This window comes from Haliotis rufescens, unplaced genomic scaffold (assembly GCF_023055435.1).
Source record: "Haliotis rufescens isolate VD_foot unplaced genomic scaffold, xgHalRufe1.0.p SCAF_46, whole genome shotgun sequence".
Lineage (NCBI taxonomy): Eukaryota > Metazoa > Mollusca > Gastropoda > Lepetellida > Haliotidae > Haliotis > Haliotis rufescens.
The window spans coordinates 253,793-395,637 of record NW_025964179.1 but is presented as its reverse complement, the minus strand read 5'-3'; the positions used below and the strand labels follow the sequence as shown (position 1 = coordinate 395,637).

Here is a 141,845-nt window from a genome sequence, read left to right as displayed (position 1 = left end):
CAGCCCTTGGGCATCAAACATTGTTCTGGTTAAGCGCAAGGATGGTCGTTTACGACTTTGTGTTGATTACCGCCAGTTAAATCAGAGGACAATAAAGGACAGTTATGCATTACCCCGTATAGAAGAGCTTCTTGACAGCCTTGGTGGGATGAAATTTTACTCAGTGCTGGACATGAAAAGTGGATACTACCAGGTGGAGCTTGAGGAAGAACACAAACAGCGCACAGCATTTACTGTAGGCCCACTTGGGTTCTACGAGTATAACCGAATGCCTTTCGGTCTGTCCAATGCTCCCGCCACCTATCAGCGCCTCATGGAGAAGTGTTTGGAAGGTCTGCATCTCCGTATTTGTCTCATCTACCTGGATGACTTAATTATATTCTCCAAGACCTATGAGGAGCATGTAGAACGCCTCAGACTAGTCTTCCAGCGTCTCCAGGAGTGTGGCCTCAAACTTGCTACTAAGAAATGCAAGTTTTTCAAACGGAAGGTCAGGTATGTGGGATATATAGTGTCAGCTGAGGGAATTGAAGCAGACCCAGACAAGATCGACAAGATCAAGAACTGGCCTATTCCCAAGAACCCTGAGGATGTTCGTCGTTTCCTGGGTTTCGCAGGGTATTACAGGAAATTTGTACAGAACTTTTCCAGGATTGCACGTCCTTTGTCGGCCTTGATGCCCTCCACACCACAGAGGAAGAGCAAGTCACGGAAGCATGTATCTCCAATTGACTGGCAGTGGGAAGAAGCACAGCAGGATTCTTTTGACAAGTTGAAGTCCTGTCTGTCAAGTCCTCCAGTTCTAGGATATCCAGACTTTTCTAAGCCCTTCGAGCTCCACACAGATGCCAGTGCTCAGGGATTAGGAGCTGTTATATACCAGGAGCAAGATGGGGTATCTAGAGTTATAGCCTACGCCAGTAGAGGACTCACACGCTCGGAACGGAACTATTCAGCTCACAAATTGGAATTTTTGTGCCTCAAGTGGAGTGTTACCGAAAAGTTCCATGACTACTTATATGGAAACGAGTTTTTAGTCTTTACAGACAACAACCCACTTACGTATGTGTTAACTACTGCAAAGTTAGATGCCACAGGACACAGGTGGTTGGCTGCTTTATCCATGTACAACTTCACCATCAAGTACAGACCTGGAAAGTCTAATGCGGATGCAGATTCCTTGTCAAGATTGCCAGTTTGTGAAGAAGTCAGCAGTGAAGTTGTTCACGCCATCTGTGGGAAAGTGCAGGTGTCCAGCTTGGTCGAGACCATCTGTTTGTCTGTTAATAGCATGTCCCAGGATGATGTTTCTGTTGTTGAGGAACAATGTCGAACCAATGCCAAGGAGTGGAGTAAGACTCAGCATAGAGACCCAGACTTGTTAGACATTATTGATTCTCTTGAATCAGGACAGAGATTGGACCGCAAGATGTACAGAGATAATCCTGTTATGACTGGTCTGCTCAAGAACTACAATCATTACAAGCTTATTGAGGGTGTTCTCCTCAAAGTTACTGTGACAGCAGATGGTACTCAGGAACAGCTAGTTTTGCCTTCAAGATGTAGACTTGCTGCACTCCGTAGTTTGCATGATGACTCGGGACATCCTGGCAGAGACCGCACTTTATCTCTTTTAAGAGAGAGATTCTATTGGCCAGGCATGGCACAGGATGTTCAGAAACACCTAGAGTCTTGTGACAGATGCTTAAAGAGGAAGGCGACCACTGACAAAGCACCACTAGTTAACATCGTGACCACACAGCCCCTAGAGCTGATATGCATGGACTTTTTGACTATCGAGGCATCCAAAGGAGGTCACCAGTATGTGTTAGTGGTCACCGACCACTTTACCAGGTATGCACAGGCCTATTCATGTCGGAATACCTCAGCAAGAACAACAGCTGAACTATTCTTCAACCATTTTGTTGTACATTATGGTCTTCCACAGAGAATACATTCCGACAAGGGTGCCAACTTTGTAGGAAACCTCATGACTGAGTTGTGCCACCTTTTGCACATTGAGAAATCTTCCACTACCCCATACCACCCTATGGGTAATGGGATGTGCGAACGATTTAATAGGACTTTGTGTAACATGCTCGGTACTTTAGATCCTGAAGCAAAGAAAGACTGGAAGACACATGTTGGGCCATTAGTGCACGCCTACAACAGCACAAGGCATGAGTCTACTGGGTACTCGCCTTTTTATCTTATGTTTGGCCGACACCCAAGGCTTCCAGTCGATGTTGCTTTTGGTCTTGACATACAGCCAAGCAAGCCAAGAACAACCTTACAGTATACCAAATCCTTGAAGGAAAGGTTGGACCAGGCCTACAAGTTAGCATCCCAAAAGGCAGATCAATCTCGTAGTCAACAGAAGGATTTATACGACAAACGTGTGAGAGCTGCAGTTCTGGATGTTGGCGATAGGGTGTTAGTACGAGTTGTGGCTTTTGAAGGACGTCATAAGATTCAGGACAAATGGGAAGGTGACATTTATGTTGTGATCCATCAGCCTAACCCTGATATACCTGTCTACACTGTCAGGAAGGAAAATGGACAAGGACGCACCAGGACCCTGCATAGAAATTTGTTACTTCCTGTGAGTTCTCTTCCACGTCAAGACGTCACACCACCTAAGCCTGCTCCCAGAACTAGTGTTCCTAGACCAACAGTAGTTCCTAGAAGATCAAGGAGAATCCAAGGACAAGACCCAGATTATGATGAAGATGAGGATGATGACTTCATAGTTGTTTCCACTCCATCACAGCCGTCAGTGTCAACTTCTAGAGAAGATGATAGGCCAACTGAGGTTAGAGTAGATGAAGATAGAGCTTCTACTTCAAGTGATCAGGATGTGGAAGAGCCTGCAGATTCTGTTCAGGAACAGGATCAAGAGTCCGATGTGGATCAGGCTGAGGATCAGTCATCAGAATCTGCAACCTCAGACACAGCTTCTGTACCAGAGGATGTCACTCCTGCAGTTCAAGACCAGGATCTAGAACCGATTAGAGGATGTGACAACTCAGTTCCCCAGGTAGCTCCTAGACCAGTACCAGCTCCTAGACGCTCTACCCGAGAACGGAGAAAGCCTCAGTGGATGCAATCTGGAGATTACGTAATGTCTGCTATCACTGATGTTCCAGAGGACTGGAGAAGTCGAGCTGATTATCTACTTTCACTGATAGGTACAGGAGTTGTAAATGACGTCACAGCCAAGAGTATGCTTTTGTCCCTTATTTCCGGTCATGACAAATGATGAGGACATCATTTTGCCGAGGGGAGGAAGTATGTAGTAGGTGTTAATTCTGCAGCTTGTAAATATGTTAGTATTTTTAGTGTAGATAAAGTAACTTGTCTTTTCTATTTCAGCTTGTTGATTCAACAGAGGATTGTGTCATTTCCTGGTTTCTATCTATCATTAGTTGTGTCCTTATCAGTATTTGCTACTGATAACTTTCTACTGGGTCAAAGGTCAATGGTCCAGTCTATTTTACTTCCAAGGGTGTTTTGTTCTATTGTTTGCTCGTCATTAGGGTTACCTGTTGTGAGCCAATTAGTATACCTTTCAATTCAAATCCCTTTCTCACCTGCCATTGCTAATCTTATGCTGCACACACCCACCTGCACTGCACAGCAATGGATTGAGGATCAAGTTATCAAGGTTAGTAATCATAATTAATCTGTATCAATCTAAACATTATAATTTCAATCATTAGTATAAATCAAGTAATAAATGATAAAATGTGTTTTAAATAACTTGTAAACATAAACAAACGATAGGTTGAGTGAATGAGGTGAGTGTGATGAGATTAGGGTCTGATTCATGAGTATTGCTTATCTATACATATATTTTATATTTCAATGTATTGGTTATTTGGTATTTTGCGTATTTTGGTATTTGATGCATATTTGCTATTATTTAGTAAATCTGGTGTATTTCTAGACTTTGTACATATCTCTCTAGATGTATGCATGTATTTATTGATAGTTGTATAAATGAATGACTGAAGTTGTATTTCAGTGATGCATGTATATGCCGTGATTATATATGTTATTTACAATATTATAATTAATATTGTATCTGTATTTAGTTTCATGTGACTGTCGAATGAGACGACTGGCAGAAGGCATGTTACACTCTCGTGTCACACACAGGGTATGTTTTGTATATAGTTTATCTATATAATATGTTCATGTTGTGCATTCATTATGCATAATATGATTATGTGATGATTTAATGCTTTCCTCAGTTATGCGTTTAATAATGTGTAATTATATTGTCTTTGTATATGAAGGTACATCTGCACTGATTAGATATCGAGGCAGAAATATATTTGCGTATCTGCTGTAATGATGTAATCAGTTATTAAGAAGCAGATCGATACTTTACATTTAATGTGTTATTGTACATTTATTCTGAAACATGTGATATATTGTGATTTTAAATTGTTTCAGGAGTGTCTTCTATATGCCTTGCTGAATAAACTGAATTTTCTCACAACCCCGTGGACTGTAATCTCTTGCGACTAAGGATTACACATAAGGTCTACAACATTCATGACTACTTTTCTGGTGTCCCCCGCCGTGATATTGCTGGAATATTGTTAAAAGCGGCGTAAAACCATACTCACTCACTCATGACTACTACGCCCATTCCTTCTGACTTTTATATGTTTGAATAAAAATAAAACTTCAGTCAACTTCAGTGTATACACCAGATCGTTTCATACTTGTATCTAAACACATTTTACCATAGCTACGGTCGAACGTTTTCCAATCGGACAGTTTGTACCTACCTCTTGAGACCTACAGCGGGTACCCGGGTAGGGTCGGGTAATAGAGGGGTGGGTACCCGGGTAGTAAATTTGGACTCGTCCCAGCCCTATTGTAGACTTCTGGGGCTTGCAACCTTTTCCACAAATTAAAACGGTTGGATGTGGCCGAAATATATGTTCGAATTGTTACCTCGTTTTTTCGCTGTGTGTACATCTGACTGCACTTCGTAACGTTATGACAGGACAGACCGACTGTCAACGTCTGACTGTGGCGGTGACGTTTTATGGTCAAGGGTTTGAGTAGCTTCCCTTTGATAAAAGGTCAGTTACTCTATCGGACAGACCGATGGATTGCCGCGAAAGGCAAGTAAAAACTATCTGTGTAGGCAATTGTTGTTTTGCATATATGTAGTTACGCCACTGTATAAGAAACAGGTTTCAGTTGGAACTATGTTGGATACAGTCACTGTCCGACTGACACATCACTTACCCTCTGACGTATATATTAGGGAGATATATATGAAATATCTATAAAATTACTATTTATTTCCTCCTTACTAAAATAAATATTAACAATTTAGTATACCTGTAGTCCAATTTCTTGACATCTACAGATAGTCCAGTTCTACATTGAAAACATAGGGGTTATCTTTACACGAAAAGTGTATGAACGTCAAATTGTATTGTATTGACTTTGACTGACCTTGATCACGTGGGTGGTAGGACAACCCGATAATTACAGGAAATTCACAACTGTCAGGATGAATATATAATGTTGGACGTTACTACAGTAAACTACGGTTATAACGAACTCAATGGGACTACTAATTTTAGTTCGTTATAACCGTAGTTCGTTATAAGTACATATACAGCATGACTACAGCAAGTAGTCGGGACCAAACAGTTAGTTCGCTATATCCGTCAGTTCGTTATAAGCGTGTTCGTTATAACCGTAGTTTACTGTATATTCAAATAAATTGGTTCGGGACAAAATGAAAAGAGGAAATAAACACAGTCTTTCCTTTCTGTCGACTTCAATTTTGCATGTTCACCACAAACAAATTGTCCATGCACTGTGTTTAATGTCCTTTCAGAAGAACAAAAACCTGAAATGTCGTTTGATTTTTAAAGTTATTTACTACCTACCGATAAATACATCCGTTAAACAAAAGTGATATAATGATTCGCCTTTAAAAAGAAAGGAAAAAAACACATACGGGCGGCTTTTTAGGCCTAGCGGTCAATATGTTTGTTTGCTGGTACCAGCTAGCAACTATATGTGAATGCAGCTAGAATATTGATTAATGCGCCGTAAGGACATACCAGTTCATTATTAAATCCCATTTACGGTGTGATATACTTGGATAATGGTAGTTGGGTGGACAGTATCTGAAATACTGGTATCATGTCTTTTATTTTCTGCGAAAATACAATGAATAGCCGTATATATTATTCGTAACTGAATAAAAAAATAGGCACATTCTGCTCGTTCATGGAGAATTGCTTAAATGCTATCTTCATTTGGTTTCGAAATTGCAGTGATTTCTAAGTGCTATTTTGTTTGTTATATTAAAGTATTAATAAATCAAATTTTGTAAACACTTAATTCATTATCGAGTGTATGATTGATTCTGATTCGAAACATATTTGATCATGGAATTGGAAATACTAAAATCTGAAAATAGGATTCGCTAATGATGATCCAGTAGGCGGTCTTTATTGTCAAGTAAATACTGTAACTAGTCATGGGGAAGCGCGTACCTGGTTGACCCGGAAGTTGAAACTGTAGGTGCCCCAAACACTGCGAGCGTGCTAGGAGCGAAACATTCAGGATGTCCGATCAAGATCAGGGTGTATGGAGTTTTGCATAGTTACAAATTGTTGCTCGGAGATTTCTTTAGTAATGAAAAGTCTAACTTTTCCCCGATTGTTCACTGTCTTGTTGTGTTTTGTCAGGACCATAGTCAAGAGACATCGGGACCTGGAGATGGTGGCACCGCCAGTGCCAGCGACTCGTCAAGTGAATACATCAAACTAAAAGTTGTAGGCCAGGTGAGGACACACATGCTCACTGTCACAAGTTCTTACTAAAACAGCAGTAGAGCCATGGTTTTGTTAGTTTATTTGCACAATAATGTGATGATTAGTGACCATAACTTTCGATTTGTCAGAATTATTAAATAGTGTTCGTTTGTTAATGACCCCATGAGATTCGATCCAGGATAAAGAGATTCAGCAAATATTGTCCCCTTTCTCCAGTTCACAAATTTGAAGACAAAAGCTGTATTCGAATAATTTCACATTCATCAATATGCAAAAATGTCAATATATTTACATTTCTTTTTCCAAAAATATTTGAAAAAATGTTATGACAAGTGCATGTGCTGCTTGATCTATGGTTTCAAATTTCGTTAGTTTTCTTGGACAATGATTGATTGTCATCCAATCTGTTCTGAACATGTTTTCAGAATATATCATTTCATGAATTTTCCAAAAGCATTTGTTTCTCGTAACATTACTCTGGTTTTGGTATATTTGTCTTCACTTTACAGAGCTACAGATAAGCGTAAAATACCCCCCTCTGGAGCTCTGCTTTAACCAGGTGAATTCTGACAAATGTGTTGATCCATTCTCCTGATGAAACTAATAGTAATTTGTTGATTTGTCATGATCACCTATTTCAAAATCAATGAGTACCAATTTGCTAGTGTAAATTTTGAAAAGGCAGTCTTCTTTTTTATCTGTACAGACTGAACGAATGTAAAATGCTGGAAGATATCACATGTAATATTGTTTAAAAAAAAATTAAATGTAAGAAATGGTGATTTGCAGTTTTCGAGAAAGATTTCTGTGGGACTTGTGATTTTTCTCTAGCACTGGCCCTTCTGAATACCTGAGAAGAAATAAAATAAAATATTCATGGATGTGCTAGTGCCTTAAAAAAGTGACACTGCAGTTTGCTTTCATTTTCGGATGCTGCCGTGCATTGATCACCTGTCAAACGATGTTATGATCCTGTTGTTCTATAAGGCTTGTTAGTTCAGGAATAAATCTTGCAATTTTAATGAAGAAATATTGCGTTTTTTTGGCACAATTGTTTCATCAGGACTGGTTCTGCAAATCAAGTACAAACCCATCAAATCACAAATGTACCCCTATCCACACAGGACTACAGGTTTTTTAAGCAGATCATTTGAAATCATCTTGTGGCATCTGCATACTTGTCAATCATGTGTACCAATTGCCACAGATCAGTTGATTGACAGTATGGGGTGGACTCACCGGATAAAACACCATTACACATCTTCATAGGACGGTATTTCCATGACAACATACTGATGCCCATTATAAACATCTCTATGAGTGCCCGCAATATTCCAGCAATATGATGGCGGTCTGTAAATAATCGAATCTGGACCAGGCAGTCCAGTGATTGACATGAGCATCGATCCAAGCAATTGGGTTACGATGACATGCATCAACCAAGTCAGTGAGCCTGACCACCCAAACCCGTTAGTCACCTCTTACGACAAGAATAGTCGCCTTTTACGGCAAGCATGGGTTACTGAAGACCTATTCTACTCTGTTGTTGAATAGAAAAAAATACATGGCTATCCCTGATACCTATTTTGAACCTGTGTTACCATGGTTCTCTGTTAATAAGTTTGACTTAATAAGTTTTACGATGCTTATTATACCTCTCACCTGATAGGGCGAGGGTATACAGTTTTACCAAGGAATTTTGTCTGTCCTTCTGAGGATATATTTTTTGTGTGACCAATAACCACTGATAACTCGAAAACTACAACATAGATTCTTTTCAAACTTGAACACTTTTTATACCTATAGGAGAGGTGCAGTGCAAAGTTTGATTTCTATATTTGGATTTTGTTTAAAAAATAGAGCTTTTATTCATTTTTTGTTTCGTATATTTTTACTTTAACATTTATGTGACCTAAAACTTGAAAACAACTGCATGGATTCTTCTCAATTTTAGTGAACAGCATCCATACTATATTAAATAGAAGAGGTGCCGTTCAAAGTTTGATTTTGATTTGTGTATTTTCTGAACATATTATGTTTTTCATGTTGTGAACTTTGAATATGTTTTTTACTTAAACATTAGTGCGACCTATAACTAGGAAACTATTTTATGGATTATTTTCCAACTGGGGTACAGTTTCTGTACCAATAGGAGAAGTGCAGTGCAAAGTTTGATTTTGAAAAGTCGATTTTGCTTTTTTCATGTTTTGAACTTAAACAAATGTTGGAGTTGAAGTTGGGGGTATGAGTGAACCCTGCTCCATTTTTGTCTTGTTACCATGGTTACCTCTGTGTTACTCTTCTCTGGGAATCCGGGTCGGACAGGTCTCGGGCAACCTATGCTGGTCTGACCAAACAGATCGGGCTATAAGGCCTGGTGACTTGGTTAGTGACGTGTCATGATACCTGGATGACGTGGATGATTGTTAAAAATATCAATCACAGGATTATCTGGTTCAGACTTGATTATTTACAGGGAGCCATCATGTAGCTGGAATATTGCTGAGTGTGGCTTTAAACAACCAACAAAGAACCAAACAAACCTTTGCGTTACTGTCATTGACAATAGTGTTTGAACAGAGTAACTTCATTCCACAGTGTTTGGTTGGTTTGTTGTTTAAATAATCGAGTCTGGACCAGACAATCCAGTGATATCATGATATCATGAGCATCAATCCACGCATTTGGGATTGATGACATGCATCAACCAAGTCAGCGAGCCTGACCACCCGACCCCGTTAGTCGCCTTTTACGACAAGCATAGTCACCTTTTACGGCAAGCATGGGTTGCTGAAGACCTATTTTACCCGGAATATTCACGAACAGTGGGGGCGGTCAGGTAGCCTAGTGGTTAAAGCGTTCACTCGTCATCCCGAAGACCCGGGTACGATTCCTGACATGGGTACTATGTGTGAAACCCATTTCTGGTGTCCCCCGCAGTGATATTGCTGGAATATTGTTAAAAGCGGCGTAAAACAATACTCCATCACTCATTAAACAGTGGCCCTATGTTGAAGTCTTCTGTATGTTTGCAGGACAGCACAGAAATACATTTCCGAGTGAAGATGAGTACACCAATGTTGAAATTGAAGAAGTCTTACAGTGAAAGAATGGTGAGTAGTAACAATGGCAGAACACAACTGTTTTGCAGCATTGAAACTTTCAGTCATGGAGGCAAGGATTGATGCGCCAGTAATTAGTGGTATTTAGTTTATGTTTGACACAGGAGTTACCTCCCTTGGACACTGAGACTGTGTGTTGTATTTTGGTCATCCATTAAAGCCTTGTCTCAAAAGAAAACGTTGTGATCAGTCCGGGGACCCTCATTCTTGGAGCAGCCCTTCCTACCTAAAATGGCAATGCCCTTATCGGTAGTCCTTTTGCACTTTGTACTTGTACTTGTATTTGGGTGTTGGGTTAGCCTTGCAGTTCAAGTGTCTGCACAGTTTCCTTCCCTATAAAGTGTAAAGTGTCAAGCTCATTCTTGAGGTCCTGCTGCAGTGATATGGCAGGAATATTGCTAAAGCAGTGTCCCCTACTCTCTCACACACAAAGGGTACCACCTCCCTTGTCTAGTGGAGTGAGTGAGTGAGTGAGTGAGTTGGGTTTAACGCCGCTTTTAACACTATTCCAGTTATATCACGGCGTGTCAGCTTAATGTGGGAGGAAAGCCCGAAGTGACGCAGGTCTAAGACGTTTACCACTTCGGTGAAACCCACGAGCACGGGTATGGTGCTGACAAACCTAGAAACATAATCGGGGCGAACCGGGATTCGAACCCACAATCATAGGTTTCTGGCGTGCCCAAGGGACGCAACCCTGCACAGCGAATTGCGTCGCCTTAGACGGCTGGGCCACCCGTGCCCCCCTTGTCTAGTGGACAGAACGTCTGCCCAGATAGCCGAAGATCGGTGGTTTGATCCCCGGCTGCATCATACCAAAAGATGTTTAAAGGTGGTACTTGTTACCCTGTCTGACTCCCAACATTAAGGGTATAAAACAAGGACTGGTCGGCTTGGAGTATACTGTGTCTGAGTAGGGTTTCCACATTAAAACTTGCGTCCCCTGGGCACGCCAGAAACCTATGATTGTGGGTTCGAATCCCGGTTCGCCTCGATTTTGTTTCCAGGTTTGTCAGCACCATACCCGTGCTCATGGGTTTCACCGAAGTGGTACACGTCTGAGACCTACATCACTTCGGGCTTTCCTCCCACATTAAGCTGACACGCCGTGATATGACTGGAATACTGTTAAAATCGGCGTTAACTTCCTCACTGACCATATTAAAGCTATGGCATTTTATTTCGGTGAGCTTGCACTGTAAAATCAACGTTTACACGTACCTACATGGATGCGGATATTAGTAGCAGTTTGGCATTGTATTTCGGTGAGCTTGCACTGTAAAACCGACGTTTACACGCACATACATGGATGCACATTGCTATAAAAGTGCAATAATATTGAACGCAACATCAATCCCATCCCCTCTCCTCCCCCCTCCTGTATAGTCATGAAGTCATTACCCTGCATATACAAACTTCACAAGAGTTGAGCGGGGTCGGTATCAGAAACCTTTATACCATGATATAATGTGAAATCATCATTGTGTATTGTGGGATATTTCTATCTTTGCCAGTGCTGTGTGTATTTCTCTGTTTCAAGGAAAGTAGTATGTATGCCGGTCGTTATTGTGACTTATGTACGTTCTGTTCCAGGGTTTACAGTTGACATCATTGAGGTTTTTGTTTGACGGCCGGAGAATCAATGATAGTGAAACACCGAAACAGGTAATATACTCATTACTGTACACTCATATATTTGTGAGAGGAGAGTTTTTTGGTTTTTTTAAATTTCAAAAAAATTTCATAAAAAAAATATATCCAAAAACTTGCAAAGTCGCAACAACAGGGGTAGACACCATTTATCATATCCAACTAGTCCACAGACCAGTGAAGATCGTTTGAACAGGATTTCAGCAACTCATGCTTGCCGTAAAAGGTGACTGCTTAGTAAGAGGCGACTATAGGATCGGGTGGTCAGACTCGCTGAGTTGGTTGATGCATGTCATCGTATTCCAAATTGCCATAATCGATGCTCGTGATGTCAATCACTGGATTTTCTGGTCCAGACTCGATTTATTAACAGACCTCTGTCATATAGCTGGAATATTGCTGAGTGCAGCATTAAACAACAAACAAACAAACAAACACTTCAGATTGACAACCATGTTAGTCCAAGACTAGTTACTACCCATATGACTAGATAAGCTGGGACCCGTGAAGATCCGGGGACGAATAGGTCATCAGCAACCCATGCTTGCCGTAAAAGGCGACTATGCTTGTCGTAAGAGGCGACTAACAGGATCGGGTGGTCAGGCTCACTGACTTGGTTGATGCATGTCATCGATCCCAATTGCGTGGATCGATGGTTATGATATCAATCACTGGATTGTTCTGGTCCAGACTCGATTATTTACACACCGCCGTCATATAGCTGGCAATTGCTGAGTGCGGCGTAAAACAACAAAGAAAAAACTAACAAAAAAAAGATAGCTGGATTTTGAGTAACAGAGAAAAGATTTGCATCAGGAAGGAAAATAGTTCTCAGTGGCATGTTGGCCATCTTGTTTCCATTGTGAGAGCCCGTCTGACATGGGGTTGCTGTTTCAGCTGGAGATGGAGAATGACGATTCTATCGAGGTGTACCAGGAACAGACTGGAGGCCACTGATCTCACGTCCGACACCTCCCAGGGACACCAGGTGGCCACTCATCGAGACATGGAGTCTCCAATTTGGACATTTTCAAAGCTCAACTGGTTTATGAAGCTAGAGCGGAACCAAGCCTTCAAGTCCAGAGCAGATTTGTTAATTTAATCTTCATAGTTTGCCAATGTCAGAATCATCTGATCAGTTTGTGTCCAATTTAGGCCATTTTAGTTCGCCTATGTTTCTGTTTTCATGTGGTTCATTTCATTGAATCCTGGGTTTTAGAGGCAAGTAAGGCCATCTCTGTTGCCATGGTTACAGTGCACGAAACTGAACCAGCCAATCAGCTTGTCAGCTTGATGACCTCTTAAATATGACTTTTATTCCATTATTTGTTTTATACTACTCAAGACAAGTTAAGAACACCCACAAGTGGAAGGCTGTGTTGGAATACCCACCAGCCATGACACACTAACTGTAGTCATATGAAAAAGAATTGGGTGTTCTTTGCCTTTTTTTAGTTGTATATATAGTTTGTCTGTAGAGGCTTGGTGTACTGACAACTTTCAAACACTACAACGGGCAAATGGAAACTGATCATGCCCTGCATATAGCAGTTACAAATGTTTTTGGTTGACTTTGTAAGATGTCAAGGTGAGGGTTACACTAGTTTTCAGCATTTTATCTTTGGCTCCAAACAAAGGCAAACTGATGAAACATTATTTTGTTCAATTTTACAATATTTCTTCAGAATCTTATTTTCCTAATTTCAGAATTATGTTGACATGGTTAACATTGCAATCATTGAATCCTCTTCCTTTTCATTGGCCCTGATGTCTGAAATACAAGCCATCTCCTTAGTTCTAACTGTAACAGCAGGATGTGGGAAATTTGTAATTTCAATTTGAGAAGTTTTACTGACATTTACTGCTGACTTGAAGCCGTATTTTGTCCTATGAGCAGGTCTATATACATCGCTGGAGATATATGATTAATACTGGACTGGAAGGCTAGGGTGGTCCAGTGGTCCAAGTGCTCATTTCACTGGTTTGAATCCCAGATTCAACCTTATATTGATCCTTGGTCTGACTGCACCATGCATGTGGTCAACAGTTTCACCAATTTGATAAATGTCTGCTACTTGCATCACTTTGGTGTTCCTCGCTAACACTAGGTGGCGTACCAGCAATTGAAATGTTCCACAGAGCATCAAGCTATTCACTAAAACTTAAAGAAGAATTGGCAAAATTTGAAAAAACATAATTTTAGTGACAGGACTATCCCCTGCAGTAAATGGAGGGTTATCAATGCTTGTGATATGACACATATCGGGGGCGGTCGGGTAGCCTGGTGGTTAAAGCATTCGCTCGTCACGCCGAAGACCCAGGTTTGATTCCCGACATGGGTACAATGTGTGAAGCCCATTTCTGGTGTCCCCTGCCGTGATATTGTTGGAATATTGCTAAAAGCGGCATAAAATCAAACTCATTCACTCACTCACTGTCACATATTGGGGCGAAACAAGTGGTGTAACAATTCAGGAAATAGTCAGTGCAACATGTTACTCTGTGCCGCCACAAGTCATGTATCGATAACCCTGTGAAGATCTGAGTTATAATAGGTCTTCAGCAACCCATGCTTGCCGTATGAGGTGACTATGCTTGTCGTTAGAGGCGACTAACGGGATCGGGTAGTCAGGCGCGCTGTCTTGGTTGATGCATGTGATAGTACCCCAATTGCGTGGATCTGTGCTCATGACATCAATCACTAGATTGTCTGGTCCAGACTCGATTATTTACAGACCGGTGTCATACAGGGGAAATATTGCTGAGTCAGCATTTAACAACAAACAATCCAAACTTAACAAGTTTCCTTCAGGTGGCCCAGTGGTCTAAGGTGCGGAGGGGCGGTCGGGTAGCCTAGTGGTTAAAGCATTCGCTCGTCACGCCGAAGACCCGGGTTCGATTCCCGACATGGGTACAATGTGTGAAGCCCATTTCTGGTGTCCCCCGCCGTGATATTGCTGGAATATTGCTAAAAGCGGCGTAAAATCAAACTCACTCACTCACTCACTCTAAGGTGCGGCACTTCACTATACAGAGTTGATGCACACCGGCTGTTCTGTGGATGTTGCAGCACTATGTAGCGCCACCGAAGATACACCCTCAGAGCCAGATGGTTTGGGTCTTGAAATATTGTGTCTTAACTTTAGTCCATTGAAGTTCAGTACATGCAATTTGAACATATTTTCTTGTTTTGCCAGATTTCACACAACATGAATAAGTATGTACAGTGTATGTGTGGTTGACCTATTTGATGCTTTAGAATGAGTTCGCAAATTTAAGATTTTCTTTTGAAATATTTTGATGTTTTGGATTGTGTTGAGTTTTAGTTTTAGTTTTCTTGTGAAACATGTACGTTGTAAATGGCTTGGTTACCTCGTCCATCACTTTGTTCATCTCACTGACATAAGGGCCCATTTGTACAAAGCGATCTTAGCCTATGTTAAGAGTATGGGAGTTACGATCATCTTAGTGCTAAGATTGCTTTGTGCAAGTGGGCCCAGATCTTAGTGCTCATTACAACTACTCAAAGATCTTGGGACATTCCATTACAGGTCATGTCAGATTGACCTTTGGCGAACTTTGACTGACCAATGAAACGACTAACAGGAAGTTGACATTAGCCAATCAGAAAGCTGCTTTTTTTCAGCTCCACACACAAGTTTCAAAATGCTGACTTCCATTCCAGACTACGCTTTAAAACATATCATGACACAGTTTAAAAACTGAACAAATCAAATTTCTAATAGAAGGCCTCGATTGCATGGCAGAACTTCATGTACCTCCCCAGGGTATTGAGAGTCTCTTCCGTTTCAGAAGTTTATCGTACAGCCCGTAACTGTCGTTCAGAATGGCCGTGCTAACATTTTCGAGGTTGCATGATTAGAGACCAAATTCTGACTTTTACTTTCATAACCTGTAAGTGATGCTCTGATAGTTAGATGCAAGGTCATCCTGACGTGACCTGTAATATGTCTTCCCATCTTTGTGTAGCGGTTGCGAGCACTAAGATCAGATTTTAGTGACATTGATTGTCATTCTATCATATGTTACCATGGTTACAGTCAATTCATATTTTATTGTATAAATGGTTATATCCAGTGTTTTAGAGTGAGCGAGGTGAAGTAGCAGTTAGTTACCTGTATCTGTAGTTGTGGGGCTCGATTTAGCTGTAAGAAACATGACCCAGTGCAACCTAGTATTGAAAAATGCAAGCTAATATTTATGTCTACATGCACCAAGTGCATGTCAAAAATTATTTTTGTCTGCCTTACACTTGCTTGTCCACACAACATTGATCTTTGAACACACTCAAACCTCTAAAGTTTACTTACCATACTACATCACTCAATCTCTGTGTTATGTGTAATTTGTCATGCTTTTTTAGGGGCAGTTGGGTAGCCTAGTGGTTTAAACGTTCGCTCTTCACGCCGAAGACCCAGGTTCGATTCCAGACATGGGTTCAATGTGTGAAGCCCATTTCTGGTGTCCCCCGCCGTGATATTACTGCAATATTACCTAAAAGCGGCGTAAAACCATACTCACTCACTCACTCATGCTTTCTTAGGCTTGACGTCCAAACTGTGGGTGCTTCAAGATTTGGATTATGTTTTACAGCAGTACATCATTAATTTTTGTGACACTGGCAGCAGGACGTCCTATGCTGCACCTTTGGTAATTTTATGGGAACAGGATGCTTTCTGGTTTTGTCTGGTTTTGTTTTGCGCAACATTTGCAAGTTAAACCAATTTCCTTAAATCGAACCCTGACAGTTTGCATGTTAGACTTTCTGTATGTTCATATGGCTGGAATGCAGCGTTATAACAAAAAACAAAACAAAACTTTTTTATGTTCTTATCTCCCATGCATTCAAATCTTGGGATACTTTCTGTCTGTCTGTCTGTTTGTCTGTGGGGCGGTCAGGTATCCTGGAAGTTAAAGCGTTCACTCGTCACGCCAGAGACCGGGGTTCGATTCCCGACATTGGTACAATGTGTGAAGCCCATTTCTGGTGTCCCCCACTGTGATATTGCTGGAATATTGCTAAAAGCGGCGTAAAACCATATTCACTCACTCACTCATCAGAGACAAAAACTTCAAAGACCTTCATTGCTTGATGCTTCCTCCCCATCAAGCTGACAGACAGGGACCGCCATGGGTCTAGTGGTAGAGCATCCGCCCAGAGAGAGGTCTGGTATTTGTGTAAACTGAGGCATGGTGTCTCAGTGGGATAGCACTATGAAATCTGCATTAGCCGGACTAATACAAGCAGCCACACACACACGTGCATGCATGTCGCTATATAAGTGCAGTAATCTTGGACTCCACATTAAGCCCTATTTAACCCCTGACAGGCAGTAGATAGCAGTAACAATGTTCAAGGCAACGTTCAACTCAACTCTCTCACTCTAAAATAAATGTCCCGGTGGAATACTATGTGAGTATTATTAAGTATAGGAAATGTACATATAAAGTAGAGGGAACAGGTGGCCCAGTCATCTGAGGTTCTGCAGTTAGCTTTGCTGTGTTATGTCCCTTGGGCACACCAGGATCCTGGTTCGCCATGATTATGTTTTTAGGTTTGTAGCACCATGCTTGTGCTTGTGGGAAACGTCTGAGACCTGCATCACTTTGAGCTCAACATTAAGCTGACACGCCGTGATACAACTGGAATACTGTCCAAAGCGGCGTTAAACCCAACACCTAGCTCACTAGAAATTAAATGAACATTTATATCCTTTGACCATGTTGACCTGGTGAGCCAAGCGAGATGTTTGTTTGGCAGACATGGACATTTACTGCACGTGAGTAAGAAAAACTGCAACTTTATGGATAACAACTTCAGGTTCATTGCATATAGCAACGTTTCGATGTAGATTCTTACACCGTTATCAAGCTGGAGTGATAATGGAGTAAGAATCTACATGAAAACATCACTTTGTGTGGTAAACCAGAAGTTTTTTATCCATAAAGTTGTACGTTTTTTCTTACTTCCTTGCCACCTCCTAGAATGCCAATCAAACAGTTTTTTGCACGTGGTTGCTTCCCTTAGATGCTTGTATTTTTTGGTTTCTAGGTTTGTCTGCACCATCATGGGCAGATCCAGCATTTTCAAAAGGGAGGGGTCCAAAATATCCAAACCCTCTCAGATAATGTTACTGCCTACACCATACTATATTTGGTTTTCAAAAGTGGGTGGCCGGACCCCCAGGACCATCTCTCTGGATCCGCCTAGGACCATATCTGTATGTTTCACCAAAGTGGTAAACATGAAGACTTGCATCACATGGTTATACAACATATCCCTCCCACATTGTGCTGACAATAACACGGAAATACTGTTCAAATCAGCGTTATGCCACTCACTCACTCACTCATTGATGTAATATGTGTTATGAACGAGGGCTGGGACGAGTCCAAATTTACTACCCGGGTACCCAACCCCCTATTACCCAGCCCTACCCGGGTACCCACTGTAGGTCTCAGGAGATGTCTCAAAATGTCCGATTGGGAACATTTTTAGCATAGCCCTGTCAAAACGTATTTAGATACATGTATTTAACACTCTGGTCATTCATACACTGAAGTTGACTTAAGTTGTATCTATATTCAACCATATGAAAAAAACAGAAAAAATGGGTGCACAGTCAGAAAGAAATGCGAACATTAGTGACTTGTAGTGTAACCATAGAGTTCCAGATAATTTTTGTCATTAAACAATATATCACGTGACTAACCACGGGTCCGGGTATTTCCGTGGGTACCCGGGTCCTACTCAGTACCCACCCGACCCGGGTCCCCGAGTTACCCGTCCCAGCCCTATTATGAACATTAGAAAACTTGTTCACATGCTGAGAGAACTTGTACAAGAGGTGAGTTCTACTGCTTGTTGTGACAGCTCCAGACTCCTTGTTCTGTCATGTTGTTAGATGTTGTTCCTTAAAATATTCTTTGTTAGTTCATGCGTTTGGTGATTGTTATGTTATTTGAAGTTTAAGATAGGCTTTTACATAGGTTACGTGTAGAGAGCTTGTTTACTAGATTACGTGCTAGATTGTTTACTGTGTATACACACAGTATCTGTGCTTTCTTATAAGATTAACAATGGCTACTCTAGAAGCTTATTTTTTATATGCAAAGTAGTTTTAGTGTTAATTTTACAAGTTTTATTCTGGGGGTGTCACGATATGCCTACTTCATGATACTATACGTGTTCTGACACGAGTCATGAAAATATATGTGTTGCGACACTTGGGTCAAGATGCCATATGTGTATTGAGACATTTGAGTCGTGATGCTATACGTGTTGCAACCCTCGTGACATGACACTGTAAGTGTGTACGTGTCGTGACATTTGAGTCATGATACTGTACGTGTGGCAACCCTCGTGACATGACACTATACGTGTGGCAACCCTCGTGACATGACACTATACGTGTGGCAACCCTCGTGACATGACACTATACGCATGTACGTGTTGTGAAATTTGAGTCATGGTACTGTACGTGTTGTGTCACTTGAGTCACGATACTACATATGATACTTCATTAGTTCTGGTCAAAGCGCAAAGAGGAAGTTGTTGGAACTGGTTTGTTTTTCTTATTAATTGAGGCTTTTTCTAATTCTGCTATGCGTAACATCATCCGAGTTTGCATCATGTCCCTTGACAGACAGTATTGAAGGTAAGGTGTTGCAGTATAAGACCAGTTTATTGGAAAATAACAATTAATATTATTTTCTGAAAATTGATACATAATTCAAATATAAAGCAATATGTAGTTCAGTATTGTGTATCATTGGGTATCATCACGGATACATCGGTGAATCGGGACACCCCTGTGTTGTATGTCAGCTCAGCTTTTAATGGGGATGTGGGGTAGCTCAGTGGGTACTGGGTGGGCTTGTCAGGCAGCAGTCTGTGGTTTAATTCCCAGTGTGCCCCCACAATGTTGAGGTGGCAATATTGCTGAAGGTGCCATAACTCCATTTATATACCCTCACTCAGCTTTTACCATTATATGTATAAATTTGTTTAAATTATATCAATGAATAACTGGTGGGTCATTTTCAGTCCCATCTTTCCTATTTAATAATTTCAAGTTTGATTGGTCACATAAATAAACTGAACTTTCTCTTTCTTGTTATCAACATACAGTGACAACTTTGCTGCACCACTGTCAGATCAGAGTTATCTCCCTTTGTCAGTTGAACTTGGGATGACCTGGAACCTCACAATGAGCTCAGCATTTCATTAAGTATATGGTCTGTGAGAGAAAATAGAGGCTTTGCATGATAATTTGAATTTAATAGCTTATCAGGACCATATGTCTTTGGAATTGTTCCCCCAGCAACCTATGCTGGTCGTAGGTGGCAACTTACTGCATTGGGTGGAGGGGCTTAGTGACTTGGCTGGTTGTGTGTCATTGTAACCTGTTGACATGGATCGATGCTCACAATATCAATCTCTGGTTTGCCTGGGCAAGATTTGATTATTTTAAAGCTGTTAGCATGTCTGGAATATTGATGAGCGAGGTGTTTAAACAACAAACAACAATCCATACTTCTTCTTCTGCATTGGAGAAGTCCGGCAAGACTTTTTTAGTTGGTTTACAGAATTTTCCACACTAAAATAATAAAAGTTTGAAAAAGAAATCTGAAGATCTCTGAAAAAAATTATATAAATTTATACCAATGTTAACCTTTAGCTGTGACTTGGCTGGCTTGCTTACCAGAAGCAACCTGCATGTGTTGTAAGCATGCTGTTTCATACTCAGAAATAGTTTTTGTCCGTCACTTTGTGATTTGTCACCTAAACATTTCAACATAGAATGTGCTTAGTGGTTAAAGCGTCTGCTCGTCACGCCGAAGACCGGGGTTCCATTCTCGACATTAGTTCAATGTGTGAAGCCCATTTCTGGTGTTGACGGAATATTACTTAAAGCGGCATAAAATCAAACTCACTCACTCACACACACTAACTCAACATAGAATGTTAAGGAAAGACTATGGTAGCTCAGTGCTTAATGTGATTGCTTGTTACTTGAAGGTCCAGGTTCAGTTCCTAACAAAGGTGAAGTCTGAGATTTAGTGACTTGTCTTAGGCCCCATTCTGAAACAGATGTTCTCTTGTCATAGAGCACCAAGATTGCTGTATGAGCAGTTGTCTTGACACTCTTGCGAACAGAGATCATGAAACTGCCACTTTTGGGAATGGCAGTTAGGATAGCTACTGGGCTAAATATCTTTTAAAAGGAAATAAAAAGTGATCTTTTTATGAAAAAGAATGATTTTCTTCCAACATTGAAGTAGTACGATTTCTTTTTTCCATTAGAAAAATCTATTAATACATCATTTGATTAGAATCCACATTTTTTAAATTTTGTGTTGGTGATCTGTAAATTAATAATGCCCAAGATGGCAAAGACGATACTTACGATAAGACGAACATAGTCTCATTATAGTCGTAACGAGTCTTATGATAGTTGTAACACAAGAATGATGTTAACTCCCATGCATTGACATAGACTCAAGATAGTTGGCTATGTGGGACAGGCCCAGGTGTATTGGTTGTCACCAGGATGGTTACCATGGTTACAGCTGGTGGCGAAGTTGTCACTGTATATCACCTAAATGTATGTATATCATTGTTATCTTACCCTGAGTGTACAGAGTGTTTCATCGTGTATCATCAAAGTTGAGATGTATCAATAAACAGTGAACATTTTTATCTGGTTGTTGTGTTATGTTTTCCAGCACTCCAATACCATATTTGGTCATATGAGTACGTTTCCAGAAGAAGCCTGGTCTCTCATTTAACATTACTCGTAAAACATCTAGCTATCTGATTGGTTCGTCGCCCTCTGGTAAAAGATTCTTTGATTGTGGGTTCGAATTCCGGTTCGCCCAGTTTTTTCAAGGTTTGTCAGCACCATACCCGTGCTCGTGGGTTTCACCGAAGTGGTAAATGTCTGAGACCTGCATCACTTTGGGCTTTCCTCCCACATTGAGCTGACACGCTGTGATATATTTGTAATAATGTTAAAAGCGGCGTTAAACCCAAATCACTCACTCACTCGAATCCCGGTTCGCCCCGATTATGTTTCAAGGTTTGTCAGCCCCATACCGTGCTCATGGGTTTCACCAAGTGGTAGTCTGACACCTGCAAACCTTCGGACTTTCCTCCCACATCAAGCCGACAGACTGTGATATTAATGGAATACCTTCAAAGTGGTGTTAAAAACATCTCACTCACTGTACACAAATCATGACAATGCTTGATGTTATGTCGCTTGTCACATCACAACCGACCCCGTTTGCACTTTCAGTTACCACACAGAAAGTCACCAACGATAAACAGATAGTATTTTCCCCCTGAAAAATAACCGCAAACATGGGCTTGTACTCCATTTGGACAAGAAAATTCTGTAATACGAACAATGCAGTTGCAAAGATTATTTTTGTCTTTAAAGTGATATCTTATGTTTATTTTCTTCCCCTCTCGTGTTCAGTTGGGATAAAATTCAATAAGACAGTACAATTTGTTTGTTCTGTTGAATTGGGTAATAAACTAATGCTGGTTGGGTCACTGAGAATTGTGGAATATTCATTCAAATATATTCATCTATATTCACTCAATCACTTTGATGCCAGTGATATGTTAACAAATTACACAATTACAGTATCAATACTTATTTGCAAAAGTGTATTATCCATTTTATTTTAAATCTATTTTTTTAAAAACAGCTGCCATGGACAGATCAGTGAGTGTGAGTGATTGTGAAAGTCAGCAAAATTCCAGCTGCATCAACGCTGCTTTTAAACAATTGAATCTGAACCAGACACCAGACACTTGATTCAGACAAGGAGTAAAGCTGGTTATGCATTCCAACCTCCAAACAATGTAATTAATGAATTGTGAATAATTCCAGCACATCGTTGCTTTTAAAGCCGTCTGCAATAATATGTTGTGGCTTTGTGATTGTTTGAAGCAGCATTAAAATCCTCAATTTTGAAAGGGAGATAACTCGTAATGCCTTTTTAATTCACAAACCGGAACTGCACTCGACGCGCACTTGTCAACTCATTTCAAACTTTGACGTCTGCTCACAGCTGATGTGGTAAGCTATCAAGTTGACACAGTATTTATTTCAAAGATCCAGAATTTGACTAACATGAATGAATGTTTCTTCTAACGAGCGTCCTCGTGGATTTTTAATTGACAGATGTCAGTTTTAAGAGCTACATAACACAGGCTAATTATTTTGTAAATCCCACTCAGGTTGTCAACTTGTCTGTCAAAATATTTTTCTGGTCTCAGCTCATGACAGCAAATGTAGTTTAAGAGTTGAATAGAAATACCGACAGACTGAGGTGAGGATCGGACGGGGGATCAGCTAATGTGCGCCCTATCCTGATTCAATGAGAAATACCACGTACTCGTAGATTGCTTCTCATGCTATCAATCACTTGTTTGTATGGTCGAGATTCGTGATTTTCTGTAACATTCACTCAAAATGATTCTGTTGTCATAGACCAGATTATCTTTGATATTTGTGAGATGACAGACTTGGATCACAGACCCAATGAGGATATAAGTGGGTGCCATTGTCCGTCTCAAGTCATCAGGCATATCATAGATCTGGCTTCAGTATTAAAAGAAGGCTTGAGTCATATCAGTGTACACAGCTGATACAAGTACATGTACATAAGAATGGGATTTCAGATCGAATGCATGACCATACATTTTCATAAACTTAGGGCTAAATATTTTAATTATTTTCACTCATTGTAAGAAAAGAGGGGTTGCCACCCTCATAAATGGCCAGTATCTATGTTTTAGTTTCCCATGACTTGTTTCAAAACTGACTGTAGAGAGTATTTTCCACTTTTATCAACTTGTGTTGATATATTTGATATCAAAAGACACTCTGGTGAGATCTCTATATCCATTTATTTTCATAGTATGTTACAAATGTATAAAAGTAAACATGATTCTAGGTGTTCTATTGTAGTTTACCATACTTTTGGCTATACCCCTGTACCTCGAAGAATAAAGAAACCGACCAAAGCTATTGGGAGATTTCTTGGATTCCAAACTAGATTTCTAATTAACCTTGGCAGACAAATTGTGACAAAAAGGGATTATTTTGAAAATACTTATTTGTTTTGCTTAAATTCAGAGGTATTTTTATATTGTATTTGAGCATTGCTTTCAATGCAATGATGTAGAATTAAGCATGAAAGCCTCTTCTTTTATCGGTCTTGTTATTAGTGAAGTCCAGATCACCTCTACAAAGCCATGACATTACAGGGTATATCAACCATGTTAACATCAATTTGGAGATTAATAATTCCAATTTGTGTGTATTTACTGACATTTGTTGTATATTTGATTGGCATTAGAAATATCAAAGGCTGTAGACTTGTACACTCAGCAAGGAAGGCAACCTGACCGGCACCTCATTATGTAGCTGTTTGATTGGCATTCTGGAAGTTGGGGAGGAAGTAAGACAGCCAACAACACTACCTACAAGTATGATAACGGTGTAAGAATCTACAATAAAACGTCGCTATAGGCAATAAACCAGAAGTTGTTGTCCACAAAGTTCTACGTTTTCTTATTTGTTGTAGAGTTGGGGCTGAATGTCAGCCACTGAGCACTGTCTAGATAAACCCCTTGTTTGTATTAAGACTTTCTGTTGTGTACAAATATGTTTTCAGGGACGTATCTTGACCTGCTCAGAGGCCGATATTCGACCCAAAGTCTGCAGCAAATGTCAATAAAAGTTCCCAATTTGGACCTTAACATTTCCCAAACATGTTACAATGTATACATAACTGATAACCAATTAATGTGGTAAAGAAGTAGCCTGTATTCACTTATAACAAGACCAACAAATGGGAACAGGTCTTAATGGTTCATTTTTATCCCCCCGGCATATATAATTCGGGGGGATATAGCGATCAGCCAGTCTGTCTGTCCGTCTGTCCGTCCGTAATCATTTCCTTTTCCGGGGCAGAATTCCAAAACCATTCAGTGTATTTGATCAAAACTTGGCAAATCTATCAGGCACATACTGAAGTGGTGCCTTTTGATATTTTGGGATTTTTCTAATTTTAATTTTTTAAAATTTTTATGGAATGAAGTTGGACATAGACTCAATTGGGGATGGGGTTCGTTTCCGGGGCAGAATTCAAAAACCATTCAGTGTATTTGATCGAAACTTGGCAAATCTATCAGTCTCATACTGAAGTTGTGCCTTTTGCTATTTAGGAATTTTATAAATTTTTATTTTTTACCTTTCCATGGCAACAAGTTGGACTTAGGTTCTATAGGGTAGAGTTCGTTTCCGGAGCATAACTCAAAACCTATTCAAAACTTTCTAACAGAACTTTGCATGTCTATCAGACTCTTGCTGAACTGGTGCCTTTTGCTATTTAGGAATTTTATCAGTTTTAATTTTTTACGTTCCCATGGCAACAAGATGGATTTAAGTTTTAATATAGGGTGGGTTCACTTATGGAGTAAAACAAATAAACTGTTAAATATTTCCTTGCCAAACATTGCATGTCTATATATATATATATATATATATATATATATATATATATATATATATATATATATATTAATTAATATATATATATATATATATATATATATATATATATAAAGCACATACTGAACTGGTGCCATTTGATATTAAGGAAGATAATAAGTTTTAGAAATGTATATTTTAGAATTTCCATTGCAGCTATTTTGAAATGGGCTAAAAGAAATGTTGGGTCACTTACCTGGTTTGGGACCATAACGTGTTAAAATGGGCGGGGGATATAGATGACTTTGTGACTGTACGCTTATTTAGTCATTGTTTCTTGTAATTTGTCATTTGTTTGCATAAAAAAACACAGAATACAGAATAGCACAATTACTTGTGTTTACTTTACAGACAGCTGCTGGGGGGATATGTCATCTTTCTGATGACTCTTGTATATATTCTCAAAATACCTCTGAATTTAAGAACACATCAACTTTTCTTCCAATTTTCCTGCAGGGGGCACTTAGTTAAGGGGGACATAGGTGGCCCAGTCGTCTGAGGCGCTGCAATTTGCTGTGCAGAGTTGCGTCCCTTGTGCATGCCAGAAACCTATGATTGTGGGTTCCAATCCCGGTTTTCCCTGATTATGTTACTAGGTTTGTCAGCACTATACCCGTGTGGTAAACGTCTAAGAAAGACCTGCATCACTTGGGGCTTTCCTCCCACATTAAGCTGAAACGCCGTGATATAACTGGAGTACTGATAAAAGCGGCGTTAAACCCAACTCACTCACTCACTTGGTTAAGAATCAATGATAAGTCGCTGATTTTTGTCTGTTTGTTGTGTTACGCTACACTCGGCAATATGCCCGCTATATGATGTAAATACATGTAATTGAGTCTGCACCAGACAATCCAGTGATTGATATCATGAGCATCAATCTATGCAATTGGGATACAATGACATGCATCAACCAAGTTAGTGCGTCTTACCACTGGATCACATTAGTCACCCCTTGAGAACATTATGCACAACACAGAAATATACAGGACACAGGTATATCACACACAACACATATATCATACACAACAGGTATATCATACACAACACAGGTATATCACACACAACATGTATATCATACACAACAGGTATATCACCCACAACACAGGTATATCATACACAACACCGGTATATCATACACAACATGTATATCATACACAACACAGGTATATCACACACAACACAGGTATATCATACACAACATGTATATCATACACAACACAGGTATATCACACACAACACAGGTATATCACACACAACATGTATATCACACACAACATGTATATCATACACAACACAGGTATATCACACACAACACAGGTATATCACACACAACATGTATATCACACACAACATGTATATCATACACAACAGGTATATCACACACAACACTGGTATATCATACACAACACCGGTATATCATACACAACATGTATATCATACACAACACAGGTATATCACACACAACACAGGTATATCATACACAACATGTATATCACACACAACATGTATATCACACACAACATGTATATCACACACAACATGTATATCACACACAACATGTATATCATACACAACAGGTATATCACACACAACACTGGTATATCATACACAACACCGGTATATCATACACAACATGTATATCATACACAACATGTATATCATACACAACATGTATATCATACACAACATGTATATCATACACAACACAGGTATATCACACACAACACAGGTATATCATACACAACATGTATATCACACACAACATGTATATCACACAAAGCACTGGTATATCATACACACCATGTATATCATACACAACACAGGTATATCACACACAACATGTATGTCATACACAACACAGGTATGTCATACACAACACAGGTATATCATACACAACACAGGTATATCACACACAACACAGGTATATCACACACCACAGGTATATCACACACAACATATATGTCATACACAATACAGGTATGTCATACACAACACAGGTATATCATACACAACACAGATATATAGCATGGACAACACAGATATATGGCATGGACAACACATATATATGGCATAGACAACACAGATATATAGCATGGACAACACAGATATATAGCATGGACAACACAGATATAGCGTGGACAACACAGATATATAGCATGGACAACACAGATATAGCATGCACAACACAGATATATAGCATGGACAACACAGATATATAGCATGCACAACACAGATATATAGCATGGACAACACAGATATATAGCATGCACAACACAGATATATAGCATGCACAACACAGATATATAGCATGGACAACACAGATATATAGCATGGACAACACAGATATATAGCATGGACAACACATATATATAGCATGCACAACACATATATATAGCATGGACAACACAGATATATAGCATGGACAACACAGATATATAGCATGGACAACACAGATATATAGCATGCACAACACATATATATAGCATGCACAACACAGATATATAGCATGGACAACACACATATATAGCATGGACAACACAGATATATAGCATGCACAACACAGATATATAGCATGCACAACACAGATATATAGCATGGACAACACAGATATATAGCATGGACAACACAGATATATAGCATGGACAACACATATATATAGCATGCACAACACATATATATAGCATGGACAACACAGATATATAGCATGGACAACACAGATATATAGCATGGACAACACAGATATATAGCATGCACAACACATATATATAGCATGCACAACACAGATATATAGCATGGACAACACACATATATAGCATGGACAACACAGATATATAGCATGGACAACACAGATATATAGCATGCACAACACAGATATATAGCATGCACAACACACATATATAGCATGGACAACACAGATATATAGCATGGACAACACATATATATAGCATGCACAACACAGATATATAGCATGGACAACACAGATATATAGCATGGACAACACAGATATATAGCATGGACAACACAGATATAGCATGGACAACACAGATATATAGCATGGACAACACAGATATATAGCATGGACAACACAGATATATAGCATGGACAACACAGATATATAGCATGGACAACACAGATATATAGCATGGACAACACACATATATAGCATGGACAACACAGATATATAGCATGGACAACACAGATATATAGCATGGACAACACACATATATAGCATGGACAACACAGATATAGCATGGACAACACAGATATATAGCATGGACAACACAGATATATAGCATGGACAACACATATATAGCATGGACAACACAGATATAGCATGGACAACACATATATATAGCATGGACAACACAGATATATAGCATGGACAACACAGATATATAGCATGGACAACACACATATATAGCATGGACAACACAGATATAGCATGGACAACACAGATATATAGCATGGACAACACAGATATATGGCATGGACAACACATATATATGGCATGGACAACACAGATATATAGCATGGACAACACAGATATATAGCATGGACAACACAGATATAGCGTGGACAACACAGATATATAGCATGGACAACACAGATATATAGCATGGACAACACATATATATGGCATGGACAACACAGATATATAGCATGGACAACACAGATATATAGCATGGACAACACAGATATAGCATGGACAACACAGATATATAGCATGGACAACACAGATATATAGCATGGACAACACAGATAAAGCATGGACAACACAGATATATAGCATGGACAACACATATATATAGCATGGACAACACAGATATATAGCATGGACAACACAGATATATAGCATGGACAACACAGATATATAGCATGGACAACACATATATATATAGCATGGACAACACAGATATATAGCATGGACAACACAGATATATAGCATGGACAACACAGATATATAGCATGGACAACACAGATATATAGCATGGACAACACAGATATATAGCATGGACAACACAGATATATAGCATGGACAACACAGATATATGCATGTGAAAGAACTCAAAAGAAAAATTAGTGCACCAAAGGCCAACACTCACAATGATGAATGCCAGATGTTGCTGCAATTTGTTCCTATTATATTTGCCTATTAGTAACCTTTATTTTAATTTGATATATTTTTTTATCTTTATGGTTGCCCATACTCCTGTCATCCCTCAAACAGCCCATCTGAATAATATGACAGATTCTCATTAAAGCAACACCTTGCATACATGGCTGGTGGCATGTTGGACAGATGACATTTTCACTGCATACTTTGATGTATCTTTCACCTCAGTGTATGTTCTGGTAAGCAGCAACACCTTGGTGTTATTTTTTCGTTTAATAATTGAAATTATTGATAGAATAGTTAAAAGTTCTTGTTATAAGAAGGAGATTGGCTTATTGATAAGTATACAGTGTTCCCTCGCTATTGCACGCTTCAATATAGCGCTAACTTGGTTATAGCTCGCAGTAGAGCATGGCTCCCCAAATTTTACTTATATTATGAATAAACTGAAGTTTTCCAATGACGCAATGTTTTACCCACCTGAAAAAACATTATCAGCTGATCATCATGATCACGTACCACAAGAAATACCAGTCAACAAATCCAAACTGAAGTATGCAATTTAATGCTCATTATTATACTATCTGGTCATAAAAAGGTGTTCATTGTTTATCTGGACTTATGTTTGTAATATATTTTATTAATTTTATTCAAAATTTCATTCAATAATGTTTAGATTAATTTCGGCGAAATCGTGTGCGAAGTGATCGGAATATCACACAATTCAGCCCATGCTTGCCGTAAAAGGCAACAAAGCTTGTCGTAAGCGGCGACTAACGGGATCGGGTGGTCAGGCTCACTGACTTGGTTGATGAAAGTCATCGATCCCAATTGCGTGGATTGATGCTCATGATATAAATCACTGGATTGTCTGGTCCAGACTTTGTCTATGTGTAATTCACATCATCATTAACTGCAAGTTTGATTTACATCCTAGACTTTGAGTTAGCAGTCCAAGAGTGGAAGTGGAAGTGGCGTTTGAGGACTTGAATCAGACATGCTGGGACCCCCCATTGTCCCACATTAGCTACCACAATCTGAATGGTTTTCCTGTATGTCTCGTTACAAGGACCAGTGACTACTATCGAATGAGACTGATATCATGGATATTGTAGTGTTAGACTTGAATGAAAACAGAGCTGCCGTAGGAAATGCACTCAATCCCCAAGAAGCAAATATTTACTGGTAAGGGCTTGCCTCCCGATTTACCAATTGGGAGCCGCTTTGCAGGCTGATAATGAAAGCTAAACAAACATCGATCCTTGCTTCCATGTTAGATTAAAATGTTTGACTTGTAGGTGTCCTGCCTTAAGTATTCCCCCTGGGCCACACAGGGCTAAGTTGACAATTTACAGACAACTAACCTTGTCAGATTCACACAAAGGGCTTGTTGAATTATTTCCTGCTTTTCAGATCTGATTTAGTTATTTTTCTAAAATTGGGCATTACTTTTGTTTTATGTTACTTGCTTTGCTAAATAAATTCACAAAGATGGTATAAAATTAGAATTTTTGAAACAGTCCATTTTCGTTCTGCTGAATCTGTTGACAAAGGAGGAGGTAGAACAGAACCCTGATGGTCAAATGGAAAAAATGTCAAATTTTAAAGTTATGGAAAACCTTTTAAAAAAACTCAAAACAATGATTAATTTAATTTTATATAAAACCTACTGACCATATTTTCAAAGAAAGACATACTATATTTGCAATTCTGTTTTAATTCAACCACCAAACCATTTTTTGTTGAAATTTGAAGACAAGTGTTTGTCAGTACATTAATAAATCTATATGATATAGGATTCCAAACTAACTGAGCATGGCAAAACAATATTTTTGTAAAAAGTTGAGATTTAAAAAATAGTAAAATTGAAGAGATAATTTAGCATTACATTCAATAAAATATTGCAAATGTAAGCATTAAAACCTCTCCTGTTTATTCTGTTTATTGGTCCTGTCACCTCTACAAGGCCAGAACAATTTGTTATAATTGCATTAACATGAATATTTAGAAATTTGTGCTTCCATCTGGGGATTTTATTCTAACATTTGCAGCAGTAGAAACTAACAGTTTCAGTCCACTAGTCCTTATAATAACATATAACAAAACCCTGAAAAGGGCAAATTGCTACTAGTCCTTATGATACCTTAACTGTTGGGCAGTTTGGCAAGGACTACGGGACTAGTGCCAATTTCTAACTCTGATTTGCTGCTGACAGATCTAAATAAGTATCTGCACTAGTAACAGTTGAATATACAGGACAAATTATATATGACACTTTGCCGGTAAAATTAGGCTTGGACCGGTAATTCATGTGACTGCCAGTCCCTGTGGACAGGCAAATAAAGTACCTTATAAATCTTTGTTGTTGAACAAAACATTGGTGATATTCCTTTAAGTACATTTTTCAAACAAAGTCAGCTTGTCTGTTACCATCAGGGTTTCCCCTTGTGTATGTCTTGGTTAAATATCCATTCGGAGTGACTTTGTCTCGAAATATTTTTTAAAAAAAGAAGAGAAAATTGTGACTGAAGTTTGTGTGAATGACACATAGATCTAACGAAGTTACTTCAGAGATGACATCTTAGCACTGAACATGATGTTGAAAGAATTAAAACCAAATAATTTACACATGTTTTTTTATTTGTTGAAAGTTGGGACTGGCAAGTACTGACAGTTTCAAAAGCCAGCTGGAACACTGAAATAGAATTTTTAAAAACCACACCAGTGAGGCTCAATATGCAGTTACGATATGGATGTAGTGTGAAATGGTATGGAATCACTACTTTAACAAACACTGAATATTGTTGAAAAGTACAAAGCCATAATTCAATGGAATCTTAAAAACACTGTAACATGACATTTTTTATCTCCATCACTCTCTTTATCACAATATTAGCAATGTGTCTTGACACTGCTTACAAATATATCCTTTGAACTTGGTAATCGGGAGATATTTTTCTTGTAACTGGTCCCAAAGATTAGAGACAGTTTTCTAAACATTCTGCCATGATATGGTATGTTTTATAGCAGGCGTGGTCTCCTTGGTCTTAGCCTTGGCATACAGTGATGCAACCGAAACGAGCTGATTGTAATCAGTTGTAAAGAAATCCACAGCTGGCACTATCCCTTCTTGTGAAGGGATGAAACGAAGGTTCTGGGGACTCAAGGAGGCCATGTTTGATTTGTGTAGTTTACAGATCTGCTGACCCAAAAGTTCGAGAATGTCTTGCCTGAAGTCATCCAAAGCAATTAAGATAACTAAACAATTCTGCAATTCTGAATCAAATCGGCTTTGTGAAAAGGACATCTTTTTTTAATATAATTACAATTTTCTGCACCAGCAAAATGTGAAATTCTGAATGTGAATAAAAACTGAAACACTGACTTTTTTCTAGTCTTATTCTTGAGGTATTTGACTTTTACTGGAGAATACAAGGTATCTGAATTTAGTTTTGGTTAGGCCTATTCAGAATTGATTTTAAAATTATATTCTAAAAAAACAAATCCCCCAAATATTCATGATCCCTAACTTTTTTTGTTCAGTATATATGTGTCAGGTTATGCTGAGACCAGTTTTAGTGTTGATATTCCCATCCTAAAACATTTGTAAACTACAAATATAAATGTTTGTGAAAGATTTTGTTATTTTTAAGTTTGTAAATTTTCCAGATTGCGGTGTTTGTTGCAGTAAATCTATGACCGTGTGGCTCAGCATGTATTCAAACCCTGAAGATGAATTATGTATTTCAATCTGTTATTTAATACACACTACTTCAGTGCCGTATTTACTGTCTCTGTTGCATGTATACATCTAATCGGATGCCTATAGAATATACTCCAAGACTTGAAAAGACCATCCGTACCCTTGGCGCCACTACAAATGACTCCTGGGACTGATATCCTCTGATCATGGCTATCTAGTCAGATTCAATCAATATATTACCCCCATTTTGGCATCTTGGGACGGAGTGGTCTTATCATTTCCATTGTTTATTGCAACCAAGTGGGAAGATATTTCAGACAATTTGGACTGGGCCCATTGCCATAAGAATACCAACCAATGAATTCGGCCAAAGGTTTGGAAATGAACTCTCAGCCTGAAATTAGATATATTTCGGGTTTTATATTTAAACTTCAAAGCGTGTTTAGTCATGTGCATCAAACAAATTTAATGTAATTATTTTGGTACACAAATACTGTTGGAGGATTAGAGTGGAATTTGGTGTTTTGGAAGAAGCTTTTAAATCTCCCAATGCTGCTGGTTAACCCATACAACAAAGTGTGTCACCAGCCCTGCATTTGCAGGCAAATAGCCTTATTTACAGGACAGCTCCCAAATAAACATTGCAAAAACTATTTACTAAGTAGGTATTTTGTTTAAATTATGTAGCATATGCATACATGCTCAGCTTTCTAAATATCAAAAGCTTTCGGTAGTTTATGTACTTGTAAACGAAAAGAAGCTTTCACTACTTTTTGGATGATGGGTACTGTGATGACTTTGGTAAATGACAGTTATTGTTATGCTGTTGTTGATAGTGTTGATATGATGATGGTGCTGGTGATGATGTGATGATGTGGTGATGGGGGATGATTATGTTGGATGATGATGGTGATGGTGATAATGATGATAATGACAAAGATGGTGATGATGATGATGATGGTGACGATGATGATGATGGTGACAATGATGACGATGGTGATGATGATGATAATGGTGATGATGATGATGGTGACAATGATGATGATGGTGACAATGATGACGATGGTGATGATGATGATAATGGTGATGATGATGATGGTGACGATGATGATGATGATGATGATGGTGATGATGATGACGATGGTGATGATGATGATAATGGTGATGATGATGATGGTGACAATGATGATGATGATGATGGTGATGATGATGATGATGGTGATGATGATGATGGTGATGATGGTGACAATGATGACGATGGTGATGATGATGAAAATGGTGATGATGGTGACAATGATGATGATGATAATGATGACTATGGTGATGATGATGATGATGATGATGATGATGATGATGATAATGGTGATGATGATGATGGTGACAATGATGATGATGATGATGATGATGATGATGATGATGGTGATGATGATGATGGTGATGATGGTGAAAATGGTGATGATGGTGACAATGATGATGAAAATGGTGATGATGGTGACAATGATGATGATGATAATGATGATGACGATGGTGATGATGATGATGATGATGATGATGACGATGGTGAGGATGATGATGGTGAAAATGGTGATGATGGTGACAATGATGATGATGATGATGGTGGTGATGATGATGATGGTGATGGTGATGATTTTGGTGGATGATTTTGTTGGTAATGATGATACAACACAGATTTACTATTAATATGAAAGAATAGAGTGTTCTTTAACTTATTTGAGTGGTATATATGAAGTCACTGAGATAAATGTTCTTTTGCACAAGTAACTGGACGAACACATGGTAAATTAACATAGTCATGAATATATCCAATGGATTGTATGTTGATGCACAAAATAATCCAGGGATTCAGAAACTTGAAAACGGCATTATCACAGGAATAGGAAGGGAAGGGGTCGTTCTTTTTGTTATCTCGCTCTGACATGGTGAAATTAGATTCATTGAGATCAAGATGGATCAAAAGTATTCTCCTTTTGGCACACTTCCCTAGGCACACGTGAACCTCTTGTGGCCTGTGGCACAATTAAAAAGAAGAAAAAACACTTGAAAAACCCAAAATTTCTTTCCTGATATTTATTTGAAAATTTCTGCAATGGAGATTCCAAATTAGTCCGAGTACCACCAGAAATCAATATATAGACGTGGGTTGGATGGATGATCTCTGGGGAACCCCGTGCCATGCCCCACAAAGACAGACCTACAAGATAAACTGGCCATTGCGGAAACCGGATCACATACTTGCTTAACTCAATTTACAGATGTGAAGCTCGTAATGTGATTACAAGATTATGTGTATGGTAGTCAAGAGGTATAATGTGATTATATAATTATTGTACTTTCTGAGAGAGAAACAGATTGGACTTGTAGCTGAGTTGCCTATTGACTAATTGAGAAGAGTTAACCTGATCATGATGGCTTCATGGTTAAAGTGTTCGCCCATCTTGAAGAAGGCCTGGGTTCAGTCCTCATCAGAGGTACAATTTGTGAAGCCCCCCTTGTGTCCCCGACCGTGATAATGGAGGAATATTACTGAAAGCAGCATAAGGCCCCCCCTTTCACTATCATCATTATCAGGCATGTAAAATATCCCCAGTAATTGACCCTAACTAATATCAAATATGTTGAACCGTATTTTACGTTTTAAGAAAGCCTCACCTGATTGTAGACTGGAGCCTTCAGCCTTTGTCAGACTCATAATGCTGCCTCATATTACAATATTTTTTTGTTTTGTTTTTGGGTTGTTGGTTGTTTTTTTGGGGGTGGGGGGGGATGATGTATCCTGTGAAGATCCAGGGTAGAATAGGTCTTCAGCATCCCATCTTTGCCGTGAAAGGTGACTATGCTTGTCGTAAGAGGCGACTAATGGGATCGGGTGGTCAGGCTCGCTTACTTGGTTGATGCATGTCATCAATCTCAATTGCGTGGAATCGATGCTCATGATGTCAATCACTGGATTGTCTGGTCCAGACTCAATTATTTACAGACCGCCGTCATATAGCTGGAATATTGCTAATTGTGGCGTTAAAAACCAAACAACATTTTTTTATGTAAATGTCTTTTCAAGCTGACCATGACTGTTTTCACTGGCAGTTCACTTTTTTTTGAAGATATTTAAGGCAGGGGTGTTAAGTTAGTACACCCAACTTGCTCGACCCATAAAATTACAGTGCTGGTAATTTGGAACATTGGGCAAGCATGAAAAATGGTGGTATTAACTTTAAAACTTAGAAGTACCTGACTAGTCATTTTTTCTATTAGGCACATCTCCCATTTGCTGCTGCTTATGTTAATAAAGTTTTGTTGTTAAAACTAAAGTTTTCTTCTTTTCTCTGATTTAGCTGGGCAAGTTGAAAATTAGGCTGGGCAAGTAGAATTTGTAAGTTTCCTTGCTGTTGGGCAAGTTAGACATTTTGGTATTTGCACCCCCTTGTTTAAGGTTAATAGCTACATGGATATGCCTGCTCTAATTTGATAAAAAGTGAGCAAGAAACATACACCTTCTTTTGTCATTTTTAGTTTCCCCTAAGGGGGTTCTGAGATAGAATATGTCCCCAGCAACCTATGCTGGTCACGAAAGGCGATTTAATGGATAGCGTGATTGCCAGGGACCTTGACGATGATCTTAGCCTATATTTAAGTATGGGACTTACGATCACCTTAGCGCTAAGATCGCTTTGAGGAACGGGGCCCTGGACCGTTGCTCACAATATCAATCACTGGATTGTCTGGTCCAGACCCAATTATTTCCAGGCGATTCCTCTGGCCCATGTGGGAAGAAATGAACTATTTTATTCAACCCCTTAGTGAACATTGTAAATGTTGGACGAAAAAAAGATTGTCCATGTTAAAAAGAATACTGTTTAAAAAACTAAAAAAACTGTTTTGTCCTGTTTATCTTGTTGATGATCAGTGTTTATGAGTATGAAATTTCTTTTAGCAAAAGTTCACTCAAAAAAATGTCAGATCTAATTAAGTCCACAGAAACTCTTTTTTAGCATTTCCTTGTATTGAGAAACATTTAGAATGAACTTTTCAATGCTTTTATCATTTTGATCAATCACACAAACATACTGGTGGCTCTGAGCATACATGCAATACAAATGAATGCAAGGATTTGTTAGCTTGTGGTGTTTGTTCCTATTGTTGACAATGAAAGGATAATCTTTCTGTGAATATTAACATACAGATTCAAGCATCAGAAGGAGTTCATTCTTGGATGAGGTCGCTTAAGCGGCATGTAAACTTACTTTTTGTTGTGTTATGCCCCAGTTGGCAATATTCCAGCTATATCTTGTGGCCGTGGAGATTAACCAGTGGTTGATACCATGACCAAAGTCAGCGTACAATGACACACAATCAACCATGGTGCACAACCGGACTGATGCCTGGATGGCACTATAGAGGAAATTAGCTGCCTGTGTAGTCTGTCATGCAGACCCTGAAACAAATATATCCAATACAGCCTGTGCAAGTCTATAATGTTTGGCAAGCCTAGATTACTGCAGTCTGAAAATGATGAGAGTCTCTGGGCTTCTCTTTATTATTTTTTTATTAAGATAATATAAAAACTGTATTTTTCTGTAAGATTATATTCGAGAGACTAGATGTTGTCTCCTGGCTGTGTTATGGGACTCAAGGTTTTGTTACAATTTGACCACCATCACCTGTGATTTCTGTACCCTGATTGACTGAATCAATCTATTGGTTTCTTCACGTAAGATGTAAAGTCACCAGATTTGAAGATTATTTCTGGGTTTTTTTTAGGATTGCTGGCATGTGGAAGTTGTTAGTTGATTGGAAGCTCTTCCTGGTGTTACCATATTCAGGGCTTGGAGGAAATGGTGATGAAGGGTCAGTTTCTGTTTTTTTTAAGTACTTGCAAAACACCTAATATGTCTCTCTTTTGGACATTTTGATTAACTCTTTTAGACACCTCTGAAGATCTGGCTTAGAACTGGTCTTCCGCAATCCAAGCTTGTCAAGAGGCGACCAACATGATTCGGTTAGGCTCACTGACTTGGTTGTTGCATGTCATTACTCTAAGGCAGTGTTTGAAATATTTTTAAAACCCAACAAGACACTCAATCAGGCAGGTGACCCCAGGTGAGCCCAGGTGCCTGCCCATCTTCAAAATTACCTGCCCTCATTCAGACATAATAAATATTGAAAAATCACAAAAAATATCACGTCTTGATTCAGGTGAAATAATGCAAACAATCACTTGAGAACCTACAAGAAGTTATAATAAAGCTGAATATGTAAGTAGTCTTAAAATTATCTGCCAGACAGTCAGGAAGGTCGGGGAACATTTCATGCAGTCCGACAGAAAAGCTACCAGCCACGGGCAGGTAGTTATTTCGGACACTGCTCCAAGGGCATGGATTGTTGTTCACAATATCAATCACTGGATTGATGGGTCAAGACTGGACTATTTAATTTTAGAGACGATTATTTTCAGTCATATAGCTGGAATATTCTTGAGTGAGGCATTAAACAACGAACAAAACGGAAAATGTTTGGATTCTGAAGTTCAATATCCTAGAAAAGTGGAAAACTCTAAGTACGGATCAATGACCAACCTTAAATACTGTAACTCTGTGACAAGTCAATGTAAAGTAACACCCCATTCACTCATAATCTCTCAATGCAGGATATCATCATGGTTATATATATATTTTATGTCTGTTGATATAAGGTTGAGCTCCAGAGCTAACTATGCTTTCATGTTGTAAGCCAGAAGTAGCGGAAATTACAATCTGAACTGCCATCGATTTTCGTCCCACAAGAGAGGCCTTGAAGCACACAGGCAGAAACATCAATCAGGCAGTTTCATTTCAATACAAAAACATTCCGTTCACGTAACATAAGAACATATCCATCCTGAGTGTTTCTTACTTCCACTTTCAGCCATGTTGAGAAAAGAATGGAAATCATTAGTTGTTGAGAGTGGGCACACAGTTGGCTGGCAGATGTGTGTTTGTCTTGTACACACGCCCTGTCTGTGTGTCATTTCACATGTTGATGCAAGCGCCCCCTGGTGTCATCCCACTTTAGATTCACCCATACTTGCCATCCTTCTGTTGGCCGTTACAATGTTGATTTTTAAAGAATGACCGTTGATTGGAGGATAGGTGGTAGTCGGTTGTTAAGGAGGCAGCTTCTCAAACAGACTTGGTATTTGAGAAGGGATGGAATAGGGAGTTTCTTATGTCATCATTATACCCAACTGTTATCACTGCTCATGCTGTCAGCCACCAGTTGTTTGAGGATCACTGTTCATGCTGTCAGTCACCAGTTGTTTGAGGATCACTGTTCATGCTGTCAGCCACCAGTTGTTTGAGGATCTTTGTTCATGCTGTCAGCCACCAGTTGTTTGGGGATCACTGTTCTTGCTGTGAGCCACCAATTGTTTGAGGATCACTGTTCATGCTGTGAGCCACCAGTTGTTTGAGGATCACTGTTCATGCTGTCAGCCACCAGTTGTTTGAGGATCACTGTTCATGCTGTCAGCCACCAGTTGTTTGAGGATCACTGTTCATGCTATCAGCCTCCAGTTGTTTGGGGATCATTGCTCATGCTGTCAGCCACCAGTTGTTTGAGGATCACTGTTCATGCTGTCAGCCACCAGTTGTTTTAGGATCATTGTTCATGCTGTCAGCCACCAGTTGTTTGAGGATCATTGTTCATGCTGTCAGCCACTAGTTGTTTGAGGATCACTGTTCATGCTGTCAGTCACCAGTTGTTTGAGGATCACTGTTCATGCTGTCAGCCACCAGTTGTTTGAGGATCACTGTTCATGCTGTCAGCCACCAGTTGTTAGCAGATCATTGCTCATGCTGTCAGCCACCAGTTGTTTGAGGATCACTGTTCATGCTGTCAGCCACCAGTTGTTTGAGGATCATTGTTCATGCTGTTAGCCACCAGTTGTTTGAGGATCTTTGTTCATGCTGTCAGCCGATAGTTGTTTGAGGATCACTGTTCATGCTGTCAGCCACCAGTTGTTTGAGGATCACTGCTCATGCTGTCAGTCACCAGTTGTTAGCAGGTCATTGCTCATGATGTAAGCCTCCAGTTGTTAGCAGGTCATTGTTCATGCTGTCAGCCTCTTGTTGTTTGGGGATCACTGTTCATGATGTCAGTCACCAGTTGTTAGCAGGTCATTGCTCATAATGTTAGCAACTTTATTGTCTCTCTTATCAGTTATAGTGACTCATATCAAAACTTTTGCGAGAATGTGTAGGAAATTTTTGCATGAAATACACGGGAATTGTGCTTCATGTAAAAGTACTAAAACCCTGATTAATTCAGTCTTTTATAAGCATTTGACAAAATAATGAATGCTCCCTGCAAATGGTTGCTTTTGACGTTATGCTTTACAGCAATTGCTTTTGGTTTTTTTTCATTTTCCTGTTTCAAGGGGAGGTAATTGGTAGTGGTCCCATCAGGAGACCACCACTTCCAGAGAAAAGGTGTGAAGCACGTTCACCATTTTGTCATATTTTCAGTTAGTTCACCTCCCGCCCTTCCACGCTTCCTCTCGTCATCATGTGACATTTCAACAATTGACCTTTGACCCCTCCTCATCTCCCAGACTGCCGTTAACATTTGCAATAGAACCGACAGATCACTGGAGAGAAAAAACATAACAGAAACATGTGTTGGTGGGCCATTGAAGCCACATGTTGGCTTATAGGAGAAATTGCATGTGTGAATTAAAATACAATCATATAGAAACACTACTGTTTGCTCCACAAGTTTATGAACCCCTTTGGGACGGTAGTCCATAAAATAGATGGTCTCTGTTAGGACTGAAATGTGAGGTTATGACTGCAGTGATACAGCTTTAATTATGGTGACGTCCAAATTAGCCATCTTCCCGAGGCAAGAGAGTTAACTGACTTGAAAAAGTCCAGTTTCCATCCTTGCCGAACTAAGCTGGAATTACTGGGCTCGATCGTAGCGCCACCAGTGGCTATTAACAGTTATGTCCCTTCTAAGCCTCTCCTATGGACCAATCAGATTCCACCTCTCGTATCACTTGCGTTTGCTTAACACAAAATGGTGGCGCCCGGTTAGGACGATCTGATCGATAATCAAGATCTATATTGTGATAAAACGGGTCTTACAACGCGAAAAGCATCAAATCCCGTGAGTACCTTGATTAAAAACATGAAAAGATTTGTAAAATATCTGCTGACAACGAGTTTGCGGTGCAAATGCTTTGCAAATCCTGCAATCGACCGAAATCTGCACGACAGTTTACGAACCAGATTTCGATTTCGGTGTGCGATTTTGATTGGACTATGCATGGACTTGTTAGTCCAGCCAAAATGTAACTCCATAATACCAGCCTATTTCGGCAAGGGTGGAAACTGGACTTTTGTAGTCAGTTAACTCTCTTGCCTCGGGAAGATGAAATTAGCATGGTTAAAGGAGGACAAGACCATGGCAAATTGGCAGTCCCATCCATTTTGATTCATGTTATTGAAACACAAGTTTACTTTCTGCATTATCAAATTTGATGATGCATATTTTCCTCACAACTTTTGTAAAACGAATGGGAGTGTGTGCTGCAATCTGGTTGGTTGAAAATGATAAATGGGATTGGAATTCCGGAAATGTCTCCTTCATTGCCTTGTCACATTTGTGAATGACCTCAGATAACCCAGGTGTCTAAGGTGGTACAGTTTACTGCTGTAGAGTTGCATCCCTTAGGCGTGGGTTTGAATCACAGATTTAAATCTGCTTGTTTCTTGGTTTGTCTGTTCAATGCCTGTCATAGTGGGTGTCACCAACTGGTAGTCCTGCATCACTTCAAACTGACACGCCGTCATATAACTGAAATTCTTTTCAAGGCATAGTTAAAACCACACACACTCACTCACACAAACCTGAAACTCTGGTTTGATTAAAATTGACGTAAAACAGAACTCACTCTCTTTTGGGTAAAATGGTATTCGGAGATGTTATATTTCGTAATAAATATGTTCTCGATGTCTGAGACACAGCAACATATAAAGGGTTAAGCTGTTAGCTGCAAACATTTGTCCACCATGTGCCACTTGTGCAATACCCCCACCATGGCTATCATTACAAAACAGGTGCCCTTTTCTGATCTGTTGACATACACACAACAACCTGATTCTTAGATTAGGTCAGGAGCCTGCTGCTTTTATTTGTTTGGGTAACTTGATTTCTACGTTTCCTGTCATTCAAATTGATAGGCTGCATCTATAGAGCAAGGTTGAGTTGCGTGCATATATTTTTATCAAACATCTACTGTGTATTTTAATGTTTCAATGTTTGTGTACACTGTTTTTTTCATTTTCCTCAAGTTTTCAGTGTTCATTCAAGTTGCAGGAACAAACAGTCTGTCCTGACAAGGCTGTCATCCGCTCACTCTTCGATTTACTATTCAGCTCACTTATCTTCAGAATCATGAATGGAAGTCTGTGATTTGGCCTACCTTTAGATTTCAGTACCATGACGTCCACAATCAGGTCACAATATCCAATTGTGGCAGTGCCTGCGACTTAAGCCACTGCAGTCCAAAGCCGAGACTAGTAAAATTGTATTCAGTCTAGTAGGCTCAGCTAATAGAAGTCCATATAAACACTAAAATCAACTGAAAATGATGGTGAGAGCTGTTTGGACTAGCAGCCTCCAAAGTGTTTTGCACAACCAGGTAACTGAGCAAGGTAATTCTTAAATCGTCACAAGTGTCGCCTTTTTCCGTTGTTTGTTTATGTTATGCCAAAATACTGCCAAAAGTAAAAATGTCTTAAAAAATGATTAGGACCCTTGTTATTTTTTAGGTCATCCTGAACATGCAGAGACTGACCTTTAACCACAGCAGTGTAAATCAATCATGACAACTCCAATTGCACAAATTTCTTATCAATCACTTATTTGAGTTGAATGTTTATCTTGACAAGACATATTAATGTGACTGGTTCAACATAAACATTGAAAGTGATATACACTGAATACTAATAGCTAGTAGCAGCTCTGTGATTGTTCCCTGGCATGGCTTGCTCTTTTTTCCAAATTAATCTGTTAGTTTGATTCTTGTAGGTATGTAAAATTGGTGTATTAACCCTTGTATCCAAACTGTGTAGATATTGTTGTGTAAATTGCAAGTCTAAGCCAGGGATTTAGAATTTCATTACTGACCTGTACCATGCCATCTTCTTGAGGAGACAGTATCTCGATTCATCAGTGAAAAGTTCTGGAGCATAATCTTCAGCCCAATCCAAACCATCTTCCTGATGCAAGGGCGTTAACTGACTGTATAAGTCCAGTTTCCACCCTTGCTGGAAATCAAGACTCAATCGTAGCGCCACCAGTGGCGATTAAAAGTCATGTACCAATCAGATTCCATCACCTACAGTGGGAGTTGTTCAACCTTTTTCCCCTAGTACTGAGAGTTTTTGTACAAAATGTCCGACATTCACTTTTTCATGAGGAAAATTAATCTAGCTTCCAACTGCATCAGCAATTGGTCAAAGAACGCTTAACTAAGTACCCGCTATACATATTATCATCTGGACAGTCTTGGTACCAAAATGTTGACGAAAAAGAATTTTACTATTTAAGAAATTATTATGAAAACAACAGAATGTGACTAGCAAACTGTATTTCGGACAATATTCCCTTAAAATATGTACTGGGGTAATCACACTTTCAGTTTTCAGTTTCATCTTGGCCTGATTCATTTCTATGTGTTGGATAGGATTCTATTTCTGTTTCCATGGTTACCAGTAAACCCACAATTTATAATATGATGTAAGGAGTGAAGGAATTGTATGTTATCTATTGTACCATATAGACTATGCATGTTCTCCTTGAGCACAGAATCCTACATCTGGTATCCTTAGGGAGAAGTTCAAAAGTTTAATGTCGGGTAAAATTCATAATCATAATCATGTTTGGGGTGGGGTTAACAGGTCTGTGTTAATGTTTCAAAATCAATTCAAGTCTGACAATTAACAAAATCTCCATCTGTATTAGATTGAGTGAAGAAAATTGACACACTCTGGTTCAAAATTAAGTTTTTTATCTTACATTAAACTTTTGAACTGCTCCCTCAGGTTATAGTTATGTATGTTGCAGTAAAACTGTAATTACTGCTTTGTTATTTAAACTCTTTTGCCAACAAAAGGAAGCATGGTTATTTTTGTATGAGAATATCCAATCAGGATAAGGACTCATCTATTTTTCTTTCCTGCTCCTCAGTTGTGTCAGCTTTGTTGTCAATATGATAGGTTTTCCAGCACATGACAAAATTGTTTTAAGTTTTTGAAACTGAAACATCAGTTATCCTGGGGAAAGTTATTTCAAGAACTTCCATGATAAAAACAAACTATATACAATATTAACTATCTGACAACATCTGTCATTTGTGATTGAAGGCTGTGAAGTAAATGGTGAGGTGAAATTGGGTTTAAAGTTACGTCCAAGATTATTGCACTCATATAGCGACATGTGTGTGTGTGTGTGTGTGTGTGTGTGTGTGTGTGTGTGTGTGTGTGTGTGTGTGTGTGTGTGTGTGTGTGTGTGTGTGTGTGTGTTTGTGTGTGTGTGTGTGTGTGTGTGAGTTTGTGTGTTGCTGCTTGTACTACTCCGGACTGATTCCGATTTATAGTGCAAGTACACTTAGATACCATGCCGCAGTTTAACATGAATACCCCACTCGGATACAGGATACTGACTCTGAGCCAACCAGTCCTTGTTTTAGCAACAAGTACCATCTTTTAAAGTCTTTTGGTATGACGCGGCCGGAGATCGACCCCTGACCTTCTGTTCTCCGGGCAGACGCTCTACCACTGGACCACTGAGGCGGTCCTGAAGTAAATGTCCCATGGCTGGCAAATATAACACATTCAGTCTCAGGACTGATAATGCAGGGATTGATTTAAGGAACTTGATTTAACTTGCACCAGCTGCATGTTGACATGAAAACCTGGTTGCACCAGACAAAACCAGGTTGCACCCTGTTCCCATAAATGTATCCATGTTGAAACATGCACATAATCTTGGAGTACCTACATTTTGATGGACCTGTGAAGATCTGGGGTAGAATAGGTCCTCAGCAACCCATGCTTACCGTTAAAGGTGACTAAGCTTGTCATAAGAGCCGACACACGGGATCGGGTGGTCAGGCTCGCTGACTTGGTTGATACATATCATCGTATCCCAATTGTGTGGATCAATGATCATGATGTAAATCACTGAATTGATGGTCCAGATTTGATTTATTACAGACCGCTGTCATATACCTGGAATATTGCTGAGTGCGATGTTAATTAACAAACCAACAAAATTATAACAAAATTGAAGCATTTTTGAGAACTAGTTCAGAATTTCAGCCCTCGAACTACTTGCCAGTGAGGACCACCATCATTGGAGGTTTACCTGTCTTCAGTACTGTGTATGTTATAATACAAATCAGGTTTACAGATTCCAGCACTGTACTCATACACAGTTTCAAGTGTTGTATCAGTGAGTGAAAATACGCCACGATTATTTTAGGAATGAAATTATATGATGAAGAGATGAATATCCCTGTTTGTTTCTGTAAGTATTCAATATCAGGAAATTGTATGAGTAGCTTACATGATACAATTTTATTACTAATATACAATATTTATTACACAAAAACACGCACAGCTAATAATGTCTATTTGTGTGGTTAATGATCATATTCATCTTTGCATCTCCATTGAGCCTCCTCTGAAGAACTTTTATCCATCTTATTGGCTCGTAGAAAATGAATCTTTGGAAGATGTAAGCTAACATTATCAGGGTATACAGCATTTACCGCTGTCTTGTTGCCATGGCGTCCAAGACATTAGAATCTCACATTCTGGGATATAATGTAGACATGGATAATCTGATAACCTGGCTATTTGTGGAAAATAATATTGTACTTCTATTAGTGAGTCTGATGACTGCGTGACTGGAGGCTACAGTAGGTGGAACCAGACTGGATATGTGCCTCATGTGGCTGAAAATCAATATGTATCAATACACTTTGTCTCAGGGTTTTGTATTGATTAACAAGATTGGAATAACAATACAAACAAAATGTAAAAATGAACATTTACACTAAATGTCACACATGGTCATATGGATTGGTTGTGACTGCCCCGCCCACATTTTAATCACCACATGTGCGGTATGTACAGTATACTATGGTTAAAATGAACACTAATGGACCACTAATTTTAGTTTGTAATAACCATAGTTCATTATAAGCATGTATACAGCATATATACTGCAAATGTCCGGGACTAAAAATAAGTTTGTTATATCGGTCAGTTGTAATAAGAGTGTTCGTTATAAACATAGTTTTCTGTATGTAATTTGTTGGTTAACGACTGAGTTTTTTCCTTGAAACCATTTACCATATTCACCAAAATAAATGCCCAAATCCAATGTTTCTACCAGCAACCAAATATATATTAATTATGATAATAATTTCAGTTTGCTTTCATCTTATGCACAGATGTTTTGTAGATAATAAAAAACCATCAATAAATGTACCCAGCACTGCAACCAACGTTTTAATAATCGGAGAACACTGCTGTGAACAATACTTCAGGTGTATCGCAATGTGTAGGCTTGTTGTTAGGAGAAATCCTGAAGAGATGCAGGTCTTCGACGTTTGTTTGTGAAACCCATGGTCACAGATTTCTGGCACGCCAAGGGATGAACTCACCAAAATGCAGCGTCGTAGACGACTGGGCTACCCATGTCCTCATAAAAAAGGATAATCTTTAGAAAACATAAGCTGTCCATTGTTAGTTTCAAGTCTTGGACTGGCATGAAGTAAGGCTCCCTTTCTAACATTGCAACAAGCCATAAAAAGTAATAAACATTTTAATGTGATGTTGAGTGAGTGAGTGAGTATGGTTTTACTCCGCTTTTAGCAATATTCCAGCAATATCAAGGCAGGGGACACCAGAAATCGGCTTCACACATTGTACCCATGTACCCATGTCTTCGGCGTGACGAGTGAACGCTTTAACCACTAGGCTACCCAACCGCCCCAATATGATATTGAAAAGTAAATGATTTTTATGAATATATTTGTGCATTTAAAAACATCCCCCAACACAAGCTTTGTTTACATGATTTCTCAAGCACTGGGAAGAATGTCTGGGCCAAGGATAACAATATCGTGTTTATCTATATTAAACATGATTTATTTCACGGCCAAGTTAGGTCTGTAACGTGTTAAAAGTCAGAACACCTACAACCCGAATTCTGGAAAAGGCATGTTTGGTCCACGAAGCACATGTGTCGGTGGTAGAAAGATGGCCACTAAGTATACGACAAACTTGATGCCTTCTGTGAACGGCCGTGGTTGATCACACACAGGATAGTAACCTGTATGTGGTTAGGGGGAAAAGAAATGCACAGGTAAATATTTTAACACCACTATGTTTAAGAAGGTTTACCTGTTGTCGTGTCGTGTATGGACAATGGACAGAAGAAAAGTTCCTTGACTGTTTGACAGGAAAAAAACTGTTTGAGACGTTATTTTGGTCAAGAAAATATATCTTTGTCCATATTCGTTTGGATAAAGTGGAAGTTGTTTTGGTCGTGTGAGTTTGTCTGGAAGAAGATGGTTTGTATTAGGTTACAAGGCGTTTACCATTCTCAGAAGAATCAGTGATGTTCTGTTTCAGTGGTATATTTTTTAGGAACATAGCAACATGTTCGCTACCAAGAACAGCCATGTGCTTTGTGTTTCATCTCCAGTGGGCAGGTGAAAGAAATACAAAATTAAGAAATTAAACAGGTTACATTACCCAAAGCTCCTGTGGGGATTCTGGGTTAGAATAGGTCCCCAGCAACCTATGTTGGTTGTGAGGGGCGACCAAATGGATCAGGTGGTCAGGCTCGGTGACTTGGTTCAATAGCATGTCATCGTTCTCCTAATGAGAGGACTGTTGCTCATAATATCAATCACTCGATTGTCTGGTCCAGACTTGATTAAATACAGGATGCTGAGTGCGGCGTTAAACAACAAAGAACAAAGTTGATAGGTCATCTTGTAAGCCGACCCAGAAACTGTGCAAATTAAGTATCGCAATAATATTGATAGAATTGAGCTAGACATATATGTTTAACAACACACACATGGCACACTCCTCTTTTCACCCTTCACCCTCCACACCTTTCGCTCTATCCTACCCGACCCGTGAAGATCCGGGGTAGAATAGGTCTTCAGCAACCCATGCTTGCTGTAAAAGGCAACTATGCTTGTCGTAAAAGGCGACTAACAGGATCGGGTGGTCAGGCTTGCTGACTTGGTTGATGCACGGTCATCGATCCCAATTGTGTCGATCGATGCTCATGATATCAATCACTCGATTGTCTGGTCCAGACTCGATTATTTACAGCTGGAATATTGCTGAGTGCAGCGTTAAACAACAAACAACCAGCCAACCAACTCTTTCCTACCCAGAAATTAGATATTCTGAACAATCCCTGAGAAAAACTGGTTAGGCTAACAGGCAGTGCTTTTTTCCTATCCATGTAATTTGCTTTGAATTACTTGAGACTGATGTCCCAGCAGGTGGTTCGTGGCTGGAAGAAATGGTAATTGAAAATAATGACACAATTTGAAACTACAGCCATATGGAAAACAGACAACTCTTCAGTTCTTCATATTTCCAGCAGCCTCAAATCACTGATCCCCGGACAAAAATATATGAGTCTCAATTTCTGAATAATATAGGGGTCCCTCTGACATCAGTTCTACAGATCATTGATTCCCAGAACAAAATTCATGACCCCCGATTTCTGAATGACATGGGTCGCTCTGACTCAGGAATCTATGATCATATTTGTTACTTTAGTTTAGCAGCCCCTTGGGGAGTCCAGAGTAGAATAGGTCCCCAGCAATCTGTGCTGGTTGTAAGAGGCGACAAAATGGAGTGGATTTTCCAGCTTGGTTGATGGTGTGTCGTCAACCCAACGACGTGGAACGTTGCTCACAATATCAATCACTGGATTGTCTGGTGCAGACTTGATTATTACCAGGCTGCCGTCATATAGCTGGAATATTGCTGAGTGCAGTATTAAACGAACAAACAGTTGACAGCAGACAATTTGTGTTAATTATACCTGTTTTAACTGAAAAATCAAAAGTTTAATTCAATATTTTTGAAACTTTCCATGACAGTTTGTGTGATTTTTTTTTCTTTTCAATTCAATTAACTGATAATCTAATTAAAGAATGTTTTAACTTCAAGCTAAGAGCATATGCTGATATATACCAGTATATAGTGTCAGCTTCAAGGAATAGAAATAAACTCGTTCATTTTCATCCTTAAAATGTGGTTATGCAATGGAACAAGAGGGTTCGAAATACAAATTTCCAATATGCACTATATATAACTAAATGACTGTACTTATACAAGTATGGTTAACAAGTTAACAAGTTACCTGACTGCCATTCTAAACTTGGGCTTTAATAAATAGGTCAGCTGGGAAAGCAAACATATGCCGAACTAATCAGGCTCCTTGTTTCCGGAGTCTTGGTGGGATGATTAGTGCATGTCAGAAATAGGTTACAGGGACAAGGTATGGATGCTGACTCCCATGGTGTGTATACTGGGTCTCATCTCTTGTTCATTGTTCTCCTCCCGAGATGGGCGGCAACAGTCATCATCCTTGGTATGGATGGGAGGAAGTAGTGCCAGGGATAGCCCATGGATCTGTTTTGGCCATTGGCCATCATGCATCTTGCTCCGGTTGGGAGAAAGAATTGCCATTGACCAGTTTCGGAGTGCTTTTTGGTGTTAGTTTCGTTAACAAGCTAACATAATTGCGCTGATGGTTTCTGCATTCAGTGGTGAAAGTGTTTTGGAAATAGGTCAGTTATAAACAAGCTGATGTAGTTGCATGGTTAATTTGAGATATTTGTAATTGAGGAGACACGTACTTTTCTAGTTTGTCAGTTTATAAATTTTAAAGAACCGGAACCAAAATCCACAATCAGAAAATGATATAAAAATGTTTTTAATTTTTATTATTTTTTGTCTCTACATGTTTGATGGAGTAGAAAGATAAAAATGCTTTTTAGCAAAACTTTTTTAAAATGCTGTAACCATGGTAACCATTAACTTTTTAGATAACATTTGGTCAAATGGTTTGTATGTAGTCTCTGGCTACTGCTGCAGTCCTGTTATAAAGACAACAAAGCCTTCCGAGAAATATATATACATGTTGTTATAATTATTTTTTATTGTATTTGTATTTTTTTTATTTCAACCAGCCCAAGCTAATTGGATAACAAAAAATGAAAGTTTAAAAAAAAGTCATGTTGCCTTACTTCAGCTTTGAATTGTGGTCTAAGACAATGCAGCAGGAGCCCTTGGTCAGTGTTTCAAGTCCTACGTTTACCTCAGTATTATCATGATATAACATTTATACTAAGATTACATATAATAATCAGATTCACAGCAAGGGCTTTTATAAGTTATCATTGTATAAATATTACACAATGATAACTTATAAAAGCCCTTGCTGTGAATCTAATTATTATATGAAAACTTAGTATAAATGTTATATCATGATAGTATCATGCTTGTGGGTTTCAGCAAAGTGGTAAACATCTCGGACCTGCATAAATGTGGACTATTTACCCACATTATGATGAAACACTGATATAATCAAAATACTGTTCAAAGCTCTGAAAACCCCTTCTCACTATTTTCTTTATATTTCAGCTGCTTATCTAAATATTTTTCAGTATCTGATTACAAGGATTAATTGAAATATGATGACCTCATTTTTCAACCTGTGACATTTCTTTCAGTCAAGGCATGATTTTAAGAAACCAAAAAACAATTGTGATAAACCATAAATGCGAGTTAAGATACTGAACCAAGATGTTTTGGAATATATATACTTCAATCCTCTATCTGTAATCAATTGTTAAATACAATTGTAATCTTAAAACAATTGTGCTAACAAAAAGAGAGAGCTTAGTCATTTGAGTCAATGGTTTCTGGCCAGAAGGAAAAGAGCCAAGAGTTATCTGGGTCAATGAAGTGATTCGACACTCAATAAGCTAATAATATGACTAGCTATTTCGGACTCGAGTTGATTGATGTATGATTGTCCTTCATAATCACCTGTTATTACAAGCCCCCAGCTTATCTTACAAAATATTGACTTAGCTCTCTGAATTAACCCTTGTCATTCTCACCTTGGATCACCTGAATCAGATTGAGCCCACTGAGTGAGGCAAGCCTGGTGTGTCTTGCCCTTACACAGACCATTGTCATCAATATGTCAATATTGATACGAGAGATTATATGTTAGTTATGGGATAATAGCTTGTCAGGAAGAGTGATGGACTGGATAACGATGATGATGAATACGTCTTGATATTGATATTGATGGTTCTTGAATGTGTGATTGGTCAGAAATGGTTTATATTCCCTACCAATAGGGATTATTGATCTGAAAAATGTTTAGTCTCTTCTTCTAATGTTATTTGGTTCAGGGATTCTGTTTTATAAGACATGTGAAAATCAGGGGTAGAATAGGTCTTCAGTAACCCATGCTTGTCGTAAGATGTGACTTACGGGATCGGGTGGTCAGGTTCGCTGACTGGGTTGTTGCACGTCATCGTATCCAAATTGCATGGATCGAAGCTCATGATGTCAATCACTGGATTTTCTGGTTTACAGACCGCTGTCATATAGCTGGAATATTTCTGAGTGCGGCGTTAAACAACAAACATACAAACTGTTTCATAAACCATGGTTGGTTGGTGTGAAATGTTTTTGTTTAATGTGAACTTATATTTAGAGTAATACCAATTTTTATTTAATTAGTAACAAACCTATCAGGAAATCATTTGGCATTTGACATGTCTGTTAGATGCATATTACTATGAGACACATAGCATGAGAACTGCACCAGATGCACTGTATTCGTAACGGAAGAATCATCAATGGCTCCATGAGTCTGTCATGCTGTCATAGCTTTTAACGATTTTGTTGGGAGGAATTGTGTTAATATGTTTACCAAGTTCTGTTTTATAGATCTGACTTCAGAGAAGAGTTTTAGAACAATGGGTAGGATTTGGTCACTGTGTGGTATATTATTTGATTATTACAAATTGAGTCTGTATTGTTATCTTAAAATTTTCATTGTTTCTTATTTCTTTTTGTTCAGTGATGATTTTTGGGAAACATTTGTCAATTGATTATTAACCATTGAAGATCAGATGGTTGTTTGTCTGTAAAATTTCAATATCTCACCTAAAAAGTCAATGAAAAGTGCATCTCGCCATTCCTGCCTCCCTCCCAATCCTTTCTCTCACTCCTTCCTCCCTGACCCCCCACACTCACTCACAAATCCTCACTCATTCCTGCCTTCCTCACTCACAATCTCCCCCTCCTCCCTCCCCCACTCCCCACCTCTCACACACTCTGCCCTCACTTACTCAATCCTTCTCTCACTCACCCCGGGTAGAATAGGTCTTCAGCAACCCATGCTTGCCGTAAATGGTGACTATGCTTGTCGTAAGAGGCGACTAACAGGATCGGTTGGTCAGGCTCGATGACTTGGTTGATGCATGTCATCGTATCCCAATTGCGTGGATCCATGCTCATGATATCAATTACTGGATTGTCTGGTCCAGAATCCATTGTTTACAGACTGCCGTCATATAGCTGGAATATTGCTGAGTGCGGTGTTAAACAACAATCAATCAACAACAACACACATCCCTCCCTCACACACAATCTCGCACACACCCCTCCCTCACATACAATCTCGCACACATCCCTTCCTCACACACAATCTCGCACACACCCCTCCCTCACACACAATCTCGCACACAACCCTCCCTCACACACAATTTCGCACACACCCCTCCCTCACACACAATCTCGCACACACCCCTCCCTTACCCCTCCCTCACACACAATCTCACACACAACCCTCCCTCACACATAATCTCGCACACAACCCTCCCTCACCCCCCCCTCACATACAATCTCGCCCACATCCCTTCCTCACACACAATCTCGCACACACCCCTCCCTCACACATAATCTCGCACACAACCCTCCCTCACACACAATCTTGCACACACCCCTCCCTCACCCCTCCCTCACATACAATCTCGCACACATCCCTTCCTCACACACAATCTCGCACACACCCCTCCCTCACACACAATCTCACACACAACCCTCCCTCACACACAATCTCACACACAACCCTCCCTCCTTCCTTCCCCTGGCACTCACATTCCTTCCTTCCTAACATTCACAATCCCTCGACCTTAACTCACACACAATAACTCAACCCTCACTCACACTCATTCCCTCAACATTCACTCACTCACACTCAATCCCTCAAAACTCACTCACTCATTCACTCACTTTCCATCCCTCAACCATCATTCACTCTCTAATAATCCTTCTCTCTCACTCATCCAAATACTCACCCACCCACTCACTCATCTACTCACCCATCTACTCACCCACCCACTCACCCATCTACTCACACATCTACTCACTCACCCATCTACTCACCCACCCACTCACCCATCTACTCACCCACCCACTCACCCATCCACACACCCATCTACTGACCGATCCACTCACCCACCCACTCACCCATCTACTCACCCATCCACACACCCATCTACTCACTCACCAATCTACTCACTCACCCATCTACTCACTCACCCATCTACTCACCCATCCACACACGCATCTACTCACTCACCCATCTACTCACCCACCCACTCACCCATCTACTCACCCACCCACTCACCCATCCACACACCCATCTACTGACTGATCCACTCACCCACCCACTCACCCATCTACTCACCCATCCACACACCCATCTACTCACTCACCAATCTACTCACTCACCCATCTACTCACTCACCCATCTACTCACCCACCCACTCACCCATCTACTCACCCATCCACACACTCATCTACTCACTCACCTGTCTGTAAACAGAGGTAAAGTATCATTAAAAAAGAAAGAAATATATATTTTTATAATTTCAACCTTAACTCCTTTGAGATGAACTAGGGAAGCCCTCAGTGAATAGATCTGCTACCAAAATGATCAACACAGGATCATGCACTATTAGTTACCATGCCCTAATGCATTTCGATTAATTAACCCAGTTAATAGAAACATTTCTAAACCGCTCACAATCTTTTCATCTTTAAATAAGGATACACTGTTATAACATCTGACTGTTTTCGGTCTCAGGACCCCAGAACCAATCGGGTGAAATGGTGACTTGTATGTAAACATACAGATGTAAACAAACCGTGTACAAAACAATGGTGAGAGCGTTGACCTGGATGGGTGTTTAACATGGCGCCTGGCAGGACATGAATGGCGTTATTTGATAGCGCTGATACACACTGATTGATTACACACAAGTGGGGGTGAGGTACATGCCCCATACATACCTCTCATGCTGAATCAATTACTTACATGGTTCTGATCTTATCAACAGACCAGGCTGTCAGTGTCGGCAGGTCTCAGTGTGTGCTGGGGGCAGCTATTGGGACTGACCGCTGGAGATGGGGGCAGCTATTGGGACTGACCGCTGGAGATGGGAGATGGGGGCAGTTATTGGAACTGACCGCTGGAGAGTGGAGATTGGGGCAGTTATTGGGACTGACCGCTGGAGATGGGGGCAGTTATTGGGACTGACCGCTGGAGATGGGAGATGGGGGCAGTTATTGGGACTGACCGCTGGAGATGGGGGCAGTTATTGGGACTGACCGCTGGAGATGGGAGATGGGGTTAGTTATTGGGACTGACCGCTGGAGATGGGGGGAGTTATTGGGACTGACCGCTGGAGATGGGGGCAGTTATTGGGACTGACCGCTGGAGATGGGGGCAGTTATTGGGACTGACCGCTGGAGATGGGGGCAGTTATTGGGACTGACTGCTGGAGATGGGGGCAGTTATTGGGACTGACCGCTGGAGATGGGGGATGGGGGTAGTTATTGGGACTGACCGCTGGAGATGGGGGCAGTTATTGGAACTGACCGCTGGAGATGGGGGCAGTTATTGGGACTGACCGCTGGAGATGGGGGCAGTTATTGGGACTGACCGCTGGAGATGGGGGCAGTTATTGGGACTGACCGCTGGAGATGGGGGCAGTTATTGGGACTGACCGCTGGAGATGGGAGATGGGGTTATTTATTGGGACTGACCGCTGGAGATGGGGGCAGTTATTGGGACTGACCGCTGGAGATGGGGGCAGTTATTGGGACTGACCGCTGGAGATGGGGGCAGTTATTGGGACTGACCGCTGGAGATGGGAGATGGGGTTAGTTATTGGGACTGACTGCTGAAGATGGGAGATGGGGGCAGTTATTGGGACTGACCACTGGAGATGGAGGCAGTTATTGGGACTGACCGCTGGAGATGGGGGCAGTTATTGGGACTGACCGCTGGAGATGGGGGCAGTTATTGGGACTGACCGCTGGAGATGGGGGATGGGGGCAGTTATTGGGACTGACCGCTGGAGATGGGGGATGGGGGCAGTTATTGGGACTGACCGCTGGAGATGGGGGCAGTTATTGGGACTGACCGCTGGAGATGGGGTCAGTTATTGGGACTGACCGCTGGAGATGGGGGCAGTTATTGGGACTGACCGCTGGAGATGGGGTCAGTTATTGGGACTGACCGCTGGAGATGGGGGCAGTTATTGGGACTGACCGCTGGAGATGGGGGATGGGGGCAGTTATTGGGACTGACCGCTGGAGATGGGGGCAGTTATTGGGACTGACCGCTGGAGATGGGGGCAGTTATTGGGACTGACCGCTGGAGATGGGGGCAGTTATTGGGACTGACCGCTGGAGATGGGGGCAGTTATTGGGACTGACCGCTGGAGATGGGGGATGGGGGCAGTTATTGGGACTGACCGCTGGAGATGGGGGCAGTTATTGGGACTGACCGCTGGAGATGGGGGCAGTTATTGGGACTGACCGCTGGAGATGGGGGATGGGGGCAGTTATTGGGACTGACCGCTGGAGATGGAGGCAGTTATTGGGACTGACCGCTGGAGATGGAGGATGGGGGCAGTTATTGGGACTGACCATTGGAGATGGAGGCAGTTATTGGGACTGACCGCTGGAGATTGGAGATGGGGGCAGTTATTGGGACTGACTGCTGGAGATGGGAGATGGGGGCAGTTATTGGGACTGACCACTGGAGATGGAGGCAGTTATTGGGACTGACCGCTGGAGATGGGAGATGGGGGCAGTTATGGGGACTGACCACTGGAGATGGGAGATGGGGGCAGTTATTGGGACTGACTGCTGGAGATGGGAGATGGGGGCAGTTATGGGGACTGACCACTGGAGATGGGAGATGGGGGCAGTTATTGGGACTGACTGCTGGAGATGGGGGCAGTTATTGGGACTGACCGCTGGAGATGGGGGCAGTTATTGGGACTGACCGCTGGAGATGGGGGATGGGGGCAGTTATTGGGACTGACCGCTGGAGATGGGGGATGGGGGCAGTTATTGGGACTGACCGCTGGAGATGGGGGCAGTTATTGGGACTGACCGCTGGAGATGGGGTCAGTTATTGGGACTGACCGCTGGAGATGGGGGCAGTTATTGGGACTGACCGCTGGAGATGGGGTCAGTTATTGGGACTGACCGCTGGAGATGGGGGCAGTTATTGGGACTGACCGCTGGAGATGGGGGATGGGGGCAGTTATTGGGACTGACCGCTGGAGATGGGGGCAGTTATTGGGACTGACCGCTGGAGATGGGGTCAGTTATTGGGACTGACCGCTGGAGATGGGGGCAGTTATTGGGACTGACCGCTGGAGATGGGGGCAGTTATTGGGACTGACCGCTGGAGATGGGGGATGGGGGCAGTTATTGGGACTGACCGCTGGAGATGGGGGCAGTTATTGGGACTGACCGCTGGAGATGGGGGCAGTTATTGGGACTGACCGCTGGAGATGGGGGATGGGGGCAGTTATTGGGACTGACCGCTGGAGATGGAGGCAGTTATTGGGACTGACCGCTGGAGATAGAGGATGGGGGCAGTTATTGGGACTGACCATTGGAGATGGAGGCAGTTATTGGGACTGACCGCTGGAGATTGGAGATGGGGGCAGTTATTGGGACTGACTGCTGGAGATGGGAGATGGGGGCAGTTATTGGGACTGACCACTGGAGATGGAGGCAGTTATTGGGACTGACCGCTGGAGATGGGAGATGGGGGCAGTTATGGGGACTGACCACTGGAGATGGGAGATGGGGGCAGTTATTGGGACTGACTGCTGGAGATGGGAGATGGGGGCAGTTATTGGGACTGACCGCTGGAGATGGGGGCAGTTATTGGGACTGACTGCTGGAGATGGGAGATGGGGGCAGTTATGGGGACTGACCACTGGAGATGGGAGATGGGGGCAGTTATTGGGACTGACTGCTGGAGATGGGAGATGGGGGCAGTTATTGGGACTGACCGCTGGAGATGGGGGCAGTTATTGGGACTGACTGCTGGAGATGGGAGATGGGGGCAGTTATTGGGACTGACTGCTGGAGATGGGAGATGGGGGCAGTTATTGGGACTGACCGCTGGAGATGGGGGCAGTTATTGGGACTGACTGCTGGAGATGGGAGATGGGGGCAGTTATTGGGACTGACTGCTGGAGATGGGAGATGGGGGCAGTTATTGGGACAGACTACTGAAGATGGGAGATGGGGGCAGTTTTAGGGACTGACTGCTGAAGATGGGGGCAGTTATAGGGACTGACCACTGAAGATGGGGGCAGTTATTGGGACTGACCGCTGGAGATGGGGGCAGTTATGGGGACTGACCACTGAAGATGGGGGCAGTTATTGGGACTGACCGCTGGAGATGGGGGCAGTTATGGGGACTGACCACTGAAGATGGGGGCAGTTATTGGGACTGACCGCTGGAGATGGGGGCAGTTATGGGGACTGACCACTGGAGATGGGAGATGGGGGCAGTTATTGGGACTGACTGCTGGAGATGGGAGATGGGGGCAGTTATTGGGACTGACCGCTGGAGATGGGGGCAGTTATTGGGACTGACTGCTGGAGATGGGAGATGGGGGCAGTTATTGGGACTGACTGCTGGAGATGGGAGATGGGGGCAGTTATTGGGACAGACTACTGAAGATGGGAGATGGGGGCAGTTTTAGGGACTGACTGCTGAAGATGGGGGCAGTTATAGGGACTGACCACTGAAGATGGGGGCAGTTATTGGGACTGACCGCTGGAGATGGGGACAGTTTTCCTTGCTTTTTCTTTGTTCTTTCTTCTCTGCTACTCTGCTACTTTCACAGCAGTCAGCTGTGAACATCTGCCTGCTGGTGTTGAAACAGATGACTCATCCTCTGTTCATGAAATTCTCAGTCTCTCATCTTCTTCAATTTGTTTTTAACTTTCCTCCTTCTTTCTGCAATGTTTGCCAGATGTTTTCATGCCAGATTTATGCTGATTCTAAAACTTTGCCCCCAGCATCCTATCCTTACTGGTGTGCTTCACTCACTACTTCCACAGGCTGTGGTATCCCTGATATACTGGTAAAAACATCTCTCACCCCCTCATTGCCATTGTTCAGATGCCCTGAATTGATCAAGTGTTCTATTCCTTCCATGTAGTTGGCGCCCCTCCCATATAATGGCCACCTCCCTTACCACCACATTGCAATAGGAGCACTCCGCCAAGAGGCTCATCACAGATTTTTTAAAGGGGTGTGGTAATATATTTTAGTTTTGGGAGTTAATATCACTTTGGTCAAACCCCAAGGTTCTCCCCCCAACGACACACGGTATGGTGTATACACACACACCCAAAAAAAAATAATAATAATAATTCTTGATTCTTGATTTACACCTGATCATAATCTTCCCTCTCCCCTCTCCTCCCAACCTATCTTATCTTGTCTCCACACTTGTCAGGAGATTATTCAGGATCACACAAAGTATTTGCTGCCATACTAAATACAGAGCATTTGAGTTAGTTTTAGCGATAATTCTTTCAGTTTCCGTGACCCCTTGGCATGAGAATAGCCTCACATCATTCTATTGCTTGTTGTGAAAGGCAACTAGATGGATCAGGGCCCACTTGCACAAAACGATCTTAGCGCTAAGACTATTGTAAGCCTATGTTAAAATATGAGAGTTAAGATCAGCTTAGCGCTAAGATCGCTTTGTGCGAGTAGGCCCTGGTGGCTGACTTGACTTGTCACCATACACTGATGGCATAGATCTTTGCTTATACTGTCAATCATTGTTTTCTCTGTCTTTACATGCAACATTCACACTCAATCATAAACTCTAAAATAGTCCTTTTCTGTGAATACACAATGCCTTTTAGAAAGTGGTCAAATGTAACAAATGTCATGTTTGGGATAGCACTTTCTCAGTAAAGTACAAATTCTAGTGAGAAAAATGAAATTACACAACTTACACAACTTACACAACTTACACAGGTATGTGGTCTAGACTACCAGTTGTCAGATTTTCATTTTTGTGAAAGCCTTGGTGGGTGAGTGGGTTAGATCGAAGACTTTGTGTGCTGGTGATTAGGTGCCACACTCTGGCAGTGTGGGTTCGAATCCCAGGTGGGAGGCAACCCCTTAAGAAGTACTAGATTTTGTACTTTGCTTAAAAAGTGTTAAACCAAATATAATGTTTGTTACAAGTCCTTTTCTGATTTTATATTTTTGCACTTATCGTTGTTGGAACTGGAATATTGCTGACAATATTACAGCTAACATCCACTCAATCATCAACACAAAAGCGTGAAACATAGTGCTTTTCTGACTTGATTTTTTTCCCACTTTCAATTTATTTTTAGGGTTGGCAGAATCCTTAAACCAAGGAAACAATATCTCATCTTTAAAAGATGTAGTATTTCCCCACAGCATTCTCAACAGACCAACACAATGTTTTTCTGAATCTTTTAAATAGGAAGCCATGAAAGGAGAATGTGTGGCTAATTACAGTGTTCATAGATGTCCTGTCACACTGATGCCTATTGATGAAATTGATGGACCACCCTCGTCTTTATTACCGAGGTAGTGAGTTCAGTTTCAGCCGTGTTTCAGCAATATCACATGAGGGAGTTTTGGTGACAACCATTGATAGTCTTGGTTCCAGAGTTTTTTCTGAAAAAAACCATTGCCTCAGGTTTTAAAACACACACTATTTGTGGACGTCCCAAAATAGCTTGGCTCCTTCTTTGAGAATTCTTGTTTTTACCAGTATGTCTTTAAGCAATGCCAGAAAGTATTGCCCCCGCAACCCCCCCCCCCCCCCCAAAAAAATATGAAATTATTAAACAACCAGTCAATCGAGAAAGAACAGGCTTCACACCCAATACTGTGGAGATTCAAACCCAGGTTTTCGATGTGACCAGGTAATGCTTTGACCACATTGCTACCCCACCATCCCTTAGTCCATAGTATTGCCATCATGCATCTAATGACACTAATGACACTAACGACACTTACCACACTAATGACACTAATGACTGATCAGCCTCTCCTTATTAACCCCTTCATAAACAACCCTCTCTGTGCCCACATGTTAACACTTTAGGTTTCCAAGCTGCTAGTAGAGTCTGATAAACACATTTGTTTGTATCTTTCAATTAACAAAGCTTCTCTAAGTATCGGTCTTGGCCATCTACAGCTTCTCAGCTTAATGGCTTGAAATAACCTTTAATCACTTTGATCAGTTGTGACTTGCTGAACCATATGGAACACTTCAAACAAACACAAATTAAACCAAATAAATCTGTTTGGAAGATAAACCCTTTTCAGTAAGGCAAGCTGAGTGGGGACCATGTCAAAAGTATTTGAGACAGTATTCTTTGAAGTTGAGCTTTTGTTTGTGTGTTTGTTGTTTATCACAGCACTCATTAATAGTTAGCGATATGACAACAGCATGTAGATATTGGGGATTTGATCAAACCCTGAACCCCTTTGGATTATGTCACTTAGATATAAGGGTGACTATTGGTCTGGAAATCACTATTGCGATAACTATTGATATTGAAAGAAACTATTGCGAAAACTATTGATATTGAAAGAAACTATTGCGATAACTATTGATATTGCAAGCAACTATTACGATAAATATCAATAGTATTCAGTGTATCATTTTAGATGGATTTTAGAGTTGAATTAAACCTTGGAACTGAAGTTTCCTTTGAATGAGATAACCATAACAACAAATAAAAAGTAAAGTTTGAGATATGACAGATTTTTTTTTGTTTTTTTTTAAGAAAAAGAAACTTCCACATTAGCATGTGTAAATTACTACCATTCATGATCAAAAGAAAAACAAATTTGAACAGCATTGCATGTATTTTATTGATATGATAAAAACAATTGAAACTATCGATATTCCTAACTGAAAACGATACTATTGATCGGAAAATGATTTAACAATCGATTTATTGACTTTAAGTGCTTACCAAAAGCAATATATCGATATTTTGATTTATCGTGACACCCCTATGCTGTATATATGCTTATAACGAACTATGGTTATTACAAACTAAAATTAGTGGCCCATTTCAGTTCATTATGTTATACTTTACTGTACATACAGCACATGTGATGACTAAAATGTGGGCGGGGCAGTCACAACCAAGCCATATGACCATGTGTGACATTTAGCGTAAATTGACTATTTAATATGGAAACATAGTAAGCCATGCCTAACTTAACAGATGCATATATGTAAAGGATGTAAAGATTTTGTGGGAAACTTCATGATATTACAACTGAAAATCTATATGTATCAATACACTTTGTCCCAGGGGTTTGTATTGATTAAAAAGATTGGAATAACAATACAAACAAAATGAAAAAATGAACTTTCTAAAATCATATCCTCTTTCAATTTGATGACAAAACACAATTATTTTTGATTGCAAAGTAACATGAGAACATGCTTATATCGAAATACAGAAATCGAAACTGATCATCAGTTGTTTGACTTCCTTCAGTAACCCATGCTTGCTGTAAAAGGCGACTATGCTTGTCGTAAGAGGCAACTAACAGGATCGGGGGGTCAGGCTTGCTGACTTGGTTGATGCATGTCATCGTATCCCAATTGGGCGGATTGTTGCTCATGATGTCAATCACTGGATTGTCTGGCCCAGACGAAATTATTTACAGCTGGAATATTGCTGAGTGCGGCATTAAACAACAAACAAACTTCCTTTGAATTACCTCCTCTGCTTCTCTGCATCAGAGCGGACGGATGATGGTTCCATCCCTTGGCCATTAAGACATGTTGAAAGATGGTACCTGCCCCTGCATTAAGGGAATAAGTCTGGACTAGTTCAAGCAGCTGCAGACATGCATGCACTTCACTATATACCGTATACGACATAATAAGCGCCCAAGGCAGTATTTGCTATATATTGGCTAGTGAACAATCCCATTTAGCACCCGTTCCGATTGATCAATGTACAGAAGACTTATTTATTCCTGTATGATACAGAGTCGTGTGTTATATGCAGTATGCACCCTTAAATATGGGCAATTAAATTTGGAAAAATATATCTGCTGTATATAAACATATCAGGCTGTCAGCTTAAACAACAAAATTTACGATCTTTCAACTCTGTTTTTTTTCATCAAATTAATATTCCAATAAGGGCCCCTATTTCTAATTTTGAGAGCGCCCTGGGTGCTTATTACGTCGAATATGGTAAGTGCAATAATCTTGAATGTGATGTTGACCCCCATTTCACCTTACCTCCTTGTAGCCATGGTGTAACCCAGTTCTGGTCTGGTTGAACGTACAGTGTTCGATCTTGTACCAACTGGCCAGAAGGTATCAGTTGTCTCGTGGACAGTTGTCAGAATTCGATCTATGTTATTTGTGGGATAAAAACCTGAGGGTAAGTGTTTTATCTGACTTAAAAACCGAAAAAGAAACTTAAAACAACATTTATCAACATTTCTATGTTTCAAACATACTTCCCTTGAACCTTTGGAAATGGGCGTAAAATATCTGTTTGCTGGCGTAGGGTACTTGAAAAAGACATTCTTGAAAGCATTGTGATTTATCAGCGCCACTGTAGCCTAGCTGTACACTCACTGGGCTACAGATACGAAGGTTGCATGTTCAATCCTTGGGAACATAAAGAAAACATTTGATTTTACATTTCTTTACATTGTGTTGAAATGCATTATAAATTTCTAGCGAGAAACATTCATATGTTACAATATAAACGGAAGTTGTATTGATATAATCCCCAGGATATTATATCTTCCCTGTTTATGAGATTTAACCCGACTGGAGAACAATAGGATGATGTCACTAGAAGTATATAATTGTAGTTATAAACAAAATACTCTTCGGTATGGTGTGTGTATATATATAGGTATGGTGTGTGTATATATAGGTGTTATGTGTGTATATAAATAGTTGTGTGTGTATATATAGGTGTGATGTGTGTATATAAATAGGTGTGTGTGTATATATAGGTGTGATGTGTGTATATAAATAGGTGTGTGTGTATATACAGGTATGATGTGTGTATATAAATAGTTGTGTGTGTATATAAATAGTTGTGTGTGTATATAGGTATGATGTGTGTATATAAATAGGTATGGTCTCTGTTTGAACAGTAACATATTTAACACCAGTATCTCCATGTAGACTTCAGGATGATGTTACTTAAGTTGAGTTCCTTCTCCCATTTCCCCATGTTACTTCACCTGTCAATTCACTCACTCACTCATCATTCAGCCACTTCACCTGTCCATTCACTCACTCGCCATTCAGCCACTTCACCTGTCAATTCACTCACTCACCATTCAGCCACTTCACCTGTCAATTCACTCACTCATCATTCAGCCACTTCACCTGTCAATTCACTCACTCACCATTCAGCCACCTCACCTGTCAATTCACTCACTCACCAATCAGCCACTTCACCTGTCAATTCACTAACTCACCATTCAGCCACTTCACCTGTCAATTCACTCACTCACCATTCAACTATTTCACCTGTCCATTCACTCACTCACTCACTCACCATTCAACTATTTCACCTGTCCATTCACTCACTCACTCACTCACCATTCAACTATTTCATCTGTCCATTCACTCACTCACTCACTCACCATTCAACTATTTCACCTGTCCATTCACTCACTCACTCACTCACCATTCAGCCACTTCACCTGTCAATTTACTAACTCACAATTCAGTCACTTCACCTGTCAATTCACTAACTCACCATTCAGCCACTTCACCTGTCCATTCAGCCACTTCACCTGTCCATTCAGCCACTTCACCGAACTGTTATTTGGTGGAGTGAGTGAGTGAGTATGGTTTTATGCCGCTTTTAGCAATATTCCGGGAATATCATGGCAGGGGACACCAGAAATGAGCTTCACACATTATACCCATGTCGGGAATTGAACCCAGGTATTCGGTGTGACGAGGCTACTCAACCACCCCTTATTTGGTGGAACTAGTGAACATGATGTATCACTTCATCAGCACTGTTATGCAGAACTTTTACTATCTAACATCCAAAAATGAATGTGCTGCCCATTTAAACTGAATTAATGTTATTTTCATAAAAATTCTCACATTATGAGAGTCCTGAGTTTTGATTTAGATAATAAATTTTTGTGTTTGAATGATTACATTTTAAGGGTTTTTTTCTGTCAAACTTCCCCTTCTCTATTTGTTTTTGTCTATAGAAAGGTGTATCTGATAACAAATCCTTTAAATCCAATAAATCCATGCTTATTTCCCAGAGAGTGAACAGACCAACCCAGCCCAGAATCCTAGCCAAAACAAATGCACCTGTTTGTTTTGAGACAGTCCCCCATGATAGAGTCCATTGATTCGGGACTTCCCCTGTCAGTGTCCAAGTTGCCTGGGGCTATTTCTGCTCATGGTGTAAGCCGACTCTTTGGCTGACCACTGTAAACATAGACCCAGGGATCAGCTGGCGGGCAAACATGGTGGGAGTATGTTGTGAATGAGGGGTCAGTGATTCTTGTAATCTTTTAACTTCCTAGAGCCCACCTGGTTGCACAATTGCTGTGACAAAGGAAATACCATCTCGTGGACTGAGGTATTCACTGTAAAAAGTTCTTGCTTGGCCTTCTGTATGGGGATGTTTGACTGAACTCAGAAACTGAAACAAAACCTGCCTCCCCCTCAACAGGTTTGGGAAGTCAGCTCAGACTCAAATTGAATATTTTTTTCAAATCGTTTTTTAGTTTTTTAGTCAGTCTGAAAAAGAGAGGGTTCCTTGACCTCCCCAGCTGTCCCGACAGAGATGAGTTGTTTTCATAGTGTTCTTGTGAATGGATTGTGCAGGCACGGAATTGCATATTCAATAGATCTCGGTGCCTATTGATTCAGATCTGGAGTTTGCTGACTATCGTTTTGTGATTTCTTCAACTTACAGACTCTGGAAATCATTGGACAGATTTGCAGTCGATCTGGATGTCCATCTCAGAAGAGTATTTGCAGATCAACTTGGCAATCTATCTGGATGTCCATCTGAGAATAATTATTGTCAGATTAGCTTGCCAACCAGCTAGCTTCAAGCTTGAAAGAGGGAGATTCCTTTGTGCTTGAGACAGGGGATAGACTGCTGCTGAATCACTGAACGATGTTGAAGTAAGTGTCAAACTACGTACTATCTAAATATTTGTATTTTCCTGTATTTGTCCATATACTGAAAGACAGCAAAGATGCACTGGGTATATTTCATTTCATCCTCTGTGATCAATGAGAGTTTGGCTGCAAAAGATTCAACAGGACCCACAGCTTGCAATTTATAAGCAAGGCAAGCAATTTTATGCATGGCAAGCAGCTTTTATGCAAGACAAGCAACTTTTATGCAAGGCAAGCAACTTTTAATCAAGACATTTGGGGTTTTGAGCACAGTATGCTACTATGAAGCAAGTTTAGAAACATACAAGCAGGGCTAGTAATTTTTAAGCAAGACTGCACAACTAACAACTACCAACTTTCGCCAAAATGTCATGTTCTTGGATAAAAAAATCAATTTCATGTACATATTTTTGATTTACTCAAAATGTGAAGTAGGTTGGAATTTTCTTTTACAAGAATATAATCAGGGACAGGAGTTTTACCAAAAGATTTTTTTGGTCAGGATTATACTGTTTTACATAATTTATTTATTTTGGTAGCAACGGTAAATGAGGTCTTTTTTTAGACATTTTACTTATTTCTAGTGGGTGTTTTAAAATAAGCACTTTTTCTTCTGTTGAGATAAAAGTTCACACAATGAGCACCAAGCCTCAGGGTGAAATGCTACAAGCCAAGTCTGGTATCTTTTATTCCTGAAATATACAGTTGTAGAAGATATAGTATTTCCTAATTGATGATAACGAAATTACAATTCTGGTCACGAAATTTGCTTGACTGCTGTGTCTGTGTTTTGGATAGTTACTTGATCTTGTCATGTGATTAAGTTGATGGATGTTCAGTGGATATAGATGGTGCTAGCTATTGTGATGTTTTCTTGCTCAAGAAACTGTTCATGTATTGACATTAAAGGTCACAATATTGTACATGCTTTGATGAATGAGAACTGGGCCTCGTTTCACAAATCCATCTCACAGCTAGGACTCCTCAAGGATTACCTGGATCTAATTATTTTCTCGTCCAGCAGACGCTTGGTAACAGTTTTTGCGTGTCTGAGGCATAAAATTGGGGGTCCCACTGAGTTTGATTTCCAAGAATTTAACTGAGGTCTGATCGTAGCACTTACCGGTACACGCTCAGATGCCTCGTGTAGACAGGGATTTCAATGTTAAATTGAACATAGTCTTCCCCTGATGCTGTGAGTTTTGGGTGTATTTCTTACCAGAATAGAAATATCACTTACCCCGGTATACTTAGCATGGAGTCTACAATTTTGATTAGTTTTAACAAACAGCTGTCTTTTTTTTCATCCCCCAGGACTTGTAATGTAATTAAAGTATTTGCGTCCATTCTAAATTTGTATATGTGTAGGACACAACAATTAGCATTTGGTAAAACCCTGTGTCTTTAGTCTATGTTAAAGAATGGGTATTATTATCATCTTGGTGCTACAATGATTGTTGGTCTCAAACCTTATCACAGACTTACAATCATTGCAGTGTTGAAATCACTTTGTGGAATGGTCATGAACCCTAGATACACTCTATCCCACCATCAAAGACCTTGTAGAAAGATACAGGCCCAAACCAAACGGACAATGCCATCATGGCTGGTGCCCGAGAGCTGGAGCTGGGAGAGTCTGCAAAATGATTCCATGTCTACACAAAGATGATGTGTTGGAAATACAGCCAAGAACTGGTCTACAATGATATGGATTATTTTGCAACTTTTTACATAATGTTGCCTGTTGGGTAACTGTTGTAGTTGAAAATCCTATTTATCGGGACCACGGGTGACCCAGTCGTCTTATAGTCCACGGCCCTTAAAATGGAAGCATGAAATATTGCAATGATTAATTAACGAAGATAGCTACTTGAATGCTAATACTTATTAAGTGAAAATAAGCCATTCTGCCGATACAGAATATTAATTACAGTAATAACAACATTTGCAAAGTGAGCTTTTCACGAAATGTCCATTTCTTATCGATAAACATCATCATTGAGTTTTGATCACATGGTTATAATCCAGGTAATATCGACAGTCAGGTGACTGCAAGTAGTTATGTTTAGCAGTGATCTTGGTTAATAGCTCTTTAATACCATGTCTGCACTAGGGCTGTTTGAGGCGAATACGATTCATATCATGAATATAGGGCAACGAATACGAATATTAATTCACAAATACAATAAAAAGTCAGCAGTTGATGTCTTATTTTTATATTCAATGAAACAATAACAACATAAATTATTTGACATGGTTTGTTAATTATTAATATATTATACATTTATATACTGCACTTATCCAGGTTCTCGTATCTGCTCAAATGCGACAATGACCAGTGACCACATTACTGTCAAATTAAATATTGTAAGAGTGTTGTCATTGAAAGAAATCTATGTATATAATAAGTTCTTATGGAGATATTTAGGTACGGGGTATGTAAATACACACGATTGCATATTCATACATATTCGATTCTAGTGGCCGTGAATAACAAATTTAATTCATGAATGGTTACGGTTCGATTCACCGAATACGCGAGTGAATCCTAACAGCCCTAATCTGCACATCCTTTTCATTCAGTTCATATTTGTAAGGCATGCTGCTAACTATACTTGTGATCCTCAGTCTTAGAGTAACCATGTGATATTTGTCGATTAATCATTGCGACATTTCATGAATCTATTTCAAGTGGCAAGAATTAGAGGTGCTGCAATTTGTTGTGCAGAGTTGCATCCCTTTGCCATGTCAGAAATGTATCATCATGAGTTCAAATCCCAGTTCACCCTGATTATGTTTCAAGATTTGTCAGCATCAAACATCATGGACCTGAATGACTATAGGCTTTCCTTCCGGCTGACACACATGGTTAAACTGAAATACAGTTCAAAGCAGTGTAAACCAAACTTGCCTTGGTTGTTTACTGTTGTAATACTATTGTAGAACCCATAAAAGATCATGGGCAGAATAGGTCTTTCGCAACCCATGCTTGTCGTAAAAAGCGTCTATGCTTGTCGTAAGAGGCGACTAACGGGATTGGGTGGTCAGGCTCACTGACTTTGTCAATGCATGTCATTGTATCCCATTTGCATAGATCGATGCTCATGATGTTAATCACTGGATTGTCTGGTCCAGACTAGATTATTTACAGACCGGCGTCATAAAGCTGGAATATTGCTGAGTGTGGCGTTAAACAACAAATACACTCTAAGTCCACCTATTGTAGTGCTAAAAATGCTACCAATAGTCACCCATAGTTATCAGCAGCAAACACAAGCTAATTGCTGTTTGTTTTACCTTAGGCAAGCCACAATGGCTAACAGTTCATATCCCTTCTGAAGTCAGGTTTATTCTGGTGTATGGAGTAGTGCACTTCACTGCCCCTGATTTAGACAAACAAATCAATATTTCATAAACGACTTAGCTAGGACATTGACTCCAAATGTTGCTGCAAAAATGTCATGACTGTTTTGTCAAACACTCAGCTGTCATATGATTCTGCCGCATGTCAAGAAAATTACTTAATCTGTATGATTTGAGAATATGCTACAGATTGCTGAATAATGGGTTTGCGTTAAGTAATATTTGGGTTACTAGGATGTATGCAGGGAATGGACAAATCATGTGTTCTGGCCACTTTGATATTTCTTCATTTAAGGAGGGGGAACTTCTGAGGTGGCGCTGTAGTTTGCTGTGCAGAGTTGCATCCCTTGGGTACAGCAGAAGCCTGTGATCTTGAGTTCACCCCGATTCTGTTTCTAGGTTTGTCAGCACCATATCCCTAAACGTGGGTTTCTCCAAAGGTGTTAACGTCTGAGACCTGCACCACTTCGGGCTTTCCTCCCACGGCTGTCCTGACACGCCGAGATATAACTGGAATAATGTTAAAAGCAATATTAAACCCAACTCACTCACTCACCCATAATGCTAAAACACATTGAAGTTATTTATTAGAAATAAACATATCAACAAAAATAACTTCACGGACTGCTCTTTTAATCATTACAACAAAAAAAAGGGTAGACAACAGTACAAAAACAGTGACATCGTTCAACATAGTAATGCAACACTAGTTCTGCCCATTCTATTGTCAGCCCAGCCATCATATAGCTGGAATATTGCTGAATGCGGCATTCAACAAAAAAAACAAAAAAATCTATTGTCAGCCAATTATGAAACAGTATAGAAATAATTTGCTTTATGAAAACTTAAATGCCAAAATATTTTTTTGGTTATCACCAAATTTCAATTTATTTATTTTCATGTTTTGTTATGAATAGTGACTCCAACTGAGAGGGGTTAGTCGCCTCTCAGTGGGGTAATCAGAACCACATATTTTTGTTCGGCCTAATGTTTTTCCTTTGTCCAGCTTCCAATGGTGTTGAACTGCTCCGTAACGTAGTGTACTTTGTTTGAATAGCCATATAATGCTGCTGCAGCTAAGGAGCTGTAAGACACATTGATCCATTTCCAGCTGTATCCTTTTATTTATTGCTTGGGTAATTGCGTACAAAATCAATAATAGAGGATGTACACTATGTTGAAACTCACAAGGCTTACTCTAGTTATGGAGGGACTTGGACTCCAGGTTGTCACCAGGAGGAACGTTGTACATCTGACCGATTTCTGAACTGTGTGTCTATCCTCTTGATTCCATCATTGTGACAGGAAACACAGCGTGAGTGATCTTAATTACATGGCATCCTCATCACTTGATTTGTAATGCTACTCCAAATAAATGTGTTTGTTTTGGAGTTTAAACGCAATGGTCGGAGTGTTATTGTCGTCAGGCTGGGTTGATGTATCAGGTCTGGATCGTATCGAGGGCATGAAGGTCACGGTGCTTGGTCAAGGAAATAATTTAATCACCACATACTCATGAATATCACAATTGTAGGTTTTAACTTGATATTTTGCAGGAAGGAAAGTATTGAGGCAGCTTTGGCTTTGTGTTGTCATGGTTACGCTTATTCTTTGATGAGGCTTTGAATTTGATGGATTTAGTGGTGAATATCTTTGTTTGAACTCATACTGTTTTAAATAGGTTAATGAATACTCCCTCTTTTATCAAAACTTGATGGATATGCTGATAAACTTTTGTCACATTTACAATAATGTCATGTGTGACTGCTCCCTCCAGACCCGTGAAGATCTGGTGTAGAATAGGTCTTCAGCAACCCATGCTTGCCGTAAAAGGCGACTATGCTTGTCGTAAGAGGTGACTAACGGGATCGGGTGGTCAGGCTCGCTGACTTGGTTAATGCATGTCATCGTATCCCAATTGGGTAGATCAGTGTTCATGATGTCAATCACTGGATTGTCTGGTCCAGACTTATTTACAGACCGCCGTCAAATAGCTGGAATATTGCTGAGTGCGGCATTAAACAACAAACAAACAAAAACTAAGTGTTGTTACCCTGCTTAGGGCTCGGCATTAAGGGATAAAACAACTACTGGTCGGCCTGGAGTCGGTATACTGTATCTGTGTATGGTATTCATGTTAAACTGGTATATCTTGTTCATCTCAGTGCTAGCACTTTAAAACCAGCATTATTCCGGACTAGTACTAGCTAACACACACAGAGGCATGCACCTCTCGATATATGTGCGATTATCTTTAACTGTAACTTAAAATCCCATTTCGCCTCACATCTTCTTAGGCTATGAGAACAACCTCATCACATGTCACAAGAACAACACGGCATCCTCCACCAGTGTCATCAGTGAATGGGGTTTAACTCCATAGTCACACTGTCCCTGTCCTCTTGTGCTGTAAAGTGAGGTTTTACACAGCTTTTAGCAATATTCCAGCAATATAACGGTTGGGAACACCAGAAATGGGCTTCACACATTGTACCCATGTTGGGAATCGAACCCGGGTCTTCGGCGTGACTAGGGAACACTTTTGCCAATAGGCTACCCTACCGCCTGTGCTGTAAGGGTATTTGTAGGTACTAGCCTCAGATTTTAGAATAGCCACCCTGTGACATGACCGCAGTGTATATTTAAAATAAACCCATAAACCTGTTATCTGACAGCTCCAGATCAGGGCCCAGTTCCACAAAGCGATCTAGGCACTAAGTTGATTGTAACTCCCATTCTTTAACACTAACTTACGACAGTTGTGGCGCTAAGATCGCTTTGTGGAACGGGGCCCTGTTGTGTATTCATGGTATTTGAGTAAAATAGGCCAAACTAATCACTATTACCCAATTAATTTTAAGATGCTTGTATACAAATATGCATGAGAAAATTTCAAAAACCCAATAGTAAAACAACACTACAAAATTACCCAATGTATCATTTTCAATTAGCGGATGTATATTTTTTCACAGATCTTTATTTTCTGTTCAAATGCAGGTGCCATGTATACATGACCTCATATGCATATATAGACACTGCTGTGAATAATGCATGAAGCGCAACGTTCGCTTGTTAATTATATATCTATGTCGCTGTTCTGAGTTTATGCGACATGTTACACTTAGGGCAGCACACAAATAGACACAAATTAGAAGTCATATAAAACTGCATTTCTAGCACAATTTAGAAAAATATGTAACTCACTGGTGTGAAAAAACCCAGTAGATTGGACCAATTGAAGGTAGTAAAATATATTGAATACCCAAAGAAAACTATTAATAATATTGTGAATGATAACTTGTGAGTAAATACTCAATGGCTCAGTATTATTTTGAAGACTGATCTTAGGTGTCCTTGCCATGTACCCCGTGCTAGTCCTGCCCTGTGATAATATCCCACAACATCCCTGCCCTGCCCTGCCCTCCCCTGCCCTGCCCTGCCCTGCCCTCCCCTGCCCTGCCCTGCCCTGCCCTGCCCTGCCCTGCCCTGCCCTGTCCTGTCCTGTCCTGTCCTGTCCTGTCCTGTCCTGTCCTGTCCTGTCCTGTCGCCTACATCACCTTGCCCTGTTCCCAAGTACAACATCAGGCCCTTGCCCACATCACTTTTAACCCACCCTCTTCACAGTGTGAACCAACCTGTGACCCATGTTTCCCCTGTCATGTGACCCCATGTTTCCCCTGCCATGTTTTCCCTGCCATGTGACCCCATGTTTTCCCTGTCATGTGACCCCATGTTTCCCCTGCCATGTGACCCATGTTACCCTTGCCATGTGACCCAAGTTTCCAGTCATGTGACCCCATGTTTCCCCTGCCATGTGACCCATGTTTCCCTTGCCATGTGACCCATGATTCCCCTGCCATGTGACCACATGTTTCCCCTGTCATGTGACCCCATGTTTCCCCTGCCATGTGACCCCATGTTTCCCCTGTCATGTGACCCCATGTTTCCCCTGTCATGTGACCCCATGTTTCCCCTCCCATGTGACCCCATGTTTCCCCTGCCATGTTTCCCCTGTCATGTGACCCATGTTGGCCCTGCAATGTGACCCCATTCTTCCCCTGCCATGTGATCCTATGTGTCCCCTGCAATGTGACCCCATACTTCCCTTGCCATGTGACCCTATGTTTTCCCTGCCATGTGACCCCATGTTTCCCCTGTCATGTGACCCATGTTTGCCCTGCCATGTGACCCCATGTTTCCCCTGTCATGTGACCCCATGTTTCCCCTGTCATGTGACCCCATGTTTCCCCTGCCATGTGACCCCGTTTCCCCTGCAATGTGACCCCATGTTTCCCCTGTCATGTGACCCATGTTTGCCCTGCCATGTGACCCCATGTTTCCCCTGCCATGTGACCCATGTTTCCCTTGCCACGTGACCCCATTTTTCCCCTGTCATGTGACCCCATGTTTCCCCTGTCATGTGACCCCATGTTTCCCCACCATGTGACCCCATGTTTCCCCTGTCATGTGACCCATGTTTCCCCACCATGTGACCCCATGTTTCCCCTGTCATGTGACCCATGTTTCCCCTGCCATGTGACCCCTTGTTTCCCCACCATGTGACCCCATGCTTCCCCTGCCATGGTGTAATAGGATCCACATCAAGTGGTTTCAGTTCTCCTAGACATACTATTCAATAAGACAAACGTTATGTCTAGGAGATGTGTTCTCGTTACCTTAGGCTAGCATCTATCTAAAAAGCTATAACTGAAACTACTGATATTTTATTTATATATTTTTACCTGATGATATGTATTACTTGCTAAACAGTTATTATTTGAAATGATGTATAAATATTACACCATGATAACTCATAAAAGCACTTGAAGTGGATGTAATTATTATAGGAAAACTTAGTATAAATGTTATATCGTGATAATTCACCAAAGGAACTATATTACATACACATTTACTAATGATAGTCCAGGAAAATAATCTTATTTTAAAATATATATCTACAAAATAAAAGAAAGAAATCCAAATGGAGTACAGAGCAGTGCTTAATTTCAAGGCTGAGCAATCTAGACTTGCCCAATCTTTCTAGACTTGAGTTGGACTCATTTATTCTCTTGGGTCTTGGAGACAGACGAAAGGCAGGGTGTGGGGGGTGTCTTCTGGGTCCCTTGTGATTTTCTGACATCAATTTTATCTATGCCCCTTCAATTTTTAACATATGGATTATGACCTTCATCCTATGAATTTCATGCTTAATTTCAAACACTCAAGAATAATACCTCATCATACACAACAGATACCTGATTATCGTCACTGAACCATGATTACTGTCATTCTCACAGAATTATATATATTAGCAGCTTCAGCCTACTGCCCTATTAATAAGGCAGTAGTTATGTCGCTGATAAGAGTCATGTTGGCAGGCGAGCTGTGGCTTCTGGTGAGAGAAGCTCCCTGCTGAACACACACAGTGGAGTATTGTGGAGCATTGATCACTGACAAGCCAGTTAGCAGGCACATCTCCAGGCAGCCCTCCTATCTGGGCTAATGCATTGACAGAGGCTGTTCCGCTACATTGGGTATCGGAGCTGGCTGTCAACCATTCGTCACATCACCTCTGTAAGGCCAGGTAAGCTAGACACTGAACCCATGACATGAAAGGTTCAGGCTTTTGTGGCCGGTCAGATAAATCTTGAGATACAGGCCCAGATTTCTTTCCTTTCTGATAAAAATATAGGTGGTGTTTTTGTGTATGGACTGGCTGGGATATTGTCGGTGTGTTTTGTGGCCTGTGAGGATGTTGGGGTGGCCCAGCTATGTGAAAACTGTCTTCGTCGTCATATGTTCGTTTGTCTGAGTCCCCTCCGTGTATCCAAGCAGAAGCCCTCACGGTCCACACACGGTTTCAAACGTTTATACAGGAAGTGGAAAGATTCTGACACGCTCACAAGCCTGTGCTGTGCTGGGCAGTCTGTCAGCCAGTAATAGAAAACGTATGTGAGCGGAGGTTTTCTCCTCTGACAGAACTAATACCAGTTTGAACATTACAGCGGTTACATTCGGGTGTGTCAAGGCAGATCTGCTTCAAAGGAAGATTCAAATCTGGAGATATGTTTTCTGGAATTGTCAGCTGTGCATGTTTGTAGAATCCATTTGATTTCTGTGTTTTGGATCTGACATTCAGTGGCATTTGTGTTGTTGGATTTGGAGTTCAGAGATAGGAAATTATTCATTTCCTGAATGCAAGGTATGTTTTTGTTTGTTTCTATGATTTTATGGGAGATTTGTGGCGATACCAATATCATTACAACAAAACATTTATCTCCAGTAATAATATTTCTTCGTCACATTGTGAGATTTATCACTTTGTTAGGCATGAGATGACAGACTGCTAGCAGGTTAGCTCAGAATATCTATGAAATACTGAGTCATGTAGAAGTTATCACTTTTTCAATTTGTCAGGACAAATCAATTCTGTACTACGAGACAGAGGTAGGGAGACTCACTGGCTGAAATGTCTTCTCACATTGAAGTGCATTATCTCTGAAAGGAATTTTCAAAAACATCTTTTTAGACTGGAACCATCTGCTTGTTTCTGGAAAAAGCTTTTATGGTCTGATATTTTTAGACAAAAACTGTTGTTCCAAAAGACAACTTATCACTGAAAAGGTCAGCCTTTGTTCTGCTGCCTTTCTACCAGACAGGACTGATTGTAACACACTCTCATTAGTGTCACATTTGGGTTAAATATATATCCTACGGTTATATTAGTTTAGTAGTACTTTTACACGTCAATCTCCAGAAATGTCTTTATTTTCTTGTTCTGTGTGACAGCATGCCAAAATTAGTATATCCAGACATGCCTAGTAGAAAACATTGTCAGGTGTTTGTAGATCTAGACATTTGGCTAGTCTTTTTGAGTGAAAAATTATTTTGATATGTGGGGGTGGGTGGGGGGGGGGGGGGGGGGGGGGGGGGGGGGAATTAAAAAAAGGTATGACTGTTTCTATACTTTTTTTACTAACCATCATCTGAATATATTACCCTGTGCCTAGGCGTGCCTATATAATTTGTCTTTCAGTTTGGTGTATATTGTATGAAAATGAAATTTTAGATTATGTGTTTCCGTTTTGTTTGAGATTAACTTAAATCCCTAAAAAGAAAATTAATCCCTAAGTATTGACTTTTATTTCTAAATCATATATTAAATGGTCTCAAAATTCCAATAACGATAAAGACAAGTCACTCGCACATACTTACCAACTCAAGAGCTCAAGAACTGATCATGTTCATAAAGAGAAATGTATACATGTAGACAGCAAATATATGCCTATGAATATCAGGTTTTAACATGTTTCATATCATAATGATATCAGCTTTACTGAATTGAAGAAGTTTTTGAAGTTCAAGCATATGTGTACTTGTGAGAAGGATAGTTTCCAGTGTAACACTGTAAATCCTCTCTCCATCATCTGGAACAAAGACATTTATCATTTTGCCTCACAAAGGACATTTTTAGTTTTTCGGAAAATCAATTTTGCCCAATTTAATCACAACTCCCTGATCTCACAGTGACATCATCTCTGTCTTTACGCCAAGGAACTGTAACTGCCATCTTCAGACAAAGTTGAGGGTCTGCAGGAGGGGTAGACACATTCACAGAATTACATCATCTCTGTCTTCACACCAAGGAACTGTAACTGCCATCCTCAGACAAAGTTGAGGGTCTGCAGGAGGGGTAGACACATTCACAGAATTATATCATCTCTGTCTTCACACCAAGGAACTGTAACTGCCATCCTCAGACAAAGTTGAGGGTCTGCAGGAGGGGTAGACACATTCACAGAATTACATCATCTCTGTCTTCACACCAAGGAACTGTAACTGCCATCCTCAGACAAAGTTGAGGGTCTGCAGGAGGGGTAGACACATTCACAGAATTACATCATCTCTGTCTTCACACCAAGGAACTGTAACTGCCATCCTCAGACAAAGTTGAGGGTCTGCAGGAGGGGTAGACACATTCACAGAATTATATCATCTCTGTCTTCACACCAAGGAACTGTAACTGCCATCCTCAGACAAAGTTGAGGGTCTGCAGGAGGGGTAGACACATTCACAGAATTACATCATCTCTGTCTCACACCAAGGTACTGTAACTGCCATCCTCAGACAAAGTTGAGGGTCTGCAGGAGGGGTAGACACATTCACAGAATAACATCATCTCTGTCTTCACACCAAGGAACTGTAACTGCCATCCTCAGACAAAGTTGAGGGTCTGCAGGAGGGGTAGACACATTCACAGAGTTACATCATAGCTGTATAGGGACCGACTATTTGATATTCGGTGTGTTTGGGTAGGTTTGATTAGATACAACCAAAAAACTATTTTTTAATTTGCTATTTAAAACTATGAGCTTGAAACACCTTGCAGCAATGTGTTTTTTGTCCTTTTTACCTTTTTTATAATATCTGAAGCATAATTTTATTACCAGGCCCCCCTCACCCCCTTCCAGAATATCAACTGGTCCATCCGTAACTTCAATCCTAAGACAAAATTGAGGGTGTCTATGAGTGGTAGATTGACAATCACAGAGTTATAAGCCAATAATGAAGGTCTTCATTGGGATAAATACAGTCACATTACTCTCTTTTGCTTCCAGCATTTGTCAAAATTAGATTCTAAATGAGAGAATAACATCATTCTTCTGTTTATACTTTCATCCTCAGCCAAATATTGAGGGTATACAGATATTCACAACACACATCTTCCTTTCACAAGCTTTCACCACAGCTGAGAATCATCCTTAATATAATAAGTGACCAATTTGATTGTTTTATTAACAGTCAAAGTTAATGAGGGTCTTCATGAGGGGCAGTTACATGTATAAATAATGATTTTGAAAATGACCATTAACCTATATAAATGTTTATGTACCATATTATATAAAAATCTGTAAGATGTTTCAAGACTATAAAGTTGTTATGGTTGTTTTGGATGAAATGAGTTAAAATATATGTTGGTTGGTTGGCTGCCTCCTCTGTGCCCTCAAGGCCAGGTGATGCTAACATTCAGGGGTGAGTGATATATGATGGCGGACATGCCTATAATATATGATCACTGCTCTGATTGGCTAATGATGTCATTAGGGCCCCATGCTTCTCTAACAGCTGACTAGTTAGGGATTGCAGATGTTGACAAATGGCAATTGATTAGTGGATCTTCAATTAGCAGTTATTGAAAGCCCAATAGGACATATAGAGACAGTAGTCAAGATTCACAAAAGGCCTTAAAATTGGCAGTCTGGCCTAAATGTGTATAAATGAGAATATGTGCCTTGAAAGGGTCTGAATTTGGCACTCTGGCCTTGACAATGTGCTTAAATGTGAATATGTGCCTTGAAAAGGTCTGAATTTGACAACAGTGTTTAACTCTGCCATTAAAGTCATATAATACCATGATATATCTCTAATAATTCATATTGATGTCATGTAGCAATAGTGAAACACTGGTGCGTGGAATATTGGTATATTGTAATAGTTTAGTTGGATTTTCAGTCAGACAACAAAATAAATCAAGAATATCCAAACAAGTCTGTTAGAAAGCACTGTGGAGGCTTGTGATATCAGTGGTCATGCTTAGGTTGTGTTAGAGGAGATAAAGAAAATAAAAACTGACAGTATTCCCTTGTAACACTCACTTACCTTTCCCATAACGGAAATATACAGTCTTGGAAGGCAGAATTGTAGAACAAATAATTAGAATTCAGAAACAAATCAAACAGTCACAGCATCATAAAATGATTCAAACATCATTCGGTTCGCCCCGTTTTTGTTTCTAGGTTTGTCATCACCATACTCGTGCTCGTGGGTGTCACCAAAGTCTGAGACCTGCATCACTTCAGGCTGTCTACCCACCTTATGCTGACATGCCGTGGTATAACTGGAGTACTGTTAAAATCGACATTAAACGCAATTCTCTCAATCAACTAATCAATGATAAAATATTCTTAAGGCGAAATAATCACATTAGTGTGACATATTGCAGACTGTTTAAATAAGAACTCTCTTAGTTAGCAATCTGTTATAGATTTTGGGTAGGAATCGAGAAGGTATATATACTCAGGACAAATATGTCTTGGGTCAAGTGTGGTCTACAAATAGTTCACCATCTTTGCTCTGTACAAATAATACAGGTGTTTTTCATGTAAATGATGTTGAAGTGAGAGCCTATTTATATTCAGTGCAAATAGGAAAGTTGAGTATTGACCGAGAAATAAGACCCATTTGTAGGCATATCCAATAATTAAAACAGTATTTTGTGCTTATAACATACGGTAAAAATATTGTAATTGAGAGAAAATGTTATAATTTATTTACTTGATGATCATGCTTGCTACATCGTTATAACTAAAGACAAAATTGGAAGTTGGCCTGACCCAGACTTGATGTACAGGCCGTCAAGAATAAGCTGGAATATTATTCTCTACAGACTGTAAATAGTCCAGTCTGGATCATGCAAACAGTTATTATGTATTATGAGAACCGACCCATCGGGTACAAATAGTACACAATTAACAAAGGACCTATGGAGAAACAGTGAGGTCTTGATTTATTTTTTATTAAACCTTGTGGTTATGATGTAAGAAATGACAATAAAGTTCATCCCAATGCTGATATATTTTGGAAAAGAAACACTGTCACTTCTAGAAGTAGTACTGAGCTAGTCAGACGGGGTTCTGGGGACGAAAGGCTAACACAGTGCACATGGCTGAAATACAATGATATTACGAAACGTATGACTTGTGACGTGTTTGTGAGCAAAAGGTAATACTGTTTAGTCTATATTAATATAGATACTTAAAAAATATTATGACTTCCCTTTGTCAAAGACTACGTAAAACCTTCGACCATCGATCCAATTTAATCGCCTCAATCGACAACCAACAATGCATTACCGGTAAACCCAACTCACTAAACCCAACTTACACGCAAGTCAAAACCAAGATTTGTTTAGATGTTAGAGCTGTGGCTGTCTATATCAGTTAAATGTTTGACCACATACATTCTGATCCTCAACAACACACTTGAACAAAGCCCCAGTAGTGTGTTGGTGTCCATATCTGTACCTGGATGATATGCGACGGTTAGTCTCACACTTAGTGTCAGACTGTTCAGCTTGGATGATTGTCTGTGCTATTGTCCTGGTAATATAGGTAGCAGATCAATGGTCGATATGCTGTCTAAACTTGCTTTAAGTCTTGTTTAGTGTTATCTTACATGTTTGTTTTGTGTAGAGGAGATTGAAGTCCAGTCTACTTTATCATATATATAGTGTAGAGAAGACAGAAGGCCAGTCTAGGTCATCTGATTTATTGTATGGAGGTGACTGAAGCCCAGTCTAGTTTATTTGTCATATAAGGTGTAGAGGACACTGAAGTATAGTCTAGTTTATCTGTCATATAAGGTGTAGAGGAGACTGAAGTGCAGTCTAGTTTATCTGTCATATAAGGTGTAGAGGAGACTGAAGTGCAGTCTAGTTTATCCGTCATGTGAGGTGTAGAGGAGACTGAAGCCCAGTCTAGTTTATTCGTCATATGAGGTTTAGAGGAGACTGAAGCCCAGTCTAGTTTGTGTCATGTTAGGTGTAGAGGAGACCGAAGCCCAGTCTAGTTTGTCTGTCATGTGAGGTGTAGAGGAGACTGAAGCCCAGTCTATTTTGTATCATGTGAGGTGTAAAGGAGACAGAAGCCCAGTCTAGTTTGTGTCATGTAAGGTGTAGAGGAGACCGAAGCCCAGTCTATTTTGTGTCATGTGAGGTGTAGAGGAGGCTGAAGCCCAGTCTAGTTTGTGTCATGTGAGGTGTAGAGGAGACTGAAGCCCAGTCTAGTTTGTGTCATGTAAGGTGTAGAGGAGACTGAAGCCCAGTCTAGTTTGTGTCATGTGAGGTGTAGAGGAGACTGAAGCCAAGTCTAGTTTGTGTCATGTTAGGTGTAGAGGAGACTGAAGTGCAGTCTAGTTTGTGCCATGTGAGGTGTAGAGGAGACTGAAGCCCAGTCTAGTTTGTGTCATGTGAGGTGTAGAGGAGACTGAAGCCCAGTCTAGTTTGTGTCATGTGAGGTGTAGAGGAGACCGGAGCCCAGTCTAGTTTGTGTCATATAAGGTGTAGAGGAGACTGAAGTGCAGTCTAGTTTGTGTCATGTAAGGTGTAGAGGAGACTGAAGCCCAGTCTAGTTTGTGTCATGTGAGGTGTAGAGGAGACCGGAGCCCAGTCTAGTTTGTGTCATATAAGGTGTCGAGGAGACTGAAGCCCAGTCTAGTTTGTGTCATGTAAGGTGTAGAGGAGACTGAAGCCCAGTCTAGTTTGTCTGTCAGCTGTGCATGGTGCTCCAGTTACATTATAGACTCACATGTTGTCACCAGTGACTCACAACTGTGGGAAGAACATCACATCAGGTGATTGCCAATAAACTTGCTAAAAGCTGTCCATTTGGGAGTGACAAGGATAATAAGGGTTGACTCACTGAGCCAGAACAAATGTCGAGAGTCACTGAGGCCTGGGTGGCAGGTACAGGATCTAGAATATGTTTTTGTTCAGTTGTGACGGATGGTAATATGCCAACTTGTTAGGTATTTTAATGGAGGAAACATTTCTGTGAAGTACCACCTCCATATGTGATGGTGTTATGGAGTACATTGTCAAGGTAACTTTGATGTACATTTCCAAACAAGTTTCAATTCTAGATTTGCCTTGATTATTGATTATGACCCTTTGTCAGTCACAAGCTGGATATATTGTCCTGTGTCACTTTGCTTTTTCCTCCAACATGAATCACACTGAAATACTGTTGTGATAAACCTCACTCACTCACTCACTCACTCACTCACTCACTCACTCACTCACTCACTCACTCTATCTCACTCACTCACTCACTCACTCACTCATAAACACGTGTTGGTTATCATGGCCACTCAAAACAGGTTTCAATATCATGGCAAAGTGTACATTTATGACAAACAAATATCAATGTCAGTCTGTACCTATAATGTTTGAGTCCAAGAGCCCGGACTTGGCTCTTGGCATCACTTGCAGTAGATTTTAGTGTTATTACATGTGCTATTGTTAGTTGAGCTTACCAGACTGAACAGAATTTTACTAGGCTCAGGCGTTGGAGTCACAGACTGAACTCACAACACTCATGGTGCTTCTTAATTGGAAACCCCCACCCCCACAACCCCTCACGCCCCCTCAAATGAGAAACAAAAGCCTCTTGTTTTGTTATGTTAACATGAGTTTAATTCATCATCACAGTCCATGGAATTGTTGATTAACCATAACATCTGACCAACTATTCTGAATATTGTGATTATGTTTGATTTGTTGTTGAAGACGTTAATTTACACATTTTCCTCCTGCGATGAAACTTTATTGTGAAGCAATTTCTCCTTATTTCCATCAACAATGTCCAACTCTAATATCACAAAGTATTCCAAATTTAATCATTTAATTTTTCTCACTCACTCACTCATCTAACTTAGAAATTGCAAAATTAACACAAATTGCTCTCATGTAGTATCTTTGAAGGGTTAGATGTGTCATATTTCTGTAGATACTAAATATCATACCACATGGCATAATCTATTGCTTTAACTCACCCCGTAACAGGACAGAGTTATATGTATATCCATCAGTTAGCATTCCATCTGTAATAAGGTTCCGCAGATTCCTTTGTCAGAGTTGTTTTGCAGGTATATCATATGATATTGCGCCGCAATAAATACTCACTAAAAACACCTCGTCTTTGACCTACTTTATATTAATCCTGTAGCTATTTCACCAAGGATGTTCCTGACATGTTTATTAAACAGCAGGTTAGAAACGCAGTTGCAAGACAACAGGAATTTTTACCATTCCTGTCACTATCACCATGGCAACTGTATTTGTCATAGTCAGCAGATTATCATCTTTTGTGCATATTCACAATAGCTGCATGTAGAACCTCTGTACTGAGTCACTGGCAGCTGTGCTGGTATGTCATGGGCTAAACGTGTGACATATGTCATCAAAACTGGGTTCACTTGACTTATCCGGGATGAAACTGTGAACCATCAGCAGATGTTGAACAGGGAGCAAGCATTTTTGAAGAGAAGAATATTATTTGAGATAAAATGTTTTGCAAACTGAATATTTAGTTATGTATATGTGACAATGAGGTGAGGTGAGGTGAGGTGAAATGGGGTAGTGTCGCGTCCAAGATTATTGCACATATATAGCGACTTGCATGTACGTGTGTGTGTGTTTGTGTGGCTGCTTGTACTAGTCCGGACTGATGCGGATTTATAGTGCTAGCTCACTGAGATACCATGCCGCAGTTTAACATGAATACCCCACTCAGACACAGTATACTGAATCCGAGCCGACCAGTCCTTGTTTTAGCCCCTTAATGCCGAGCGCCAGACAGGGTAACAACAAGTACCATCTTTTAACGTCTTTTGGTATGACGCGGCCGGGGATCAAACCCCGGACCTTCCGCTCTCCGGGCGGACGCTCTACCATTAGACCACGGAGGCGGTCATGTGACAATGACAAAATAAAGATAGTATTGACAGGTATGGCTTTCCATCTAAACTGATGAGGTGCTAATGAAGAAATAAAATCACTGTAATGATAATACTTGCCTGCAAATTATCTTCACTATATATTCCATGTGGGGATTATGGCAGAATATGTCCCTAGTATAAGTACCCCCTATTTGCAGGGTGAGAACTAACCTCAAAAGATTAAAGATGAAAGATAACTGCCCTTGTAATGTTAAAACAATGGGGAAATAGGAAAATTTGTACTAGCCTGCAGGAATTTGTACCAGCCCCGGGCTATCAGGCTAGTTCTAACTGTGCCTTTTTGTTGAAAGAGCCATCTCAGGCTGGAGAATCAGATGGTTACAATACGTCAAACGCAAACATTCGGAGCAAGATATATATGGTCACTACTGGGATCATAGTACGATATAAAATATATAGTACTATAACCCCGTTAGTGACCATATATTTTTTTGCTGCTAATTTTTGCGTTACAAGCCCCAGTGCAATGTCTGACCTGGGCCTGATCTTAGCACAAAGAACTTTACCTCTTTACTGTACCACAGACCTACGATGATCGATGATTGTAGCACTAAAAACGATTTGTGGAATGATGCCCTGGCTAATTTATGTTCTTGCACTTCGACTGAGTGAAATTCTTGTTTTGCTAGTTTTAATTTATTAAAATATATTCCAACTTCATATGACTGGGTTTGTTGCCTGAAACAGATAGTTTTATAATGGCCTTATCAATTTGGCCTCCATCAAACCAGCAGCCCGTTTCATAGAGTGAGAATTCATCTACAAGGTATTTCAGCTTAGATCACAAATTACCCATTATTGATTGGATGGTATACCCATGAATCACTGCTATGTAGGTTACTGGCGACACGCCCCGGAATGCACGTCTCCATCTGGAGACAAGCCCATTCATCCCACTTATCCATGTTTCAACAAAGTTGTTGATAATTTTTATCTCAATCTAAACATCCATTAATCCCATTATCTATTATCAGAATACTGGCTTGCTTGTGTTAACATTATCGCTGTTTACCAAAGTGTGTTTAGTGTTTGATTAATTGAAAATATTTGTGAACTTGCGGTGTAATAAGATGATGTATGTTATTGTGATTCAGTTCAGACCATTATTGAGTGTGCTGTATCATGAATAGTTACTGTAGCTGTCTCCAAGGTCTTGAGATGGTGTTTAGAGGAACGTTTTTCAATGACAGCAATATTACCAGTATTTCATGATTGAGTGCTTGTTTTATGGTGATATTGCAGCAATACTAGAGCTGTGATTGGGTGAATGTTGTTGAATGAAACAGTGATCAATAAAACAGCTGTCATGAGTGAGTGAGTGAGTGAATGTCGTGTCATACCCCAGACAAAAATATTCCAGCTGTCATGAGTTAATGTTGTTTTACAGCAGTCAGCAATATTCCAGCTTTGTCATGAGTGAGTGCGTGAATGTTGTTTTAAAGCAGTTAGCAATATTCCAGCTTTGTCGTGAGTGAGTGAATGTTGTTTAATAGCAGTCAGCAATATTCCAGCTTTGTCATGAGTGAGTGAATGTTGTTTTACAACAGTCAGCAATATTCCAGCTTTGTCATGAGTGAGTGAATGTTGTTTTATAGCAGTCAGCAATATTCCAGCTTTGTCATGAGTGAGTGAATGTTGTTTTATAGCAGTCAGCAATATTCCAGCTTTGTCATGAGTGAGTGAATGTTGTTTTACAACAGTCAGCAATATTCCAGCTTTGTCATGAGTGAGTGAATGTTGTTTTATAGCAGTCAACAATATTCCAGCTCTGTCATGAGTGAGTGAGTGAATGTTGTTTTATAGCAGTCAGCAATATTCCAGCTTTGTCGTGAGTGAGTGAGTGAGTGAATGTTGTTTTACAACAGTCAGCAATATACCAGCTTTGGCGTGAGTGAGTTAATGTTGTTTTATAGCAGTCAGCAATATTCCAGCTTTGTCGTGAGTGAGTGAATGTTGTTTTACAACAGTCATCAATATACCAGCTTTGTCGTGAGTGAGTGAATGTTTTTTTACAGCAGTCAGCAATATACAAGCTTTGTCGTGAGTGAATGTTGTTTTACAACAGTCAGCAATATACCAGCTTTGTCGTGAGTGAGTGAGTGAATGTTGTTTTATAGCAGTCAGCAATATACCAGCTTTGTCGTGAGTGAGTGAATGTTGTTTTATAGCAGTCAGCAATATTCCAGCTTTGTCGTGAGTGAGTGAATGTTGTTTTACAACAGTCAGCAATATACCAGCTTTGTCGTGAGTGAGTGAATGTTGTTTTATAGCAGTCATCAATATACCAGCTTTGTCGTGAGTGAGTGAATGTTGTTTTACAACAGTCAGCAATATTCCAGCTTTGTCATGAGTGAGTAAATGTTGTTTTACAACAGTCAGCAATATACCAGCTTTGTCGTGAGTGAGTGAATATTGTTTTATAGCAGTCAGCAATATTCCAGCTTTGTCGTGAGTGAGTGAATATTGTTTTATAGCAGTCAGCAATATTCCAGCTTTGTCGTGAGTGAGTGAATGTTCTTTTACAGCAGTCAGCAATATTCCAGCTTTGTCGTGAGTGAGTGAGTGAATGTTGTTTTACAACAGTCAGCAATATTCCAGCTTTGTCGTGTGTGAGTGAGTGAGTGAGTGAATGTTGTTTTACAACAGTCAGCAATATACCAGCTTTGTCGTGAGTGAGTGAGTTAATGTTGTTTTATAGCAGTCAGCAATATACCAGCTTTGTCGTGAGTGAGTGAGTGAATGTTGTTTTACAACAGTCAGCAATATACCAGCTTTGTTGTGAGTGAGTGAGTGAATGTTGTTTTATAGCAGTCAGCAATATACCAGCTTTGTCGTGAGTGAGTGAATGTTGTTTTACAACAGTCAGCAATTTTCCAGCTGTGAGTGAGTGAGTGAAATCAGTGTGTGCGAGGATTGGTCAGATATTACAAGGAAGTAATACCAAGTACAAAAGTTTTTTAGGGTAATTACGGTCGAAGAAAACCACTATGTAAAGGCATGGCTATAATATATATTGTGAGGCTGACATACTGAGGATAAACACAATGATGGATGTAGTTGTTGACATAGTTACGACTCCTACCCTCAACACATCATCGCCCAACCATCTGTCTTCCTGGTCAGCTTACCTACCTGGTTAGGTAAGATTATACACACACATTCCTGAGGCGTAAACATTTCATTAGCCATGACATTCTCTGCTGCCTGGTGTGTCTCTGACATTAATTGATGTCTCAATACTGGCTGGGTAACAGCTTTTAATACATACTCCTGTCACCATCTGGTGTGGTCGCCTTGTAGCGAAATATATACATTTCATGCCCAAGACTGTTTGAATCTCCACAATGTTTGAAGTCAATATATGGAGTCCAGTGCCATGGTGTGGGCTAGATTGTGCCTAGTCTTGTCAGCACTGCTGGATGAAATGTTGTGTGGCCTCACTCAATGACTCTTTTCAGCACTGCTGGATGGAAATCTTTACCTCACCTTTGTCACAACAGGCAGGTGATATGTTGAGTTATGTCCCTTAGTAGTGATAAGGATCTGCCTGTCGTGTGTTAGAAACATAGTCGTCTTTAATATCATCCTTGGTCAGTCAACACTTAGTCCTGCACCATGACCGTGGAATATATTTATTTTATGAAAAAATAATAATCTAGAAAAAGCAAAAAGCAAGTCTAGCCAGCTCAAGCTAGCTCTATTCCACATCAGCATAGGGAAATTTTTTTATTTTTAGTCAAGAAGGATATTGTGTAATATAAGATTTCAGAGACTAAATGTTAGTCAAGTCGACACTATGCATCACTAGGACAATGTCACTTTGGGCTTTCCTCCCATATAAACTACACATAAGAAGGTAAAGAACACCGATTCTTTCATATTTCTAAAGGTAATATCTCATGCCATTCAGGTGGATTTTAACTTCTTTTGAGTGGTATATAACTGAAATAAACAAACCCAACCCAATTCATTCTTTCACAAACAGAAAAAGGGACTTTGTGGACACAATGTCTCCTTGATTGGGGAGACTATGCTTGTTGTAAGAGGCGATTAACAGGATCGGGTGGTCAGGCTCGCTGACCTGGTTGATGCATGGCACCGATCCCAATTGGGTGGATTGATGCTCATGATATCAATCACTGGATTGTCTGGTCCAGACTTGATTATTTACAGACCGCCATCATATAGCTAGAATATTGCTGAATGTGGCGTTAAACAAAAAACCAACCAACCAACCTTGGTATTGTCTATGCATGGCACAATGCAAACCAATTACAGAATTAGAATGAATTGTATTTCTTAGTATGAGTAATAATGAATGTGTTAAGCACTATTTAGGTGAGTTGTCAAGTGATTTTAAAAATGAAAAGTTTTAAAATTAAAAGAATGTGGCTATTTTAGACTCAAACTTGCTGACATTTTAAGAATTTAAGTTTCTATTTTATCCTCTTCAACTATTTCTTAAAATGACATTTGGAACTGGGTGAGCACTATTTCTACAAGCCCCCTTGTTTGAGAAATTTGAACCTCAACACCATTTGAAATTCTCAGTTTAAAAAAACATTTCACAAATAGGCAACAAAATATTTGGTTGAGGGAGAGTGAAGACAATTAAATACAAAAAGATTTGACATTTAATTCTAAAAAAAATGTTGATCAGTATAAAGAGTATTTGATGAAAATCTGAATATAAACATGAATTGAAATTCTAAGCAAATATTTTTTCAAGTACACACACTTACAACATTTCAAGGGTTTGCAGTTGAAATTTACCCTGTGTAAACATCAGTCTTCCTCTAGGTGGTCATTATAGTGACTTTGTGAGCAGCTGAAGTAATAAAATCGTAACTGGAGTTGAGGTATTGATGGGGGGTGAAGTAGTGTCACATGACCCAAGCATGAGTTTCTACAAGTCCAGATGGAAGAGGGTTTTATTGCAGGTCTATTATTTCACATACTGATACAGTCACAGGGTTGGTGGCTGTTGTGAGCGGTGGTCATTAGATGAATTGCCACCTCTTGAAGTCATTGAAACCACTTGTGTAGGGGTCCAATACTCCTCACGTTTACTGCCTTTGAAGTCAGAAGTTTTTGCAACTTTTAAAAAATTCAGCCTCCTGATTTTTCTTTCTTTATCAGATAGAGTGGTTATATTTGTGGAAAAAAACGAAAAATTTGATTTTGACTTATGATATTTGGAAATGTTTGAGTGAAGCACAGGAACTGACAACAGGAACAAATCTAGACGGTCTCATGACCTTTGCCCTTGTAGGAAGTGAGGGTTCCTGAAAGCAAATTAGTCATTCACTGAGCATGAACCAAAGGACTTGATGAATGAATGAATGATGAAATATCGGGGGTGTATGAAAATATGGATGGAAAGTTGTAGTGGGATGATACACAGACGCATTGGCGGATTGTGATTTGTAACTTCTCGGTACAAGTATTGATCACAGTCGCACTCTAAGTAAGTAATATTGATTCTTACATTAAATGTTTGCTTTGATAACTCTTGGACCAAACACTGTTTAGTGGAGAAAATTAGTAGCGAAAACATAAGTATCGGATTGCACAGTTGGTGTATCATCCCAACCTTAGTGGAAAGATCGCCAGAAACACATCAGTGTTATTGACATTGTGTGTACATCCAGTCTCGGGTCTCTGAAATGAAAATATTTTAAGATTTTGTTTGTTGAATTCTCTGCAAAAATATAATAGCAAGGATCCCAAAAAATCTCTTCATTTCAGAACCTGATGAAATCTAGACTAGCCCAAGGATGGTAGACTTGCTTGGGAGTATTTGTACATTCAGTTTCAGGGTCGATATGAGAGACTCATTCTTTTCTTTTTATTTTACGTGTTTTGTTAAGGTCAAATCTAGCCGAACAAACTGGTCTTTGTGTATCTAGCTCATTAGCTTGTTCTGTATGCGGTAATGTCACTATGGCAGGTTTTCATCTATTGTTAGCATTACCCCTGCATAATTAATGATAATAAGTTGATCTGATAACAGGGAACTTTGTTTGAGAGCAGGTTTCAGAATGGTGTAGATGACTGGGGTATAATACATGACTCACCTTCAACTGAGAAGGCAGGAACAACGTAATAGCTTTGTTTGTATTAAACTTCCAATTTAGGTTTTGGTTGTGTCATTTGGTTCATTAATTTGTTGTTGTTTTTCTGTAAATTTTAAATAAATTTATAGAATTATAATTTCAATATACAATATCAAACAAGAAATATTAATCTCTAGACTAATGGATGTTTTTTTTATAGAAAGTTAAAAAAGTGGTTTTGTTTTTGACAATGTGACAGAAGGGTGAGACATATCCAAATGTTTTTGGACAAAAATATAACCATAAAATCGTGCTTCTTACTCGTTCAATCATGTTTGTCTTCATTGTACAGATCTACCAAACTTCACTTTAATTGCAGGGTATGAAACTCCCAAACATTTCAGCCAGACCACAGGACTGGCTAGCTGAAATACTTGCCAGCCCTGACCAAAACCTGCCTGCCCACTATAATAATATGTTTCTCAGGATAAGCTAACGGGGTTTCTTTTTGGTTACATTTTATCATTCATCTTTACATGTGAATTAATGATTATCATCGGGAAATATTTAGAATATTGTCACATATGAAATATAACCCGACCGTCGGGCAGGGGGATTTGAAAATCTGGCAACCCGAGTTGAAATCAACCCGTCTCGGACGGTCGGGCAGGCAGGTATTTCGAACACTGTTAATTGGTACAAATTTCTAATCTTAAACTTATAGATATAAATATATTGAATGTACAGAGATAAAACCTGATATGTCCTAACATCCTGCGATCAGCATGGCACCCTGACGTGGAACTTTAAGCTCACCTTATCAAAGACACAGCATGCTGTCTTGACATTTAAAGGATATAGTGTCCTAGGGTCAGGAAAACATATTTATTTCGATTACTGAAGCGATAAATCTCAAAGTTCTTTAATGAAATACAAGCATGGTATTATGAAAGACCCAACAAGTTAAGCCTAAGGACCATTATGGCGTTATTGTCAAAGTTATTGCCAGGGTGTGATACCTTTCTATAATGTGTAGTAAGTACAGAATTGGAATCATATCAAACCAGTGTGTTCTGAAATGAAAAGCAATATTTCATCCTGTGGTGTCAGGATAGGTTTTGTTGTGTCTATTGCTGCTGTGTAAAGACATTCTACAGTCAAGGTGTTGTTGAAAGAGTTGTTTGTCCGACTGAGTGACAGTTGACAAGGGTTAAGTCATAGGCTGTAGAACTCAAAGCTTGGCGACTGTAGAACAGAAAATTATTCTTATTGATTTTCAGGAATTTTTGCACCAGATTTGACCTTTGCAGTTAATTGCAAAGCAGGTTTAGAGTATCAAGATGTTTTAGTACTTCAATTAACGAGGCAATCCATGCATTCCGGAACTTTGAATGGGATATTTACATCCAACAGCTCATACTCAGCAGATGAGTAATCTCTGGATTAGTATTTGAAAATAAATATGATATTATTCTGACAATTTTATTTTTTTCATCTTTTGAAGAATAGATTGTTGAAGTGTGGTGTATTTCTGATATCCAAGTGTTTCTTTGTGGGTACCCAAGTGGGTAATGGTTTGGCTCATCCCACCGAAGACCAGGGTCCAATTCCCCACATAGGTACAATGCAGGAAACCCATTTCTTGTGTCCTCTGTTGTCAATTTGCTAATAGTGGCATATAATCTATCACAGAAAATATAGTCTCGGACAAAAAACAGCATTCTGTCTAAACATAAAATCCAGAGCCTCGTTCCTCAAAGTGATTGTATCACGAAAATGATCGTATCTCCTATACTTTAACAAAGACTTACGACAGTCTTTGTGCTGCAATTGCTCTGTCATCCAGGGCCTAAGTCCCCTCCCAAAATGTTCAATCCTTTAACAATTCAGATTTACAGCTTACCTTCAAGACCCAAACATATTTCAATGTCCAAGCGATAATTAACAAGAGTTCACATTTACATACTCTGTTCTCTCCGATAAGCGTATGCTAGCACAGAGTCCTTATCAGGATTAGAGTAGTATGTTACAGCAATAAAGGGGGTAAATTTAGTCGCTGTACCCCAGTCAATCTAGATATTGGGTTACAGCAACGGAGGGGTTAAATTTAGTCGCTGTACCCCAGTCAATCTAGATATTGGGTTACAGCAACGGAGGGGTTAAATTTAGTCGCTGTACACCAGTCAATCTAGATATTGGGTTACAGCAACGGAGGGGTTAAATTTAGTCGCTGTACCCCAGTCAATCTAGATATTGGGTTACAGCAACAAAGGGGTTAAATTTAGTCGCTGTACCCCAGTCAATCTAGATATTGGGTTACAGCAACAAAGGGGTTAAATTTAGTCGCTGTACCCCAGTCAATCTAGATATTGGGTTACAGCAACGGAGGGGTTAAATTTAATCGCTGTACACCAGTCAATTCTAGATATTGGGATGGTTACAATCTTTATAAAATGGTTTGAGGCAAATAATTCCCATTTCGTTCATATTTGTGCTTGAAGAAGCATGCAGACTTTTTGTGAAGCCTGTAGGCAGAAAGCGATCAGGAAAACAAGAAACTGTTTGTGGAGTGTATACTGTGGCTGCTGATTGTGGGGCCATGTCTGTTTGGTGTTGAGCACAGTGCTACCCCAGGGTGAACCAGAAACAGGCCTGATGCTTTCAGATGAGGCGTCAGATCTTGCAACAGTGTTGCACCTTTATTAATCTTTGGAAATAAATTCGGTTTGATGTTGGATGTGTTTACTGCTGGAAGGCATTCGAGGTTTTTGTGTCTTGGTTTCATCAAGGCAGTGTTTGTATAATTTTGTTTGTGGAGCAACTATTATGGAGATTGTGTGATCGTGTTGGAGATACTGGATTTAAGTGTTTTGACACATGTTGGCTTCAAAGAACAAGTTCATGGAAAAATTAGAAGTGTTATACAAAACGTTTAATCTTTGTGGACACTATTAGGAGATAAACATTATGTATTTTCAAATTTGGGGTGTTGTTGAGTATTTTGAGTAAGTTTACAGTTATAATAATAAATGCAGCATTCATTTTCAAGAAAGGTATTCATATGCAGTGCTATGTCCACAATATTTTCAGCTTTCAAATTGATTTCAACAACTTTTTTCAAGCAATCAGATTGCATCACATATTCCCATTCATTTTACAATGACTGAATATATTACACAAAATATTAGTTGAACATTTAGTCTTTTGAATCCTTTAAGTTTCTCTTGTTAATTCTTTATATTATTTTTACTGATGCTGATTTGTGGAGTATTTCTGCATAGACTTAGCTGTTTATCACACACAGTGATTTTTAGGCTGATAATTAAATTAAATGAAGATATTCGACAGTCATGATACAGTACTTTCAAAATAATTCCGGGGTAGAATAAGTCTTCAGCAACCCATGCTTGCCGTAAAAGGTGACTATGCTTGTCGTAAAAGGCGACTAACGCAATCGGGTGGTCAGGCTCTCTGACTTGGTTGATACATCTCATCCATCCCAATTTCTGGATCGATGCTCATGAAATTAATCACTGGATTGTCTGAGCATGGGTTAAGTTGAGGCTGCAAGAGCTGAGCATGGGTTAAGTTGAGGCTGCAAGAGCTGAGCATGGGTTAAGTTGAGGCTGCAAGAGCTGAGCATGGGTTAAGTTGAGGCTGCAAGAGCTGAGCATGGGTTAAGTTGAGACGGCAAGAGCTGAGAAGACTGCAAGAGCTGAGAATAGGTTGGCCGCTAGAACTGAGAATGGGTTGAGCTCTGTGGTCTGAAAGAGAGACCAAGGGCTTGGTATTGTATTGCAGACTTCGTAGACCTGTTTCGACCATTTCCTTGATGTGTTGTGGGGTATGGAGTACTGGACACATTAACCTATTGACATGTCGGGAGCTTGGGAGATTCTTGAATCAATTACCATTAGAAACAGTTTCAGAAGGACAAAGATGCTTGTATCACTCCCTTGTTTACAGGAGAGACGTTTGACAAATGATGTGTTGACAGGGAAACTACAATATCATACTTTGAGCAATTTGCTATTAACAAAATCTGTAGAGAGTAAATACAAGTATAACTGACATCGATACAGGAACCTTTGGCTGTTAGCCTTGAGCTGTAGATATCAGTCTTCAAATCTTGGAACAATAATATTGCCATATTTACTTTGGAATCTGGTATGTGCAAATTCCAAAATCAAATAATGAAAAGAATGTTTGACAAAGGGCAGGTTGGTTAAATCCATACTGATTGAGGGTACAAATATTAACAACGAGGATTCTGAAAATTGGGGGGCAATTTTAGATTATAGCCCAAGACCTGTTTGGATTATATGTTTCAATTTCAAGTATTATTTTTTATTTCCTCGTGTGATTTGTCATATTTGTTTTTGAGAAACATTTTCAACAGGTTTTCATTATAATATATTAAATAATATATTTATACTGATAGCGACAGTGAATGAGTTTGTTAATTGTACATTTTACTGATTTCTTGGCGATGGCATAAAAACAACAACTTCTTTTCATTATATAATTTTGTTCACATTTTCAAGCAACATTTGATTCATTTTTTTCTCTTGGAACCTAGGTTAGAAAAGATCCCGAGCACTCTAATGCTTGTCGAAAAAGATGACTAATTTGGATCGGGTGCTCAGGCAAGGTGACATGTTGACTCGATGTCATTTACCCAAAAGTGTGGGGTGATGCTCATGCTATCAACCACTGTTTTTTCTGGCCCAGGTTTGATTGTTTACCAGCCACCATAATAAAGCTGATTATTGCTGACTTCTGCAAAAAACAACGGAGTTCACGACAACTGACTTGCGGCTGTGGATTTGAGAGTTGGGATGTTCTCGTCTGTCTGCCACACCTTGAGCTCATCTGGGTCGCGTCCATGGTGACCTCGTATTGATCTAAGCTTCTGGTCAGCATTTTGTAAACTCCAGAGAGTGAATCAGACTTGTCAAACTTTTCCCATCTTAACGATTTTCGTGAGTTGAACTGAAGTCCTTGTTGTCTTTGAGATATGGCCCTTGTCATGTGGATCACCCGCATGTTTGACTCCTGTGTTGTTCTTGGCTTGACCTTTCATTAAAAGGTCTGTCTGCACCTTTTGACATTCTAGGCATTGTAGGTGTGAGACAAATGAAGATGTTAAGTTGTTGACTCTGCTGTAGACACGCTGGAGTGGGGAAATATTTAGAATGATTAGAGGATCCTTGTCTACCTAACTGTGGTAAGGACACATCTGTATTCTTTGAGGATTAAGGTTGTGGGTGGCCTAGTAGCAAAAGGAGTCGCTCTGACAGGGGCGGACACCTTTGATCATACACAACTAGTCCGTAGCTCATCCTGGACAAGCGGTTTATGTAAAATAACTAGATTTTTGGAGAAAACAAGATTTCACTAGTCTCAGACTAGCAGACAAGTGGCCGTGCCTGACCCTATGGCTTACCATGCTGAAGGCCTGGCTTCAATTCTTACATGGGTTCAAAGTGTGAAGTCCGTTGTTGGTGCCTCCTGTCGTGTAGTCCTTGTGGATTGATGACAACATGGTAATACATAACATAAAGCAAACCCCTTAAAAAGGGCAAATTTCTACTAGTCCTTATGATACCTTAACTATTGGGCAGTTCGGCAAGGACTAGTGCCAATTCCTATATCTGGTTCGCGTGGTCAGGCTCGCTGCACTGACTCGATGCATGTCATCATATCTCAATTGCGTGGAAAGCTGCTCATGATGTCAATCACTGGATTGTCTGGTCCAGACTCGATTATTTACAGACCGCCGTCATATAGTTGAAATGATGTTGAGTGCGGTGTTAAACAACAAATAAACAAATAAAACTGGTTTATCTGCTCCAGGCTTAATCAAACTTAAAAGCTGCCGTGCAACAAAATATTGCTGACTTCAGCAGAATACCTCATTCACCAACCCACAGGCACCAAGGGCTTTGTAATTACCAACGAACGACTTTAAAATGTGCAATAACCTGTGGTCCGTGTGAGCCAATTGAAGGGCAACAGGAACAAGACTACATCAGTGCCATGTCGTAATTCTTGCCATTTCAGTAAAATAACCTTTTACTTTCATTAATATGAATGTTAACACAACCTTTTCCAGTTATGAATTATTGGAACAATAAAGGTTTTTCGCCTCCACCCAGTGCTGATATTCAAACAGGTATTGCCACATGTTCTGCACATGACCCTTACCATTCCTCCTTAGGAAATCAGATTTGTGTTGATTGGGATTATTATCCACAGACTTTTAATGGTTCCTAATAAAAGTGCTCCTTAGCTTCCAAGGAAAGCACTTTTGTGACATTTCGCTTGTTCCTATGATCGCAAGAATCTTGGGCTGCAGTTTTATTTTGTCCCCAGCTGGTGGCAGACTGTTGTTTACATCTTCAGAAACAAGACATTGAGGCTTGGGGTCTATATATCCCAGCTGGAGGATAATGCAATCAAGATTTCTTGGAGGAAACAGGCCAGGTTTCAGCTGTAACACCTGTTTTATTTTTGTCGATTTGGCCAATTATCCTATGGAACATTTGTGAAGACATTCTTTTGGCAACATGTTTATGTGTTTAAGTGTTCCTTAATTCAAGTCTTTGAGAAATTGCTATTGTATAGCTGTTGTACCTAGTGTTATTGAAGAATTGGTGTCATGTGTAGCTGGGTGGAAGGATTCCAGGCCAGAATAGGACTCCAAGACCCAGGGCCCCGTTCCACAAAGCGATCTTAGCGCTAATTCTGTCGTAAGTCTATGTTAGCGTATGGGAGTTACGATCATCTTAGCGCTACGATCGCTTTGTGGAACGGGGCCCAGATTGTCATATTAGGGCTGATTCATAGGGATTGTGTGGTGTGACCAGGGATTTACCTAGGTCTGACACTATTTTCAGAGGTTTCTCAGAAATAATTTTGGGGTCCAAGGCATGAACATGGAGTTCCCAGGCTGGCGTTGTGTGGCACACTTCTCTTGATTTCCAAGAATTGTACTGATGTCACATTTGTTGCACTTGCTCAGAAGCTTATTATAGATGGGTTTTCGGTGTTTTGTTATGAAAATCAACCATTGATGCTTGTAATTAATTATTTCTTACCAGAATAGAAATGTCACTTATGTGTTAAAGGCAATTCTCAATCTTGATGGATTTAAGCAAACACCTATAGCTCTTGTGCATCTCCAAGGGGTCGCAATATTTATATTTTGCGTCTTTTCTGACTAGGCGGATATGACATATCATCTTGCTGATTGTGTCATCTTCCTGATTGTGTCATTTTGCTGATTGTGTCTTGCTGTACTGGTTGTGTGTTCATGGGCCCGGTACACAACATTTACAACCTGAGAGGCACTGGTTTTGGATTCAGATCCCAGAAGGACCTAATTATTATACTTGGTTATATTGTACAACATGTGTAGACAGGATTTGAGAGTTGTTAAATTAAATGGATTTTCTCTGAATATGATGCAAGCAGTAGTTGTGGGTTCCAGATTCGCCCAGTTCCGATTCTTGGTAATATCGCCGGCAGCATGTCTGATTTGGGGCTAAAGCTTGTGGGAAATGTGTGTGTCCCCGCCATACCCTGACACAATACTTGTGCTCATGTGGTAAATATCTAACACTTGCATCACTTTGGGCTTTCCTGCAACATTAACCTGACATGCAGTGACATAACTGGAATACTGTTAAAAGTGGCATTAAACCCAACTCACTCACTCACTCACCCATAGACTGGCAAGCCATGATATAACTGAGATGCTATTCAGTGACTCATTGTTAAACCAACTCACTCAACAATGTCGAAATCATACCTTAATGATATTTCATTATCTGTAGTCATGTCATTGTGGATTCAAATCGTGAGGAGAATAAAAAGTTTTAATTGCCACACATGATTTAGAAATTTACCAGCAGCAACAATAGCTGTGAACACAAAGATGTATTTCAAGCATGTTGAGACTTGTTGTGATTCATTTTTCAAACTGAATTGCAAAATATTGAAATTAAAAAACCCCAAAACAACCTACACATATCTTTTAATGTTGTGTCATTGTTTCCCTGACGACTAGGATGAGTTCTGTCATTGATAAGTATCGTACATCAGACCGACTCACGCTTCATGTAATAATCAATATCAACACTGACTACCGGTAACTCCTCATTAAAATGTCTTCATAATAAGAAATAAGTAATTGTTCCATTATAAATTCCCACGATCAATACACCTGCATTATCCCATGGGCAGGTGATACGGAGGTCAGATGACGGGAGATGGGGGATACGGAGGCTGTTATCTATGGCAATCATGCAATCTGTGATGTAATAACCAACAGCTGGGAGATGGTTACATAATTTCATTCCTGTTACCACATGGTAACATGTCTCTTTGGAAGCTTGTGGGTAATAGGTCCGATGGAAGGATTAGGGTCAGATTAAGGGAGGGTCGGGTGAAAGGAGATGATATCTGGTGTAGAGGATGGAAGATTAGGTTGATGAGGAAAATGTTTAAATGGTGTATTTCCTGGTGGGGAATGAGGCTGGGTGTGACAGGATTTTCTGGTAACCCTGTTGGTAATAACATCATGTATCTGTTGTTAGGGCTGGTGTTCGAGGACAGAGTAGGTGTTGCTGACTGACATGATGACCTGATTGTGTGTCATCATACACTGAACAACATTTATGGTGTAGTGCATAGAGCGTAATGCTGTAAAACGGAAGGTTGATGGTTCAGTAACCTATGATTGTGGGTTCTAATCCTGTTTCTCCCCGATTATGTTTCTAGGTTTGTCAGTACCATACCCGGGCTCGTGGGTTTCACTGAAGTGGTAAACGTCTGAGACCTGCCTCACTTCGGACTTTCCTCCCACATTAAGCTGACACGCCGTGATATAACTGGATTACTGTTAAAAGTGATGTTAAACCCAACTCACTCACTCACTCAACCATACACTGGCAAGCCATGATATAACTGAGATGCTATTCAGTGACTCATTGAACCAACTCACTCCACAATGTTGAAATCATACCTAAAGATAATCATACCAAAACTCACAGATGTTCAAAAGTTTGGTATAAAGAACATCGGACCATGTTCAAAATAGAGACAGTTTATATAAAATGACAAGATATCAATTACAGTGGTACCTATATTGATGTACAAGCTTTAATAATTTAATTCATCTTTGTTTAAGCATCCTTTTTACAAAAGTCGCACCTCCAATATATAATAACAGTGGCTGTAGATTCAGCCTTGTTCATTGAATGATATACGTATTCGTTATTCCACATCAGGAAGTCCAGATAATGAGATGTGTTGCAAGATAAATACTCCTTGCCTCGGCTGATAAATGAGGAATGTAGACCTCGAGCGATAGTGTGTGAAATAAAGCTCCCATATCATGTCTTGATATGCGTGTGAACTTCAACATCTGATGCTGCAAGTGAAATGCAACAGGATCCCTTGATCGTGACCTGGGGCTGTTTCGGGGTTTGGATAATAATGTACCAGGTTTGTTCTCGTACCTGACCAGCTTTGTTGCAGGAATTTGATCCCCAGTCTCCGGAATGATATGAAAAATGCCATATCAAATTATCATCTGTTGAATGCCATGGCGATGCAAGACAATGCAGTTATTTTTTGAAAGTTACAATCTTTTCATCAGGAAGCTGTAAAAAATAAGGAGGGTTTGTTTATGATTTGACATTGCCAAGGTTGATTCTGCTTGTACAGAGGTGTTATCTTGTCAGTTGGTGTTGATGGCAGTTTTACAAGCTAATGACATGAATTAGAATATGCCAAATGCTTCGTTGATCCTGAGTATACATGCTTCATCTCAGTAAAGCTGACAAGATTAGTGTTAAGCTCGAGGACAATACTGACCAATTCTGTATTTACTAAAGGTTCTGTTATTTTTGCTGTCTGACATTTTGATTATTTTTTGCTTCTCTTTAAATGTAACCATATTTAATGTTCAGGCATTATTCCCTTGTTTCAGCATGTACACTCTCATGCCTTAAGTATGAGTGAGTGAGTGAGTGAGTGAGTGAGTGAGTATGGTTTTACGCCGCTTTTAGCAATATTCCAGCAATATCACGGCAGGGGACACCAGAAATGGGCTTCACACATTGTACCCATGTCGGGAATCGAACTTGGGTCTTCGGCGTGACGAGCAAACGCTTTAACCACTAGGCTACCCGACCACCCCCTTAAGTATGAAAAATATCATGACAGCTATCACACACAATATGTGTTTGTCCAGTCATAGATGCATGGTTTGGACACAGAAAGTAAATCAACTGTTTCCAAGGGATGCATACACATTAAACCTTCTACATAAATATCTAATTTTTAATACTTTTCCTATCTATGCATAGAGTGAGATAGGATAAGTATTATAGATATACAATTTACTGTAAAATTTACAATTTTTTAAACTTATCCCATCTCACTCTATGCATAGTTTGTGTAAGATAGGATAAGTATTATAATATAAATATACAATTTCCTGTAAAATTTACAATTAATATTATCAGGTCCCTGTCTCTTCATCAACCAAAATTATCATTATGATCCTATATGATATACTGTTTAAGTTCCACGTGTCATTTTTAAGACCCTGTGGGATTCAGGGTCAGAATTGGTCCCAAACACCTACTGGTATCCTGGTTATAAAAGGCGATTAGATGGTCATTCTAGCTGTCATTGTACACTGATGGTGTGAACTGGTGCTTATGACATCAATCACTGGTTTATCCTGTCCTGATTTCATTATCTTACAGGCTGTCGTCATATAGCTGGAATATTTCTGAGTGAGACATCAAACAAGAGACAAATAATTTAAAAATTAAAGTTTTCAATGTCATTGCAGCGCTAGACATTGACACTAGTCCTGAAGTCCTTGCCACACAGCCCAATAGTTAAGGTGTCATAAGGACTAGTAGAAATTTGCCATTTTCGTAGGTCTTGCTTATCATTGTTAGGACTAGTGGACTAAAAATGTTAGTTTCCAAAGCTGCATCGTGTTGCATGGCAGGAATGTCACATCTCTCATCAAAACCCTTAAATATTAATTCAAATATTAAGAACCCACTGTTTAACAACAAAAAAAGTAACACCCTGACGCTTCTCTTCTCTGGTTTTTAAGTTTCCACAGGCGATACATGACTGACTGTTGGAATAATATTGACTTCTGAAGTGACATTTGTTCATGATAGATTGAAAATTTGGAGATAAGGTCATAAAACGATGACCTCTTATCAATAACAGCTTTATGTAGGGACAGCTTTAAGAGAGATCAACCCACAACATGTGTGCACTCCTGGCAGGGTTTTGAATGGAGGCTTGTAATGAGATTGAGATTTTATCATTCATTCTAAAGTAAATTGGTAGTCATTGTGATAACATCTGGTTGTTCAGTTCAGACCAAATGTGGGCCTGACTTTTTAAGACAGGTGGTTCCTAGAGTGTCTGCGATCACACACAAATATAATGTCAGATTAATTGTTCATTCATCTAGTGTTAGTGTTGAGGTGTGGAAACTGATCTTGGTTCAATACCAAATGTTCCGTTCACATGCTATCACATCTTTCTCCTCCATGCTATAAGCCCTTGGAACGTTGTAACGACCCCCCTATGGTATAATTGTTCATAACACCCTGTAGAGATAAACATTTGTGACAAGAACTGTCACCCCAGAGGAAATGGAACCCGATAAAACGTTAGCATTGTACACAACCTGCCCACGCGGTGGTGGGGGCATCTCAAAATAGTCAAGTACATTTGAATGTCTTTTGAAATGGAACATAAGGTAACTGAATGCTGCAGTTCTTGCAACAACAGGTGTGACAACTTATCATCCTGCTTGTGTTGACTTAAATAAATTCTACGATTTTTTCTTAAAATAGAAAAATGTGTTCATTATTTATCAAATAAGCATAATGTCAAATTATTATTTTTATGATACCAAAATTGAGATTTTTTAAAATCAAATTACGGTAAGAGGCTGTTCTATGCCAACAAATACAGTGTTGAGGGTAACAGGATATCACTGATATATAATTCATGTAATTTTATTTCGCATTTTTTGCGTTCTGTTGGTTGAATTTCAATATTAGACTCAATTCCAAATGTGAAGAGGCCAATAAACAACAATAGAAAAGAGTTTTTGTAAGACCAGGTATTTGGGATGTTCAGACATGATTTGAACTTTACTAATTTAATGGATGAGATAATATTTTTTTATATGCAGGCTATACCATATTTAGTTAACAATGGGGAGAAAAGTTTCAAATCCATTGGAAATGGACATATTGATATTGAGATGCCCCCTACCACGTTTGTCCATATCAAACTGCAGGTCTCTGTGGATAACAACATCGCGACACAGACGCCATGCTGATGTCAGAGTTCACACGCTGCATTTGATTGCAACGGATTTCAGGTTTGTCGACTGATAATGAAATATTTAGACTTTCGGTTCTATTGATCCACGTGTTTGTTCTGTGTTGCCACTCTGGCCTCACAGGTAGTGCATGCAACACGTAAAGACGAAGGGTGGAAGGTTTTACAGCTTACTGGATTATCCCGTTGTTTTCATACTCACAGTTTGAGTGCAGTGGATTTCAAATTACGTATTTAGGGAATGTACTTCGACAGGTAAGGTAGGTGGATTTGTATGTGTGCTGACTCAAAGACACGTTAAACTTGCTGTGAGTGCATGATTTATAGCAGCAACCTACATAGGGGATTCCTAGTGCTGGACGTGTAGTCAGGACTTGAATCAAAGCTTTGTAAGAGTAACTCGGGCACAGGCTTGTGGTTAAGTACAAGTTTAGGCCGATTTCTTTTTCATAGTAGAAAAATATTGTGTTTCAATTTTTTGTTTTGAATGGATCTAGACAGGATGTTTGTATTTTAAAATTTTCTGTCTGTCATCACTTAATAAAGTAAATTTGACTGACCTTGTTACACATTTGATAATGGTACACACTTGGATACATACCTGTTTCTTTTTAATTACGTATACTTTGGGCGTGTTGGGTAGCTTCATGGTTAATGTGCTAGTCCGTCGTGATAAAGACCTGAGTTTGATTGTGGTTCACCCACAGTTACATGGATGGACTATTGCTGCATATGGGATAAAAACTCACTCACTCACTCACTCACTCACTCACTCACTCACTCACTCAAACGCTCACTCAAACACTCACTCACTCTTTCACTCACATTAACAGCTATTTATTGATTCACACTACAATATAATTATTAATCCTGTAATTGTGATTCTTATTCAATGAAGCAGCCTAATTCTGCATGACTAGGTAGTAGACTTGTGTTTCATGTCGAACTGATTAACCCACGTCTGTCTGTGATCTACGAGATTCATGAAGCAGGAGCGCCACAATCCATCAGCCTTATTACACATCTGTTTGGTCAATTATTCGTATGAATTAGGTTGTCCTAAAAGAGTAAATCAAACCTTTGCGTTCTTGTTAGGAATTGAGCACATCACGATCTAATATGTGACTTGGTATCTGTACATTCCATCAGTTCACTACGTCCTTGTGTCCTTTGTGTGGGGCAACTCACTTGTAAGTTCTGGACCAGAAACAAATGTCTTACTGATTGGTATTTTAGATGAAGTACCGTATTCGACGTAATAAGCGCCCAGGGCGCTCTCAAAATTAGAAATAGCGGGCTCTTATTGGAATAAAATTTTGGTGAAAAAAGAGAGTTAAAAGATCGTAAATTTCGTGGTTTATGCTGACAGCCTGAAATGATACAAAAGAAAAGTCTGTTAGACACGGGGGGTGGTCGGGTAGCCTAGTGGTTAAAGCGTTCGCTCGTCACGCCGAAGACCTGGGTTCGATTCCCGACATGGGTACAATTTTTGAAGCCCATTTCTGGTGTCCCCCGTCGCGATATTGCTGGAATATTGCTAAAAGCGGCGTAAAACCATACTCACTCACTCACTGTTAGACACGACAGATATTTCTTCTCCAGAATTTCATTGCCCATGATATCGGGTGCATATAACACACGAGTGCGTATTATACACGGATAATTAAGTCTTGTGTACATTGATCAATTGGATGAGGTGCTAATTGGGATTGTTCACTGGCCAATATATTAGCAAAAATTGCCGTGGGCGCTTATTAGAGCGGGGCGCTTATTACGTCGAATACGGTATTTGGAGTACTTTAGGATTTTTTGGCTTTTGTTCAGTGACACAACTTAAATATGATCATTTCAAATATTATTGAAAATTGTAATTAATACATGTAGTGAGATGGTTTTAATGCATCTTTGAAAAATATTTTATCAGCGTTTTAACGAACACAAAATAATGTGTCCTGTGTGCATAGAAATTGTGAATGGATGCAAATGTTATGTATAGAGTCCCAAAGGATGCAAATGTTATATTTGCTCAGCGAGTAAGTGAGTATAGTTTTATGCCACTTTTAGCAATATCACAGCGGGGACACCAGAAATGGGCTTCACACATTGTACCCATGTCGGGAGTCAAACCCGGGTCTCCAGCGTGACGGGCGAACGCTTTAACCACTAGGCTACCCGACCTCTCCGGGATGTGAATTGAATTAAGTGTGCTAAGAAGACTGATTTCTTGAAGTGTTTTGATTTAAACCTAAATGCAGTGTGGTGACCCTGCCACAATGTTGTGACAACATGCCTGAACTGCATTCACAGAATTGATCACTTTTGTCGAAATGTAGCAGTTTGGTGTAATACAGGGCAAAAAAACAGGTGAGTGCTATGTGCAGTTTGCACAAAGGAGAATATTTGTATCGGAACAAATTCATCAATGTGTGAAAAGACAACACTGCTTGAGACAAAAAATATGTGGCTGTGCTCAATTTAGTGAGGAGATAAGACAGCATCTGTGTTGTGACGTCAGAAAAAACACCCTGGTCCAAGTTCAGAGGAATAATACGTTACTGTGGCTTTATTTTGGTAGTTTCATTGGAGTGTGTGATGAGCTCACTATGAACAGACATGCCAATGTTCCGCTGATGACCTTTCACCTTCATGTTGACCTCTCAAGGCATTTACTTACGTATTCAATTATCTCATTCATTAATAAAACCTAATTAGGTACAGAAGAGGTTATCAGATTTCACATGAACTAACTTACCTTGCTCCAAGCTTTTGTTACTAAGTCAGCTGATATCTATGATTCATTAGAATTTCTCATTCACTTCCAAAGACACATTTCTTCTTGCAAGATTGCTTGCTAAATCAAGAATATGTGTAGTGTCTTCTTGTTAGGGTCATTGATTAACACACTTGAACCATGTCAAACACAGGTGGTATACAATGTACAGACAGAAGAGTAGCCTTGCTCCAAGGCTCCACTGAAAGAAAAGTCCATGGATGTGTAGTAATTCTACCTTCCTAATAGGCAAGTCTAGATATGTGGATACAATGTAGTACGGTACTCATTGGACCTTTGATCTTATTATTTACATAATCTAGAACTTATGATTTAAACTTATAATTATTGCCTTAGAGACTTGTGCAAGTCTAACAGATGAGTATCATTGTCAATTTCTCTGACCACATTCAGGGCCCAGTCTTCAAATTTCAAAATTTGTTTTGCAGAGTTACATCCCTTAACCGTGCCAGAATCATATGATTATGGGTTTGAAACCTACATTTTCCCTGATTATGATCCTTGGAACCAATAACTATGCTCGTTGTTTTCAAGTGGTTAATGTCTCCTGGTTTTATCCTCCTTCTTTAAGTTGACATGCTGTGATGCCAAGTTGACACGCTGTGATGCCAAGTTGACACGCTGTGATGCCAAGTTGACACGCTGTGATGCCAAGTTGACACGCTGTGATGCCAAGTTGACACGCTGTGATGCCAAGTTGACATGCTGTGATGCCAAGTTGACACGCTGTGATGCCAAGTTGACATGCTGTGATGCCAAGTTGACACACTGTGATGCCAAGTTGACACACTGTGATGCCAAGTTGACACACTGTGATGCCAAGTTGACACACTGTGATGCCAAGTTGACATGCTGTGATGCCAAGTTGACACACTGTGATGCCAAGTTGACACACTGTGATGCCAAGTTGACACTCTGTGATGCCAAGTTGACACACTGTGATGCCAAGTTGACACGCTGTGATGCCAAGTTGACACGCTGTGATGCCAAGTTGACATGCTGTGATGCCAAGTTGACACGCTGTGATGCCAAGTTGACACACTGTGATGCCAAGTTGACACACTGTGATGCCAAGTTGACACACTGTGATGCCAAGTTGACACTCTGTGATGCCAAGTTGACACACTGTGATGCCAAGTTGACATGCTGTGATGCCAAGTTGACACGCTGTGATGCCAAGTTGACACGCTGTGATGCCAAGTTGACACGCTGTGATGCCAAGTTGACATGCTGTGATGCCAAGTTGACACGCTGTGATGCCAAGTTGACACACTGTGATGCCAAGTTGACATGCTGTGATGCCAAGTTGACACGCTGTGATGCCAAGTTGACACACTGTGATGCCAAGTTGACATGCTGTGATGCCAAGTTGACACGCTGTGATGCCAAGTTGACACGCTGTGATGCCAAGTTGACACGCTGTGATGCCAAGTTGACACACTGTGATGCCAAGTTGACACGCTGTGATGCCAAGTTGACACGCTGTGATGCCAAGTTGACACGCTGTGATGCCAAGTTGACACGCTGTGATGCCAAGTTGACACTCTGTGATGCCAAGTTGACATGCTGTGATGCCAAGTTGACACACTGTGATGCCAAGTTGACACTCTGTGATGCCAAGTTGACATGCTGTGATGCCAAGTTGACACACTGTGATGCCAAGTTGACACACTGTGATGCCAAGTTGACACACTGTGATGCCAAGTTGACACACTGTGATGCCAAGTTGACACGCTGTGATGCCAAGTTGACACGCTGTGATGCCAAGTTGACACGCTGTGATGCCAAGTTGACACACTGTGATGCCAAGTTGACATGCTGTGATGCCAAGTTGACACGCTGTGATGCCAAGTTGACACTCTGTGATGCCAAGTTGACACGCTGTGATGCCAAGTTGACACGCTGTGATGCCAAGTTGACACGCTGTGATGCCAAGTTGACATGCTGTGATGCCAAGTTGACATGCTGTGATGCCAAGTTGACACACTGTGATGCCAAGTTGACATGCTGTGATGCCAAGTTGACACACTGTGATGCCAAGTTGACGTGCTGTGATGCCAAGTTGACGTGCTGTGATGCCAAGTTGACACGCTGTGATGCCAAATTGACACACTGTGACGCCAAGTTGACATGCTGTGACGCCAAATAGACACGCTGTGATGCCAAAACATTGATATAAAACCCAACTCACTCACTTCCCTGTGCTTGCACACTAAAAATATTTAAGATGGATTAATTTCTGATATTTTATTAATTTGATTCCATAAGTTAAATTTCATTGTTTGGGTTACCATCAGCTGTTGAAGGATAGGGAATTCAGAACACTAGCTGTATATGAAAACAGTAACTAATAGATCAAATTTAAGCAAAAAAAGAAAGCAATTTGAAGAAAGAACTAAGCAATTTTCGTTTTGATTGAATTAATTCGGTGGAGGGAAATACAGCATGATGGATTTGGGCAAAATGGCATTTATTGATTAAATGATCAAGTTTACATGATAAAAAGGGTAATCATTCACTAATGACAGGAATTTGTCAAAAACTGACTATAGAAAGAGCTCTTTTTGACCAAACCATCCATTATAAATCAAACTACAGTCCATATTGTCAAATGGATGGACTTTGTACAACAATTACTCTGTCAATTGCGCGTAAATTGTTGCCATGTACAGTTGGTATTTCCTGTGCATATTTTGGTTTCCGAAGGTGGTGTTGTTTTTGGATTGTTAGTTTCAAAACATGCGCATAAGCTTGCTGTGTTTCTCTGGGTGACCTGAGTTAGCTCACATCTGGGAGTTGCATTGACGATTTGGGGTGCATCATCAATTATATAATAAGATGAATCAAGTCAAATTTAGCAATTTAAAATCTTCATGAGGAAAAAGTTGAAGTGTTTAAAGGATTAAATCTAGTGAGAGTGAGTTGAGTTTAACACCGTTTTAAACAGTATTCCAGTTATATCACGGCATGTCAGCTTAATGTGGGATGAAAGCCCAAAGTGATGCAGGTCTCGACATTTACCATGTGGGTATGGTAGTGACAAACCTGGAAAAATAATCGTAGTGAACTGGGATTCAAACCCGCAATGGTTTCATCGTGAGCTTTGATCCATGCAATTGGATTCCAGTGAGACATAATAGACCAAGTCACTGAGCCTGACCAACTGATCAGTTTTGTCACCTCTTACAACCAGCACAGGTTGCTGAAGACATTCTCACTTTGTATACATGTATGTTTCCAACAGAAACTGTCTGGGAATTCTGATTTAACAGGATCCTGATTATTGAGGTTTTTATATATCTTGGGTGAGGCAGTATATCAGGGGCGGTTGGGTAGCCTAGTGGTTAAAGCGTTCTCTCACCTCCCCGAAGACCCAAGTTCGATTCCCACATGGGTTCAGTGTGTGAAGCCCATTTCTGGTGTCCCCCGCCGTGATATTGCTGGAATATTGCCAAAAGCAGTGTAAAAATGGTACTCACTCACTCAACATTTATTAAAACTTATGTTATTTTTACCTTTACAGAAGGAGATATATTTTGACGAAAATTTTGTTTTCTAAACAAGCCAACTACATTTATATGACATAAAACATAACATAAGTTAGACCAAGTCCAAAACATTACTTCTAACAAGGCATGATATCAACTTGATGATTCTCCCCTGGGGTTTCCTTGTGACTTCACTGTAAATATGTTTCAGCTTCCCGTGTACATTGTCTTAAGTCTTTGATAGGCATCAGGAAAATTCAGCTGACGAAGGGGGGCAAGAAGTAGTTCTGAAATGTCATGACAAAGTATATAAGAAGTTATTGTCAATAAGAGTGTCATGTATTCATATATCGTAGCATCTCAGTTGTTACATATTGTAATAACTTATGTTATTTAACATTTTTTATATCTTGTAACAATTTAATGTCATGTTTAAACAATAGATCAATTTGGTCACACCCTCTCCAAATCACTGGATCAACCAAGCCTTAAACCATAGCAACAGAATCTGGTTGGGATAAACTGAAATGTGTTTATAGTTTGAAGCACTGGTGGCTTGAATCACATGACAGCTGACAGAGGCAGACAGCACTTGTGCTTCTTGTGCTTAACACCATCTCCTGCAATCCCATCTAATCTACAGCACTTATTTATTACATAAACCTAGCCCTTCTTCTCAGGCTTGTTTCCTTTGTCGTGGCTAATTGGAGGTGATCCAACTTGTCAATGATCGCAGTTCGACACCTTGCCACTGTTGACCAACTCTCCATGCATACACTGTAGCAATTATACCATTATGCAACCAGGGACATCAAAGACTCAGGTGAGCTCTGGTGAACAGGTGAGAGATATTTACTGTTGCGTTGGACAGGTGAGAGACAGGTATTTACTAACGACAGGTGAAAATACAGGTACATGTACTTCCTATAACTCACACTAGGTAGATATTATACTTCAGATTACGTGAATGTATTGTAGTTGTTCTCATTGATTTCTGCTGCAGGTGTAAATGACAGGTAGATTGATGGCGCGATGATAGTTCAAGGTGTGAGAAATATATGAATGAACGTCACGACTGTGGTTTGTTTGTTGTGAGTCACATGATGTATGTTTACTCACGTAAGACGCAGAAGTGTCTTGGATGTGACGTAAGATGTTAATGTGGTGTGGACCCTCTATCCTGGGAACACACAGTGTGTTGTGAGGAGTGGGATTCTATCTGCAGTGTGAGGTACTCTTTCACGATTTATACCAACTACATATATCCTTACATATTCTAACTTTTTTATTCAATTGTTCTTTTATATTAACATTACTGGAGGTGTATTATTTTATTTTATTTCTTTCTCTCTATCTTTTATTCATCCTTTCAATAAGGCGTACAATTGTTTCATATTTTGCAATCTTCGTTTGTTCCGTTTTTCCTGTATAGAAATAGGCCAGTTACAGTGTACTTAAGTACATGTGCAATGTGTCATGGTACTAGTGTTGTATAAAACTGATACATGATGTTAAGGTGACATATTAAATGGTAAGAATTTGTATGAGGAACCATATTTATGCCAGTATGACTGACTTCTCTAGCCATTGTTCTAATTAATTTATGTTTGTCATTATCACATTGGTGGCAAGTCATTCTCTCTGACAAATTACTTATCACTCAAATTTTATTATCATCCTGAAACATTAAAAATCCTCACACCCAATTAGATTGTATTATAATTTTAACTTACAACTTGTTTGTGAAATTGTTACGTAATCATTTTTTTTAAAAACAGATCATGTGTGTTAGTTAAAAACAAAACCCCAGAAATATACTGTAGTGTCCTTTTTATTCTTTGTCAGGAAAATAAGGTGATGATGAATGAAAGTTTAAATCGTAAAATATAAACAGTGCAGCTTCATAAATCTTTCTTAGGAAAACAGTGTGATGATGTATGAAAGTACAAATCGTAAATCGTATTTTTATAAACAGTGCAGCTTCATAATTCTGTTTTAGGAAAACAGTATGATGATGTATGAAAGTACAAATTGTAAATCCTATTTTGATAAACAGTGCAGCTTCATAATTCTGTTTTAGGAAAACAGAAGGTGATGTATGAAAGCAAAAATCTTAAACCATGCAACAACAACAGTGTAACTTCCTTATTCTTTGTTAGGAAAACAGTGTGGTAATGAATGGGAAGAAGCCATGAACATGCATGGCAGCTATTGTGGAGCAAGGTGAAGTTGAGTGACAGTTCCGGAGAATTAACTGTTGAGACACCTGTTCCTTCCCTATCTACAAGTCCACATGACAGTGACTCAGTCCATCTTCTGTGTGGCTATCTAAGGTGTTCTATTCGCTGTAAGAGATAGACTTATCACAGGGATATGATCCCCCGGGACTTTGTTTCCCAGATGCATTGTACTAGAGGTTATATAGGGAGATTGTCAGATAGCTGAAGTGATCTGTGATAACGTGTAGATGTATTGTGATTGGGAGACATTTTAGGTGCAGTGGGTGTGGGCACAGTGCCCCAGGCTGCCTTACTCACGTAGCTCATAGAGACGCAGAAATGTCGCTTTGCTGATGATTCAATACCATAACCAAAGGTAAAAAAATAATATTTCTGTGAGTTGTGACCAGGAATGTTGTATGTGCATCACTGAGGGCATCGTGGCCTGGGACGCATCTCTTGTGAGTGGGGTTGTGCGAAATACGGTGTCACAAGGAAGAGAATGTATGAATGTCAACTTCTTTATCATGAGGAACACAACGGTTGGGACTAGATACTTACTCCCTCATCAGGTGAAAATTGCTACGAGGCAGAGAACATATATATGTTACCTGTACGAACAACAAAAGTAATAAGATTCCTTTGCTAATCACCTATCAATGCCAGTTATCTGTTGGCTCCCCTTGTTAAATTTCACCTTTGTTATCCTATTGTTGTACAGGTACATGCACGTTGCTATATAAGTGCGATAATATTGGATGCGATATTAAACCCAATCTCACCTCACCTCTTTGCTTATAAAAGGTTTGTTAGTTCGAATCCAATTTTCAAATTAATTATAATCCTTGCTCTGTCACATGCTAGTGGGTTTTACCAAAGTGATATGTGTGCATAACAGTGCCGTTTTGGCTTTTCTCCCAGATCAAAGGGACATGTTCTGACATTAAAAAGTCTGATGGATTATGCAAAAGAATGTTGTTAAAAGTGGCTTAAAGCCACACTCAATGTTTTGATTGCTGGGAAACACTCTTATTGTTCCTTGGATGATTCCCTGTTCACCGGCCCGTGAAGATCCGGGGTAGAATAGGTCTTCAGCAACCCATGCTTGCCGTAAAAGGCGACTATGCTTGTCGTAAGAGGCGACTAACAGTATCGGGTGATCAGGCTTGCTGACTTGGTTGATGCTCATGATGTCAATCACTGGATTGTCTGGTCCAGACTTGATTATTTACAGACCGGTGTCATATAGCTGGAGTATTGCTGAGTGTGGCCTAAAACAACAACCAATCCCTGTTCACCGACTGTGCACAACGATATTTTGAATAATTGAAACCATTAACAGAGCTATTGAAATAAGGATAAGTTATATATGATATCTTTAATACCCAGTATCACTCTGAAGAATTGCCATGACAACAGATGTTTCTTGTGATACCACTGATAAACTATTTCTGTTATAAGCAGTCAGTTGAACAATGTTTTGGCTTGATTGTCAGAATGTAACATCTTTTTCCTGCTGAAATTGGATATGATTAATTATTCAAGCCAGTAAAATGGGTTTAAGGACATTGTGAATTCTGAGGCCTTGTTTGTGTTGAAAGTCATTAATGTGAAGTGCTTTCACTGATGACACTGCAAGTGATTATGGAATACATTTGGTGGAACAGTTCTCTACTGTTATGCATGTTGAACTACCCTGGGGAATATTATCATGCTGCTTTGTATCCAGAATAGTCCTACAAATCATCATTTGCATGGCACAGAAAGGTTTGGTCTCATGATTGAATATCAGTGCTTCAACAAACATTTGAAATACATTGTGTTGATGGGTTGGCTCAGCAGCAGAGTCTATGGATTCCCTTGAAGAAGGCATCTGTGATCTGAATCTCTCTGGGCTTTTGTCCAACACCAAGCTGATGTAACGGAATTATTCCTACTAGCTTAGCCAAGATCAGTCTCTTGTCCTAGGACAGGCAATAGAAATGAATTTTAAGTATTTTTAGTTTGTGTGGGACAAGCAAATGCTTACAAAATAGGAAAAATAATTTAATGGTCTCATGTTAAAATGACAGATCAATACAGTTTTCTACAACTGTGGTACGGCTTATTATTTGCCTAAGTAAACAATCAGTCTTTGACAATCGTAAATTTGCTGCGCAGCTTGCGTACGAAATGTCAAACAAAACTGGTGTTGCTCACAGCCATCATGTTCATCCTCTGTTGGTAGATGCAGTGGCACAGCAATATAGATCAGGGCAAAGAAGAAGGCAGGATTGATTTTCCTAAAATATCGCGAAACACAAGTTGCACAGCAATTGTCAGCTGACATTTTACAAACGTGTTCCCAGAAATCCAGACACCAATTTCCCTATGAACCGAACATTCCTGGTCATGTGATCACACACAACTTATCACAGAACAAACATCTAAACATTATTTCATTTCGTTTCAGGAGGTGATTCCGATGAACACGCAGCTGATAATGCGGACACAAATATCTCAGTTTGGCAGAAGGATGGATACTTCTGTTTGACCAGGACACCGATTTGAAGCTGACCGGTGATCTGCTCCACGTAAACATGGACACGACGGTGGAGACCAGCGCGGCGTCTTCAGCCGGGGACGTGACGTACATGACCCCACGGGGGAACATGACGACCATGACACCCCTGTTGCATCAGTGCGACCACATAGACTCCCAGTATGACGTGGCCTCGGCAATTGTTTGTGCGATGTGTTTCATATTTGGAATTCTGTATACATTTTTTGGTAAGTTTGAAAGAGTGAGAAATGAAAATAACTTTTTGAGCCATGAATGATTAATTTGTGTGCTTGGCATGGTTGTACAGTTATTTGAATGTAACCTAGGAATTGTGCTAACATTGTTTCACCAAGAGAAATATGGAACAAGCAAGCAACAAATATTGCTACTTAAACAAAAAAGGAAATAAGTGTCACATGTTGTTCCAATGTGAAACACATAGCTTTGCTTTGCCTTACTGCCAGTGCACCGAGGCTCTGTTTAATTTCACTTTGATAACATGACAAGGCTGTAAGTGGAATATCTAACCAAATGTTTCTGTTTTTCTTGTTCAATCAATTTGGAGACTTTGCACTATTTCTAAACAGAAAGATGCCTTTTCGCATGGCAAGGTACACACATGCATGCATGCACACAACACTAAGGTAGACGCAACACAAGGTGCAATCAAATAACACACACACACACACACACACACACACACACACACACACACACACACACACACACACACACACACACACACACACACACACACACACACACACACGTACGTGTGTCACCAAGGGGCACACACACACACGCATGCACACACACACACCACACACACACATCAAAGTCCCTTCATACAACAGTGTGGTTCACGAACACGACAATATGGCATGTATACTTTGTGAATATCACTCTGTACGTACACACACACACACACAGCACACACACAGCACACACACAAATCAGTCCCTTCATACAACAGTGTGGTTCACGAGCACAACAAAACAGCATGTATACTTTGTGAATATCACTCTGTACGTACACACACACACACACACACACACACACACACACACACACACACACACACACACACACACACACACACACACACACACACACACACACACACACAAACAGCACACACACAGCACACACACAGCACACACACAGCACACACACAAATCAGTCCCTTCATACAACAGTGTGGTTCACGAACACAACAATACAGCATGTATACTTTGTGAATGTCACTCTGAAACCATCCCATCTGCTCCACTTTCAGGGTACCGGTTCTTTAAGGCAATCATGTTCCTGACCGGGTTCATCTTCGGCGGTGTCCTCATCTACATGATCTGCAAGGAAGAGGAGATTATGCCCACAGAAGGAAATATCGGTGTGGCCATTGGCGCCGGGATACTCTGTGGCCTCATCACGATGCTTGTGCAATATGTGGGACTATTTCTCACCGGATTCCATCTTGGACTAGCACTAGCAATCGCTGTATTGATAGTCCTTGAACAGTTCATGCATCCTTCAACCAAGTGGATACCCATTGGATTACTCGTGGGTCTTGGGTTGCTGTTTGCCTTTCTCATTCTGAAATTCCAAAAGTGTTTCACAATTTTGGGGACAAGTATTTTTGGAGGTGCTTTAATGGTAGCATTTTTAGACTATTTTATTGAGAAGTTTCGCATGGTGCTGTATGTGTGGGACAGAGTGAAAGGCAACGAGTCGCCGCCTGTGTGCTGGTACAGCTGGGTGATACTGGGCTGCTGGCCATTTTGTTTCCTTGTTGGAGCTATTACACAATGGAGGATTACAGGACAGGGAGTGGACCATCGGGAAGGTAACAAACCCAGACCAGGCCAATAAACAAACAAACAATAGATCATGCACAACCGTATTAATTATTTCCTGTCTGTTATTCTTCCCACGACTTGTCTGTAATGGCAGTCACATCTAACAGTCTGGGTCATTATGTACCTTTGTCAGAGGGGTACACAAAGTACGTGATCTGGACTACCAGTTGTCAAACTTTCATTTTTTGGGAACCCTTGGTGGCTGATTGGGTTAGATCGCTGACTTTGTGTGCCTCACTCTGGCAGTGTGGGTTCGAATCTCGGACAGGACTTAACCCCAAAAAGTACTCGAATCTGTAATCTGTAGATTAGACTAAGAAAGTGTAATGCCAAATATAACATGTTACATTTGATCACTTTCTCAATAGCATTGTGTGTTCATGGGTCAAAACCAGCTTTGAAGAATAAAGGCTGAGCCTCTGATACATGCCATGTCCACTAAACAAGTAAATGAATGATCCCTTTCAGGAAACATATAATGAATAGTCACTGCTGGTACCACAAATTGTAAAGTACAGATACGAAAATAGCCTGGGCTTCAAATACATGCCAGGTTATTATTATGTCCCAAAATAAAAATCCACATTAGGGGCATAAATTAGCAGAAATACGGTATGCTTATTCACTTGAAACCTAAAAGTCATTCAACCAAACAACAAAACACCTTATCGGTCTGTGTGACACCCATCCTGTTTTTCTCCAGAAAAGGATGGGCTACTAATCTCTTGATATTTCTCGCGGTAGATATCTGTCATATTTAGGTTCAAGGTTAGACAAGGTGCCCTATATGCTTGCTGTACAAGGAAACTATTTAGAACCGGCTGTCATATAGCTTCATTATTGGTGAACACAAGTGTGTGTGTGTAAAGGGGCGGGGGGGCATCCAAAAACATATTCTGTTTTTTAGTGGGCCATGTACCATGTTCCAAATTTATATTGTTGCTCCCCATCCATTGCACATTCCTCATCAACATATGATTAAGCTGTCATACCAAAAGACGTTAAAAGTTGGTACTTGTTGTTTCCCTGTCTGGCGCTCAGACTTAAGGGGTTAAGACAAGGACTGATCAGCTCGGAGTCAGAATACTGTGCTGTGAATGCTAATATTGGTATTCATGTTAAACTGCAGCATGGTATCTCAGTGGGCTAGCAAAATAGAACCATCATTTGTCCGGACACGCACATGCAAGCACATCACTATATATAAGTACAATAATTTTGAACACAATGTTAAACTCCATCTGACTCACGTTACACAAGGATGAGCTTGATCCAAGGCTGTACTGAGAGATAAGTCCATCCAGTGTAGTCTCTTATAGGGACAACTTATTCTTATTATTTACATAATCTAGAAATTATGATTTCAACTTATAATTATTGCCTAAGAGACTTGTGCCATGCATCTCTAGACTTGCTCCAAGTCTGTACTGAAAGAAAAATCCATGCATGGGTAGTAATTCTATTTTCCTAATAGTCAAGTCTTGGACTCCAGTCTCTTGTTCCACAACTTGTTCTTATTATTTACATACTCTAGAACTTATAATTTATATATTATGAACTAATAATTATTGCCTTAGAGACTTGTGCAAGTCTACACAAGGGTTTTCTGCAGTGAATGCCCTGATCTCTTCAGCCCCTTCAGTGTCGGGCTTGTCTTTAAGGTTAATGGACACAGGCATGGCGCAAAGGCAATTTTCTCCCCTGTGAATATCATTGTGCCATGTGTGTAGCAACTAATGTGTCTGTCAGTATCACTTCTTTTAGTCATAGCACATCGAGTATCCCTATCAGCTTCTCTAGTCTTCGGAGGTGTGGACAATCGCTGTGCAGAGTTGGGTCCCAGATATAGGGGGTTAAAATTTAGATTAATGTTTCTAAGTTTAGAGCACCACCCAGTCTAAGCTTGTTTGATGTAAGGTGAGGTGAGGTGAGGTGAAATTGGGCTTAACGTCGCGTCCAAGATTATTGCACTTATATAGCGACGTGCATGCACGTGTGTGTGTCTGTGGCTGCTTGTACTAGTCCAGACTGATGCCGATTTATAGTGCTAGCTCACTGAGATACCATGCTGCATTTTAACATGAATACCCCACTCAGACACAGTATACTGACTCCGAGCCGACCAGTCCTTGTTTTATCCCCTTAATGCCGAGCGCCAGACAGGGTAACAACAAGTACCATCTTTTAACGTCTTTTGGTATGACGCAGCCGGGGATCAAACCCCGGACCTTCCGCTCTCCGGGTGGACACCCTACCACTAGACCACGGAGGCGGTTGTTTAATGTAAGTGAACAACTGTACAGAGTGGTGTTTAACCCAACTCACTCACTTACATTGCTATGAGAGTTTATTGTTTCCAAATCCAGCACAATGTATACAAACAGTAACAACACCCCAGTAGACCTTTTGCAGGAATTCAGAATTCTAAATGTGAAAATATATAGAAAAATAATATAAAATAAAACAAGTTGTTACCCCAAGTGTAGACATCTGTTAACAGTCACATCCCAAATGAAATCTTCTCCCTTAACAGTTTGTGTTTATATTTTCTCAGTTTACATAAGCAGCCAGTGTTTCCCAGTTCCCTGAGGTACATCAGTTGGCTGGACAGAGTTGCTCCCCTTGTCTGTAGCAAGGGAGTAGTGCTGTTTGTGTGTTCTCATCCCTGTGTCATCCTTATAGTGATCCTCAGTCTGTTGGCACAACAGGTGCTTGTGGATTTATGTAAAAGTGGTAAATGTGTAGGGCCTGCATCACTGTTCCCAAACAGTAGGCAAACACACAGTGGGATAACTGTATGGTGGTCAAGGCTTTGATAAAACAAACTCGCTCACTGTAGTTGTAAAAATGAAACTGGGAATTGTGGCAAATTGCCAATTATTGATAGCTAAATGGAGAAAAGTTCAAAGATCTAACAAAGGAAAAGGAAAAGATTTTTCAGAAACATAAAATATCCATTTTGTTAATTATCTGCATGGTTAAGTTTTTTAAAGCAGGCAATAGAGGTGCTGGATCATTCCAGGGTATTTGATGTCCTGTGACATTACTGTGAAAGATAATCACTAAATATGGCTTAATGTTATAGAACTATTTCCCAATAGAAGGCTTCTTGTTCAAAATCTAAGTCCCAGTTTTACCCTGTGTTCCTCTATTGATTTTGGCAATAGATCTATGATCCGAAAGAGAGATTAGGCGTGGGGAAGTTGGCAAGTCTGATTCAAGTCATTCCAACTCCACTTTGTTTGTTTGTCCGTACCTGGCTCCTGTGATTTGATGTGTAGAGGTGTGTCACATGGTCATGCAGAATCAAATAATGAGGGGTTTGAATCCTGGATTCATACCAATTCTGATCTTTTGTTTTGCAGCACGCTAGCCGTGCTCATGGGTTTCACCAAAGTGGTGAATGTCTAAGACCTGCATCACTTAAGGATTTCCTCCCACACGTCACAAATGCATTGACCCAAACAACTTTGCTTCTATTTGAAGACTGTGCTTTGATTCACCTGGACATACTCTTTGAGCTGGGATGAAATCGAAGTCCTAAATGGCCTCAGTATTGCTTCAGTTATTACTATTTCATGCACCTTAAACAATGTCACTGTTTCGAGAAGACATCTTGACTTTGATAACTGGTGTCTTGTAACTAACTTAGAAACAACAACATTCATTCCATAAAAGATTTGCGTCTATGATAAGGATGGTGAATGAGTTGCTGGTTGTCGTTTCAGAATTATCAGTGAACATTGCAATGTTGATTTGAACATTGATGTGACAAGACTGGACTTATTTCACTGGACTGTTTAATAATAATGGCTGTTTCTTAAATTCAAGAAGTTAGTTTCAAGGGCCCAATGGCTGTTTAGTATATTCAAGATGTTGGTCTCAAGGGCCCAATGCTGTTTAATAAATTCAAGTTGTTAGTTTCAAGGGCCCAATGCTGTTTAATAAATTCAAGTTGTTAGTTTCAAGGGCCCAATGCTTTTCAATAAATTCAAGTTGTTAGTTTCAAGGGCCCAATGCTGTTTAGTAAATTCAAGATGTTAGTCTCAAGGGCCCAATGGCTGTTTCGTAAATTCAAGATGTTAGTTTCAAGGGCCCAATGGCTGTTTCGTAAATTCAAGATGTTGGTCTCAAGGGCCCAATGCTGTTTAATAAATTCAAGTTGTTAGTTTCAAGGGCCCAATGCTGTTTAATAAATTCAAGTTGTTAGTTTTAAGGGCCCAATGGCTGTTTAGTATATTCAAGATGTTAGTTTCAAGGGCCCAATGGCTGTTTCGTAAATTCAAGATGTTAGTTTCAAGGGCCCAATGGCTGTTTCGTAAATTCAAGATGTTGGTCTCAAGGGCCCAATGCTGTTTAATAAATTCAAGTTGTTAGTTTCAAGGGCCCAATGCTGTTTAATAAATTCAAGTTGTTAGTTTTAAGGGCCCAATGGCTGTTTCGTAAATTCAAGATGTTAGTTTCAAGGGCCCAATGGCTGTTTCGTAAATTCAAGATGTTAGTTTCAAGGGCCCAATGGCTGTTTCGTAAATTCAAGATGTTGGTCTCAAGGGCCCAATGCTGTTTAATAAATTCAAGTTGTTAGTTTCAAGGGCCCAATGCTGTTTAATAAATTCAAGTTGTTAGTTTTAAGGGCCCAATGGCTGTTTCGTAAATTCAAGATGTTAGTTTCAAGGGCCCAATGGCTGTTTCGTAAATTCAAGATGTTGGTCTCAAGGGCCCAATGGCTGTTTAGTGAACACAAGATTTTGGCCTAAAGGGCCTGATTCCATACAGCATCTGAATGTAATGTTTGCTTATTTTAGTTTTGTATTGCCAACAAACAAACAAATGTACTCTGTATGGCGTGTCCTCTACCATGGTAATATGGCAATATAGCTAAAAGTGGCCCAGAAACTCACTCACTCACTCACTCACTCTATCATCCAATCATTACACCAGTTGCTAACAATCTCTGATGCATACATGTTTTGCAGATAAGTGTTGATAATAAATGTAATCAACCATTTTCTAAGAAGATTAATCGGATTCTCATACCCCCTATTTACATTAGGATGAACACAGTAAGTGCAGACAGACACCATTCGCACCACAAGATTGACACAAATGGATTTTGTAAGTGTGTGACTGTCTGACTCGGAGAAATGCATCGCTTGTTAACATGGCCTGTTTGGCAGGATGCTTGCCAACCAAGTCACGCAGGGTTATCTCCATCGACAAACATCGTTGTGCAACCGTAGCCAGCAGTAATTAGTCTGGAGCATCAGCTGATCTACAATTGGCCGAAAAATGTCAGGAAGAAAAATGGGTCTGAATTTAAATTGCCTTGGCGTGAGTGCTCGTGTCTGCTAGTGCTACCAAGTCTTTTACAAACATATGATGTATTGCGTGTGGACAAACTTAGAATGGTAATTAACTGCAAAGATATGTTAGCTTTAACAGTTAAAGAGATATTCATCCTTGAAACAGATTTCAATGGCTGTAATGAAATACCCAATTCATTATATTGTGTAAAATGATACTTTAAACGATGTATAGTTTGCAGGGAAACTGTATAAATATCTTCTGAGTGACGCATGACGAAGGAAAGGGAACATTGATTTGTGCTACGGGATTACTGTTAATGAATCACAGATGGGTCATGACAACAGCTTGGATATGGGACTCAATTTTAGAAACTTGATGAGTTTCCTGTCTGCAGACTCTGAAGCTACAGTTATACAGTTATGACAGATAATATGAACAAATTACATATCGAAAATATATGGTACATTTCAGAAAAAAATTGTTGAACCATATCACCAAGTCATATGTTACGTCAGAAGAATGATTTTGGATGATAAATAGAATCCCACCCTCACGTCGTCTAAGCTGAAATATATCAAGACCTGTTGATAAAAGTGAAAGTATTCTTGGCAAGCCGCGGATATTTGTAACTTTTATCAACTCGTCTTGATATATTTGATTTCAGAAGACACTTGGGAGAGAGTCTGTATGTACTGTTAGTGGTCAGTTCATCAATGATGAAGGTGAGGTGAAATGGGGGGTAACGTCACGTTCAAGACCACTGCACTTATATAGCGACATGCGTGTACGTGTGTGTGGTTGCTTGTACTATTCCAGACTAATGCCCGTTTTATGGTGCTAACCCACTGAGATACCATGCAGCTGTTTAACATGGACACTGTAAACTGACTCTGAGCCTACGAGTCCTTGTTTAGCCGAGCGCCAGACAGGGTAGGACAAGAACCATATTTTAACATCTTTTGGTATGTTGGGGATACCACCTTCCACTCTCCGGCCAGACGCTCTATTCACTAGACCAAGGTGGCAGTCTCAGCGATAAGGACAAGTTCTGAATAACACCAGAGGTCAAATCTACTTCGTTGATAGATTCTGAGAAGTATAACTTGACAGACTGGACAGGAGATTTAAATTTCTTATTTCTTGCTTGTAAAACCATACTCACTCACTCACTCATGTTCTTCCAACTTCTAAACGCCGAAAGTCTAGGAGAGGTCCAACAGGACTACTAAAATTTTCTATTGCTGGCCCTTTGGACCACTGGACAACAATTTGCAAGTCTGCAACATTTGTTCAAGATCCAGTCCAATTTCCGCATGGGTATTTGTCATTAGTGTGATTGGATCAAGATTAGTGCCATCACTCACTTGGTGGAAAGTCAGATAGAGTTATGCCCCCTACTTCATGTATCTTGTATCAGTATCAACAAACAAAGTGTATCCATTCAACAAGACCAAAATAAATACTGCTGGCACTGTTGTACCAGATGACCTCCAGATGACCTCTAACCTATGTTATTCACCAGTTGGTAGTTATCATAGTGTATGGCACTGGCAATATGGTGCCTATGACTCATTTACACAGCTTGAGCTTGTACAGCAGGAACTGCTAACATTGTCGTAAATATTTATGAAATAGTTTTATTTGATATTTGGTGCATGGTAGGAAATATGGTTATTATTTCAGGAACATATACAGTTTATGTACCAGGGGTTAAAAAAGGCATTATTGAACGAATGTTTATTGGCGATATGCCAACATGTTAACAATTGCTGTTCTTGATTCTTGAAGCTGTTTCATGTTATTCTGGTCACTGGTAGATGTGGGCGTTTTGTGTAATTGTAAAGTATAACATTAAGTTCAAATGGATTTGAAATTGGCTCTTAAATTGTTGATATGTTAAATGTATTTCCCCTATCCTAAGCTCACTGCCACCACCCTATGAAAACACCATTATTTGAATTATTATAATCATGATAATAAGTAAGTCCAAACCAATCACCTCAGCAGTGAATGGATAAGTGTGTATGTAGTATTGTATTCTCAGCTCCCTGGGGAGTATGTCAGTGCTTTCACACCTACCATCCTTTCCTGCCTGGTATGCATAGGTAAACAGAAGCAAATTTCTAACAATTCTATGGAGACCCCACATGTTTGTTCACCTGTTTCAGACAAGGGCAGGGCTGAAGCCCTAGAAACTCAAATGAGTTACCGTATTCGATGTAATAAGCGCCCAGGGCGCTCTAAAATTTGAAATAGGGGGCTCTTATCAAAATATTATTTTGGTGAAAATAAAACAGGGTTGAAAGATCAAATTTGTGTTCATGTACGACATATATTTTTACCAGAATTTAATTGCCCATAATTAAGGTTGCATATAACACACGAGTGCGTATCATACGCGAATAAATAAGTCTTGTGAACATTGATCAATCAGAAGGGGTGCTAATTGGGATTGTTCACGAGCCAATATATTCGCAAATATCGCCGTGGGCGCTTATTAGAGCGGGGCGCTTATTACATCGAATACGGTAAGCTAGTGGAGCGTGGCCACTCATACATCTATCTTCTTATGCCTCATAAACTCAAAATAAATCTGTAAGCCATGAAATATGGAAAATGTGGCCTTAGTTTTCCTTCATAAGTAACTGATTGGAAGCTGCATTATTTCTTCAACACTTGTGACACCAATCTATCATCCTTGGAGATATCACTGCAATGGAATTGCATCACACTGTTTTGCAGACCATTGTGACATCATCGGTTACCATGACGTCACAATCAAATGGCATCACTAAACTTCTGCTACTGATGGTGGTTGGCAGCACTTTTTACGCCCAAGACACTGCTTATTACGGTTTACAAACTAAAAAATATGGAAAAACTATTTTTGATGATAAATGCCATAGTTTCTTGAGTATAGTGCACACCCAAACCTAATGCCCATCCCCCTCTAGAGGATTCAGTATTTTTTTTTTTGAGTATTATACGCAGTACCACACTACATCGTATCCCTTTAGCAAATTCAGGTAAACAAACATTTGATAACAAACTTGATGAATATAAAATTGAAGTTTGAGAAAAAACATCACTAGACATGATGACTTACCATTTAAATCATGTAAATTGTATTTCCTGTTCTGATATGCATTGTTTTATATGCAGGGATAAAATTGTCCTGTGTATTTTCTTATAAACTAAGCCGGAAATAGCAAACAGCTGTACACACGTTTTCTCCCAATCTACTGGTTGATTTGGTTAAAATATACCCAATAAAAGACTTTAAAGAATTTTGATGCAATGATCGGAAGAATTGTATCAGGAACTATTATTTCATCAGGAAGAATATATTCCATATGTTACCTTTGTGTCTTTGATATCAGGCCTTAGAGTTTCCTACTGTTATCGACTCGTATAATTGATATGAAAGGACATATGGTTGAGATTCCGTATGTTATAATTCCATGTATCTAACAATGGCCTATACTTCTTTGTTTTTATTTTTTCAGCACTACACATCAACAGGTCCAAGAAGGTGAACCTAAAACGTATTCGGGCCCGGGAACGCCGAGATGAGCAACATTCTCGTTACCGCCACCTATACCAGGTGCGGCGCGTCAACGGGGATGTCATCTCGCAGGTGAACAACCAAGTTCGTCACTTCCATTTTCTCCGCATGACTAGACACATTAACCCTTGTTGAAGCTAAAACACATTAACCCATGTTTTTGTTTCTCGTTTTCACATCCAATTTCCCCCCCTCATTGCAAGAAGACGACTTAGCACTGTGACTATTGTAAGTACAGCCACGAGTACAATGCCTGAGTCTAGTTCAATTCTGTTCAGTCTGGTAAGCTCAGCCAAGATTAGGGGGGCACGGGTGGCCCAGTCGTCTAAGGCGCCGCGATTCGCTGTGCAGAGTTGCGTCCCTTGGTCATGCCAGTAACCTATGATTGTGGGTTCGAATCCCGGTTCGCCCTGATTATGTTTCTAGGATTGTCAGCACCATACCCGTGCTCGTGGGTTTCACCGAAGTGGTAAACGTCTGAGACCTGCATCACTTCGGGCTTTCCTCCCACACTAAGCTGACACCCCGTGATATAACTGGAATACTGTTAAAAGCAGCGTTAAACCAAACCCACTCACTCACTCACTCAGCCAAGATTAGTACACTGACTAACAGTAAATTGAACTGAAAATGATGCCAAGACCCAGTTTGGGCTAGTCATCTCAAAAGTGTATTGCAAAGACTGAAAGTAGGCATGAGTTCGGATGTTGAACCTTATTGTGATGCAGGAACAGTCTTTCAGCATATCTGTGGTGTGGAGAGGGTCCGACAGCCCAGTGCAGTAAATCTATGTGCAAATTTGAGATCCTTTGGCTTACCAGAAACCTGAGCTGGAGTTTGGATCCCGTTTTGAAGTGATTATATTTCTGGGTTTGTCATCACTATCCCATGCTTGTGGGTTTGACCCAGGTGGTACACCTCTCAGACCTTCATCTGTTGGGGGCGTGGGTGGCCCAGTTGTCCAAGGCAGGCCAGAAACCTATGATTGTGGGTTCGAATCCCGGTTCTCCCCGATTATGTTTCTAGGTTTGTCAGCACCATACCCTTGCTCGTGGGTTTCACCGAAGAGGTAAACGTCTGGGATCACTTCGGGCTTTCCTCCCACATAAAGCTGACAGGCCATGATATAACTGGAATACTGTTAAAAGCGGCGTTAAATCCACACTCACCTTCATCTTTTCTGGCTTTCCTCAGACATTAGGCTGGCATGTGATTCAACTGAAACTGTTTGAAGCTGCATTAAGCCCGACATACTCACTCACTCACTCACTCACTCACTCACGCACTCACTCACTCACTCACTCACTCACTCACTCACTCACTCACTCACTCACTCACTCACTCACTCACTCACTCACTCACTCACTCACAAACACGTGTTGGTTATCATGGCCACTCCAAACAGGTTTCAATAGCATGGCAAAGGGTATATTTATGACTGACAAAATTTTTGAGTCCAATAGCCCCAACTTGGCTCTTGGCATCATTTGCAGTAGATTTTAGTGTTATTACATGTGCTATTGTTAGCTGAGCTTACCAGACTGAACAGAATTTTACTAGGCTCAGGCGTTGGACTAGTGTCTAAAGTCACAGATTGAACGCACAACACTCATGGTGCTTCTTAATTGGAAACCCCCACCCCCACCCCCTCAAATGAGAAACAAAAGCCTCTTGTTTTGTTATGTTAACATGAGTTTAATTCATCATCACAGTCCATGGAATTGTTGATTAACCATAACATCTGACCAACTATTCTGAATATTGTGATTATGTTTGTTTTGTTGTTGAAGACGTTAATTTACACATTTTCCTTCTGCGATTAAACTTTATTGTGAAGCAATTTCTCCTTATTTCCATCAACAATGTCCAATTCTAATATCACAAAGTTTTCCAAATTTAATCATTTAATTTTTCTTTATTCTTTGAATTTTTTATCAAATTGCTTTTTCTCATTATCCATGGCATCATTTCATGAACCTCCTCGTCTCAGTCAGAGATTCTGGTTTGTATGTGTCTGTCATGTGATGCCTCCATGAAATTCTTCAAAAACATACAGTCAAATCTAGCCATAATTTTATCAGCAACTATTTTGTTAGTGAAACAGCCTCCGTGGTCTAGAGGTAAAACGTCCACCTGGACAGCGGAAGGTCAGGGGTTCGATCCCCGGCCGCGTCATACCAAAAGACGTTAAAAGATGGTACTTGTTGTTACCCTGTCTGGCGCTCGACATTAAGGGGATAAAACAAGGACTGGTCGGCTCGGAGTCAGTATACTGTGTCTGTATTCATGTTAAACTGCGGCATGGTATCTCAGTGAGCTTGCACTATAAATCGGCATCAGTCCGGACTAGTACAAGCAGACACACACACACACACACACACACACGTACATGCACGTCGCTATATAAGTGGAATAATCTTGGATGCGACGTTAAACCCAATTTCACCTCATCTCACCTAGTAGAGGTGAGGAGTCAATAGTTATGAAGACTAAGACCATTTGAATACTGCAGTTTAAAGTTGAATGATAACAGATATAGGCAATATTAACATTGTAGACCGGTCACATGTCAGTATTAACCTAGTCAACATCAGATAACTGTCACACATATATCTTCAGTTGAGCATGTATACGGAAGTATTCCTGTATAAGCTTATTTTCACTTAATCATTAATGGAATGGTGAGAAAAAGTGCCATGCTATATATATGGAATTGAAAGTGAAAGTGCCGTACTATATAAGGAATGGTCATGAAAGTGCCATGCTATATAGATATTGGTAAGTGAATGTGCCATGCTAGGTATGGAAAGGTAAGTGAAACTGCAATACTGACTGATAAACATTTATGTTTCAGGACTACATTCAGAGTATCCAGGGAAAACTGTCCCCGGCTATGAGAAGTCTGACCGACCCAATGACTGAAGTGGAGAGTGCTAACACTACACTGACACAAGTGCCATGATCATATCACACCTCTACTATAGGTCATATCACTCATATCACCTGCATGGGACGATATCACTGATATCACTTGCATTGGACATATCACTCATGTACATGAATGGGATGGTATCACTTATAACCATGGGACAATATCTTCTGGAAGGGGTGATATCGTTCATATTACACCCATGCAAGTTCAAGGTTTGGATATATCCATATCAAGTTCATGTTTGAACCATACTCGATACCTTCACATCAAATTGTATCACTAGCATTATAGACCCATCAAACTCCGACAGATGGACGTATCACATACACGTGATACATCTGACGAGGATGCTTGTCGTTGATGATTAACCAGGTACCTCACAGGGTAATACAACACATATGGACTGATGTCATTCAAGCATTCACCCTGAATGATGTTGAAGCATATCATTACACAGGAAGCACCAGACTGATATATCCTATTGCTTGAGGACTCTCCAACCACGGAGGAGCCGATGGTCACCTACATTGATGTGTATAGGACATGGCTGCCAGTAGTGCTTATCTCATGCATGGGTTGGGCTCATCAAGCACTGTCTAATGAATGTCTACAATGAACATGGTGTTATTAGCGTGTGAACTGAGCGTCGTGATAGACATGAAGTTGTTGGGAGGAGAACTGTATTTGCTGTAGTGCAGAAGCTAGAGTTGTTGGAAGGAAAATAGTACATACCTTTGTGAAGAAGATGGTGTTTGGAAAAGGAACAGGAGTCGTGGGATGGTGAATAGCAACTGGAGAAAAGATGTTGGCTGAAAAATAGCATCTGCTGTGGATAAGAAACTGAAGTTGTTGGCTGGAAAGTAGCATCTGCTGAGGATAAGAAACTGAAGTTGTTGGCTGGAAAGTAGCATCTGCTGGAAAGGAGAATTTGGAGTTGTTGGATGGAAAATAGTACGTGCTTGAGAGCCGAGGTTAAAGTTGTTGGAAGGTGAATAGTATGGACCACAGAGGAGAGCTGTATGTCATATGAGGTAATCGGGAGGCTGTTTAATCATGCACTGTCACCCCTGCTTGTCACTACAGGAACTGAATCTTTATGTTGTGATCTCAGACAATTATATGCTTGTATTTTCATTTTGCTGCCACTCATTGAAAAAGAAAAAGTCCTTTTCATCCATACCCATTCTAGGTTGTTGTAGATAAGACTTCACTCCAACTACACTTGGCCATCAAATGTTAGATGATCAGAGTCAGCATTAACTGCATGTCAAGATGGATGACGTCATGACAACCATTCCGTTTTCCTCTGAACTCACCAATCACAATGACCTTCATGAAGGTCACACTTCTGCTTGCATGGCCATATTTCTCGGCAATATTGTTCAAAGTTTGGTGCAAATAGATAGATGTAGATATATAGGCAATGCTCAAAGTCCCTAATCAAATCTAATCAGTCATTCTTTGTGTGTGCATTTGTGGTTGTTGGTGATTTGGGATATATGTTGCAAACAGAAAATCCCAATCATGAATGGGCTTGTTGATTCACTATTCATTATCGGTTCAATAAAGCAAGTTTATTTGTTAGAAACTACTTGAGGTATTCATATTAAAGTGGTACTTTTCCTGTCATTTAGCCATTCAAATTTGGTTTTGTTTTACTGGATTTTCTTGGTCAATTATGTGGTTGCCAGGAGGCAAAATAAGAAAGATTAAATGGAATGAAACTAAATCAGCATTTGTATAGATCACTCTCCAATTTGTAATTGCTCAGAGCACTAAGACCATGATAGATCTACATCATTATCTAAGTCAATGGATCAGTGTGCACTGGATTTTCATTCTCTGCTTCCTAGGGATCATACAACCCAAAAGCCTGTCAACAAAATACAAAAAAGTTGGGTTTTTGAGACCGCAAACTCTCAGTCATAACATCTACTATTTTTAATATATTTCTTTTGGTGGCAACATTTTTTATAGTCAGCCTCAAGCAAGCAAGAAACTAGTCTTAACACTACGCAAGTCTTAGAGTTTATTATGAGACTAATATTATGTCAACCACTGTTACATGTGTCCTGTTCAGATCCATGACTTTGTTACTCTGACAAACTGTTAAGGCATTATCCTCATAGGTTAGATTTTGGAGGAAAATTGATTAACCATGTCCCGTTCCGCAATGCGATCATAACGCTACAACTGTTGTAGGTGTATTTTAAAGTATAGGAGATGTGATTGTTGTATTGCTATGATCACTTTGTGGAGAGAGACCACGATCATTATGAAGCATTATCATTGTTCTAACAGCAATCACTACCCATAACTCATGACACTATCAGTGCAATAACATTGATGTTAGTCAGCAGGAAGATAGTTTTTTTATGTGACCCTAAGGTGTCCTTGACCTTGTACATATGGAAGATGGCACACAAAAAGGATTGTGTCTGCTATGCAATGAACACAGTATTTGAAATCAGTGGTTGTTGCCCGTCCAGGCTTTGATGATTTGCCACAGCCAGAAGGACTTCATAAGCTGTATTCGGAAATTTAGTTTTATTTTCTCAAAGTGCTTGGATACCATAAGAAAATCATAAATCATTTGACATAAAACATGACAATATGAAACAACAGTTATCATTGAAGTCTTTGATAGGCATTTATAGCAGTAGTCTATGCTATATATTTTGGCAGTTATCATTGCTATAATACAGCACAGCTTCTCAGCATTAATAGAGATCTATGCAAGGATACATTCATCTCCACATGTTGGCAAATTAAGATATGATCAAGAAAAAAATAAAATATTATTTCTTGTACAAAAATGGGTCAGCAGGTATAAATAAAAACATTTGACAACGAGTTGCGGATGTGATAACATAATTTGTACAAATCATATGTTGGCAAGTTCCTGGAAACTCGGCTTTTAAGTTTGCATGAACTGGTAGGCAGTATATGTAATCAGCCAATCAGCACAGATGCTTTCATGCAAGATGAGCGCTGCCTGAGTGGTCAATACACTGTGTGGTCATTGCAGAGCGTGCTCTTTAGTATGCTGGTAAGCAAGGGAGCATGGGACATTACATGGACTGATGGTCTTCTCTACTTTCATGCCATGTGTGGAATCAGTTCCTGGTGCTTCCTGCCATGATATTGATGGAATATTGCTAAAACGGCGTAAAAACCTACTCGATCGTCACTACTGTCATACCGACTGAGAAATAAGCTTAAAAATATATGTACACGCTTTACACAGCCATGAAGTCAATGAGTTGTTGGCTAGGGTCCTTTTATTCCTCCCTGCCTTGATGATAAACAAGATGGCCTCTTTCAGGGCAATGGGGTAGCCTAGCGGTTAAAGCATTCGTCCATACGCTGAAGGCCTGGGTTCGATTCCCACATGGGTACAATGTGTGGAGCCCATTTCTGGTGTGTCCGACAAGATATTGCTGAAATATTGCTAAAACGGCGTAATAACCACACTCCCTCATTGTTATTACTTTAAAGTAGCTTAAATTTACTCAGTTTCTGTTGGGGAGGCAGAATTTGAGAAAATATTTCTGATATTTTTGTGTGATTGATTAAGGAATATTGTTCAACAGTTGGGACATGAATGTATTCTTGACAACCATTTCCTCACTTCTAGTCTTCATACAGCAGGTATTCGGACTATCACTATTTTTGTGATGTAGGTATGCAGTGTATTCATGAATTTATTTGCGAATTGGTTGTATAGATGAATTATTTACCTAATATGGTCTCAGTTCCACTTTTACCCCAATGATATCACTCAGGTAACTCATGACACTTGATTTATTGAGAAGTGATCTGACTAGAACCTCAAAAAATTTATGTGTTGGGTTGGTGGGGTGTAGAAAAAGCAGAAGTAAACTGTGTTTAAAATTAAGCATGAAAGTACTGACCCCGTTCCACAAAGCGATTGTAGCTCTACGACTGTCTTTGCTAAAGTATGGGAGCTATGGTCGTTTGAGCGGTACAATCGCTTTGTGGAACGAGACTCTTGGCCATAATGTTAAAAATTAAATATTTAGGGGTCCCTAATGAAATCCCATAGGAGAAGACGTCACAGACCATGGGATCTGCCTTAATTTTTATCTCATTAAAATCAGATCTTAGTTCCGCTAAACAAAGATCTGAGAACACCCAATTACGTGTAACATCAGACCGACCTTACGTGAACTTTGACCGACCAATGGAAGGACTGACAAGAAGTCAACATTAGCCAATTAGAAGGCAGCTTTCTCGTGCTTTACAGCACTAATTTTGAATTGGGGACTACGGTTTGAAACATATTTTGACATATTCTCGATTAAAAATTGGAAACATGAACAAAAAAACCTTCCTAAAATGGCTGATAGATGGTCAAGATTGTATGGATTCAGTGGTCATTCGGAATACACCGTGTTACAGTTTTCGAGGTTGCATGATTAGAAATCACATTCCGATTGTCACTTTCATGATCTGGTAAGCGACGCTCTGATTGGTCGTATGAAAGGTCATTCTGACGTGACCCCTAATGGGATGTCCTCAGATCTTTGGGACAATTACTATATTAATAACATGGAAGTAATTTTCATAAAAAACTACCCCATGTTTTTTAAATTGACATATAATTATTGAAAACAAGGAGTTGGTTGGCAACTGAATAGGCAAGTAATTATTGATTAATTTTGTGTTGTAAGATTATAAAGGTACAGCATTGCCCAAGAGTCATACGATGTTAAGAGCCTGAGCTTGTAAGTCAGCTGTCCAATGCACAATGCCTGTATATTATCCAAACTGTCTCATTTCACAATGCATTGTATTAGATAGGCAGCAGACTTAGTCGGCAACACAGCAAAGAAGCCTTCACCTCAAGCACCTGTTGTGGAAGCGTTTTTGTTACTTTTGTACACGGCATGAAGTAATTTCTACTTTAATACATACATTATTTATGACTTGTATAAATTCATTTGCTTGTATATATGATTGTGTTTGTTTCTGTGTAAATATCATGCAGAACTCTCCCAAGTTTTCATGCAAACATCATTTGTGTCGGTGATGATAGATAACGTTTTCTGTTGCCGGTTTTAGATGAAACAGATGCACATTTAATTACAGGAGTAGCCAAGTGGTTAAAGCATTCGCTTGTCACCATGGTCACGCTGAAGACTTAAGTTCAATTCCTGATTTGGATACAGTGGTGAAGACCATTTGTTTCCATCATTACATTCTCAAATGCGAAAGGCATGATTTGACAAATCTTTAAGATGCAATATGTCATTGATATTGTACCTGGTGCTGAACGTGTATTTGTTTTTCAAGTTGAAATATTGGTTCAGAAGATGCAGGCTAACTGGTTGGAGAAGGGGCACCTGTTTTCATTATCTGATAGGCTGTAATACTGGTCCTGAATATTACTAGTCTTGGACAAGTGGACTATCTTTAATTGGACATTTAGAATCTGAAGTAAGATTGAAGCCACAGTCGACATGGATTTCAACGTGTTTATTCTCATGGGCGATGTTTCAATACAGATGCTAGCACCTTGGGCCGGTTTGGTAGCATAGTGGTTAAAGCGTTTGCCTGTAATACCAAAGGCCTGGGTTTGATTCCCCACATGGGTACAATGTTTGTCCATTTCTGGTGTCCACTGCCGTGATATTGCTGGAATGTTGCTAAAAGCGGCGTAAAACTATATTCACTCACTAGTACCTTTATTAAGTTTCATAAAGATATCAACATCCATGCTGAAACATTGCACACAAAAATAAAGGCGTTGAGTGAGTGAGCATGGTTTTAGGCCGCATTTAGCAGGGACACCAGAAATGGGCTTCACATATTGTACCCATGTAGGGAATCGAACCCGGGTCTTCGGCGTGACGAGCGCATGCTTTACCCACTAAGCCACACGACCGCCCCTAAAGACGTTGAAATCTATAACTCTGTCTTCAATGTGGACTTAGTTAATTTCAAACCCTGCACTTGTTTTGTTTGACAGTCCACTATAACATTACGTGGGGCACAATGGGTCTGATAACCTAATGCTCAGAAGGAAGGTGAATTGATTTCTTGCTATTATTGATCCTGACGCCATCTGAGGCACCAGGAAAGTATAAAGTTACTTCTAAATAATGTATGTGACTGACCTTTTCTTCAACATAAATAATCGTTACATGCGCAAAATTTTCCATAACCAGCAACAAAGTACGATATTCAGTTTCTTGTCAGCTATCATGAATCTGTACAGGTAAAATCCAGGTTGTTACTGTTGCTATGGAAACAAATGTGTCATTGCATTAACGTCTTTTGATATTTATGCTACATATGAAGAATTGGAATGCAATTGATTTATGGATAATCTTCTGTTCAACCATAAGGTATTAAACCAGTAAATGACAATCTTATTTTATTGAAACTCCTTACAAAATGTATTTGTTGTAACTTATGGAAGTTAGTAAAAACAAGCTTCAGGTATAAAGGTGAATTATTGCATTTAAAGTGAAATGTCCTCAGCTGTAAATAACATGTTTGTTATGGAATTTGCAGTTAAATCATGTTGAATGATTTGTTATAGAAGATCTAGATTTTTATTTTCCAGAAATATTACATAGAAATTTTGAAGGGTATATTTTTCTAATCTAATCTGACTTTAGCCATGTTAGCAGCATGAAGATGCAGTAGAGTATTTAGGAATATATAAACACTGGACATGTCGAATGTTATTTACCCTGTTATATACTCATGAAACTATTTCTGTAGACCTCGTGTCTATGATGTTGATTGAAATGTACTGGTTTCCATTTAGCGTGTGTCAGGACAGAATTCTTAGAACAAAGAATATTTACAAACGAATTTGACCCATCTTCCATATCCTTGTATCTTATCTCCATTCTAAATCTGATACCCTGGATCCAATGCTTGTCATGCTGAAGGAAAAGTAACCCAAAATACAAACATCACAATGAGAGGAACTTGGGCAGATCTGTTAATTAATACACTGACAAGAAGACAAGATCATAACATATTGTTATAGCTAAAAGCGATTCACAGTTTGAAAATGATGAACTTAAATAGTCTGTTAAAACCTGATAAAGTAATAATGTTCCACGAAGCAGGCTTAAATGAAGAAAATGTAATATATACATGTCAACCCGATATGATATTCACAATGATTGTGAAGATGAGCTAGTTTCAGACTATTTTGATAGGTATTCTGACAGTGAATACTGGTAACATCAAGCAAAGGAATGGATTGTAATTTGACAACAGACCTTTGACAAGCATTAAGTAAATTGTGAAAACATGTAAAGATATTGGTATCTGCACAAGAGCATTATGAACTGGTAAATATAGAAGTTGCTGTCCATTGATGTTTGTTTGACACATAACAAAACACTAATCATGCCATCCTTGATTGACAAGAGTATTATATATCCATACTATCATTATACATACCTTGGACCTATTCTCTACCATAGTTTTATTTTGAGCCTTATTCGAATTGCACCATGTTAAAAATAGCTGTCCAGTCAAATCTCTCATGAGGGAGAAGATACACGAGAGATTGATTTGATGACATCACTTACAAAATGAACTATGGTGGCAAATTTGTCCAGGGTATATCCTTGGAATGTGGATATAATACCAGGGTATTTATCTAGAATGTGGATATAGTACCCTGGATCATCGAGGATGATCTGTTATCACCTGTCCACCTGACTCAGTCTGTTGTTGATGTACTTGTTGTTACTGTTTATACAGGTGAGAGGAATGGAAGCATCACTTGACATGGTTCTTGTTTGCTGTATATAATGGTTGGCTTTGAATAAAAAAATATGAAATGAATCACAAGTTTTTGTTGTGTTTAGATCAGGCAAAAACTGTACAGCTTCACTGAAATGAGTTTTTTTTTCAGCTTTGGGACATCAAAACCAAGTTCTTATTCATATGTTGCATATCTGTGTGCTTAATATATTTGTCAGACTCCGCAGACACCAGTAGGTTTTGGTGACCTTGACCTCATTTTCAAGGTCACAGCACTGGATTGTCTTCATATTTTGAACTATGGTGTATATACAGACTCCGCAGACACCAGTCGGTTTTGGTGACCTTGACCCCATTTTCAAGGTCCCAGCAGGCAAATATGCTTTTGGAGTTGGAAAACGGTGTTGCCGTGATATCTCAAGAACTAATCGCTGGATTGTTTTCATATTTGGAACTATGGTGTATATACAGAAACCGCAGACACCAGTCGGTTTTGGTGACCTTGACCCCATTTTCAAGGTCACAGCAGGCAAATCTGCTTTTGGAGTTTGAAAACGGTGTTGCCGTGATATCTCAAGAACTAATCGCTGGATTGTCTTCATATTTGGTACTATGGTGTATATACAGGCGGGGGACATTTCGTCACTTTGTGACAAATACTTGTTTCCAAATTAATTTTGAATTGCTTGTATACAAGCATGTATAACAAATTACCAAACGTGGCCTTTTTTATTTTTCATACCTTTATTTGAGGGTCGGGATCCGTGAATCGCCTCTTAGGACAAGCATGGGTTGCTGAAGACCAATTCCAACCCAGATCTTCACAGGAGTCACAGCATGCTTTCTGTTCCTGCCATCAACTGCTTGTTTGCCTGGCCTCATTTACAGGTCTCTTTTATAAGTTTAAATATTAGTGACAACCGCCATAAGTAGCATTCACTCACTCGAGCCATACTGAGATGACCAGCAGCTTATATTTGTCAGAAGAAGAGCAAGTCAAGAGGCTCCTAAATTGGCTTCCTGCGAAATAATATAGCCTCAGCAGGATAGTTTTTGCACATGTGACCATCTTGGTAGACAAACTGTCACATGACCACCATGGTAAACTAGCTGTCACATGACCATCTTGGGTGACCAGCTGTCAGGTGACTCGGCTGATAGTTTGTCTGTTTCATGCTCACACTATCAACCACAAGGCTGACTTCTAAATTTATCTAACTTACAGGTTGACTATTGTCATACTGCTAAGTGTCTCCTGTCCTGATATTGCTAACCTAGTGGGCAGCCCGGAGAGCGGAAGGTCCGGGGTTCAATCCACGGCCGCGTCATATCAAAAGACGTTAAAAGATGGTACTTGTTGTTACCCTGTCTGGCGCTCAGCATTAGGAGCTAAAACAAGGACTGGTCGGCTCGGAGTCAGTATACTGTGTCTGAGTGGGGTATTCATGTTAAACTGCGGCATGGTATCTCAGTGAGCTAGCACTAAAAATCGGCATTAGTACTAGTATAAGCAGCCACACACACACACACACACATGCATGCACGACGCTATATATGTGCAAAAATCTTGGACGCGATGTTAAACGCCATTTCATCTGACATATGGGTACATGCAATGCTCTATGCCCTCGTTCGCTGGAATGTACATGATAATTATTGCATACAATACAATGGTAGTTACAGTAATGATGAATCTGCTCTTTACACAGGTAGAGGCAAGAGATACGGACATGTTTGGGTTTTCACCTGCCATAAATCTAAAAGATTCCGGTGAACGGTTACCATATACAGGAAACGTAAGAGAGGTGCGTCCCTAACAACATCCACCCAACCAAAAGCCTAACCTTATTCATATCTCCTATATTTCATAAAACATTTACCATCTTTTGGCGTGACGCTCGGGGATCGAACACCGGCCTTTCACATCCCGAGAAGACACTCTATCCTCCAGACTTTAGGGGAGGTCATTTGCTAGCAACACAATCAATAAACTACGGTTATACAAACTCAAAGGGACCACTGATTTTAGTTCGTAATAACCATAGTTCGTTATAAGCATACATACAACATATATACAAGAAATGACCAGGACTAAAAAATAAGTTCGTTATATCCGTCAGTTCGTTATAAGCGTGTTGGTCATAAACGTAGTTTACTGTATGTATAACGAAGCCGTCATTAATTGGAACATGTGTTCCATAGTCAGTATATGAAACCACTGAAAGGATTACTGGGTCGGAATAAGTCCTGGTACACTGTAATTTCCAGATAGTGTGGACCGTTCCTCATGCTGTCAACCACTCGTTGGTCTTGTCCATACTGGGTTATTTAAAGGTCGCTGTTCTGAAGCTGAATATTGACGACAACAACCTGAGGGCACGTTTGTAGATTCTTGGTAAAGTTGTGTTTGTTGTTCGGCTTGTTCTCCCTACAGGGTAAAGGTGATTGAAAAGGTTATCAACTCGAGTGAGCGAGTGGGGTTTTACGCCGCTTTTAGCAATATTCCAGCAATATCACAAGGGTTATTAACCCTAAACAGCTGGAGATTTTGATAAGCAATTTATATTCTTTATATGTAACTCCACTTTTGCCTCTCGTTACCATAGTGACGCAGCGGATGGCACTGGGGCATAACTTCTCGTGTCTTTATATTTTAACATTTTTTAATAAAACGCATTTCAGCTAAACCATATTGTCAATATCACAGTGGTACGTGAAGGAAGTGTACAGCAAAGGGTCTCCTGATAACGGCGACCAGGGCGCAAGTGTGATTCAATTCCAATTCCAAGTATGATTGGGGTTGGGTTGAAAAAAAGACATGAAACGTTTGTGGATAGCAACTTCTTCATTGCTGGTAAGGTTCAGAGCTATGCCTTGCCAATCGTCAGGTTGGTTGGTTGGTTTGTTGTTTAACGTCGCACTCGGCAATAGTCCAGCTATATGACGGCGGTCTGTAAATAATCGAGTCTGGACCAGACAATCCAGTGATTAATAACATGAGCATCGATCCACGTACAACGTAATTGGGATCGATGACATGTATCAACCAAGTCAGCGAGCCTGAACACCCGATCCCGACAAGCATAGTCACCTTTTACGGCAAGCATGGGTTGCTGAAGACCTATTCTACCCCGGATCTTCACGGTTCCGGTATAAACATTAACCATAAACAGACAAACAGCCCTGTGTGGCGGTTTAACATGGATACCCCAATCAGACACATTATACTGACCCCGAGCCGACCATTCCTTGTTTTGGCCCTTAATGCCGAGCGTCATTGTAACAAGTTTGTTTGTTTGTTGTTTAAAGCTGCACTCCGCAATATTGCAGCTATATGACGGCGGTCTGTAAGTAATCGAGTCTGGACCAGACAATCCAGTGATTGACATCACGAGATTCGATCCACGCAGTTGAGATCGATGACATCCATCAACCAAGTCACCAAGCCTGACTTAGTCGCCTCTTACGACAAGCAATAGTCGCCTGTTACGACAAGCATGGGTTGCTGAAGACCTATTCTACCCCGATCTTCACGGGCGCAGTGTAACAGGTACCATATTTTAACGTCTTTTGGTATGATTGGGAAGGGGATCGAACCACAGACTTTCCGCTCTCGGGGCAGACGCTCTATCCACTGGACCGTCATTCGTGATATTCTCGATTAACTTATTACGGTGCAAATACAACAATGTCATGTGCAAGGACAAGGTAGGATAACGGCCCTCTTTGACCCACAGGATTTGCTTAATTTAAGAAGTAGAAATTTTAATGAAAGATATCAAAGGTGTTCATATGAATGAGAACTTACCTTTGTTCATTTCAAGACAATACTCAACCCGGACGTGACTCAACCCCAAAAGTACTAGAATCTGTACTTTTCTATGAAAATGTTCTCCCAAATATATAACATTTGTTATATTTGACCATTTTCTAAATGACATTGTGTGTTCACAGCTTTCGACTGTGGGTTCGAATCCCGAACGGGCCTCAACCCCAAGAGTACGAGAATCTGTACTAAGAAAGTGTTATCCCAAAAATAACATTTGTTATAACTCTTGACAACACCAAATACTTGGGTAAAGATAAAATGTGGCCACAAGACTGATTTTTCAGATTTTTTTTCTAATATTGGAACACGAGCATGTCTTTGATCCATGCTGATTTTCATAAATGTACATCTTGGGTCACAGATTTACTCATATTTAGATTTTTTTAAATGCCCATTTCATACGTTTTAGCTATATTTGTGTATTTGACCAAGTCAGAATTCCAAAACTTGAAAATGTTAGAAGGAAAATTGGCTTATCTGAACATTTTCCTGCCAAATTTGTTACCAATCAAGTCAGCGAGCCTGACCACCCGATCCCGTTAGTCGCCTCTTACGACAAGCTTAGTCGTCTTTTACGGCAAGCATCGGTTGCTGAAGACCAATTCTTCCCCGGATCTTCACCGGTTCCAGTATAAACATTAACCATAAACAGACAAACCTTCTCTGACAAGAAGGATGTTATGGTTCATGAAAATATACATGACTACGCCGTGAAAGGAAAGGAAAGTCGACTTTATTACATTGCTGTCATTGCAATCGATGGTGATTTTAGGATGGAACTTGCAAGCAGGGTTCCTTTTATGATGTTTGATAGAAGTGGCGACCAGAGGGATTTATGATTATAACCGTGAAAGCGATGAAATTCACGAAATGAATTGATCCGGACTGATGATGTCCGTCATTAATGTCAATCGCAGGGAGTGCAAACACATATCAGAGATACCGATATTAACCTTTCTCACACTTCGTCACTTCCGGTTTCGTCTACAGCTGGTCGTTGTCAGGGGAGTGGCCACTTTCAAATTGGTCCACTGCTAGTACGCATTCTATATTTGTCGGTCAAAATTCAACGGTAGGGGCCGACCATTTGATATTCCCCGAACATTCTTGAAAAAAATAATTATGCTTCATATTGTGGGGGAAAAAACGAAAAAGTCTGCTACAAAAATACAAAAAAAATTGTTTTGAAAAAAAAAATACTTTAGCTCAGATATATATCTGGTTTTGGATCTGCAGGTAAAACAATATTAATTTTTATGGATCCGGAATTTCGCTTGGCTGCTTGTTCATGTCACTATATAATTGTCATAGAACATTGGATACAAGCAACCGAGTGAGTGAGTGGGTATTTTTCCTGTGACAGGTTTTATGTTACTTATAGGAGATGCAGGTCTCAGACGTTTACCACTTTGGTAAAAAACTCACGAGCACGGATCTGGTGCTGACAAACCTAGAAACATAATCGGAGTGAACCGGGATTCGAAACCACGATCCTATGTTTCTGGCGTGCCCAAGGGAGGCAACTCTGCACAGCGAATTGCAGCGCTTAAGAGTGAGTGAGTGAGTGAGTGAGTGAGTGAGTTTGGTTTAACGGCGCTTTTAACAGTATTCCAGTTATATCACGGCGTGTCAGCTTAATGTGGGAGGAAAGCCCGAAGTGATGCAGGTCTCAGACGTTTACCACTTCGGTGAAACCCACGAGCACGGGTATGGTGCTGACAAACCTAGAAACATAATCGGGGCGAACCGGGATTCGAACCCACAATCATAGGTTTCTGGCGTGCCCAAGGGACGCAACTCTGCATAGCGAATCGCGGCGCCTTAGACGACTGGGCCACCCGTGCCCCCGCAGCGCTTAAGACGACTGGGTCACCCGTGCCGAAAATATGAAGTGTTCATTGACTTGTCTGTGTATCATTAGACAATTTAAGAGACCACCCATCAGATATAACGATAGGTCTGCCAAACTACAAACTCAGACATTGTCTTGTTCATCGATCGTTCGCAAACCATAACCTTTAAGACGCAAGAACTCCGTGCTTCAAAGTGGGGAACCAACTGCAAGCAGGTTGGACGCTCCCTGAATCAATCTGCTCGACCGCGTACAGGTCGCGTGCTGGGGATCCGATACAGACAGGAGGCGGGGAAAGGTTGGGCCGACACAAACATCATGGACACAAAGGCACACGGAGCCAGTCTATGGCATCAGAATCAGATCAGAAAAGCCAGTCGATTGGCCGTCTTCATATCATGTTTAAAATAGAGGCAAATTTTCTGTAGCTCGACTGACGTTTACCTACAATGTCCGTGTGAGCTTATGTCATGGTTTTCAATCCGTTTGCATTAAACTACAAATCCTTCCAAACACATCATCAACATTTCTATAGAACATGTTCCCGGCTGCAACAAGTAAGTTTTCATTTTAAAATATACAATGGACGCCAAAGCTACTCAAGTCGGTGAAGAAGTTAGCCTTACCGCAAATCACTTCTAAGAAATCGTTGGACCTATAATTGCTTTCAAATGCTTCAAGATTGTTCATGAGATAAATACATGTTTAGAAATATTCAAAACAGACACCATGACGGTTGTCAGACATAGAATGTTTGAAATCAGTTGAAGTTCAAGGTTGTGTACGACATACTCCGTGCCCGCTGTGCTTAAAGAGTTATCGCACATTTATGTTGTCTAATGTATATCGATCGGTACATTACGACATGGGTTTGTTTGTTTGTTGTTTAACGCCGCACTCAGCAATATTCCAGCTATATGACGGCGGTCTGTAAATAATCGAGTCTGGACCAGACAATCCAGTGATTGATATCATGAGCATCGACCCACGCAATTGGGATCGATGACATGCATCAACCAAGTCAGCGAGCCTGACCATCCGATCCCGTTAGTCGCCTTTTACGACAAGCATAGTCATCTTTTACGGCAAGCATGGGTTGCTGAAGACCTATTCTACCCCGGAATCTTCACGGGTCTTACGACATGGGATCGACTTTGAAGTCACTACTGACATAATCAGCATACAAATAGCTCATTACTCCAATATGCATGTCATCCTCACCCAATTGCGTGGATCTATGCTCATTATGACAATCACTGGATTGTCTGGTCCAGAATCGATTATTTACAGTTCGCTGTCATATAGCTGTAATATTGCTCAGTGCAGCTTTAAACAACAAACAAAACATTACTCCAATCTTTATCTAAATTAGAAACTAAAATTTAGATGCTTTAATATGATTGATAGCTTCAGCGTATTTGCTTTCAAAACCATACTTCGAGAAAGTTTCCCTGTCTGTCGCGTGTACTGTATCGTAGGACGGATGGACGACGGTCAGCGCGTCTGATAGCATGGCACCGAAGTCCGTATTGGCAGAGCTAAAACCACCCACGCGGTTCACATGAAACTTCGAAGATCACAGAGCCAGGGAGACGT

At 40.0% G+C, this 141,845-nt stretch overlaps 3 protein-coding genes across 14 annotated transcripts; 2 read left to right on the top strand and 1 right to left on the bottom strand.

Moving 5' to 3' along the window:
• Window positions 1-6,547: 6,547 nt before the first annotated feature.
• LOC124141567 (small ubiquitin-related modifier-like) lies at window positions 6,548-13,221 on the top strand. Its single transcript, XM_046509562.1, has 5 exons — window positions 6,548-6,631; window positions 6,735-6,830; window positions 9,857-9,934; window positions 11,537-11,608; window positions 12,491-13,221. The coding sequence occupies exons 1-5, from the start codon at window positions 6,611-6,613 to the stop codon at window positions 12,548-12,550; spliced, it is 327 nt and encodes a 108-aa protein (XP_046365518.1). The 5' UTR covers window positions 6,548-6,610; the 3' UTR covers window positions 12,551-13,221.
• Window positions 13,222-22,669: 9,448 nt separating this feature from the next.
• LOC124148714 (transmembrane protein 198-like) lies at window positions 22,670-134,649 on the top strand. 12 transcript variants are annotated; one of them, XM_046519970.2, is made up of 6 exons: window positions 22,670-22,707; window positions 65,504-65,718; window positions 113,064-113,380; window positions 114,430-114,993; window positions 123,820-123,962; window positions 126,733-134,649. In XM_046519970.2, the coding sequence occupies exons 3-6, from the start codon at window positions 113,191-113,193 to the stop codon at window positions 126,838-126,840; spliced, it is 1,005 nt and encodes a 334-aa protein (XP_046375926.1). In that variant the 5' UTR covers window positions 22,670-22,707; window positions 65,504-65,718; window positions 113,064-113,190; the 3' UTR covers window positions 126,841-134,649. The 12 variants fall into 12 exon arrangements, with proteins under 12 accessions (XP_046375926.1, XP_046375923.1, XP_046375929.1 ...); XM_046519967.2 differs by lacking the exon at window positions 22,670-22,707 and having other exon boundaries at window positions 65,022-65,718; XM_046519973.2 differs by lacking the exons at window positions 22,670-22,707; window positions 65,504-65,718 and adding an exon at window positions 74,487-75,280 and having other exon boundaries at window positions 123,820-123,950.
• LOC125372724 (flocculation protein FLO11-like) lies at window positions 54,598-62,332 on the bottom strand. The gene is made up of 10 exons (XM_048383211.1): window positions 62,289-62,332; window positions 58,280-58,404; window positions 57,989-58,171; window positions 57,389-57,649; window positions 56,988-57,092; window positions 56,480-56,623; window positions 56,150-56,293; window positions 55,500-55,643; window positions 54,960-55,064; window positions 54,598-54,794 (listed from the first exon to the last, which is right to left on the bottom strand). The coding sequence occupies exons 1-10, from the start codon at window positions 62,330-62,332 to the stop codon at window positions 54,598-54,600; spliced, it is 1,452 nt and encodes a 483-aa protein (XP_048239168.1).
• Window positions 134,650-141,845: the final 7,196 nt, after the last annotated feature.

Bases quoted from the DNA above. Each gene is read 5' to 3' on its own strand.
- LOC124141567 (XM_046509562.1), top strand. From the start codon at position 6,611: ATGTCCGATCAAGATCAGGGT. The intron at 6,632-6,734 runs GTATGGAGTTTT...GTGTTTTGTCAG, and splicing joins TGTCCGATCAAGATCAGGGT to GACCATAGTCAAGAGACATC. The intron at 11,609-12,490 runs GTAATATACTCA...TTGCTGTTTCAG, and splicing joins ATAGTGAAACACCGAAACAG to CTGGAGATGGAGAATGACGA.
- LOC125372724 (XM_048383211.1), bottom strand. From the start codon at position 62,332: ATGGAACCATCATCCGTCCGCTCTGATGCAGAGAAGCAGAGGAG. The intron at 58,405-62,288 runs GTAATTCAAAGG...CAACACCAGCAG, and splicing joins GATGCAGAGAAGCAGAGGAG to GCAGATGTTCACAGCTGACT. The intron at 58,172-58,279 runs GTCAGTCCCTAT...TCCCATCTCCAG, and splicing joins AACTGCCCCCATCTTCAGTG to CAGTCAGTCCCAATAACTGC.
- LOC124148714 (XM_046519970.2), top strand. From the start codon at position 113,191: ATGGACACGACGGTGGAGACCAGCGCGGCGTCTTCAGCCGGGGACGTG. The intron at 113,381-114,429 runs GTAAGTTTGAAA...CTCCACTTTCAG, and splicing joins AATTCTGTATACATTTTTTG to GGTACCGGTTCTTTAAGGCA. The intron at 123,963-126,732 runs GTTCGTCACTTC...TTTATGTTTCAG, and splicing joins TCTCGCAGGTGAACAACCAA to GACTACATTCAGAGTATCCA.